This window comes from Trichoplusia ni, chromosome 15, assembly GCF_003590095.1.
Source record: "Trichoplusia ni isolate ovarian cell line Hi5 chromosome 15, tn1, whole genome shotgun sequence".
Taxonomy (NCBI): Eukaryota; Metazoa; Arthropoda; class Insecta; order Lepidoptera; family Noctuidae; genus Trichoplusia; species Trichoplusia ni.
This window is the reverse complement of record NC_039492.1, coordinates 7,247,203-7,391,381: the sequence shown is the minus strand read 5'-3', so window position 1 is coordinate 7,391,381 and position 144,179 is coordinate 7,247,203. Positions and strand designations below refer to the sequence as shown.

Sequence of the window (144,179 nt, the reverse complement as noted above, 5' to 3'; positions counted from 1 at the left end):
TCTTGGCATAATTTGTAACCCACGGCTCTCTTTGATTTCAGCTTACTTTAGATGCGCTTTGACTGTAAAGTATTCATTTAGTTTCATAGAACTATCGTGATAAATACGCGTGAGTACTCCATTGCATCATTTAATATTCATATATTTATTATAATCAATGTTTGGGTGTAATGAAGAAGGAACGGTTTTAAACGTTGAGTCGGTATCCAAGCCTTTGTCATGTTTCATCTAGGACTCCAAAGAAGTTATTTCTTAATAAGAGTCGTGTGTCAACATGATTTCCAGCCAGTAAAATATATTAACAAGTACTCAGAAACGGAATTTAATAAAGAGTTTAATAAAAGTACTTAACGATATTAAAGAGCGTAGGTTAATTATTAAATAAGTCTACGAATACTTATTATAAACTGCTTATTTTAATGAAAATTCTTAATTCATGGACCGCATTTCAGCAGGTAGTTGAAAAAATAAACTTAAACTTAGAAAATATTCGAGTAGTAATATTACGGTAAAAAATGAAATATTAACGTTTTAATGAGATAACAGGCAAAGTCGTTTTTTTACAACTAGTTTAAGCAATAGCCTTGAGGATAAAATTTGTTGCTATTTTATTAAAATTTAGCTTAACCCCGCGTAGTCTAGGGTTACCATCTGAGTATAAATTTGTTTATATTATCTTAATATTATTTCGGAGAAAGAAGAATTCAACAAATTGTAAAACATATCAAATATCATAAAACGCTCCATCCAAACCGGAGTTACAAATTATGTAACAGATACGACTTTGTTTTTATACACATCTGAATAAAGATTTGTTCATTTGTATGAAAGGAAAGATTGAATTTAATATAAGCATATGATATTTTGACGATGAAAGGGTTCACATGTTCCCATATTTTCTCAGCGCTTAGCCTTTGCTAGTTTTCCATTTAGACTTAAGGTCCAAGTTTCTGAAAGGACAAACAACTGTGACCTAGACGCTGATAAACGTCTGGTTAGGTAACTTTCAGTTTCGTGATTTCAGTTCAATAGTTACGTTAATTACTTTCAATCAATCATATGCCAATTGCTTGAGGAATTCTAGTTGAATGATTAGGTTGATTAGCAAACAGCCTCATGTGCTGTAGAATATTCATATAGTGAGGAGTTTTGGCTGGATCGTTTACTTGTAATAGAACAAAGGGCGGCTTGATGAAATGTTCAAGGGAATTGTTGGTCGAGTTTGCAGTTTTGTTACAACCTAATTGTTCGGACCGAAGAGCTTTTTGGTGTAACATTTCGGCAAGTATTTGCAAGAGCGGGGCGATGTTCTCCGAAAAGACATATTTTCTATATTTAGTATTAAAACAATAGTGAGCATGAAGTTATTCGTAATGCACGGGGCAGGAATTAGAGAAGGAGAGCTAAATATCGAGATCAGTGGCATGCCATGGGAGAACCCTATGTCCTGCTGGACTGGACTGAGACAAGCTGATGATCATGATAATGATGTGCCGAACACAGTGTCATAGATGTTACATTACAAGGAAATGTTCAAGTCTACCGCCACCTTAACCTGTAGAGTATAAAATTATGTACGTTTGAGGTACTTGGAATGTTTTCTCAGTATTTTATCTTTAACATTTCGCTTTACGGTTCGGCTACCGACGAAGATTAAAATGGGGTACACCGCTGTATACGATACGGGCTCCCACATTTTTCTAAAAGATTTATTCATTGATATCAATATACAAATATTTGTCGTTCATATTAACATGCTACCTTTACAGTAGATTTCAATATTTTGATATAAACATTCTGGGTTATTATGTCAACGTTAAAGAAATATGTAGGCATAAAATAATAGTTGAAATAATATTAGGTCTTTCCAGCTTTTGAAATTGATTGAAGACTTTAGTTCTTTGAAAGTTGTTACCATGAATTAATGTTAGCCAAAAGCCTATACAATTTCAATATTTGAATTCGTAAAGAATATATTATCGTCAGTTGCGAATAAATGAATAACTCCTGTTTTACTATGGCAATAAACCATTCAATTGGAAAACCTGGCGTTACGACTCTGACTAAGGCAGCGATGGGACCCTTGAGAGTTTTAAGGCTGAGTCAATCCATATCTTACGTTTCAGTAATTTTACGGATTTTTTAGGTATCATGGTTACGGGCATACCGTCTGCCCGTGACCATGATAGGTACCTGCAAAGGCGTCGGGAACTAAAATCTAAAATCAAACTGCGATAAAATCCGTAAAAGTACTTTAATTTCAATGTCTAACATTCGCGTAAACCTACGAAACCATTATTAAAAGTATTTTTTCTTTCGTATCCTCGTACTTTTAGAATGTCAAAATGAAACAGACCGATACACGATGGAATGAAAACTCACTAGCACCACGCTATCTAATGAAGAAAAAAAAGAGGATAGACTCTTCAATAGTGGACTTTTACTCTTGAAAGTACTTAGTTAATTGGACATCATATGGATAGTTGCCAAAGTGCTAATTGATGGTCATTTATTTTCACTTTTTCACTCCAACTCAAACATTGACACATAAACGACCTCAATTTATTTAATAACTCTGTTTAGGTAGAATTCCTTTAAGTGAGCACAACGTTGCAAAGGTTACGTACCGAGTTAACTGGCAGTTAGAGTTTGTCACGCTCAGTAAAATGTTCTGCTCCTACCTACCACTAAATCCTTTACCTGTACTAGTGAAGTGGTGCAAGCGAGACCGTACTATACGGCGTAGAGCGCTTTCTTGCTCCCACGTGGGCAATAGTCTTACTTACAGAACCGGTGGTAAGTCCCCCGTACCAAGTGTGAGTCTTAAAGCTCTCACTATTACTGCTCAACTTGTCTTGCTGAAATATTTTCACCGCAGTCTCTTATCGCCTATAACAAGCTGCTGAATGTTAGATTACCTGGTTTATGTAATGTTTGTTAGTTCTCGCAAGAAACTCTTCTATGTAGGATGTATGCAGGTATGTGTGCGTGTCTGCAACAGTTTTAAAATGTCATTAAAACATTGAGAGTTGTAATTCAAATTCAAAGTATTACAAATTATGCTAAGTACCAAGTAGCACTTTTTGAAACTTGAGATTTCCCTCAACAAAGTTTAAGGAATACTTTTTAGTTTAAGTACTTAATAATTTAAGTTCATTACTTAATTCCGCGGATAGCCGAATGTTGTCACAACGCCAAACCCACTGTGCGCGATGAGTCGTGGGATCGATCCACACGTGGTAGACAAGTATTTGTGTATTTCAGCTTGTCCTGATTTTGAGTGTCTTCGAGTATGTGAATTGAATGTTTGAGAAACCCCCCACGACACAAGGATTGAATTCCTTAGTACAAAAAACAATCCTTAGTTCATTTTTGAACTGTTTGAAATACCGCTTATTACATACCTATCTACGGGCTTTTGAACGCTGTTACTTTGAGTATAGCGTTACATAATGAAACTGTCTTCATTATCATTCCTATTACGTACTATGTTAATGGTTTCCCTCGTTTCATTCGGAGGTGAGAATAATTTCCATTTGGAAGGATATGTGACTATGATAGATGATTAGTAATTAGCAGATACTTTGGCTCTCACTCAAAAGTTTTGGCTTAGTAGTTGATTCTCCCGAATATTTTTAAGGGATAGATTCGCCCGAGACTAATTTTACAGCGGTCAATCCGGTACAGCAAAATTTTGGAAGGCACTATTCGTCCAAATACTGTTGCTGTACTAGTTATTTTTTCTGAGAATAACAATATTCGTCAATAAAAATTTGGGCGAATCTACTTCTAACCCAAAATTATGAGCAACTTGAGTTAAGCAGTTTTTAGGTCTCTGTAATCGGGTAAGAAGGAACCCTATGACAGGTCTATCTGCCATAATTTGATGCGTGTATTTTTTTGTATATTTGTGTTTCTCCAGCCTATTTTACTAATTCAGTACACTGAAGCTTCATTGTTGTTCGACCCGCACATGACCTGATCGATGATACTTTATAATTCATAATATGATTGGTTGAAAAGATACACGTGGCACTTTCGTTATTATTAAGCATAGACCCAAATGTTTGTAAAGTCGTACAACGAGCTAGTGATATGTAATTTGTGTCTAACTCTAATACTAATTGTCACATCAGAAATTATGTCGCCGATTCAAATTATTAGATAATTTGAGGCCTAGTTCTTATCACCTAATAGCATCGTTGGCCTTGTTATGAAGATATTAATTATGAATTAGACGATTTGAATTATCTTTAACCATTTATGCAGGACATCCAACTTTTCTTCGTTTTTCTTACATCTTATTTTACTGCTCTGCTCATCTTCCTCATGAAAACAAACTCTTCAGCTTAATAACATTGATATAGACTCCAGGAATCAATACATTTTCATTTAATTCACTTTTTACAGATACGTCACATTGTGTCTTAACCTTTTCAGACAAATAATTACGTAACATATCTTCACAATAGGGAAAAATAATTAGAAATTCAAATTATTTTTCGAAGATATAATATTGTTCCCACTGTCATAGTAGGAATGTTTTCAGAATCGGACAGTAATTTATCGATGATAAATCAACTGTCACTGTCGGAATATTATACTGTTTGACTTTCAACATAAGTTATCACAAATCGCAAAAAGTTTAACGAAATGATTTATTTTAGGAATAATTTGCACATGAATAGGGACGTTCTTTTCAGAAATGGAATTTCATTATACAGAGATATGACATAAGTAATCAGAACATAATTGGAATTTCTGAGCATTTTGGTTGCCGCATGCTTTGTATTTAGATCAATTCATGAATATTTAATCTTGGAAGACTTCAAAATCCCTACGACGTGGAATGACTCCGAGTTGGTTAGACGAAAATGTGTTACTGTCATTTAGGTGACGTAATTCAGTTGACTTGGTGCCTAACTCAATAGGTGTACATTCTGTTATGTATGGGTGTTCGATATATGGAGCAGGGAAGTAAAAGGAAGTGGTTTGCGAGCTATGCGCGTGTACGTTTATTACTATCCCGATATGACGATCAAACTTAGGTAATTTGCCATTAGACGGAATCCCATGTTGTTTGGATTTTACATTATTTTTTTTTGGTTTGTGCGCGCAATATCTCTTATCTTATACCTATGCAAAGACACAGTTGTATGGTTTGCTTTATTTTAGTAGAGGCACTTCCCTTCATATGTTTATCTTCCATGAACTGATAAAACCTATGACACGATGTCTGTGAAGTACTGATTAGGTACCATTTCAAAGCTGATGAACGCCATCGGCATTCAATCGACAGTTGGAACACTAGTTACACGTGTTCCTTCAAGTTTGGTGGGGACTGATGGAAAAAGAATAGCCTGTGCAATAAAAACTCTTTGTTAAGAATGGCAGGAAGCCAAGAGTTTCGCAAATGTGTATTTATGTATGTAAAGGGCGAGCATATGGTGTAGGCAGCTTGATTTACGTTAGTTATATAATTTCCCGGTAACATTAAAATTGAGAAAGTTTTGAAACTCCGTAGGTTACAAAATGCTTTAAAGAATAAAAAGTTTTTTTTACCTTGAAAATATAGTAACAATGGACATCGTAGACTCATAGGCATTATTTAAATCGTATACAAAACTCACTTACGCACTAGTCATAAAGAAATATGTAATACTGGACCCTTTATTTTAAAGTTAGGCGTAGACAAATATTTTCCAAAGTTTCCGTTTCATAGAGACTCAAAATTAATTTCAGGAAGTGAATGCGAGGAAAACAAACAGCAATATCTAATAGGACGTGAGTTATTACGGTAAGGTCTATTAATACTTCATTATGTAAATGAAACAAAAGACTGTTTACGATTTACAAATTTAACCTTCTTCTGTTTGTTGAGAATAATGTTTGTTATTTATCTGAAGGGCTATTGTTGTTAACAGGACTAACAAACCCTTTCAATCTATGAGAATTACCAGAACAAAATATTGCTAATTGTATGAAGTTCACGTAATCATCTTCACGAATGCACTAAATTTAGCCTAGACGATAAATTGCGATTAGCAGTGAAATAACAAAGTAGATTTAGTTTCAATGCAAGATAGATAAACAAATAAATATTGAAAAATAAAACAATTAACATTGACAAAGGTGATGATGATAATCAAAACAAAGATTAAATAACATGAATAATTTAATCGGTGGCACAGAGGCTATCGAAAACGAATTCCTGCCTAATAATTACAAGAACCCCCAGTATTTTTTACTTTACGGAAACACACAAATTAGAACAAGTCATTTGTTACATACAAATGACTTGTTCTAATTAAATACAAGTCATTTGTATTTAACAAATGACTTGTTCTAATTTGTGTGTTTATCTGTTCTGCGTAGGAACTTCTTATAATTATTCGGCAGGAATTCTCAATAGCTTCTGTGACACCGACTCTAGTTTATTCATCCTTTATGGCTAAAATTTGATATAAACCTTCGACCATAAAGAAATTCCATTATGAACTATCTCCAACCACCTAAATGTGCTTCCGATGGGGGAAATTGGTTCATATTTTGCCAATGGCAGTAACATCGGTCAACTTTATTTTCACAATTTAAGAAGTGTCATTCGTATAACCTTTCTAAAGCTACGATTATGTATTATTGTTTACAAGACAAATTTCTCTATGAATAATGATGGAATAATGTATTATTGTTGAAAAAATATTTGAATATGACATCATTCTGAGGTTATTTTTTGAATATAATATGATTTAACTAAATGACAAATGTCAGGCGAGAATTACTTTTCGAGTGTAATATAAAATCTATTAATTAGATAAACCCTAACAACCTAGCAAAATTTACACCGTAGTAACGGTATGTCTTTATAAAAGGATAAAAAAAAATATAATTTAATGTTTTTTTTAAGAAAACAGAAACAAATTATGTCATTTCCGCGAAGTTCGTTTTCCGGATTCCCTTTTGCAATTTCTCCGAGAGATTTTCTTTCATCGAAAATGATGTACTCACACATAGAAATGAAAAAGCCAACACGATGTTTAATTTGTATGTAGCAAAAAACGTGTCTACATTAAAAGAAGACTGTAATCAATTATATTTGCTTTGTGTAATTGAAATATACCTGGACCAATAATATTGGCATGTAAGCAGTACCTATTCATTCTGTACAGACAATAATAGGGCTATTAGAAAAAAGTATGGTCAGCAACAAAGTAAAAAATTGTGTCTATAGAACTGAAATGATGGTTTTACAAAGGTGATAATATAAGTGGTCTGATTTCATTTTTGCAGTTTGTTGCTTATAAGGCTGAAAAATAAAGTTTATGAAATCTTCGTGAGCTATCGTTGTATCTGGTTTTCTTTTTCATGCGCCAAAAATTTACAAATATTATATTCTAGTCTATATTACTGAATCAGCATATCGTCTAACAACACGATTTCATTCTAATACTAGATATTTTTTCCAGTATATCAGTAGTAACTTTGCAACTGATTTTATACGAACTGTCACTGATAACGAGCGTCAATAAAAAATGGCGTCAAAATCGTGGCGCCCACACGTCTGAGGATTGACGACTTCTAAGGGCTTACCGACCTCTTAAAGTAAAGAGATTATTCCAGTTGTGGAAGCGAGACAGAGAATCAAACTTAGTAGAGCGCCGTCTCGTTTCTAGCAGTCAACAGCCTTAGTTTAAGAAGTAAGATGGTAAAGCCCCTGAGCGCGTGACGATCTTATTTTTCTGAGAATAAATTCTTCTTTAGGATTAAGTACATCATATCTTAAACGTTTATGAACATAGACCTTGCTATGATATATCGATCCCTCATCTACCAAATTGTATTTTCTCTTGACGCAGCAGTTTTTGCTATTCGAATTTTACGGCCAGAAATAAATTGGCATTTACTAGCTTCCTTATTGCATTGAATTATGTAATGCATTTAGTTTCTCCGCTTGTCAGTCATATCACCATTTAGCCATCACCCACCATGCATTTAGTATTGGTTATAACAAAATAACGATTGATTTAACTGTTTTGCTGTTATGTAAACAGTTTCAATTGTGTTGCCAAGATTATAATTATTGTGTGTTGGGCGCCAATATCATTTCAATGTACTATGTATGAATTAATGATAATTTATTTTTATTTTTTAATAATATATTGCTGAGAAGGATACTTGAGAACAAATCATAAATCTATTGAATTCAAAACTATTGTTTTGAATAACTATAGACGACCTAGACGAAACTCTTGAAAATAATTTATGAAATACGGGGTTAACGGCTTGCTTTGAACTTTGTGGTAGGGCGTAAACATTAAAATAAATCTTGGTATTTATTTATTTCTCAACGCATAACGCATGTGTACTCTAAACTACATATTACCTGCCTATGTTAGCACATAAGGAAAATAATGTATGTAATAAATGGTGTACCGCAACGGTATTGATTCTTGGAAGAGTTTTGAATATTGATGCTCATGAAGCGAGATGTGACATAATAATTATTTGTTATTAACATACAAGGCATCTTGAAAGGAAGTTTGGTTTCGTCGTAGATGAGGACCAAACATTTTAAAGAAATCTGTTCATATGTCAATTTTGTGTATTCATAAAGTTCTTGTAATTTAATTTGGCGGTACTCTTCATTCGTTGATTCTCATGTGGTCCTTCTCTTTAACAATGATAAATTTCTATTATAATAAATTTGGTTGCAATGTCAGCAACGTAGATCGATGAACAAAGTCTGAGTTACAAACTGTTTTAAATGTTTATCGACCTCTACAATTGTGGTGTTTAGTTAGTTTTCAGCAGAAACCGGATGTAAAGGTTTTATCCTCCCGAAACCTGGCCTTAAAAGTCTTGTAAATTGAACAGTGCTCGTGCAAATTTATTGCTGACTGTACATAAACGTAGGTACTTTCTATATAAAGAAGTAGACACGTGCACTACGCGAACACAACATAAACAAGATAGGTCCACAAAGCTGGTTATAAATTTGTAGAGTTTATCGTAGTAAACAAAGCCGCTTCGGCCATTTGTGATAAACTGTAATATCCTTACATTCGACACATTTATGAAGACTCGCGTCGGGCCGTCATGGTTGTTGGACCGTAATTTAGGCCCGCCACATTTTTGGGACAAGAACGCTCTTTATCGTCATTATCATCAAACTAGTTTCATACAGCTAGCTCCGGACTGAGCCAAAAGGGTCTTATCATTATTCTTTTGTTTAATGATTTGTGTCGGTGGACATTATTTTGATACAAAATGGTGATAAGCATAGTTACTTATTTAAAAGTACAAAGAGGGCATACACGTTAGGGGGAGAGGGAGAAATAGACCAGATCAGTTATGATAATCTAGATAAAGAAGAAGTACAGAAAGGCAGGAAAGGAGACTGGGGAAAGATTTGGAAAAAGGAGCTTAGCCAAAATGGATGTGTATAGCAACGGAGAGAAAAACGTGAAAATCCTTAGAGGAAGCTTTTGTAGAAAGACGTGCTACTTAGTATTTATGTATTTAGTAAAGGTTCATTAATAGTTACTCCATTTTTTTTTGGTATGTTTGGTCTTAAAATTGTTAAAGGCATTTTCGTTTAGACATTACATCTATTTACGTAAACCCTTCATTTATCTTTACTGGATTAAATATAGATTTTCATTCTACAACTATATACACAAATTGTTCCAATGCTTAGAAATAGTTATGTAGGTATATTCATACATACTCGAATATTTGTTTACCATCATATATTTCTGTTGCATACGAAACGGGATTAGAATTCGCACCAAACCTTTCCTAGGGAGAGACTAAGGCCCTCATCTGTTCATCTCGCAAGCCTTTATGTGGACCCAAATGAAAAACACAGGGACATGTGACGGCAAAGGTTATGTACTTCAGAGGGTAGTTGTGTGTATAGCTGGGGCTGTTGTGTGTAACTACTGCGGACTACCGCCTCTAAACAGACATTTGTCAATTATAGAGAAAGTTATGTTATAGTTACAAAAGTGACCTTCTTCCAAAAGTTTTTTTTGTTTGTAATTGTTGTCATGTTCTAACATTGTGCCAGAAAGTTTAGATACGTTTTTTTGGTTTTTAGTGAGTGCTATTTTTTTGTTTTGACCACGATTCTCGTGTCCGATCCTTGTGTCACTTTTTTTCATAAACATTGAAGTCACCTGAAAATAAAACAGATTTTGGAGAAGCATTCTAAATATTTGTCCTAAGTCGGGATCAAACCAGCGAAACGTTGCGCACATTAGTTCGTATTACTAATCTTACACACACGATGTTTTGGGTATTTAAGTAATTACAAAACCTTGTATTAAACCTTTGTAAACCGTGTCTTTGTCTGACTACCCTGTTTTCCGTTGTATATATCGCGCTCCGAAATCATTCATGTTAATATGAATACCCTTATTATATAAACGGTAGCGGAAATCGTAATTATATCAGTCCTACGCATTATACTAAGACTTGAATAGTATCAATTGTGAGTATTTTGAAAGCATTCAAAATACATTATATACTAGTTCTATTAATACGTACCTACATAACACTGTCGTGAGACAACTCATGGGAAAATTATGTTATTGACAGTTTCATAATTATTCATAGAATTGGCACCTCGATCCAAACCAAGGCGTGAAATAAGTTCTTCGCACTTAATAATGTTTTGTTTTGTTCATAATTGGTAAAGTTTATTAACTCGTAACAGTTTGTCATGAACTCTCAGAATCTTATTGAATTTTGGGATTCAAATTAACAGAAAAGATTATCACTTCTCTAGGTGTTGTAATCTTAAAATAGAAATTAAAACTGAAGTAAAGTAAATTATAATTCTTCTTTCTTTCTTACTTTTCAACCCACTTTAAAGAAGATAAGGTTCTCAATTCGTCAGTGTTTTTTCAGGATTATTTTATATTCAATATTTATTTTTTAATTTAGTTTTATTTCCTCCGAACTTCACACGATATTTATCCAAACCGATTATGTTCATTATTTTCTCATCTTACCTAGATGCGATCATCTTACTCATCTTACCTTAGCCTATAGTTGCCACTTTCTCATAACAGTTTTATCGAGTTTAGCATAGTAGTTTTATTTGAGGTGGTTGTATGTTTTTGTTGTAAAAAATATATTATTTCTATTAAATTGTAATTTACATTTTAAATTGTAGATGTCGGCCGGTATAGTAGTATATAACATCAATAACGAGGTATAAGTCCTGCAATGTGCAGGTGTATGACAAGATCACGCAGTTTACATATAAATTTTTGATGGTCTATATTTGTCTTTATATTGATATAAATAATTGTACTGTATGTGTTGAAGTCACTGAACTAACTGATCGTTTTTCTTTGTAAACGTTTGGATGGCGCGTGGCGGACTAAATGGTTCGCCGTATCAGCGAGATAAATACAAAAACTCAAGGAAGCTACTTTAATATCCGAAATAATTATTTTGTTTTGATAAATATGTATAATAATACAAAGGAATGATACGTATGAATAAGGGGTAATTTGTTTCCGGTTAATTTTCTATACAGATCCAATAACCTTTTCTGACTTTTTGACATTTGTACCGATTTTACCGAAGATAGTTAATTTACTGTACGCCCAGTTTTCGTCCATTGATCAATATTGCACAGTTTGTATTTATGCATGTATAGGACTTTATGGAAGTATGGCTGTTTGTTTCGATTTCACGTAAAAGCCATTGAACGGATTTACAAGAAGCTTGGAAAGTAAATAGTTTGTAACCAGGATTAATACATAGGATTTTATCCACATTTTACGTTCTTGTAGGATGGTTTTTACTTTATTTCTAATTTGTACTTTATTTCTAAATTGTAATCATTTTAATTTTACTTTATTAAAGTTTAATTTAATTGTTTGTTTATAACATTGTAATTTTAGAAACAAGGGGAAGGGCGAGGCAACCCCATCACAAGTATTCTATAACTTAACGGGGATGTCTCAATTTTTGTGTTGAATGACAATGTGATTGGAAACAATAAATGATTATTATTATGTTTTGAATCTGTCGTGGGCGGGCAATCGGGCAACAGCTACTTTGTAATACATTATAAAATTGTGATAACATTTAGCTATTTTTTCTAGATTGTAACGATAGCTTAGCTTAAATTAAAATAAGTGAGTTGGGTGGTAGAAAAGATAAATGTAAATTATACCACGAATAACTGATTTATAAAAAGAAAACAATCAAATTGAATACTTTTTAAGTTATGAGAAATGTTTTTCATTTAATCTTGATATTATGTACGTGTTATTTTTATTTCAATTTCTGTAGCTGTTAGTTATTTGAGTTATGTTAAAATTTTAATGGTATGAAAAATGAGAGTGGTTTTAATAATATCGTGAGGTTTTCTTTACATTCCATAATTTATATTCTACAATTCTTATTGAAAATGGCTGTTGTTTTTTTCTGAAAACATTTGTCTATTCATGCGTACATTTTAATTTTATTACTTATAGGTTCTTCTTTTTGGAATAACAACGATATAATACATTAAGTTTTAGGTTCTAAATAAATCGAACTAAAACAGATTTAGTTCGTTTTATATTTTTGAAGTTTGAAACTTCTTTAGCGCGATTAGAAGGTAACTGGACGACAACAATCCGGTTTTTAAATATTTAAGATTTTGTTACTCGCAATATTATTATTATTTATAATATGTTTTAATACTTCAGTTCCATAATCTATATAGTTTAAGAGTTTTCTTATTCTTGGTGAGGTAAAATGTATTCTATTTTTCTAATAAGTTTTTAGTTTTACAGAATAAATTCCTTCTTATTCTTAAATTTCCATCCAGACGCTTTTATAATAATATTAAAAATACACGAAAGCTTTGCCTAGTTACTTTGTGACGTTGTATTAAAAAAAAATAGATTACCAATACCAAGCCGCATTATTTGTGGGCTTCATAAGTGGAAAAAGAATCAGCTAAAAACTGATAAATATCTAACTATAAAATATTCAACAGATTGATTTATTAATATCTGCTCGGCTTACAGGGTGTCATTGACCGTGTCATCTGGCACGTTAAACATTATATCGAAGCTGTAAATCAAACTGACGTAGTTTGTTACGTAGGTACAGTTACAAGGAAGCGAAAGTCAGTGCAAGGAAATAAAATATTTGTTTTGGACAACTGAAACAGACGAACCAACAAGTCTAAACAAATATTTAACGACTTCCAAAACTTTTTAATATAGACGTAAAAACAAATATTTAGACAGATAACTTTATACGTTTTGAACCAGTTTAGGTATATGAATGAATATGATTCTGTTTGATCGATCCAGAAACAAACGCTCGGCTATTCTCCAGACAAAAACAAAAACAGATCATTATGCTGCCAGCCAAAACAACGCGGTATCGAATAATGCTTAAATACCTAGTACCTATTTGGTACTTTGGTACATTTGAAGCCATTACATAGTAACGACTGGATACTAATATTAACCCAACTTAGTTCACAAAGCTTTTTATGACCCCTGAAATTGTAATAGTATAATAGGTTTTTGGGGTTACTTCATGAGGTCCCAGAAACAATTACGAACCAAATTATAATAGTTTTCATGTTAGTGTCATCTACGCACGTAATATTCCATACCCTTGTATAGGTATTTACCCCAATTTGCGGGTCTATTGTAGTGCTATTTGCTTGCTTTCTGCAAAACTAAACCATTTACATTACATAAAAAGCTTGAAAATGAACTTATTTCTCCTATATAATATTATGACGAACATTTCGTATGTCACACCAGAAGTAAGAATAAATAAAAAAATTAAAACCTCCGACCCTAATTAGGAACATGAAGAGAACTAGTCAAGACAAATTCAATGAGCCCAAACTCGATGTTCTTACTAAAAGGTAGACCACGGTTACGTCTCATACCTTCGAGCCTAACAGCAGACCAGCTCAGTGATTCCAGAAGACAAGACATTAATGTTTCAAATATCAGATCCTACATATTCTTGCAAGTAAACTGAGCGTGTTACATTCCTATCACACCTAACAAACGACCTGATGACCTGGAAGACCTGAACCTGGAACACCCCGTCGTTTTTGCGTCGAGGGTTAAATATAATCAACACTAAAAATATGATTTGAAACGAAATGAAATCAATCAGGTAAATAATTAAGTATCCTGGTTTTATAACTTTCAATCTATAAAATCAAAGCTATAAAAAATATCTATATTTCCTAACCATTCATTCCATTCCCAAATGTTAGCATTTAGATCCAAAATGTTCGTAAAACTGGCTTCCAAAGTTAAGTTTGATTGAAATCGGTGCCCGTAAAATCGAAATAATGTTAATTCCCATCAGCCCTTAACAGTTATTTTCAGCTTTCTAAACTAAAAGGTATTAAAACATTAGAAACATGGTTCGGAGGCCCACGGTATCGGATAAATACATAAATTCAATCCCTTCGTGACTGACGCTAAATAAATAGGGTTATCCGGTCAAACGTTACGAAATAGTGGATTTCGAGACCTTTATCTAAAATTATGTGTACCTAGAATAAACAAAAGGATAACGAAATAAATGTCTATAAGACCTGTTTAAATATATCGGTGTGTATTTCTAACGCCCCTTTTATGCCTAGAATGCTTTTTCAAGAAAACGTCTATTCAGAAAATATTTTTTTCATTCATAGAAATTTGGATTTTCTTGTAGGCCGACCAGCTTTTAGGTTTTTTATTTATTGATGCATAGTAGACATAAATTAATAGGAAACTTAAACGGTATGTAGGGCATAATGCGACTTACCTCCAAAGGTCCGTTTAGTTCAATTTCTTACATTCTTTTCACACCCTTACAAATTTCCATGAAAACAGTGCCTGTATTCACTGTTACATAATACACAAAATACGAATCCTTTGGAAAAAATGAGGTTTACTCAAAAGGCCCGTTTTTATTAATTTCGGCAATTGTTGCCTTATCAAACAACATAATTTTTTCTTTATGAATAATTACTATAATCGCAAATAAGTAATACTTTAAGGGAGTACATACGCGACCTGTGTAACATTTAAAACTGACCATTCAGACTGTCTTCTTATGGGTTATTTAGATAGAGTGGCAACAACTACAAAAGCTACAAACACAGTAAGCGGTTACAGAAACACTCCCGTGTATCTGAAAAAGCTTAAAATAAAACAAGATAAAGCAAACAGCGAACTTGAGTAATGTTTGTTTTTCTCTCAGACGAAGAAGTCGTCGCATCCGAGTTTGTATTACTTTGGTCCAAACTGTTGTCAGCTTTGAAATGAAATTACTTTTACACGCTACTACGCGTTTAAATTAACACTTTGTGCGTTAGTGGTAAAGGGAAAACTTGTTTACTCAACTTAGTTTTATAATAATGTTTTGTATCACGTCGACTTAATTTACCTTTTTTTATTTAAGTGGTTAATTTTCTTTGAGCATTTTTATTCTACGGTTATATAATAAAGACATTCCTTGGGTATAAATGAGGTTTAAGATTAAATTAGTTACGGTTAATTACTATGGATAATAATGTGAATGTTTGCTAGTATATGTTTCTTGGAATCATTCAGTGTTATTATCTACCATCTACCATTTATTTGTTTCGAATGATAAAGGCATGATGCCCACATGTTTTACGTAACTTACTATTTCTTTTAGCAGCCTAATTATCCAGGATTGCCTAATTTGCCAGAACAAGCGTTATTGGTTAATTTGGTAGTAATTATCTACATTTTTATGTACCACGGGCGGGCTTTACCCATATTAAATTACTGCGGCTAAAAAAGGCCTAATAAATTAGAAATTGGCTCTTTATTTCTTACACTCTTTCAATTATTTGCTACGGCCTAATTAATGCAAATTATAAAATTGTTCTAAATGTAAATATGATACTGTTAAACGTTTTACCGTATAAACAGCTCGTCGAAATAGTATAACCTTCTTACTACAAAATCTATTTACGCTGCTTTAAACAGATTGTCAATGCCATTGTAATACGATGCATGCTACGTCACTAATGTACAATAACATGCATAAAACATTACTAGTATGTGGCACACCAATTATCAAACGCTGGCGAAGCAATTTGCTCAAATTAAAAGCATTTTACGCTGAACTTAACAGATTAAAGAAGGTTGCAAACAGTTATAAATATTTTATGATAACGTATACATACGCTACAGCTTTTCAAATTTACGTCAAACAAGATGGATCCACTTTAAGATGAGGGTTGAGCGATTTTTTAGCAGCTTTAACGTTAGAACAGGAAAATATCGTGGTAACGTTGCCAACTTTCGAATAGACTTCTGCCTTTTGGCGGCAATTTCATAGAAACTGCCAACATGTTTGTAAAACAAGTAATTAACAGAATTGCAGTAGTGTTATTTTGAAAGTTTTAAGTGGACTCCTGACTACCATAACTTCTATAAAGCTTTTAAGTAGAGAGTCAAGTTAATGTATTTATGCAGTGCCAACATTATGCATTATTCATAATCGAAATTTATAGTGCGGCCACGTTAATTTTAACGCGTTGATTAATTTAATCCTATTTTGCGTAAGTGGTTTTGCCCTGTATATTCTGGACTAAGGTAAATGTTTGTGTTGACCAAAGTTATTTGTTACGTCTATGTGTGTATTTAGCTTGAGCCTAAACGAACCCGAAATGTTGCTAATTATAGAACAAGTAACAGACCCACATTTTTTTTACCCTCTTACTAAGCCCTCTTACAATTTTACATTTAGAAAATCACGGTAAGTTAGCAGCTTCCTGAAATATTAAATTAGCATTAATATAATTATAAGGATTCTATTAAGATCTCGAATTCCAGGAGATAAGACATTTAAATTGTATCGAATTTCAAGGTTTGAATTTCGAATTAAGTGGTTTCTAACAATTATTTTAAGAATTTGCTTTTCTGCTTTCTAGCTAGAGTTATGTATCGTTGACAAACAGAACCATGATTCAAGATTCTTAAGACGGTGACTAATTGTGTTTGTCGGACGTGTATGAGCGATAATTAACGTCACTGTGTTTACCTGTTGGCATGTTTCAAAGTAAAAATTCAACAAAATTCCTTCAAAAACTGAATAAGTGGCTGCCATGAGAATGTTTCCATTAATTTTAGTCCAGGAGAAATTAAACCTTACGTAAGTCCGTTGTTTGTGACTGATACTGGAGTTTTAACGACGTCCGCGATAATCCAGCTTGGTTGCTTCATTTATTAGATGTCATGACCATTTTCTGCTTTTTAGGGTTCTATAACTATAAGAGAACGGAACCATATTAATAAGCCTCTTCTGTCTGGCCGTCTGTCTCTTCGTCCATCAACAATTTGTATTTCATGAAGAGTGATAGGTAAATAGTGGTCATTTGTCACAAATTATGTATTTCAGTTGCCACAAAGATGACGGTTGTTACGGTCGTAAATTTGTTGATGGGTGACAAAAATAATAATATTTGTTTAGCCTACTTGTACGGTGTCGTGAGTGTGACTCTTACTTGACCGGTTTTTATTAGGATATATCTCAATCCTACAAATTCCTTCTCAACATGCCATTCAACACAAAAATACAAAGTAATTCATGAATAGTTTAAAATATTAGGATTCTTCATTACAAAAGGAAAAATCTTTGATGGGCGACCAACCAAATTTTTTAATTAAAATAATGTAACTAAAAGAAAATTCCTTGATAGACAAAAATTAATAAAGAATTGAGACAAGGAACGTTAATGAGTAAAATAATGAACATTCCATACAAAAATTAAGAATCATAATAACTAATTTCATTGAATAAGGTAGTTCTTATTAATTACACATTAATCTTATTAATTAAAAGATAAATCTGCGTTTAAAAAGGTTCGACATTATTAAAACCTTAAATTATTCGAATTTTTTCTAGAAAATTTTGGATTCATAAATACGACTTTACATTTTCCGTGCGAAGCTATGACAGGCAAACCTTCACATTCGTGGTTCCAAACATTATTATACGAGGATACATTTTAATATGTATAGTTATTGTTATACTGTTATTACTTTTTAAATACTCTTCAATACGAAATACACGATACTCTATTTCTATTGCATTCTATTTATTATGTTATGGATAGAGGAAGAATAAATAAATAATATATTGAAACTACATAACATAACCGGCACAACATAGAATCAATTTGAGAACCCCCTACGATTCAAGTAAATTAAACAAGCTAAAAAGGTTTTCTTTGTCAATGTAAAATTTGTCTCTTCTTCTCAAATAAATAAAAAGGTAATCCACCCATTTCAGATACAGTACTAAAGACAGATTTACGATACACACGTAAACCTTAAAGCACTCTCTTTTTGACTTTTGTTTGAATAAATTTCATTGGGTTCAAGGTGTCTCTATTACATGACACTCTTACTCCTAAGTAATCTCATGTATCAGAAAGGAATTGATACAGACTTTTGTTACGTTCGTGTAATATGTAATCAGACAACTCATAACAAATTCTCTGCCTATGTAAAGGAAAGTATTAATAAAGCAACTGATCACATTCAAATGGAGGTTGTTTTTTACCTTTTAAAGATGTTCAAAGAGACATTCGTATTTCACTTTACAGTCGAGAGACGAGTAGCTTCATGTCTATTGATAACTAAAAATCTTTTGACAAACAAAAAGAAATCAAGGCGGTTTTGATTGAAGCTACTATTGGTGTCATGTTTATTCCACACGAAAAGTCTACAAGCTTAGATTGGATGGAATAGTATTTTGGAAGATCAGTTTTCATAAAAATATATTCAATTGATATAATAACTCTAGTAAACGCAACTTCAACTTTTTAAATATTGAGAGACAAACACCAAAAAAATATTATTTGCCGACTTTAAATCTATCACTCATGACCAAAAATGTTGTAGTTTATGTTGTTTGTCTCTCAAAATTTTAAAAGTTGAAGTTGCGTTTACTAGAGTTATTATATCAATTAAATATATTTTTATGAACATTCCTCTTAATACCTAATAGCGTGGTTTTTCGAGTACCTGAGTTTAATGAACACGGCCTAAGAGCATAAGTATTAACGACTTGCTGGCCGACTGCCAAACAATATCGCTCGGTACTTATAGGAAATATTAATAAGTATGCATTTTCTGATCCGCGGCAAAAAATATGTTTTAATAACAGGGGATGAATAAAATATGTCTCTATAAGTATATTTAGTACGCATTGTGCTAGTTACGTTTTTGGACGTCTTCCAACAGATGTTCCTATTCTATCTTTGAGAGAATATGAAATAAAAGTTTAGCAAGTCTAGTAAACTCATTTTATTTCGAAAGACCGTTTTTATACTATACATGGAATTTAGAAATCAAGGTTAATCATTAATTAGTTAACAAATGCATAAATACAATAAATTGTATCTATTAACAGTTGTGTAATTCTAATTTATGAAAATTTTATATGATAGTAATAATGGCATCGATATTGACATAAATATAAATAATTTGCACCCTTCCCTTTAGGCAGAATAGTGACTTTTAGATTGAAACATCCGTCCTGGTAAACCATTTATTTCTTACGAGTTGATCAATATTTTAATTTTAATTTGATAATAAACCTCGCAGGTCAACAATTTCCTTAAAAAGACAGCCCTAAAATATAGTGGTTTATTCTATTATACGTAATAAATCTTTGTACGGCTCAGTCTCCGAAAAATTACATGTCCTCTTGTAAGGTCACATTATGAAAGCGTCCTTGAGTGGGATTTGTGAATTCTGATTCTAAACATACACGGTTAGCCTCTGTGAGAGTTTCTGGCCTAAGGATAAATGGAAATCCGCCATCGTATTAAGGTGTTTATGGGTTACGAAGTCAAAAATGTTTCTTTTTTTTTTAAAAAAAGAAAGAGTACCGCGTTAAGGTAATTTTTTAAATTTAAATCCGTTTAATTCCAAGAAAAAACATGTCTGAAGAAAACATCACACAAAAGTAGCAAAAGTCTATTACATTTAGATTGTAGACCCTTATGGAGTCACAGTCTTATGAAAATATTATTCTAATTCTTATGATAGAGGTCGAAATCAGATAAAACAATTAAGTTAGTAGAGGTTTCCTCGTAAACAGGCTAAATGGATTGATCTAGTTGCAAGAACAAGTAAACTCCCATTGTTCCAGACTGGATCTTAGATATACAGGACAGGTAATTAAGATGTGGATATATGGTTAGTGTGAGCTCTACAGACGAGAGCATTAAAGTTTATCGTGTTTTGCTTCCTCCTCATAGATAAGAGGAACATATTATAGAGATACTTGAGGCTGTATATCAAGAACCGCTTTGCTAGGCAGTTGAACTATTCACACTTGACGTATTCGATGATGAGATGATTTTAATGTTAGAACAAAAAAAAATGAAGTTCGGAAACGATTAGTAAGGCTTATAATAAAGGAAATCAGCTTTAATGTGTGACCAATTTCTTACGACTTTTTTTAGCCTTTGCCTAAAAAGCTCTTAGTGTCACAAATGCAACTCGCTTTAGATCTTTTTAATATTTTAATTATACTACAGCTTCTTTTAAAAATTAGCTAACTAGCTTACTAAAAATCTATTGCCTACTTTTATCTATTACGCAATGTTATAAGGTTGGACAACAATAAGACCCTAATACCACAATCACCCATAAACATTACAAATTAATATGCTAAGCCTATCTTGGTACTATGGCAAATGGAGCTTAAATACCATACCCGGGGCGCGAAGGCCGACTAACTAACGACGTAAGCGCTATTATGACCGTTAAATTAACTAAATATCGCAGTACGTGGTCTGGCCCCTTACCAACCGCCTGTTAGAACAGTAAACAGTTACCATTCTATATACGAAGCGCATGGAATAATAATCAGGAACGATACTGTTATAGCTTAATATGCTTTTATTTAATTTTGATTCTACTGCCTTGTTTTTAGCCTGCTCTGCCTTGCTGGGGTAAGCTTTCATTCTTGCCAGTTGCACGGCAATCACGCTCGCGACGAGTTACCAATGAGGTTTCATTATAGGCTTAAATTGGGGTAAAAATACTTAGGAATTGCCAGTATTAGCGATATTAACCGATTTCTATACAAATAGGTTTCAAAGACTTTTGGAAAGTTTTAATCGTTTAATTAGCTTCAGAGCTTAAGCGTGGTTTACTTCTTTTTTACGTTTACAATTTGTAGAATCATTATTCGATTTTATCATCGCCATCAATCATTAGATAGTCGGCATTTATTTTATGACCACTTAAACAATCATTGGTACTATTAACAGTTTTATTGTGTAAGACCGTAAATATTACGTTAAGATTGTGCTTGCGTACATCACTTGTAAAACAAATGGTGTAATAAATGATTTTGAAATGTGAAACCGTGTCGTTCTGGTTAAATAAGTCACCCAATCTCGCCCCGTGGGTGTTGTTAAAGCTAAGCGGGTTTATAATATCAAAGAGAAAAGGTTGACACACACAGTCCGGTAGAAGCTTTTTAATTAGATGGCTGTTTTGTTACGCGGATAAAAAGTTATATAATTTTGTGCAACTTTTGTATGATGCACGAAAAGAGGCTTTGTGTTCATTTCTGATGCTTAGTCTTAATGTTTATGCTATTTATGTTTTAAACCATACCTTGACAGACATTTCTCGGCAGAACGATTCGTTTCCTTATAACTTACCTATACTAAGCGGCGTTAGTACCGACAACTTTAGCTACAACATCCAGCAATCGAAATAACTTTTAAATTGACGTTTCCTACTTGCTTCAAGATTTGCAAAGGCGTTGCCATTACAGAGAAAGTTTGTCTAGGAATATACCACCATTGCGATGAGCAGTGACCTCAAAAATATGTATGCCTAAGTAAAGCAAGTAATATCAACTCTTTGCGGGGGTGTTATTTGAGAAACCAGTCTCGTCGCGTTAAATGACATGTCTTCCTTAGCCGATGAATACATTATTTGAGTATTTCGGATACCTCCATGATTGATAATCCTATAACAGTAATGAGAATATCCAACGCGTCGAATAAAGGTCACACGTATCACAATACGTAAAAGAAACCTGAATGCCGCCTTTCTCCGTATTATGTAATGCCAATTTGACGTATTCTTTACGCTAGGTTCAAAAGAGCAATTAAGATAACTCTTTTTCAAAGATCTGAATCAGATATACGTTACCTACTTCCCATTTATGCTTGCCTTGAAACCACGTACTTTATACACAACGGTAAGGAGAAAAAATACTTTTTTCTCGAGCTCAGTTCTGCTAAATGGACCAGACACCGGAATAATGTGCCTCCTAGGATTTCTTGGAGTTATTTTGAGATTAAATTCGTTCAACAGCTGTGGGTTTCGCTGGCTTCTTGGAAGATTTAAATACAGAAATAATTTCGAATCAATTACTTTCAGTGATAACTTGAATGCCTAGGGATACGGGCTTAATTCTTTTGGTATACATTTTCTAAATTTCTAAACGGTATAGTATGAAGTAAATGGGCTTGAAATGTTCAAGAATAATACCACACTATCGCAAGTCGGGAGCTCCGATACCTTAATACGTTATTCTTGGCTACCCGTACCGCGACGTTTGCCTAAGTAAATGTGTGTAAGTGGATCTACACAAGCACCTATAAAGTTGTTGATTTACGGTGTTATCATAGTTGTTCTGTTTCTCTATTCAAATTAGGGTGGAACTAGACGTGATAGCTCGCAGACTACTGTTTTTACATCCGCACGCCATGTGTTTAGATCTAAATAGTACGTAAATGATTGGGTATTTTGCTGCATTGTGCTGAAATACGTAGCTGTAATATGTTTTTTGGATAACATATTAGAGAAAAGACTTCTTTGAATAATTGTGTTAATAAGTTTTAGTATTCAAGTTTTATCGTTTCGTTCTCATTATTCCACGTATTTCTCTATGATTATGGGAGTGGTGTTTGTTTACACCTTTTAGTAATCCAAGCCACTTTTTTCGCGTTTAAAAGTTACGATTACAAAATGTTACAGCTTCAATTTAGAGTAACGGTATTGAAACCTTGGCATAACGACACAACAATTTCAAATTAAGGGTGAAACTTTTGATTGGATAGCTCAAATCACACATTCATTCGTGCTATTCAAAAGCCAAAATAGTACCTACTGAGTATTTAGGGCAAAAGGTCTTTGCATAATCATATGAATGAGTTACTTCAGCGCTAGGTCGTGACATTCTCTAACATATTATATTTCATTAGCCGACGAATATTTGTGCTATCGTACGATTCGTGGCTTATTACGTGAGTAACAATACACAGATATTTGTAGATCGTTAATATTCACGTCAGCGCTTTGAAATATGCTGTATATAATGATCACAAGTTAATAAAGGGAACGTCTGAAGTTTATTAACCAACTTATAAGCAAACAATTAGAGGGCTTCGTATCTATTGATTTATTCATGTTCTTGTGTAGGTATGTGAAGAATTTCTGTGACTTATTTTTGATTCAAGATGGCACACAAAAATAATAGAAATTAGTTAGCCATAAACTTATGACCAATTTACTGGCTTTTGTATTTATTTAAGACATGAATTCTCTGCTTAAAGGAACCTCAATTACTAATCAAAATGTATTGAAATGATTTGTAATTTATTCACGCTGTGCTTACATCTGGATTTAAAAGATTCGGATAATCGCCTAATTAAGGTTTCTTGTTCAAGACATTACACGTGCCGGACAGCACAGTCAGGATTCCTGAATTGTTTCTGATTTCTAAAATGTCTTTGGACAGTTTTTTTAGGCGCCTGTTTTTAATTCTGTTCCACGATTTTATTTGTGCTAAACTTTACTAGACTGGTTTGGAAAGAGAAAGAAACTTGTATTCTTAGTATGTGTAAAACAATAGAATAGATAAATGTAATAAAAGAGTGAAATTTTTGACCTGGGCATGTAGACAAGACATTTCTTCGAGCGCTAAAGCTAACGATTCACTCAAATTTATTGACTCGAAATTCATTAGAACTGTCATAGATCTGCAGATTTGAGCTGATGTAATTGCTCATTTTCATGCGACGTAACATTGCCGAGTTTCTCTTTACGTACTGTGTATCAAAGCAATGACAAACAGTCTGTTATTAACCTTGTGTTGTTCATCAAAAATCAATCATTTTAATGCAGGAAATAAGAAGAAAAAGCAAAAAAAAGTAATTTGTCTGATAACATTCAAGCTAAGATTGTCGGTGAAGGGTGAAGGGCCGAGTATTTCCGTTTGAATAAGTTTCCGGCCCATGTAACATTCATTCTAATATACTTAATGGTATTAGCTTCATTCGCTAAGCTAAGAAAAGTCGACATTTATTTAATAACATCAACAAGGTTTTATTCAAAACCAATAAGGCTTATTATGTGACTTCCTACATTATAACCTACATATAAACACACTGGCTTATGCCAGTGTGTTTATAAGAAATCAATTTGTAAAGGCTTATTTATGAATAAAGGCGTTTGTGCATTGTATTTCACACGTTTACCAGACAACCGTGTTTTTATATCCTTTAGAAGTAGAATGGCTGTTTTTTAATCATAATAAATATTGCGATGCCGTGTTTATTTATGTGAGTGGAATAATAAGCTATCTACTTTCAAGTACCATTGTCGTAACTATAAATGTGCTTCCGTCGTACATAAATAACTTATAATAAAATAGGTGCTTGAATGAGAAGTGATATGATGGGGAAGAATTTGTTGCAGACATTTACTAGTTTTAAAGTCATCTACATAGTGGCTAGGTTTAGAGAAAATCAAATTTAAAGTTGCGTCAAGACGTCTTCGTTGTTTAAAGTGGTTTTACGGCTTTACGGAAGTCCCGTTTGGATCGACCAGTGCTCTGACACGTTGCTGCCATTGCAAGGTGTGTACGGGTGACGCAGTACAGCCTCAACCCGAAGCAGGTCGCGCATGGACAAAGCCGCATCGCTGTGAAATGATATCCTAGAACCTAATGTGTATCTTCGTTAAGGGAGCCCGTCAGCTCGTATGGATTTTCAGAACACCAATGAAACCAGCCTAACGATTGGTTTCAATTTACAACATTTAAACATTGCATATATTTATCTGATAACCGTTTATCGCAGTTTTGAGCTCTACTGCAATGGAGTCTTAAATGATGAGTGGCGAGACGAACAAAAGTTGTAATAATATTCTCAAACGTTTACGTGCGATTGTAAGAGAATGCAGCTGAATTCTAAATGAGACCTCGTTGCATAGAAATTGAGTTCGGAAATAGAGTCAATAAATCTAAATTGCAGGCTCAATACCGGCCGGTACACAAATTCTAGTGGTTACATAATTTTAGGTCGGACACGGATTTCCGACTAGGATAGGTCATTTGTTAGACACAAAAATATTTGTTCATTTATTACAGTATCTATTCGTGTTGTTGACATATACATGTATATAACTCGAATGATTTTGGAATCCCGTGACACAGGTTTAAATTTCGAAGAATCAAGTCGTTTTTTTAATCATATTTCTTTTTGCGTGTTACCATTCGCTATTCCAAAAATATTTGAATTTACAACCAGAGCTTAACGTTACTTTTAGAATTACCTCTGTTGTGTTTCCTTTATAATTTGATTAGCACGATAACAACTAATAATATATGGTTATGACACAAGCTCCCGTAAGGTTAGTAAAAAATAATGTTGCCAGTTTCGTTGATACCCAATACCCTATTTGTTGGTGACTCTGAAAGAGCTTATCTTAAACTTACACTTGCCCTTAATAGTAATTGAATGTTTCTTTCTGCTTGGTCAGGTATAATGTAACTACCATTTACTTAAAAATCTAGTGGTGGTTCGATTTTATTACTAAGACTAGCATCCAAATATGGTGATATTATCAATGCTTCTAGTTCATTCAGAATTGTAGAGTGCCACCTCGTTTCCACGAAAGAAATAGTCTTGCTCTTAAGAGTTAAAATATACAAGCTGTAATGAATGAAAACCAACGTAATTGTTTCAAATTCAGGAATTTTTGATATCAAAACTTCGATTGCTTTTATGAAACTTTTCTTTTGTTTTCCGTTGAACGTTTCTCCTTATTAAAATGGTGCCGTTACCTTTAAACGATTCCGTTATTTGGAATTAATGCTGATACAGCAGAAAGAAAAGCTTACGTAAAAGATTTTTTTCAGCAACATAAACAGGATCCAAAATAGTTAACACAACACCTATGTATCTATCTACCTACTCCTGTCTGTACCTATAGTACCTACCTACTTTAGTGTAGAGTAAGAAGTACTTACTAGAGTAAGAAGTAGTTAAGATTAAGATTAACATCTAAATCGTGCAGCAGTTAGAACATGTTACTACGTAGGTAGTGTACATAAATCACTATAAGTTTTAGGTAGCTGGCCTGTTGCGTGCCAGCGTCCGGATTATGTGTGCGAGCTCCAATTTTGCAGACGCCCTTTCGACGACAGACGTTCCACGTTTAAAAACACTCATAAAATTATCTTTCACATGACTGCACGATTGTATACAATTCAAATTAATGGTTCGTTCATTATAAACGGCCAGTTATTTTTGTTTCGCATTAAAACTGTTTGTTGTTTCACCGTAGTATTTTTTTGTGCTGTGATATGAAAGCTAATGGATTTCAGGGATCAGTGGGAATTTAGATAAAAGAGAAGTGCCTGTATCGAGGTCGGTTGAATATGGTTTCGTACTTACTTTGTTCTTAATGTAAATTGAATCTTCGTGAATGAACGTGAAAAGAATTTGTATAAAGGAACCCTTGTAAGTACTTCCAAATTTGGACTTTATTCCTTAACCTGTTATTTGTGTGACCAGATGAATTAAATTCCTTCACCTCATTTATCAAAAGAGGACGTAAGGTTAGAATAAGATTCCGTACTTTTTGAACGTTAAATCGAATGGTTTCGCTTTTGTTCGGGTTGTCAAGAATTCACTGTGGGGATTTTCGGGAAACCATAAAGTAATTGGACTTAATATCAACAGATTCGAGTTAAAATGACAAAAGGAATGTTACTTTTGTTACATTTCTGAATGATAAAAAAATTCATTACGTTTTCATGTAATTTGCGAATATCTTTCTTAATGTCAATTTATTTGCCTTTTTGTTCATTGATAAAAAAAGCCTCGGATCTGATTTCTTTTCTTGACTAAAAGTATTAATTAGAAGTATCAAATTCTCGGTCTCCCCCCGATTTTATTTGAAATATGTCATAGAGTAACATTGTTTTCTACTAGTCAAGACGTTTCATTTGATACCCATATTATTATTATTATTTAGGGTTTGCTATATAATATTTAATCCTCCTTTTGCGGCGTTTTCTATTCTAAGATAGCAAAGAACTGTCAGTCCTTATTAAACTTTTAAACAAAGAAAATAATTGAATCAAAATGGGTTCATTCAAGAGAATCATTCGTAGCATTATCACCTCGAAACTTAGGTTTAACTCAGGCATGAATTAATAGGGCTTATGCAAATTCTAGTTGAAATTTCCACCTAGGATCAATGATTTGTGTAGTGTGCTGTATACAAACTCAATTGGAATTCGAACCAAACCCTGATATTCGGCAGATCAGGTCAAATACGCCATCTAAGGTCACCTTGTGTCAACTTGGGTCAACATGTGAAGTCAAACAACACCGACAAATGACGCTACCGAGAAAGCGAAAACCCGTCGTGATTGTAGGGTGAGGCGAGTTTACCCAAAACAGTTGGAATCAACGATTAAACATGCTACATTTTACTATTTTACTTATAAGTCCTTTAATAAAGTCGATATATTTCAGAATTTAATAATACATACCTGTGCCACAAATAATGAGATAATTTATATGAGAATGGGTTGTTTTACCTATCCTGTCCTGGATAAAACCACTGAGCTTGACACCTATAAAATATAAATGTTTTGCTTCTTGGCATTTTTATATGGTAACTTAACAATGCAAGCTATAATTTTCTGGGTATTAATAAGATAATTCAGGAATGGAAGGCAAATTCGTTGTGCAGAGAGCAGAGTAAAAGGGGATAATTTGGACGATAAAAATCGATTTTACACTCACTAACAAAGCCTGGTACAAATTTGGAAGAGATTTTCCATCGAAGTTATCTAAGGGAATCGACAAGCCCTTAGGGAAATGGGGCGTGTCCTTCTATTGAAAATATAATCTCTATAGAAAATACGAGGTATTAATGAATAATGAGAACGTCCGAGTTCTTTCTAGACCATACAAAATTCACTACGAAATTCTCACTTCAATTTATTCAAATAGATACGCAAAATTGTTTACAGTGCGGGACCATTTCTTCCATCTTCGATAACACGTGAATATTACAACCTCATGTGTTCTACATCAAGAATATATTGTTTATGTAGACGCCGTTAACGATCGGAGGAATGTTGAAAAATCATTTATTTCATTGTGTATACGTGCGTGCCACATTGTAGGAAAAACATGACGTAGGTACCCTGGTAATTTAGAAATTTTAAGAATAATAAATAAAACATTTATTAAGTACGATGTAAATATTTATGTTTTGTGAGTAAACGTTTTGAATGCAACCGGGCGATGCCCAGAGCTTAGGTAGGATGGTCTTAGTCTTAAGATGACGTCACATCAGCAATAGTCTCATTATGTTGTTCTCCTGGCTTCGATTGTGTTGAGGACAGTCGTTAGTAGACAATAGTTAGTCTGATTTCTATATACTGTACTTATGTATACCAAGTATAAATATAGAACATAGATGTCGTCACAAATGTGTCATAAATGTCTCTCATGATATTCAGGAGTAGATTAAATTGAATATGTCAAAAAAAAAACATTATGCTATTTAATTCTAACGTACAAATTTGTTGTATACGATATTTTAAACAGACCCGACTTCCGTTAAACTGAAACAATATACTTTCGCGTTACAATGTTTAGCACAATAACCTGCCTGTGAGCTTTTAAAATGGAACTGTTGCGATTGTGGAAGTAAGAGGACACGTTACACCGTGATAGTATCATCTCGCTTTCACAATGAAACAGTTCTCACAGTGCCCGAATTGTAGATGTGAAACATACGTCGCATTCACAAGTATACTGCCCTATTTCTGTCGACGTGCAATGGCGCTTAGGGAAAGATTACTCCGGTACAGTCAACCTCAACAGTGCACACTTATAAGTTTAAAACAAAGATTATAAAAAAGGTTTTTTTATTTCTAATCTTTACTTTATACTTTAGACGTTATTCAGAATTTGAAAAATTGAGTGTAGCTTTAGTCTAATTGAGATTTAAAACACGTTACGTGTCACATTATCTATAATCTAGATTTTCAATAGAGGTAAAACCTCCTTTTAGCCTCATTGTTTTTCTACACTTAGCCGTAATTTCTTTTTGGTAGTGTAATTGACATCCGTTATTAAAATTCCCGATTGTGTTACTCACAGTACAACATTTGCCTATTAGAGCAAGCGGTAAACCATGTAATAACACTATATCTTATTTATAAATTTATGATGGTTTATATTATCCGGATAATTGATAAGATAACATTTGTGTTTGGGCCCTTATGCATATTGCCTCTAATATTAACACTTCCAGGCAGCGAGGGCGACCACACGGTTTATGTAAGTTTTCTCATATACTATACAGTACTATTCAATTATGAGAGTTTAGTTCAATAATTTAAATGATAATACACATTTGTATTAAATTAACCAGATGTAATAATGTGAGAAGCCGTTGAATTTAATTCTTAGAAATATATTATCGTTGTTTCGGTAAATTTTGACAGCTTTTCAGAGCATTCGATATTTATTATTGTTAAAATGAATTAGGCAATAAAATTTAAAATCTTGAAGTCATCTGAGAAGTACAGAACATCTTTTTATGCAAAGAAAAACAATTGTTATTTACACGCGTAAAATATTCTTTCACTCTTTCAATAAAAAAGAAAAATGTTTACAATCTACAATCACAATTCCAAATGTAATTTGCTAAGAGAAATTCTCGGCGTATTAAAAAAAATGTAACGTATTATTCATTAGGTGTATACCTTTGCGCGGGAAAGTGAAATACCGTTCCTAATATAAAACCTAATAATGGCCTGTGTTTAGGTTAAACATAAATAAGCCTGGAGTTAGAGTGCATGTTCTGTTTTTAATTATTTTGCAAACATTGAAATAACGCAGCGATTCCAAATTCAAATTACTTCGTAACACCAATATTGCCAGTGTTTGGTGTTTACATAGACAAGAGATATGGGAAGTTTTACATAAGTAGGTGGAATAAATGAAATTAGTTCATGGTCCAGAGTTTAAGTTTTGCACATCTGCGCTAATTCTGGTACACAGTTTTAATGAGGTTTTAAAGTTTTGATAATCCTCCTCAGTGCCATGCATCTTGCTAGAAGCTTTAGGACGTTCGTGGAAGGCGCTGTAAAGTCCAATGACAGTTTTAGAATTACTTTAAAAAAATTTAAAAATATAAAATTTAGTTTTCTTTGCCATTTAATTGTTATGAATTCGTACACAGGCACTAAATATAGTTTGGCGTTTAAATGTAGGCGGCAGTTGAAGTAATGAATATAAATATTGATGTATTCAACCGGGTTAAAAGTGCCGAGGTATATTCTCTGCACTTTTGTTTAAATTGACGTTTTTCTTCCCACGTTTGCTTTTATAATAAATTGATCTGGTTATTCTCCCGTAGTTCAAGCTGAAAGCAACTGATTAACCACCAAATATCGATTCAAAATATGCAAAACATGGCTTCGTGACTGAAAATTCCGCATTTTGTCTGTGAAAGTGAACATTTTTAAGCGAGCTGTATCCGGTACGTTAATTATTGAAGAAGATGAAAAATATGCATAATTAATTCTTGTGTCCTACTCACGTGTTTGCTTCGTTTAAACTTTCGGAAAGTCATGTTCACTTTGGTTTGTAATCGATTTACGGGTGACGGTTTGTAAACAAATTTTATTTATCCTTTGGTATTGCTATTTATTGCAGATATATTATTTACGAGACGTCTTTAATTAAGGTCATAACACATTATTTCAAGCTCTAGCAAATATCTGAGTATAACAATATTCTGGGTCAAAAGAGGAATGAAAATCATGTAGACGTCCTCCGAACCCTAGGATTAAGGCAGGTAGCGATGACATTCCTCGTGGTTGTTGCGCACATTTTGCTATTTATCAAACCCTTAATCTGATCACATACGTAGCTACGTACGTAGCTTTTCCACATACTATCTTTTATAACATGACCAAATTTCAAAGTCAAAAGTAACCATAAGTATCAGCCAAAAGTAAAAAAAATGTTCGAACAAATCTATGCAATTAGTCTGAACACAGGTTTGACTTTTACGGAGCACATGATGAATTGCTATGCAATGCCATATACGACCGAATGCGGGAGACGTGGCATTAAAAGAAGCTTTGGCTGCCTCATTGCCTTACAATGCAATTGATTGTGAAAATTTATTTATTTAGTACAGCATGGAGGGTTTACAGCTATACAAATGTAGGATACTTATGATCTAGTTTACAGAAAGCAATAATTTCCGTACAAAATAATTGTTACCTTTAATAAAATAAAACACATCACTAGTGCTTTTCGACGGCAGGTCAGTTAGTGAAAATGCAGACAAAGCTTCCGTTCAATAATTCCTGGAGGAGCGATCATAAGTGTAAATTTTAACCGACAAAGATCGCATTTCAAGACAAGTAAGTTTGCACGGGGAATTCATGTCAAAGCGAATACAAGTAGAATGCAGTCTTGTAAGTTTTGCTAACAGAATAACAAAGGACGAACACATTTCAATTATGAACTCTTAGGTGCCTACATACGTAAGTCGAAACGTACACCGTAGTTGTTTAAGTTTAGACTTGTTTAAATGTCCATTAATGTAGACTATTTTGGGGTATTCGAAAACAGAAACAAGTACAGTTAATTTTTATGCATAAGTAGGTAGTATATCTTTAATTTAATAACGAATGCAGTATCAAGTCACATGACGTTTCTACCATTTTCAGCGCAATGTTAACTTTATTTACTCAAAGGCTCGTCGCGTAATTTCGTTTGACATTCGCGTGGTTTTCTTTATTTAAATATTTGATACACCGCAAACCAAAAACACTTCAAAGGTTGTGCTATAAAATATTATTACCGCCACTGAGTGTTATGGCCTACATTTTTTTTCTATCCCTACCTGGAGTTAAATCCTTAAGGACATACCTACATAATATCGTTCAACTTTATTGGTTTAACAGAAACAATAGTCGATTGTTTCCTACAAAAAAAGCCTATCGGGAAACTAGACCGATGTTGAGCCTATTCAATTGAACATTAGATCGATGGATGTCACTCTCTTCAGTCGCACATGCGGCCACTAGACTGATGAATCGACAGATGAAACAGTGTGATCGATTAAATAGTCATTTGCATATCGCCTGCTGTTACTCGTCTAGGAGTTATAATCGCTATGTTAACTAAATTTGGATCTAAGTGTATGTTATGTGCTGGATTGATACCTAGACTTAACGTATAATTTTCATATACTGGCACGGTTCTGTAAATTGTTTCATTAGTATTCAGGTGAAAAGCACGCAACACTTATTATATACAATCCTGAACCATAAATATTAAACCACGCTTCCAAAGAGGACGTTTTACAAAACGTAAATGGAAAGTAACGACACAACGTATATATAATTACAATGCATTCCGAATTTGGAACGGAAAAGTCATAAAATAATACGTATAATGGGTATACAGGCCCACATCAAATTATAGGGGACCCGGAAACGTATAATCATTGAAATATTAGTTTACATTCCACCTTGTCCGCGGTTACCCACATCCTAATTTTCAATAAATGCCTTGTTCAATATCCATAGAGTGTTTGAAAAGGGATTTCAGCTCTTTGCGTTAAATGGAGCGGTGGTATCATGGAGCCAAAATCCTTTGACCTTTCCGCAATCTAGATACATAGAACAGGTAGCCAACGTGTACCGATGGATATCAAATTACCTGTAAAACGAATATCCGAAGTGTTTTGGGTGAATATTTTTTATAGGCAATGAAAATCCTGGTAAATACGTATGAATGCATAAGTAATTGAATCATATGGACGAATACGGCAAAGGTTTTCTTATCACCTACACATCAACTGGACATGATTTCTTTTTCATTTGCTTTAAATGCAAATGCATGATTGCATACTTAATTCTTAAAAAGGTAAAGTTCTGTTTATGTCATCCCCAACCAAAATGCTGAAAATCAGTTTTAAGCACAATTTATAAAGCTTCTAAAACTTAAATTAAAATTAAAATACTCGAACCCTTTATAATTAATTCTAATTGAAGAAATAGCAATCAATTTCACACAGTTAAAAAGGGCATGTAAATTAATTAACTGATTTAACGTTTAATTGATTTTAGACTCATTATTGAGTTTATTCAGGCCAGGTGTTTGTGAAAGCTGTTTGTTTTAAAAATTAAATCGAAATATGTATATCGACTCGCGTTTATTTTAAAGGATAGGCTATATTTAAATGAGCCCGTTATGGGTGTAGGAGCGAGATGGCGCTCTACAAGAAATAGACCAGAGTCCCATTTCCACAGACGCAAATAATCTTCCTTTAAAAGCTATATTATCTATGAAAGTATGCTTGCGCTTAGTACATGATTACCCACATAAGACATTGAGTCTATTTCTTCAATGATAAAGATTCGTCTATAACCGTGACTCAGAAGCGAGCTGATATTTTGTTTACTTTACCAACGGGAAGGAAATGTCAAGAAACAGTTGTTACGTCAAAAATATTGATGTCGTGAATCTGATGTTGGGTAATTATGCTAGGAATACATCTTCTTCACTGAAATTGTTTACTACTACGGAACTTCTTCGAAAGTACCGTAAATTTTATCGATTTTTTTTTATATACAAACAGTATGGTTGCAGAGTTTAAGTTTTAGTTTTAAAATATTCAAAATTAAATTCCCCTTTTTACCACTATAAAAATAAGTTTTTTTTTTAAGAAAATTTATTATTTTTTAATCAATTAGCTTTTATTTTATATTCAATTTTGTTTTTGTTTTAAAGTTATTAAAAAAAAAATTGGTAACATCTAAGTAAATCAATACTAATTTATGTAAAAATGTCTTGAAAAACTTATAAATTAAAAGTTTTTTTGCAATTGCAGTTCCTAAGCTTGTACGTGAGGGATGAAAGGATTTTAATTTGTACTGGAATATCCAGGATGATCAAACTTTCACGAAGCAATCAGGTGACTTGACCGAATTCAGAATAAAACCACAGCCTGAAATGGCAGAATTTATTAAATGTTTAAAATGAGGTCTTTTTAATTTAAACACTTTTTTTAAGAAATTAAGCCTATCTTTGATTATTTGAAAGCATTTAGTAATAAAGCCTGTGTTTTGGTTATAAAGGTCCATATTATTTATACATGATAAGACTGTAAGGAGGAGTTGAAAACATAAAGGGAAATTGCCTACCTAAACAAAAATAAATTGTTTAGTACCATTTTTCTGCAGGTAGAAGTTAAAGTGACGAGTATTAGTTAAAAACTACAAACACTTTGATGAAATTAAAACATTATATATCTTTAAGTTTCATACTCAATGACACTTCTTTAATATCATTCCATTAAATACCGAATCAAAGGCAAAGAGTAATAAACATCTTTTTTCTAATTTATGGCCAACCCACTTAACTATTGTTATTTCAAATCGCCTCACAAATGGATACGTTTATTCAACACGATTTATTGAAGCGTTAAACGTAATAATTTATATACTTTTTCAATTATAGAATCGAAAGTTGCACGTAATATTTTACCCTCTTCAGATGTAATTTGCTTTAGACGGATTACAAGCGTAGATCTATAGCTCTACAGATTAATGGAAAGCAATGCTATTCATCTTAAAAGCTTGCTTTTTAGTTGAGTGTTCTGGTCTTAGGTATTCTAGTTTTTAAAAATGGAACTTTTAAATCTATTTTCAAGTGGTGATAGTAGTTTATTGTGGAGTAATAAAATATTTTTTTTTTTATCTATATGTTCAAAAATAATACTAGTATATGAAAAATAAGTAAATTGACGCAATGTATACTGAGTTTTTTTGTCAAATATTCTACGATTAACTGAGTTGAATGAAGTGATACAAAATTTACTGATCCCCCCCTCGTAGTATAACGAAATGATGCAAAAATAACATAAAATATTTCAAAATAATAACATGGCTTTTTAAAATTGATAAAAAAGGTTATTTTTAGTATTTCATAAATATAAGAAAATAAGGGCTCCGCAAAAAAAAACAAAAAGCGTTCCATTTTTAATTGAAGATCAAAAGAATGAACAACTCAATATATTTCCCGGTTTATATTTCGTTCAAACGTAGGTGTCATTGTCATTTTGACGTTTATTACGGAAACCTTTCTCGTTACTAAGGTTTCGTAAAATGTTACTGATACACGCAATGTCATAAACGTCATCGCGTAATTCTAATTTAAATTACTTCGGTCATTCACGTAGCAGTTTCAATGATCAATTTTATCTTAAATTATGATTTAATTATTTATTCAATGAATCTAGTTCAGACCGTTCCAATAAATTCAGACGCGCCTAGATTTTATTATGCGACGTTCCAGTAATCATTATTACCAGTTGAACAACTTCCTAGCTATTCGGTTAGCAAAGACTTTCATCTTTCGAAGTTTTATCGATATCTTTTATTATACCAGAGAGGAAAGTTTACTCGTACACCGCATTTGAATGTGATACTGGGTGGGTGCCTTTTAAGCCCTTATCAGGGGGTTGTGTTGTTCTTTTTATTGCAAAAATAACATAAAACACTTGATTTTGTACTAACTGGTTTTGTTTGAATTATTTTTCAACTAGCCTGCCCTCTCGATTTTAGTCATCTCGACTGAGTGTAGCATCTTTGAAATGACAAGAATGCTCACTAAATTAAAATAGAGTCGTGCCTTGAAATGTGCGACGTCATGTATGACGCGACGAAAAGTCAGAGCATACCTTGTGATACCATCGTATTTGAAGTAAAAGATATGAACAACGCAACAGACTTCATTCAGTGTTTTACAAAATTACCATAGATTTGAGATCTGTACTTAAACTCAAACCTCCAAATAACTTTACATTTAAAAATGGTGTCGAAAATTCCACGCGACGGGAGATAGCTCCGGTGTAGCCGGTGTCAATGAATAGATACCACTTAAGCCGAGTGTTTAGTGTAGTGGAGTGGAGAGAAAACCTGTAGGCTCGTGCGGCTTTACATGTGTGTGTGTGTCTGTGTGGAGTGGGGCTCTTGACTTGATAAAAGCTGAGAGTGACGTGATACCGGTATCGTATGGGTATCTGAATATGTTAGGAAGAAGTGAGAATACTATCAAAATATTGTGCTGTAGAGTCTGCAATGATCTTAATTTAAAAAAGCCTAATGTGGATTCGAATTAAAAAATTATGACTTTTTTTTTTAGCAACAGTTGGAGATTTTATGGTTAAACAGATAAACCTTTACATGTCCAATGGAGTTAAAAAAATGCAAACATATTTAGTAAAATATCAGAATTTATTGAATACATGATGATTTGTTTTCCCATTTGATTTGATTTCTTTTGTCCGAAAAATGATACAGTAACTTTTTACAAACAAAAAAATTTATAAAAAGCAATTACCATTCCGACCAGTTTTGGAATCTGAAATATCAATTTCATTGTCAAAAACCTATTATCAATTTAAATATTATTCCCAAAGTAAATTTATTACACAAAAAAACAAAAACCAGTTATTCCCATTCGGCAAGCTACATTTAACTCCGGGGTATTATTTATTACGCTTTAAAACACCAATATCCAAACTAGACAGCTGTACAGACTTACGTGAGTACTAAAAACTTTTGGTTTCTTTTATAATAAAAGAAGGAACACACCCAAAGAGGTTTTAAGGCAGCCCAAACATGTTCGAAACCGTAATAAAAACCGCAATCAATCTCTCGAGGGTCCTCTAAATATTCAGTGAACGGTTAACTTTTCAATTTCTCTGCAGTGCTTAATTATTTTTTCCGCAATATGACCCGATGATTGCAATTGTATTGTGAAGATGCAAAACAAATTGCTGATTGTGTCGAATATAAAGTGCGTGTTAACAGCTTCTGGGGTGTAGGAAGGTTCTTTATTTTCCCTAATTAAGTAATTAGAAAACAACCGATCATAAATCGTCAAAACTAGCCGCTGTAATGGCTACGTGGCTGGCTGATTCATTAAAAAGAAAACATTAATGACTATTTGAAAATAGAATTGGTTTCGATACTCGTACATTTTTAGAGACAGTGTTCTGCGTTGTTACCGAGTTTTATACGCCTTAATGATGTCGCACCTACTTGAATCGTCGCCTCTTTGCAGCAGTTGAAAAGAAATGCTACGGAATAAAACTATTTAAACTTTCTTACTCAATTGCTGTCCTTGTTAATTGTATGACCTGTTCTGATTTGCTAATGTAAAATTAATCTTACTGGAAACATAGATCTAAATAGGCGGGTGAGTTTGAACTTTTAATATTATTGCTTTGTCTGAATTATTAATAGCAAATGAAAGGCGGCTTACTCAATGGATCCCTAAGTTACTGTAAGAGATCGAAGTGATCTTCGATCCCGGAATTTACTAAAAGGACTTTTATCTGCTTTAAATTTACTTACATGTCTTAAAAGATGCATGGATGTGATTATACGTAGTGTGTGAGGTTTAAGTTCTGATGAAAGGAACGGTTCACATTTATTAGTAGGCATATATTTGTCTATGTATTATCACAACAGCTGTTATCTGCTTTTTTACCACACAAGCTTTATGTCCATGGATTTTTCGGTAAGCGGCTCTATCCCCTTTATATTAATTCAAGTGAAAGTTGATTATATTTTTAATCTGCTCCCACACTAGGTTATCTAATCCTTGTGTCGCGCGGGCTTTATAAAAGTTAACGTCTCAAGCAAAATGACACCCAAACTCAAGCATTCGAGGATCTGACGAATTTAAATAATTTGCCAGATTTTCAGTATTCGGGCTACTGAGAAAGCCTAAACTGTTACTCAATACTTTGTAAATATTTACAGTCCTTAATGTTAACTAGGAACGAATAGTGGTTACCACTGTATATCTAATTTAATTAATTCTAAGCAAGTACTAAAGGGTAATGGTAGATAGGTCCAGAATTAATGGAGGCCGTAATGAGTAAGCTGATTCAGCGAAATTTTAACAAAGTTGCGTTTTAAGTGCCTAAGCTAACAAGGAACTAAAACCTACGGTAGGGACCTTTGAGGTTTTAAAACCTCGTGTATTAGAACCTCATTTATAAGAAATGGTGTTAATGCAAATATAAATTAGACAGAATTATATTTCGAACGAAAAGATTAGTAGAAATAAAAAAAACAATTTAAAAATTTTCAATTTAATAAGTGATGTACTTAGAATGATTCGTTGGCCAACGAGCGAAAGAAAATATGAAATTTGAACATTTTACGAAATTTAAAATTTATGTAGTAAATGAAAAAATTAATCAATCTAAAGACGTACTCTAATTTTTTGAGGATTATTAGCTTGCTATTTTGTAATTCCTTAGCGGCCATTATTTTTGACATAATAATTATTGGTTCCTACGATATTGTATTCGTGCAATTTGACAATCAACGAACGAGGCTCTTGTAGACATAGAAATGCCGCTTGTTTAAGGGCCAATCTTACTTGTATTTAACGAATAGAATATTCAAAGATTCAAATCTGCTTAAATGCTTTATCTGATGTTGACATTGTTGAGGTAGGGCAAATTTCCGGTCCATTTGGTATTTACCTGTGCCTTTGCCTATTTCATTTCATTGAGAGACTGATTTTTAAATAGAATTACATAATCTTGAAAATAGCAGGTTGAATTTTCATTTGAAACGTCTTAAATTGTTTAACCTTATGTTTTCAAGAACAAATAAAACGTTGAGTTTATTTTCATCACGAAACAAAGTAAATTTTTGGGTATATTTTAGTAAGCGTTTGTTTTGTAGTCGGTATTTTTTTCTTTTCGTACATTTTGCTACTTATGAGCGATAGAAGATATTGTTAATAATGTCTAGAAGGTTCTGTTGTACTGAAGGACTCACGTACGCATTGTTGTAGGGATTCCCGTGGAGATCTGAAGAATATTGTTTACTTCTAAACGTGCCTGAATATTCCTATATTATATACGATAAACATATGTACCTATATGTATGATTATATCAATATTAGCTGATCTAGCAAATATAAACGAATCAAACCATACAGGTTGCGACACAAAAACATACGAAAAAAAGAGAAAATGGTCCAGATCAATGAAATAAAATGATATACTTATACTATGCTGGCATTAATGGTGTCATAAGGATAGTTTTACGTTTTTAAGCGACTTGAAAAAAACTAGGTTCCTAAATAAATAAATATATACATACATTTAAACTTGTACCTGTGCAAGTTATAGTATGTATATATTTATATTTTCTACCTTTTTATGCTAGGTGAAATAGAATAAAATATCTTACCCGTTTATATCATAAAATATTTTACGTCTTGGGTGTCGGAATTTGATTGGGTAAGCAATCAATTGACCGTGTTTAACGTAATATTGAACTTGATCCGACCTTTGGCAGCGGTGGTATCTGGGGGTGGTATTGTCTAACTCGACAGAAATATCAATGGTGGCTGAATAATATTGGTTATATTTTGATTTGAACCCAAATTAATTTTATAGATTTTGTGAGAGAACGTTGTTTTGGTAGCAAAGATTTTCCTGTTATTGCATTTGAACGAAATTTAAGTTGTCACGTCGCGGGCCAAAAGAAACAGAAAAGGTTACGCGGTTAAAGGCAAAGATGGGCCTCGGATTTCGTGCCAGGGTGTTGCCTGGTTTTGTATGAAAGGTCACAAAACTTACCAAAATAAATGGTTGGTGTTGAAGAGATATTGGAGTTGTATTGCTTCCTATCTTTTTTTAATGAGTTCTTACGTGCGTTATTTTCTAAAAGTGATTCTATATTTCTATAGTGCATATAGGGTGCTCGTAGAAATTTGTGTAGGCACAAATTCAGATCGAAAAAGGCTCCTGAAATCGATACGTACTCGATTAGCTGGGTCGAATATTTTATTAGTAACGAACCGCTTATTGGTTTCTGAAAACATTTTTGATTGATGACCAAAGGATAAAAAAATATGATTAATTTCCAAGAAACCATAACTCGTCTGTACGATTTTGAAAAAAGTTGTTTAATAAATTACTATAATAAATTGAGTTTTAAGTTGTTTTAAATTATAAAAGTAAGCAATTATGTGCTATTAATGGTCTAGCCACCTGGTTTCAAAACTTTTTGCGAAATTAATATAATTGAAATATCTCGATCTTGAGCTGTGATTTAGGATTTCGAGAATTTCAGGACCCTTAGATTATAATAATAAATTGTTGAATATCGACCAATCTTTGGAATTATTATCATCTTCTTAATGGATAATTCAATCAAGCAGCTAAAAATAGTTAATTATTGAATTTTTATGTTAGTTAAAGGACATTAGATATTAATTTCAAACTATGTATACCTGGGTTAACGAATTGCACCCACTACCATGATCTGTGATCGCAAAATAGATCATCAATTAACCGTTGTAATTAGTTGTTGTACACAATACACATTCAATTTGGATCGCAATTATTGATTGTAATCGCGCATCGATTTACGAGGACCGTAATTATGAAAGCTAATTTAATTTACCAAAATGGGAAGAATACAGAATATCTGTAACACTACTCTATTCTTCCACAATTAACAAGACGTAATGTTGTAGGCAGAAATTACGTAATTAGCCATTTATTTCCGAGATAACCTTTGGATGCTGTTAGGTCTAAAATTATCTAACATTGTCTGAAAATTTTAAGGTACTTCAAAGTAATAGTGTAAAAGAACAAAAAAGATTATTAAAATAAGTTGATTTATTTTATTAGAAAATTTTACAAGAAAAATCCCTCGCATCTAATAGTTTTATGAGTAGTAAATCATAAAATATTGTTTTATAACAGTCTGAATAGATTAATATAAACGCGCTTTAAATCTTATCCCTTTGTTAGGCTAATTTTATTCTTTATGAACTTTTATAGTGGTAACAGCTGTCTGGCTTATAAGTAGTTACGCTCCATTGTAAAACATTTTAACGTTGAGTTAACGCGCCCATTTTATTCTTCCTTGATAATTTAAGGTTACTTTCCTAGATCACGTCTTTTCAAAATTACAATTATTACTTAGGTACAATACATATATAATTAGTGTATACATAAGTATATATAAAGCTTACAAAAGTGAGATGAGATTTTTGTTATGAGTCTGTAATGACCATCAACTAAGGTAAGTTTGTCTTTCAGATGAGCATATTTTGTATAACTATACCTACCATAGAGTGTCGAAAGCACATCATGATAATAAAAACTAAAGTAGAGAAATAGAAATAGTATCGTAACTTCGACATTTCCTTTATAGGTTTGATTCTCGTGTTACATGAAGAGTTTTACTGTTATTCAGCTTTTTACACATAAAGTTTATAATAAACATCGTAGACGATAAAATAACGTACTCTGAAACTATAAACGTGGACACAGGCATTTATGTAACACATTTAGTTTCGCGGAAGAATAAATTTCGGTACGCCAGCTCATTTTGCTTGTTTCAACACATTTTTGGTTAGCAACATGTACCTACCACACAACACAATCTACACGTTAGCAGATTGTTTAGGTGAGACGATTTATGGAGAGAAAATTAAATAACAGTATAAATTTATGATATTAATAACAGTCAGCTTGTATTCCTGAAGGGCTAGGCGGAGATATAAATTAAAGTCAAAAGCCTATTTTCTAGGCGCCATATTGTGACTTAATCAAATAAACAAATTTGCCAAAAAATATATTTCAGGATGTTGATTTTTCAAGTAGCTTAATTCATTGTTTTCATAATACAACTGCCTCATTAGAGTAAACTTTTTATTTGTTGATAATAAAGAGGTTTTCTTTTTTACAATCTCTTTATTTTGGGGTTAATGCCATCAAGTTCAATTGCCAGGGTTTTTGCGATCCCGGGGGATTTGACAGCAGAGCGGATTATGATGACCGGCTTCCGTTTGACTTTTGACTTGGGTATTAGCTTTATTCTTCACAATTTCCCAGAGAATTGTACGGAAAATATTCCTGCGGATGCCTTTTCGAATAAAGCAGGAAATAACATGAATCATTTCAATTTAAAATTAATGTTTTTATTTCAAACCATTAATAAAGCAATCTTAATCGTGACTTAATACTATTTTACGAAGGATTTTGAATTCAGAAGTGATGAATATGAAAGACCATTTTTGACTATATGGTCAAACGGGTCATTTCTATAATTTTTTTGTGTCAGAAGTATCTTTAACTACCTACTTCACAAGCTAAGTCCTAGTCCAAGCTAAGAATAAAACTGTAACACAATTTGTTTCGTTCAAAGCGATTCATAAACTCTTGCCAAGCTTGAGGTCAGTCGTAAGCTGACGTTGCGCCAGTTTAACAGATATTATTTTCGTATTCAAATCTTCAGCAGAATTGGGATCAACTTCTTTTTCGAGATACTTACAGATACAGCTGAATTTTTAATAAATTTCCGACGCTGCGAATATCTTATTGCCGGATTGGCGAGGAAATTTCGCTGTATTTTAAAATTGCAGAGAAAAAACCAAATGGAAACAATAAATCTAGCTTCAAACGTAGGTGAGGAATTTTCAAATCATTGTTGAGTTGTTTGCTTTTCAAGTTAACTTATGTTTTCCTGAAACAATTGAAGCTTTTCAAACAGTAGGAGGCAATTTAAAAAAAAACAACCCCGGATCAATAGTCAGTATATAAAACTTCACGGCGTTAAGAAAGATCGGAAAACACTTAGCAGCCAGATTGTCTCAAAACATAAAACCTCCTTACGATCCCAAGGGACCAATAAAAGAGAACACAAGATAACAGCTGCTTGTATTTTCTCACAGTTCTTTTTCATTGATAATGGTAGGTATTCCAAAGAGCTGTAGGGCGATGGGATGGCAATTTGTCAGTTCAAACGATCTTAAACTTAATGTGTTTCTGTGAGACGAGGCTGCTCGCTCGCGTCGCTGGGCTCACTATATCCTGTTAGAGATACACGCAGGGGTGACGGCAAACGCTCGTAAATACTGCCTGTATCTTACATGAACGCGTGAGAAGAGTCTGTTCAACATGACAAGACATGCAGATTTCTATTTATGAACGCAATAGAATATTAAAATGGATTTCATATGTTTACAAGGTTTATAAAAGCTTTAGAAGCTTACTTTGATTGACGCTCATTTGATTTCTGATATATTTTCGCATAATGCATATTTAATATCATTTTTAGATAGCCAAGGGAATTCAATCTAAATTTGATATTTTAAGAAATAACTTTTCTTAAAGTATCTAAAAATAACATACTTCTGCACAAGCATACAAAAGAAATCAACGAACTTATTAAAACTGAAACTTAATCGGCCAAGCAAATGTCATCGCATTCTAAACGTTTTAATACCTAAATTACATTTTATTTTATTACACACATATTTAGTTTCAATCGATATGGTTAGAAATGTTTGATCCATTTTCATAACATGATTTACCTGTTTATATAACCCGTATATAATCCCTTCTTTATTGTATTAAAAATTCCCGTCCACTATACTACTCGTACAATTTTTCAATAAACTAAATTCTGAAAGCGCATCTGCTCGAACACTCGTAATCCGACCGCTCACAACCGCGATGTGGAACGAAACACAATAATATATTATTTTCATGTTACTCCAATTTATCGCATTTGTTGACATAGAAATTCCACCTGCTGTACAAAATGGGGTATTTTACTAAAAATCTAGGTTCAGGTTGGTTTGAAAGCATATTGTACTCGCTTATTCTTTAAATCACCTAAATAATAGGTACGAAGCTACAACGCTTCAAATGTCGTTAAACGTATGGATGAAACGGTGAAGTGGGGGCTAATAACGTTACTCGTCAGTAAAAAGCTGACTGATAAGTGACGTCACACGTGATTTCAACCATTTTATTCCACCATTATCATTTTCATTTTCATTTGCGATTTTTTTTAATCTATCTGACAGGATTTTTCGATTTTTTTGTCAAATACCAAAAAGTAATTCTAAAAAAGGTGCAAAATTACGAAGTAGTACTAAGTATATTAAAATGTTCACTTAACACAGGTAAATGAGTGTAATTTTTCTGAATTACACTTTATTTAGCGTAACTTTAATAACTTAGAATCATGACACGCATTTGTTATCTCAGAAAATGTTACCTGGGCAAGACATTAAAATCAAGAGTACGTTTTAAGAATATTATGTTGTAAAGTTATTGTAGCGCTGACTCAAAACACAAAGCAGCGATCTGCAATTAATATAGCAAATTTATCCTTAACAAAACCACGTAAAGCTCTTATTTGTGCATCGTAGTTATGTTTTCTGACAGGAAAAATCCCAATTAACGCTTTGATAGTCTTTCACTCTGCGCTGGACTAAATTGATCCTTAGTAACTGAAAATGAAAAAAGAGTTTTATTCACTTTAAGTGCATTTTTTGATATTGCGTTCGAAAGGCACGCCCACGTTTTGACATTTTAAAGGCTGTCTGCGTTTTAGAAACTCACCCGTTTTCCACATTTTAGAGGATTTGTTAGGAGAGCAAAGTTAAAGACAGCAAAAAAACAAAAACGCTATTATTTTCAGTAACAGTTCATGATTTTTGCTTTGAAAAGAATGTTAGCTATAGAGACTATCTCTATAAATCTATAAATTACTATAAGAAATAAGATGAAATGTACCTAAGTCAGTAATGGTTTCAAATTAAGCCGTTATTCAGTGACAGAAGAAATCTGTAAATATGCTATCAAGGAATCAAAGAGCCTTATTATTGCTTGTGAACACTTGACCAGCGTAAGACGATCTAAACAAGTCTATTGTCTGACTATTAATCGAAACCCGTTTCACATCATTTCTCCTACGTAGCTTAAAAGTCTGTAAAAGTTGGCATAAATTGTGTCAGTTGCTCTAACAGATATTTCTTTCAGCAGACTCAAGATAAATGTATTGGAAAATTGAAAAACGCAAATAACTTCCACGTGGCTTTTACAATGAATACAAGTACACACCTGTTTACGACAACGTTTCTTCCTCAATTATTTATAATTGTTATGATTATATACCAGATGTTAAAAAATGTATTTTCGTTCTTTACTCTTGATTACTCAGAGAAAATTGAATGCAGATAATATTGTTACAGAAAATGGGCGACAAAGCGCGCTGTATTACAAACAACGAGCCGTGATCGAGTATCTGAAAATATGCACGGCATCAAGTTGTTTGTCAGCAACGATTTGAAACAGAACAATGTATGGGGGGCTTACAATAAGACGGAGCCGCTGGAAGGAGCCGTCAACGTGTCGAAAGTGAACCAATCTGTGTACTCGTCCAGCGATGACGAGTACATATTTGATAGAACGGATGTTAGAGCCATATTCATCACTTTGTATACGATCGTGTTCTGTTGCTGTTTTTTCGGTGAGTACAACACTATTTATAAAATATTAGCAGAGTTTCGAGAATTACAGAGGTATCCCACCTCTTTGGTGGAATATAATAAATCAACATATTATTATTGTAGGTAAAATACCGACTTCCTACGGAAAGTTAAAATAATAAGCAGATTAATGATGTATGGTAGCGCCTTACCCTTAATATGAGACTAATTTGTTTGCTCAATGTGTTAAACAGAATGTAAACTTCAAAACTACTTTATTTGATTTATTATGGTTCAATAAGTTCGAAGTTTCATAAATTCTTGTTTCTTCTCTTGATATTTATTTGGAATGTACGATAAAAAAGCGAGGCCTGTTGAATTTGAATACCTCAACTTGAAAATTTTAACGATTTGAATTCTACGCCATGCCTGAGGCTTCTTTTATTATTTTCATTTCTACTTATTTCAAATAAACAAAAGAAAAAATATGAAAGTGAGTTTACAATGGAATGATATTTATTCTTCATATTTTAAATTGAATGTCAACATAATCTTGAACCTACGTTTGTTTGTGTGTGGTTCGAACTTAAAAAAGGTTCACAATCAAGTAAAAATGTTGATGTGGTTTTCTGTTTCCCGCGGGCCCTCTGGTTGGAAATGGAAAATGATTCCTCGCTAACACAAAATCTGGATAAGAACTATTCTGTGTTAATCTTGGTTATGAACTATCTGGGTACCAAGTTTCGTCTAAATCGGTTCAGTGGTTTTTGCGTGAAAGAGTAACAAAAATCCCCACTTGTCGCGACTTTGATCTAAACTAAATATTTGTGTTATCTATAAATATTTGTACCTAGTGTACATAAATAAGCAAAAAAGTATGACTAAAAAGTTTATGTATACACTAATTTAATGTCATGTTTTATGTATGTTTACTGGTCTATAGATAGCGAAAGTTTGACGGAAAGGATTTTCGTTTCGATTAATATTTTAACGAAAGTTTTCTTCCCTGATATTGTGGTATAATTTACCTTCCTTACAAATATTCGATTACATTTATCCATAAATGCGTACTATAAAAACCTTATCGTTTTGAAATAAAGTTGCTTGAAATGTCAAAGCTTCCCTACGAAAGCGCGGTACACCGAAATATCTTCAGTTTCTATAATATAAATTACAGAATCACGCTGTCTTCGTCCAATTTCTACGAGTATCTGAGAAACCTACTCTTTTTGTTACCATAATTGATTACTTTTTAAAACTTTCTTGATATTATTGCGTTCTTTCAGCGTTTGAAACTCGCTACGAAATATTCTCTTACTTAAATGTAAAATGCTGGCCTTTTTGTAACTTTGACTTGAGCTAAACAATTTTTGTTATTAATTTTTTTTTTCGGTTCGGTATTAAATTAACTTATATTATTAAGAAAATCGTAGTCATATTTTGGTCTGACCTAGTAAGAGTCCTTTACATGTTTACTTAACTTGATGGTAGAAAATTGAATTTGAATGTCAAGGATCGAAGCAGATGTGTGATCTCTTTGTGCTTAAAAGATCTCTAAGAAAAAATCTATTCATGCAAACACGCTCTCAGCTGATTTTTCTCATACGAAAATCGAATTAAGTTATTAAAACCTCATTTTACTTTTGGTAAATTATTTTTAAGGAGGTTTACTTACACATATTTTCGAGAGCGCTCGACTGATATCAGAATCAACAAGAACCCTTAATTATGACGAAGCGACTTATTAAAGTTAAATAAGTCAAATAAAACTAATGTAGCCACAATCAATTCACTATTCTATTCTCCATATTATTAAGAACTATATTCCTATTTTAACTTTTTGTACTACATTCTTCACAACGTTTTTATCAGTCGACAAATTGTCACGTGCTGGCGAGATCTATGAGAAGAAACATCTGTTCCGATAACTTCGTTCTAATGTAATACTGTTCAATCTATTCTAGGGCACATCACACGCATTGAAACTATTTTTAGAACAAATTGTTTATCAATGACTTTACATGAGATTTTTGTAAAGGATCTGTCAATATTATTATTTTTGAGACATACAATATACCGGAGATAGTGGGTCGGGTTCGATTCCAACCATTTCGAGACTTCAGATAACGCTTGTTATACCTCTAAACTATTCATTAATATAATTATGATGTACCTTATATTTGTAAGTGAATACGAAAAATTTTTTAGCATAATTTTTACTTAGAAAAACTAACAAGCAAGCTTCCGTTTTCGTAGAAAAGTTTTATAATCATTTTTCCACAAAAACTGCTGTTTTGAATGTTTACGAAGTCATAATTTATGAAGAAAACTTTCCAGGGAGAGACAATGTTTGGTTTTCTTTATAAAAAGGTATGACGTTACGTGGTAGCCAGTTACTCTGCTGTGGTTTACGTGGAAACTGTGCCAAACAAAATAAAGAAGTCGACTGCATAGCGGGTACGTGTGCGAATCTCTATGGATTTTCCTTCTAGATGTGAAAGACTTATTATAGGGCCTTAAAATATGTTTTTATAATATTGCCTTGTAACTGTCTTTAAACATTCTGTTACGTTATATTTATCCCTTGATGCAAAAAAACGGTTGTTACAAATTTGACCGCTATGGGAGACTGAGGTGACGTAGCACTTAAAAAGTTGAATTGATTGATATTTGTTTTATATTTTGGATAAATTGTTACGCAACTTTCTTTAAGATGATGTCTTTAGTACAAAACTGAAAAATATATTTCGGCTTATAACTTATATAACGATCATTTATTTTTTTATTTACCAAAGTTAGTATGAACCAAAGTGGCCCAAACAAACCGTTTTGCCTTTTTTTTAACAAACATGTGTAAATCGAGGAAATTGCTGTATGAAAGCTAATTAAGGGATGAACACTGGTATCGAGATTACATTTTTGTTTTTATTTTGTATTGTTAACATGAAAAACGTTTGAATTGTCTACGTTTATAAATTATAAATATTACAAAAATATTTGTAAATAGGCAGATATAAAAAGTAAAAATCTACAAAGGCCGATAAAAACGTATTAAAAAAGGAGAAACGGTTTTTCGTCGTTCGTTAAAATATCAATTTTAATAGAAGGATTTAATGCTAAGAAGTGTGAAAAGTATACGATCTCGATTTTTGGTACCGTTACCTTCAAAACCATCACTTTGAAAAGACAATTACCATTGTCTCTCTTTAAATCCACAAGAATTCAATGAAAGGAACCTGGTCCTTTTAGAAGCTCACATCTGATCACAGGTCCAAGTTACAGACGACTGTGTTATGTGTCAGCTGTCAATTATTCTTATTATTACCTTCGCGAAAAAGCCAATATCGTCTTACTTTTTATGATATGATAAGTATATGTAAATCGACGTTTCTCGAAAATAATACACGTGAAATGACTTTCACTGGCTTCAATAATCGTTATGAACAATTACGCAGTTGACATGTTTATTGGGCACGTAGATGATATGGCATAATCGACTAATATTATATTGGTGTGTCACGGTTCACCTGTAAAGGCAATTCATGTGTAGCATCTAATATCAGGACATATTAAGTATTTAGTTATATTATGCACTTATTGCCTATCAAGATAAGGTGCAGTTTTGTATGAGGTGACTCGTGTAGAGTACCGCTGGTTTACTATGAAATAATAGATAAAATGTTGGGTATATTTATTGGAATGAATGTAATCTGATAACTAGGTTGAAGTCAGTTCCAGGCACGGTTAGTTTTTGTATTGCTTCTTTTTTCATTTAAAGTTCGTCTCGTTAGATACAATAATTAATTAAAGTAGCACAGTTATGCAGTGATAGCCGAGTCGAATTTATAGGTTAAAACCTCTGTACCTAACAAAGTATTTTCGAATTCATGTGCGAAGTAAATGTAATTTTCATGTGCTGAAAAATAATAAGGAAAACGTTGTGAGGAAACCAGTATATCTGAGATTTTATCAAGGGTGTAATAAGCAGAGGTGTACCGGCGGTTTAAAACTTTGACACGGTTCTGTTTATCAACCATACGAAACCAAGGAAAAAGCAAAGAGAAATCTAGGTATTGGATTTAGTAGAACTCTGCGCACAGGTTTTCGTATCAGAGCCGACGGAAACAAAATAGGAAAGTTGAAACAAATGCTTTTCATTTTCATAAATTAAATTGTACTAGTAATAAAATTAACGGAATCACCAAAGTTCTCGTTACGACGAAGCTAGTTGCGCAGTTTTCCATTACAGTGCAAACTGCTCTCTGCTTTCCACTCAGAGAGACCGCAACTGATTTATATGCAGATGGTACCTTAGTGCCCACGGTTCTAATAGTACAAAAGCACTAGCAGTTATCTAAGACATCGCCGCCAACAGCTGTTAACTGGCTCTTGAAAATTCTCGTTGCATTAACTTCAAAACTTGTACCATAGTCTCTATTTGCACGGGCGCCGCACGATTGAGTGGTTTTTAATGTTGCCTTTCAAAAATAATACTTTAATCATTTGTGTTATACAAATGTATTCATTTTGAAATGATATAATTTAAGACAATATTAGGACATAACTATCTCCATGTTGTTTTGTTGAGCATTGTACTAAATTGATGATTTACCTTAAAAGTAACTAAAGTTATGAATGCGAAAGCATGTGAGTTTGTGTGTATGTGCATGCATTGGATTTTGTTAAAGCGGGCGAAGCCTTGAACAATCACTAGTATCTAATAATAACAACTGCTTTATAAGAGCCCTTGTGTTAGTGAACCAACCGCGTTAGAATAAAACATGGATTCAAAAGAGACTTGTTACCTAAATCTAATTTTAGCCAAGCCAAAAATAAATAGTTGTACACAATATTCAGAAAACTTTAGATCCATCTACTCGCGTGTTATTCTGGGTATTTAATAAGTATAAATAAGTACCATGTTTAGATCTTATATTGTCAAACTTCTTAGTAAACTTTTCTTTGTGTAGGTGCTTTACCTACTTAAATATAACTTATGACAGAAACACTCAAAATTATATTCTGATGAAAGTACTTTCTTTTAGCAAATGGGTAATATATATAAGGGTTCCGTACCTCAAAAGGAAAAAACGGAACCCTTATAGGATCACTTTGTTGTCCGTCTGTCCGTCCGTCTATCCGTCCGTCCGTCCGTCCGTCTGTCAAGACCCTTTTTCTCGGGAACGCGTGGAGGTATGAAGCTGAAATTTATATCAATTACTCAGGTCTACTGTCCCTTGAAGCTGTGAAAAAATCAAACTTCTAAGGCAACGCAATCAAAAGATACAGCCGTTTATGCCGCAAATTTTCGACACTTGCAAGGGAATCAAAACCTACAGGGTGCTTCCCGTGAACTCAGAATCTTGAAATTTGGTACGAAGCAACGTCTTATACCATAGATAAAGGAAAAATTACAAAAACCATAAATTTTTAGTTACATCACATAATATTTTTTTTTTTAATAATTTTAAACTTACTACCTATTTCCTCATAAACGCGTAGAGGTATTAAATTGAAATTCATACCAAATACTCAGGTCTATAATACCTTTAAGCTGTAACAAAATCAAACTTCTATGTCAACGCAATCAAAAGAAACAGCAATTTAAGCTGCATATTTTGAAACTCGCAAGTACTCGCAAGGGAATCAAAACCTAAAGGGTACTTCCAGTCGACCTAGAATCTTGAAATTTGGCACGAAGCAACGTTTTATAGCACACATAAAGGAAAAATTCCGAAAACCTTAAATTTTTAGTTACATCACATAATAATTTTTTTTTTAATAATTTTAAACTTACTACCTATTTTCTCATAAACGCGTAGAGGTATTAAATTGAAATTCATACCAAATACTCAGGTCTATAATACCTTTAAGCTGTAACAAAATCAAACTTCTATGTCAACGCAATCAAAAGAAACAGCAATTTAAGCTGCATATTTTGAAACGCGCGAGTACTCGCAAGGGAATCAAAACCTAAAGGGTACTTCCAGTCGACCTAGAATCTTGAAATTTGGCACGAAGCAACGTTTTATAGCACACATAAAGGAAAAATTCCGAAAACCTTAAATTTTTAGTTACATCACATAATAATTTTTTTTTTAATAATTTTAAACTTACTACCTATTTTCTCATAAACGCGTAGAGGTATTAAATTGAAATTCATACCAAATACTCAGGTCTATAATACCTTTAAGCTGTAACAAAATCAAACTTCTATGTCAACGCAATCAAAAGAAACAGCAATTTAAGCTGCATATTTTGAAACGCGCGAGTACTCGCAAGGGAATCAAAACCTAAAGGGTACTTCCAGTCGACCTAGAATCTTGAAATTTGGCATGAAGCAACGTTTTACAATCGAGTCATATATATTTATATGACTCGATTGTCGTAATGAACGAACTTTGTAAACCTTGCAGGTTTGTACGGAACCCTCGGTGCGCGAGTCCGACTCGCACTTGGCCGGTTTTTTTTTTCAATGCATCAAAATTCTTATTTTTTTGAAATACTTCTCACTATACATATTTTTCATTTTTCGTAACAATAGTCTAAATATCAGAGCAAACATTTATATTTTTATATACATTAAAATAATATGATATGTTAATGTACCAAATTAAAAAAAATATTGCACAATTTCAACGCTAACTAAAATGTTGATTTGGAGGATAGAAAACTCACTTGACTTGAGTGGAAAGCACATTACGAGTTTGTACTTTCCTTATATGCCCTTTTAGGCCTGTGTCCATGTGCAGGTAAGCCTTTCAAAATGACTGGGTTTCCTTCTTTGTATTCATACTAATATTCACTAATACTTCATGCAGTTATATGTGTTAATTTACATATTTAAAAAGCACATTTCTGGGTTTTTTACCGAAGGAGTTAATTATTGCTAAGGTATCCGCTGTCTGTCCGTCTACCCGATAGTCCGCAGTTTCACAAAATAATATTTTTTTGTGGCCTCTATAACAACAGAGCAATAAAAATAAAAAAAACTAGGTCCAACAAGAGTTCTTACGATCATAAATGTGATGGATGATAATTTTTTTATTTCTCTACTCTATTTATACTGAATCCTCGATTCCCGTTTTCTTACTCCCGTTATTTAAGACATAATAAGGTCTAATTTATAACTTCGTTATTATAGCTGCAACTATTGTTTGTACATACACTTTAACTTGCTAACTTAGCCTATTTCAAAAGGTTATCCTAACAAAACTATAACTTTAATTATAACTGACCCCTATGGCTGGTAATTCATCTTATAGTAACTTCCTTTTCAAACATTAAAATTAAATGTCCGAGAGTTGACATATCAGCATTTAGGGATCTTTTTATCAGGAGGAAAATACCTTTAAACCATTTCTCTGTACTAGAATTTTTATGTGAACCTTTATACTGTTTAACTATTGTGTCTGCGAAGCGTACATTATGTCCGCATATCTGGGTACCATAGCAAATTAAGAAGTAAGTCTTTATTTCCATTGGAATTCATTTATCACCTCAGTAACCGATTATTGAAATTATTACGTTCGCAAGAAATCAAGACGTATTGATATAATTTTTCATATTGGACCCATGGCTCTTTACGTCCGTTTAGCGGCAAACTCTTGTAATATTATTAAAGATAATAGGTAAATACTGTTACATTTTCGTATTTTGTTTTGAAATACGTTTTCTAAAAGTAAAATAAATTATTGTGTCGAAAATAGAAGTTTATCGGAAAAGCTTCAATAACAAAAATGATTTATCGCGGTTATTGTACGAATAAGTTAATTAGTAATTGATATTAGAAAAGTAATAACATATTCTAGTGGAATTATCCACCCTTGACCTTGTTACTCAAGTAAATAATAATTTAATCATCTGTCGGCATGCTACCTACCAATTATGGAAAGGTAATAATACTGATTTGTTTTTAACCTTCAATTTAATATATTTGTTATTTCAACAACTTTCGACTGGCTTTTTGGTATACTGGTTAATAACCCGGACTTCTGTACCGGAGGTTTTGGATTCGATTCCCGATGTATCTATATTAATAATTTCGTGCAGGGCTACGGTAGACTCGATCGAAACCTTATATGAATAACAAAACATAAAAAATATTGATTTTGAGTCGACGACATATATCCGCAAAATTCGGATTATGGAGAATTTCGTTAAATTCCTATGGCACTGACAGACAAACCGCTGCTGTCGCCATCTTTACCATTGGGGTTTCGCTAAAATATAGTTCGACATCTGAACTATATTTTAGCGATATAGTTTCGCATAGTGATTTATCTATACTTCTATACTTACTAATATATAAAGCTTTAGAGTTTGTTTGTTTGTTTGTTTGAACGCGCTAATCTCAGGAACTACTGGTCCAAATTAAAAAAATATTTTTGTGTTGAATAGACCATTCATCGAGGAAGGCTTTAGGCTATAAACCATCACGCTGCGACTAATAGGAGCGAAGATACAATGGAAAATGTAAAAAACACAGGGCAGGTATAAATCATAACTTATATCTTCTACCCACGGAGACGAAGTCGCGGGGAACAGCTAGTTTTTAATAATGCTGTTGATGTAGATATACGTACTCTTCTTGTAGTTGCAGCGTGTCGTCGCTTGGATAACTGTAGTAGTAGCACTTGAAGTTGAACTGACAGGTCTGCTGGAGGACATGAGAACATGTCTGTGGTTTTCGTTGATTATAACAAGGAGTAGGCACTAGGTATTCGTCAACTTCATTCATAAATAGAAATATTTCTTCTCACAAACGATTGATACCACAAATATTTATGAACTTTTCTTCTTGCTCGTTTGGATTTTAGTATTTTTTCGTTAAATAAATTGAAAGCGGTGTCGTGATTAGGCTAAATATGGTTATGTGCTATCCTCTACAGAGATACTTTCGCATTTATAATATTATAAGTGTCCGTCTGTTTTGCTTCCACGCCAATACTACTGAAACGTTTGCATTGAAATTTGGTATACAGATAGTCTGATTAAGGACATAGGCTACTTTTTAAATGGAAAAAAGGGCTGTTACGGGAGAAATATTATTTGCTAACAGTAATGAAATATGTGCACAAGGGTTTTTGGGTAGTTAGGGGTTCAAGGCTACATGTTATCTCGGCGTTCCCATGGAAACGGGGACCACCGAACGCTGCAAACTGAAGTCCCCGCGGGCGGAGTCGCGGGCAACAGCTAGATATTTTAATTAAGCACAATGTTTGTCATATTTCAAAATAAAAAATTTCAAAATGTAAGGCTGTCCAAATTAGGCTCGTGAAGGATTTGAACCTCCGACCTCCGATGCTCAGATGTTTTAACCTGAATATCGGCGCTCTCGCCCTCTGAGCTAACGAGACCTGTGAGCAACGTTTTCAATTTATCGACCATTACACTCAAATGTCGACACTACCATTTCAAAATCGACTTTACCGCTTAAAGAATAAAGCTGCTATTCATATCTAAGTAACGTCTGACTGTGTACCATGAGATTTCGTACATCCACGTGCTACGGGGTACAGGGTAGTAGCCGTAGTAGGTAGGTAATTAAAAACAAGTTCAATAATTCTTAAAATTAGGAAAAATAGTGTCATAGTGTGCTACGCTTTATGCCCGCTCCACACTTAGCCCGCGGGATACGCCGTAGAGTTTGTTGGTCGGAGGGCCAGCAATAAGAGGAGCGGACTATTTGTTTCTTTTTTTCTCATGACGCTACGCTTAAATTAGCCTTTTATATCGAATTTTCATTCGATTTTGATTGAGTGAATAGAAATTTTATATTCAATGAAACTTGTTTTTTGTATCTTCATAGTTTGAATATGTATACTTTTGCTATAAGTAGAGAATATGGCACCTCAATGATTTAATCGATTTGATTGATCAATGTATGGATGTTGTTCCACTTTCACGCAAAACCTACTGAAAATATTTAGACGAAACTTGGTACACACACACTTTATAACTCAATAACTCATATGTAAGTTTTTATTCCGAATTTATATACTCGTGGGATAATATTCTATTTGTATCGGGCGAAGCCGCGGGTAACAGCTAGTTTATAAATATAAAAGCATGTTTACCAGTTATCTAGTACTCATAACACAAGCTTTGCTTAGTTTGAAACTAGATGGCGTTTTGTGGAAGTTGTAGTAGAATTTTTTTTTGCAATCTGTTTAGACAAGGCTTGCTTTCCCTTCTTTATATCATGTACCTGAGAATTTCATTTCAATGTAATTTCTAGGGCTATCTTTTAAATTTATATTACTACTACCTCCTTACTTAAACCCTCCCTAACAAATTGGATCATCCATCTTTCTTTCGTTTCCAGTCTTCCTTTTCGATTCGGGTGCGTTAATTCAATTCGATGAACTCCTGAATTATTTATATGTGAACAAACGCAATACTCGTTTCAAATTAATTTTACATTTGACGTCAAAAGATTGTTTAAGGCAGTTTCCCTGACACAGCGCCTGCCGTCAAATTTAAAGTAGGACGGTTTCAATTGTGGAAGCAAGACGGAGTGCTACGCGCCATAGAGCGATGTCTCCCTTTGACAACTGTCTCAGTCTTCCCTCAAGAGCTCACGGAGATCTCAGTTAATTATAAAATTTTCAAAACGTCGGGAATGTAACTGATGGTTATTAAAATTTAAAACTCTAATTGCACGTCATTATTTAGAAAATGTCTGAGTAATTATCAATTGGTAGATTTCCTATTATCTTTTTAAAAACAGAACACATGAATTAACTTCGACTGTACAAGTTCTTTGTTCCGATGTTTCGCATTTCAAGTTGTTCAGTCAATGCTTCGTATTTTTCCACAGATGGACACACCCAAATAGTTTGTCAGACCAAACAGTCTAAATAAAGTTGAAGCGACATCGTTAGTACGCCAGAGACTACAGACAAAAATCTTAAATGAATCCTCTTTATATTGCAATCTGGTACAGCTGAATTAAATTCGAAGCGAACAATAGATGTGATTGAAACGCTTTTGGTTAAAGCTTTTCAAAAGTTCGACAACTATATTTAAATTATTAAACAAAAATTAATATCTAAACAAAGAAACTCGATTGTATTTGTCGTGAAAATTAAAATAACTTTTTAATAAGAATAATATTTTGTTGGCCTTAATTAAAAAGAAAATGACTTGACAGGTATTATTGTCAAAGTTACATTGTATATTTACATACATGAGAGATTCGATGTAAAATTACATAAATTGTTCTGAATATAAATGACGATCTGTCAGACGCAAGTAAAAGACTATTATGTTCACAGTTGGCACAGCTGTAGCGGCTAATGCATTGTTTCTAATGCACACAATCGCATTCATGTGGTACTGAATTGCACATTAACAGAACTACGTAATACAGTGTATTCGTACGTAAATTGATGATAATATGTTGTCGTAATGAAGGAGAAACAAAATATTATTATGACGTGAAGTATGTTTTAGTTGGATGTAAAGCAAAATAGAGAGCAAGATAACAATCTTGGTGTTTATAATCTACATCTACATATTGATTGCTTTCATTACAGTCACTATGTTCGATGCCCACTTTGTTTATTTGTTTTCATCTACGCTACAAATTGAAAATGATCCCACGGGAACATAAAATCGGGATAAAAACTATATTTTGTGTTAATTCTGACATGTTATAAACTAGGTATCTGTGTACCTAGCAAGTTCCGTCTAAATCCGTTTTACAGCAACAAGCATCTACACATACAAACTTATGCGTTTATAATATTAGTAGGATATCTATATTGAGTATTTAAAATCCATATCACTAAATGGTGCAACGGTTACCTACTAGTTAAGGAGCCAACCCAAAACCGATAAATACACCTGGGTAAACCGAATAACGAATCACCCTCACGAAAGTTAATATAAAAATAAAACCTATATACCTGTAAACTTTTTAAAAGTATAGTTGGTTTAAGATTAAACGACGACGAAGTTTTCTTACATTTTTTATTTTTGTTTCAGGCAACTTGCTCGTCATCCTCGTGGTAACTCTCTCGCGGCGGCTCCGCTCCATAACCAACTTCTTTCTGGCGAACCTCGCCGTGGCAGATTTATGCGTTGGTGTGTTTTGTGTCTTCCAAAATTTGACTATCTATCTTATACCGAGGTGAGTGAATCGAATCAGGTAAACAAGCTACGTAAACACGCCGTGTTTAACGGAGCACGTTGAATGAATTATTGCGTCTGTTCGAGGGCCCCAAACTGGCAAACCGGGAGTCGCACGTACTGCAAGCTTATTCCGTGTACTCGTAAGCGATGTCTTGTGTTCTAACACTACTCGATGTCTCTCGTACTGGATCAAGAGTGACAAATACTTGACCTATATAAATACTGTTTTGAAGTGTGCAGACCTTCATGGTCCCTCGTATCATATTCCACGAACCAAATCATAAGTAAACAGGGGCTAATGTCGAACGCATGTTTGTTTAATTAATCCCAAATGAACTTTTTGTTTACGTTACGTTTACAGGGTGGGCTTACAAAATATTCATGTATGCTGACACTGCCTTCGCTCGTGATGTACGCCCTGGTATATACCCTACCTATAACTTGTAATAAAGTCCTCATTAACGTTTTCATTACACTTAATTGAGCAGCCTTCAAAGCGATAATAATACTTGAAGTAAAGTTATTAATAGGAGAAGTACATATACTTCAAATAATTAATGTAACGAACCTAATATTCAGCGTCTAATTGTTGAAGTTGAATTTCTAGATCAAACATTTTGGACGAAACATAAAATTACGTAAATCTGTGCTTTTATTACACGATTTGCTGTGTATTTGGTTTTATCGTTTCATTACACGACATCGTAAAAGATCCGGTGAACATTTCTTTCTTGTGCGTCAACTACCGGCTGTTTAGAGCAATAAAATATTTCCTTTATTTCATTGAGATGATGTTAGATTGCTGAAATTCGTTGACGTGTAATTACCGAAAGTAAGATATACATATAGGTAATAGTATAAGTACGAAGACATACGCAAAAATACATTACGTTGACAGACCTTATTTGTGTTATTGACGAATACGTTTATTCGGGGAAGAAAGATGAATTCCATTTATTTTGATCACGAAATATTAAGAGCTGTGTTATGTATCGCTAGAAGGGAACGTGACGAGTAATCTTAACGAAGTGACCTGACTGGCGTATGATAGATCATGGTTCACTGAAGCCATGAATTCGCACATAACGAAGTAACACTTCAACTTCTGAGATTTATGTGATAGCAATTTATATTGATACTTGAACGCCTCTAGAATTGGATATTGAAAAAGTAGAATATTTTCCATAGCCACGCGTAGAGCCACGAAGTGCCTACATACTGATACCTACTGATTTAGGTATTAATATTTTGTAGGTATGTTCTAAAAGTTTTTTGGATTAATATTGCGCTGTTATGTACTGTAGACCGACATATTTGTTATAAGTAACCAATGAGATTTAAGGTCAACCTAAGCGAAAATGTCTTATTCGTATAAAATTTATGAGTTTTTCGAAACATGTACGTCGATGTCTAACGATAGACGCAACTCTCGTTAAGCGGCGAGACGACGTACGGAAGTGTAGTTAATACTTTCGAGAAGTCGTGTCTTACCTTGGTTTATCTCCGCTCAAAATTGTTTTCACTGGCGCAAGTTGAACAATATTGGGACACGTTGAAGTTATTACATTTAAGATGAAATTAAAAATTTAATTAATATGCGTTTTCTGGGCTAACTGGGCTTTAATTTTCCCTCATAATATATGTGAATCAGTTTTTCTAATACATTGTTATAGTTGTGAAATTATTTAACTAAAAGTTACCCTCTTGCAAACATTGATAAACCATCGAAGACTGCACTAATAGCCGAATAGTTGAGGTCACCACGACACACCGTGGGCGTTCGTGGCAGTTTCGATCACCGCGTAGGCCAAGCGTCTGTGTGATTCGCGAATCTTGAGTCTTAGTTTCTTGGTGCATGTGACTTAAAAGCTTGTGCTAAGTCCCACGATACAGTGATTAAATTCCTTAATGTGGGAGTCGTTTCTTTTTAAACAAAAACAGTATCATGAACTCTTACAAAAACGTGTTCGATGAGTACCTACATAAAAGTAGCACTTTTAGCACACGAAGCCCCAAGCCAGCGTCGCAATGTAATAATAGCGTTGAAATCTTGCGGCAAACCAACTAAATATGAGTAAACATTTCCGATTTGTAACCGTTATATTTCCATTTCAGCTGGGTGTTCGGCGACTTCCTCTGCAAAATGTACCAGTTCGTACATTCCCTTAGCTACACGGCGTCTATATTCATTCTGGTGGTGATATGCACGGAGAGATACTTCGCTATTATACACCCTATCACGTGCAAACAAATCCTCACTTCAACGAGACTTAGGGTAAGAATTCTGTTCTACAGACGACAGTATGCGAACGCGACACGAGGGAGCGATTTTATTTGAATTGACTTTCTCCATTTCAACAAATAGGCTTCCCTTCCAAGAAACGCGTACGAGGATATGTTGACGCTTCCTTACTAATATCACGAAGAATGTTGATTTCCCGTCGCCGTTCGTCGTAATTTGCGTGTGTCGCTCATGAAAATAAAACGTTTATTTTTCGAATCATGTTAAGGACTTACAAAATACCAGGAAGCGAGCTTTATGTGATTTTTGGTATCTCTTGGATTTTTGTGTTATGAATACATCCAAATTGTTAGCAATGTGTGTTACGCAAATTGAGAATTTAACAATAAGAAACCGGTTTTAAATTTACTATGCCTACCGACTCATTTGCCAATCATTTTCTGAAATAACTTTATGTTCCACATTTTAAAATCTTTCAAAAGTTTATTTTGTCTTGTTTACTTCTTAAGAATACATTCCAAATTTCAAATGACACTATTAGTCAAAGTCACAAGAACTTGACTGATATATTTGTTTCCCAAACGGTCTGCAAAGCTAGAGGTCACTTATTTATCTTGGTTACCGAGACAGCTTTAGAGTTCCGAGTGATTCAGTTGAAGCAAATAGTTTGATGCAACCAACTTTAATCCGGATTGCTGTGTGATGGCGCCACTGTCGCGTAAATAATATAATTTGCGAGTTGGCTAGATGGAACCTCTTTGCTACTACTCGAAAACTAGGAGCGGCGATGAAAATATGTTGATTTCTCTTCCTCTTGCTTTGTGGACTTTCTGTATTATCATAACAAAACAGTCGTAGTCAGGGAAAGCTTGACCTATTAATTTTAATTTTGGTTTATTTTGTTTCCCAGATAAAATTATTTTACTTTTTGCAGAGTTCATAAACAACTAACCTTATTTTGTAGCACAGATGAAATTAAAATGATCTAAACCTGGTTTGATTTGCGTCTAAAAAATATACGCAAACGATTTTTTGTTAAAGTGATACCTTTGAAATTGAAATCCTTTTAATGTAATATTGTGAACCCATTTAAATAAGTGTATATATAAATACAAAATTTTAATTTCAATTCAACGACCCGGAATATGAAGGCAAGAATATAAAAATATTTGAACTGAAAACATTTCTATTTAAAACACGTTCAAAAATAACAGGTGTCATAAATCTTGTAGATTTACATGAAGTTCTAATGTTTCCTAATCAAAACATGTCAGATTCATAGGCCTAATTTTATTATGTAGTTAATTTTATTCAACACCTACACAATTCGTATTAAAACATTAAATATACCCATATCTTTTGTATTGTTCCATTATCCATAATATTCAAAATTCCGAATTATAGTGGTATACATAGATACATGCTTGTCTTGTTTTCGGTCCTAAATGTCGATATTTTTATTAATAACAACCTACAAATTTATTGTTACTAAAAGGGAAAGATTAATATTGGTCAACAATAAAATAAATGAAAAGTAGATCATGATCGCCTTATAAGAAACAACCATTCAAAAATGCAGATTGAATAAAACTTCTCGCTGTGTTCTACATGTGACTATTATTTTCCAGTTGGTGATTCTCGGGGTGTGGATCACAAGCGCGGCGTACAGCGCACCTAAGTTCATTTGGGTGGAGACCATCACCAACGACCTTGGTGACGGACATATGGAAACCATATGTATACCTCATCGAAGGAAATACAACTCGGAACTCTTCGACATGGTGAACTTCGGACTACTGTACGTGACTCCATTGTGCGTCATGACGGTAAGTGGACGAAATTATGAAAAAAGGAAATTTTGCTATTCTTGCATCCGTTATGTGATTTTTTACCAGGTTCAAGCACGTCACTTTTGCAAATTCTGGGACAGAATAAAATGCAACTTACCCAAATTATTTTTCTTCTGTACATAAAGAGTGAGGAGTTCTTGTATTAGAAACTGACATGTATTTAGTTTTTTGTGCTAATATGCCTTTGTCAAAAAATAAGGCTAATGATAATTGATGATTGTGCCAGTGCTAAGCAAAGATCACCTTCGACTCACTTCATAAACACTTGAAATAAAGACGCTCGCTGAAATCGACATATTCGATATGCTAAAAACCAAACTCTTTTAAAGTCTTTTAAAAATCATTTTCAGAACTTGTAATCACAAAATACGTCGCGTAGGAGATTCACAAGGTTTTTTTTTTCATAAAATTGTCTGCCAATAATATATCATATCCGTTGGCCAGACGTGCGTTAACACGAGTACCGATGGCACTCATGGCACTTAAGACAAATGCGGCACTTGTTTGTACAGTTTTTGGATTTATTACACGTTTTATCATAAAAGTCGGTACGTTGTTTGAAATATAGAAATATCTTTGAATTTTAGTACTCTTCGCGTCTAATAGTTTTGTTGGTCTCTTAATGTAATGAAAATCGGGGTCTCAGTAAGCATGTAACATCAAAGATTTTTTCTCAAGACTTAGTTTTAGTTAGTTGGGTTTCAAAGTTTAATTTATTAAATTAACTAGGTGGGTAGGTCATTTATGTGATTGAATTAGACAACCTGACTTTGAATTCTTTATTTTTATGTAACACTAGCTGACTCAGCAAACGTTGTTGTGCCTAATTAATTATTTCTAGTTGTATGCATTTTTAATGCCACATAATAAAAACAAAAAAATGGTCCAAAAAAATATGAATGTGCCTAAACCCTTATCACTTAGGGGTATGAAAAATAGATGTTAGTCGATTCTCAGACCTACTGAATACGCATATAAATTTGGTAAAAATCGGTTTAGCCGTTTCGGAGGAGTACGGTAACTACTCGTAACATCGTGACACGGGAATTTTATATATTAGAAGAAGCAGATTTTGTTTGTAATTTTATATACCAACATACTTTTCACTTTGCGATATTATTTCGGTAGTAATGTCAACAGATTCATTTGAGATTAATTTGGTGTCATGTTTTAAAATATCAAATCACGCATTAGCAAAATACAAGAGAATTTCATCAAATACATTCCAATGCTACACATAATCACAGTACATTTTCACTTGCTGCTCATTTTAATTTCGTCTTAAATGCTACTCCGTACTTTTGTCCATTTTTTCATCCCATGATAGCGTCAGCTGACAATCTACGGATGTAATTTGCGACAGCTATTGGACACTAGAACGTAGAAGAGAGCTTATTGGCTCAAAATTTGAGCACTTACGTAAATCAGTATGTTTCAAGCAATTAAAAGATGTAGGACCGCGTGTATTTGATTCTGGTATTTTATTGATTTATTACTAGGATCATATGAAAAGGTTTTTTTATGTTATAAATACAATTAAGCTTTATACATATTTGATCAAAGAACTATCAAAACAATGAGCATGATCCAGCAGATTGGATACATTTAATGGTAATATTATTTTATCTTGCAATGTGCAAAATTTCAACTCAGTCGGAAACCGGGAAGACAGTCAAATTTCATTTGCAAAATTTTGTTTACAGTCAAAGGGTGGAAGAGACCGACAGCTTGTAAAATTATTAGCTCCTTGTTAGTTTGTTAAAGCTTCAAAACGTCTGCGCCTATTTAGATGATTTTAATTTTTTATTTATCTACGGAAGTCCATCATTAATTTACCTTAATCATTATTTACGTGAAGCTTTCTAGGAATAATCTTCTAAATTTTTGAATTAATATCGTTCTAAGCATTGTAAACAAAGAAAACTTGCTTTGTCCTATTAATTGTGCCTTTTACATCCTTGTGAATAGATTACAAAAGGACAATAGGTTTATTAAAGTTCCTACTGGTTGTACTCAAAAATTTAAGTTCATTTCAATGTTGAAGAGAAAAATACTGATTCATGATATTGGCATTGATATGTGATTATGTTCTGGTGTATCTTATAACTATAACAAAATTAAATTCTATTTTACTAAGGATATACTGTCGTAAATAATGAGGCTTTTGAATCGTAAGAATCGTCGTAGTTATCACACAAAAGTAAATTAATACTTTTAAAGAATTTCTCTCGCTGTGTTGTGCACGCAGTGAAAAATTCTTAACAACGCGAACGTAATTATTTCATTGAATATTGAGCATTCAGCACACTTTTCCGTAGCGACGTATTTTATTTTTGTTATTACCGTTTTGTTACTCAAAAAATATTTACGTATTTTCACTTTATTCCTCTTAAAACCTGGTAACGGGTTTTTTTCTTTTTATTTAAGAACTTTGACGATTAGCGACAACATCGTTCAAAAAATTACATGGAGCGTAAAACTACGATATAAAAATAAAATAAAAAAATAACTACGGCCTAACTACCTTTGCTAATGAGTTGCATAATGATATTTGTTAGTTTATGTCACTAATAAGGCATGTTTATACTAGCATATTTTTCTAACTACTGTTGGAAGCTGAATTAATGCCCATTTATTTTTAATATGTTTTCTTGATGATACACAACTAATTTAGATACCTACCATTGTTTTTATCCTCGGTGTTGCTATCCGTATTAGTACAATTTTATTTATACCCAGTAATACATTACTAAAGGTACCCGTACCATATGTTAACCGAAATTAGGAAATAAGCCTTATTTAGGTCTCGCTAAGCCGCGGTTCTATTACAGTTCGCCGCGCACAAAACCAAACGTTGTGCAAATAATTACGATATAGGAATATCCATTAGGATCGAATTTAGCTCAGTAATAAATCCCAAACAATTAATTCTAGTTAATTCGTTGGCGATACAAAGTAAGACCAAAGTTTTGAGCTAAGAGGTTTCTTAAAACATTTCTTTGTACCTAATTCTGATATTTTTCTTTTCCTAAGAGTATAATTGATTTAAAACTTAGTGACAGAATGCCTTTGACATGGCTTGACACAGTTGACAGATCTTAGGTCTATCGCTTTTCTCATGATGGTTTGCTTAGATACTGTCTAATACTTATATGAACTCGAAACTATAATCGTGCTGTGTACGGTAATTTCAACAGAATATTTTAACAACAATGGTTGACAAGGAATAAGAAAGCAGTTGACACCAACCAATACGGATAAACTCTGTACTCTGAAAACGACTTAAAAATTAATTCTTTCATCACTCGTAAATCAACAGTTGAAAATATTTATACAGAATCTGTAGAATCGGGTGAACAGTTTTAAAGAACGTGTTTGCTATTTCAGCTAAATAATAGGAACATAGATGGAATAGGTATTGCTTTTGCATCACTATTTAATCTAAGCGTTAGTCTGGTTTAGCTGCATCGCTGAGCTTTCAAATTATCTATGTGGGTACATTTACGAGGAAGTTTATCGATTAAAACGTAGTAACGATTCTAGATTAAAACCTAGCGGATAACTACGATAATAAAATCAAATAAAATTGAACTCTTTATACCTGGTAGTGATAGCCTAATCGTATGACCGATAGACTGGAATCCTGGAGTGCACCAACATCTTTTTAAATTCACAAGCTTATTACAAAGAATAATTTCTGAGGCCAGTGTAGGAAAACATCGTGAGGAAAACAGCACACTTAAGAGGTGTTAAGCCGCGTCAGAGGTCTACCCATCTTAAACTCTGACTCAAGGTTGTATATCAACCACGCAAAGGAACGAGAAAGTACGGGATAAATACGATCTCTCCGAACAAAATCACATTTTAAAAGGGATCGGAGAATACTCGGGATGTGAAGAAGTAAAAACGGACTCAGACTCAAAACAAATATTTAAGGAATGAACAAACAAAACTGAGACAAATAAAACTCAATATACCTACCTCGAGTTAGGCTGTAGCAATGTAAGTAACCGTAGCGATGAAGACAACGATGTTTGCTAAATTGTCTGTCTATATTGCGGCCAAATTAATTATATTAGCTCTATACGATGTTGAGTGTCTTTTAATGAATAAATGTTTATTTATCCAAAGACATAGTGACGTTGTTACGTTTGAGACACTTGCTTCGAGTTCCAAAATAGGCACAGCAATCAATCGCAAAATCAACTCGTAAATTTTTGATCACTGCTGCCACATACATAATCTAATTTTTTTAAACAACTCCCATATTAACTTATTAAATACCTACGTCGCAGGCACAGACACCTAGACACGCTTGCCGTACGTGGGAATCGAACCCGCGACTCGTTGCTGTGTGTTTGCGTGGCGACCTCAACCATTCCAGTAGAGTCTAAACGACATGAGTGCGTGCGACAAAGAACGCTTTAAAATCGTATTACATGCCTATTAAAAGTTCGTATTTGTGCTAACACTAAAACTTTTTGCTATGCAAATTAAGACTACATGCATTTCGTGGAACGAGATGCATAACTGCATTTGTACATGGAGGCGCAAAGCTTGTTAGCATTCTTAGTAAACGACTGAGAACTGGGAGCTAATGAGTTTATCCGGATTCTGTTGTGTCTTTGTGCGACGTAAAAAAATTTCACTATCATTTTTTAAAGAATTCGTAACATGAAAATGATAAACAAACTTTTAGGGATCTATAGCTTTTATATTTGTATCATTACGAAAACATGATTATTCGTCGGAAGATTACAAATTGATTTTGGTATTAAAAAAATATTGATAGCTGGGGCACTGACCACTCCTCTGTACCACGAAACGCAGAGCAACAGTTTTTTTACGACAGTAATGAAACAGTTGAAGTCTTGTCGCTTGGCAAAGTCATATAACTTAGTAGAGGTAAGTTGGTTTATAGACTCTTTGCGGTCTCTACGTAAAAAGAGTTCAATTAAGTCCATCAATATTTTACTGCAGCAATAAATAGTGCCGCCTTCGATCGTTAATATATATTTATGACTTCAGGATTGTTCATGAGAACCGGATTGTCGGGTGGTAATGATGATACATTAACTTCATTCTTTCCTGTATCTTTTCACAAATGATATATAACGTTTTATAAGTGAAATACTGACTACGGTTGTATCACATTAGGTATATAGGTAGATTAAAGTAACTTAATTTGGATTTACTATACTTTTCTACAACGGGAAATTAAATGATCACCTAATTAAATAGCCAATCCAGACTCCATAAAAACGCCAAAAAAATTAGCGAAAAGGTCAACATTTATATTTTTTTCATTTAAAGATTAATTGTGAAAGTAAAAATACGAGTGTTTTAGCCCAAAGCAAGTGGACGATCGTTACTGGTCTGGCCGTGTCGGGCACTCGCCGGCCATCCTTTGCTAACGATTCTATTTACGCAACAAATTGATTCAGACTCGACAGAGGGTACAGCCGTATATAACTATCGGTATGTTACAAATAGCCCCGATATTTAATCAAATGACTCCAGAATATCAAACATATTAATCACTATTCACCATTTCTCTTATTTGGCTTTGTAGTCTATACACGTAGTAGGTACATACCCGGCGGACATTTTTGCCTGAAGGTTGGCAAAGGTAACCATATCGATATTTTACAAGGATACCCTTAAATTGATAACAGATTAAGTTTGTAACTAAGCAGCTACTTACCAACTTAAAAGTAAAGAGAATTATAAATAGAGATGGAATTTGTTTAAAATAAGTAATATTATTGTAACACCAAAAATATACAGTGAGTGTTTGGGGTTTAAATAATTATAAAAAATAATCAACCATTTTTTTAATCCAGTCTATATGTATATAAAAAAAGATATATTTAGAACCTACTCCATTTTGAAGTCGGCTGAAAATACATTGATTACTTCTCTCACGGCGCCATTGTATCGAACCTATTTTCTAAATAGACAAGTTTGAGTTACCAAGCCATGGATAGAGTTCATTGACATTTAACCAAAACATTAATATTCATTCAGTTTAGTGCCTCTCTAGATCACGACGAGAACAGTACATTGTATGGTCGTTATATATTTCGGAGAAAAGGCCTAGCATTGCCTGGCAAGATTTATACCTGTAACGCTGAAACAGTGGATTAAAGTTCATTGTACCGACATGTAAAGGTTAGTAACCTTTATGTAACAGATTTCTCTCGAGTCTAATTAACAGATGCTACTGGTTTCGACGAAATTTTGACTAAAGATTTGAGGTCCGCTTTTGATCCAACCGTTTTAGTGAAAGAAAGAAAGAAAAGAAAACAAAATGCATGCATGTGCTTAATTTATTCAGGAAAACAGCATTTTTTGTAGTTCTACTGAAAATATCCGTCAAGTGTGTGTTGGATTCGCGCTGCTGAGGGTTTCGTACTAATAGAGTATAGACAACAAATAGGAAATGTCACTCATCATAACTTTCACTGCCATACCCAAAGGGTCAATACGTTATCTTATTAATAAGGCTCTGCTTTCTATCCGTCTGTCATAAACCATGATTAGGTACTATTACTAATTTGTTAAAGTGGCAACAGAAATAAACCATCAGTAAAAATTTCAACTGTTTGAAACAGTTTATGAGATACAGCTCGGAGACTGCAGGACGGAAAGACCGGGGAGTAATAGGGTTTCAATTTATCCTTTCGAGTACGGGCCCCTAAAATGAGACTGCAGTCCATAAACAACTGTTCCCAAACTCAACTTTCATAATTCGAATATTTATGAGTTGCCAGGAGTAAAAACTTTCAGCATGGCCTAGTTTTGCATCAATTGAAATTTTATACACTCGCTGAAGGCAAGATCAAGTTTTTTACACAATGCAACAGAGAATAAGATTTAAATGGTATAAAATGTGTTTTTCAAATATTTTTGAAATCTTTTCTATTTTTCAGCTACAAGATTGCCTTGCTCAAGGCTTGATAATCCTGTTTAGGAGCAAAACGTCAAAAGCGCAAAATGTCAAACGATTGCAAATCGTCAAACCGTTCCCATAACCCCATATATGGAAACTTGAAAAACCATTTTCACATTTTTATTGCAATTGTAGTTATTTTATAAACCATTATAAACATTTAATGTTGTACGCAGACAAAAGGTCGAATATTAATAAATGTCACGGCATCGGAAATTAACAAATAAATATCTGTCAGAATCATGTATTTACCTACCAATGTATCTGTGACGGCAAACTATGATCAAAATATGTAAAAAAAAGGACTTGTGGTACCCGAATTTGTTAGTAGTGTGTTGTTATCGCATAAGAGGGTTCTGCAAGCCGTTATCTCTACATAATCCCTTTTTACGACACCTTTGGGAAGACAGGAAATGGCTTACGTGCTATCGAAAACACAACATCCATTTTAATAAATAAATGTTCCAGTGAACTGTGTTTGTTTATTTTACTTAATTGGTTGACAGAAAGTGACAAGTCGAAAGGTATTCTAATTGCCAAAATAGTATTTTTTTATAATAATAATCATTGATTTCAGACATAGTCCATACTTATTACAATCAATTAGGTTGATAAAAGATAAAATTGTCACGAGATATCAAAAAAGAAGAACAAAACTTCAATCCAGGTGTCAATAAAATGAATAAATAAAATAATAATTGGCCTTTTCCCAACAATGTTGGGGTCGGCTACCAGTCTAACCGATTTCAGCTAAGTACCTGTGTTTTACAACGAGCGACTGCCTATCTGACCTCCTCAACCCAGTTACCTGGGCGACACGATACCCCTTGGTTAGACTGGTTGTCAGACTTTTCAAGCTTCTGACTACCTGTAACGACTGTCAAAGATGTAAGAATAACAGCCGGGACCCACAATTTAACGTGCCTTCCGAAACACTTAGGAACTCCTTATGACAAAGATGGTCATCCATCTACGGACCAACCGCGTCAAGCATAGCTTAATCTGTGATCGTTTCACTTCTGCGGTTATAGCTTAGCCACGAGCTCCTCATAATATAATAGAATAAATTAAATAATCTATACATATAATAAAATTGTAGAAAAGTGAAAACTGTACATTAAATATTTTTAAAAAAGAATAATTGGGGGGTGGTCTACGAACGATTCCGATGCCGAAAATATGATTTTTAGAATTTTTGTCTGTTTGTCTGTTTGTCTGTTTGTCTGTATGTATGTCCGGAAAGATCTCGGAAAGTACTGGATAGATTTGATTCAAATTTTCAGAGAATATCAACAAGAGGTCCGGTCAACATACTTTTTACTTATTATCTCGCATTTCGTTACAGGGGGTGAGCAGGAGCCTTTTATATCTGTACACAAATATCAAATTATCTCATAAACTACTGAATATATTTCGTTCAAATTTTGCATGAACTTTATCGTACACATGATACAACAAATATACAAAAACCATAACGCTACTATGTAGGGGGCATGAGCAGTAATGTTTTAAATTTTTGGACTCACCCGTAACATCGTGTAATACAATTATGAGGTGTATTTTCACCCCATTGAGTAGTAGGCAGCACGGTCATCAATTTACTCAAAAATCATCACGCTATTTATCTTAAGACTTTTGGCAGAGTAATAATATATTTTTTCAAAAGTAAATCATTTTCACAAAATCAGTCATTTTATTCTCTTTCAAGTCTAATGTAGACCTAGTGCGACAAAAATTAAAATAAAAGAAACATAAACTATTAATACTTTTATTATTATTCTTTTGATGCAAATGTTACTTCGTAATCGGTACATTCTTGAAACAAAGGAACTTAAATTATTTTTATTTTTATTGGTGTACTAAAATTACTCAAGTTCAAATGTGGAATGCCGTAATATGATTTTGTGTTTATTTACGATAGGTGTATCTACCTATGTTTTTAGCTCGGTAATGTTGGCGATGCTACTTCAAGATGAAAGAATTCGTAGTGACACTCAACCCAAAGTTGCATGTAGTTCACATTGATCTCATCTATAATTATGCATAACAATAAATTACTGAACGACACAGTTAATTATATTACCTTGGTTCATCTGTAACAACTAGCAACAAAAATATAAACTTTCAAACAAAAAAAAGCCTTTCAAACAATGAAATAATGTTTTCTTAAATTTGCGTTTTACATTACATAGGCCAAAAGTATTTCGGATAGAAAAGCCCAGAAAACTTGCATAAAAACTTCATAATAGGTATGCAATGTGAAAGATCTGTACGACCAAAGCTATCAATGAATAAGAGCGTACGCTAGAAGGTTTTTGACATTACGTATCTATTGATAGAATAATGTCTACTGATAACTGGGATTTTTCAATATTTTAACGATTTGATTGGTCTACATCCGCCATTACAGAGACCGCACATTCCTTTAACATTTTATTGTAATCTCTACTTATTTAAAATTTTCTTCTTTCGTAGCCTGGTAAAAACAGGGGAAGGTACGAGACTGAATGAGTTTCTGAGATCCCAAAGCTAAGCCGACGAGGACTAGAAACATATTTTTGGAAATTTCTCCAATAAGGCTGATAATAGCGTGTAGCTATCAGCACTTACATCCGTCACACAATGTCTGGAAAATTCATTTTGGCTTTCGGTATCGACAGCGTAACCTCATAACCAACCTCATGTAGTTTTTATTTAAGTTCCATTTATGCAGAAGGGATGACGGTATTTTACTTCAATGATCGTCAGGTAGGTTAACGAATAAAATACGTATTTTTTCTTTGTAAATTGGTACAGTTAATAGAACTCATGCGCATGAAGTCACTTTTATGTTCATATTTTGCTTTGTCGTAACGTCACAAATTAGACATATCCTATACTTTAGATTTTTGTCATTGTCAATTTAAAAAAAGGGGTGTCTGATATATTTTTTCACGCTATTTATTTATCAGCAATTTAAAGGCAAATCATGATCAAAACACCAGGGGGCCAAGATAACACGTTTACCAACTTTTTCATTTTGGAAATATTCCAAATGTTTGTGAGGAAGATCAGTTTTAATATTAAGAGGACAATCAAACATAACGTGTTTCAGGAAAGCGTTTATCTGGGCGCAATTTTGCAAAATCTTATATCTTATGACACTATGTAACATCCACAGTTACCGAGCCCGACTCTCACTTCACCAGCTCCGTCCACAAAAATAATTTGACATCTTATTTATATCGTCAGAAAACATCGTGTGTGAAAATAACAACTGTATGGCTATCACTGTTCCAGAGAAACAGCCAGGTGACAGACAGACGAACGGACACCGGGGCCTCAGTAATATGGTTCTGGTTTACCTCTCTGGTTACAGTACAATAATAATTTTATGATACCTCATAATCACTATCATAATCCGTCTAACAATTTCAGGTGTAGGCCGGCCAAAGACCAGACGTGCTCGAAAATCATAACCCACCCAATTAGAAAATGGAAATCCTCGAAAGTAAAACATTTTTAGCAGAAGTGCTAAGACTGAGTTATACCTTCTGTTATTTTATACTTGCATCCCTCCCCCCCCATTTTTAAAGGGCTCGATTTGTCCAACATGTCTTAACGAACACTCGCACATAATTCACGTTTAAATTAAAATAGTCCAATTCGTTCGGAAGCTATGATGTCACAGACAGACAGGCAGGTAGGCAGATATGTCAAAGTTATAAGCCCCTCTTTTTGGGATTAAATAAGAAAAAGTTACTAAAACAGCTGTGAAATATTTGACACCAGGATAGTATCGTAAACCATGAAATGTCTTTGATTCAAACATTTGATAGTCTTTGGGCCGCTCAAGATTTATTATAATATATATAGAAAAAAAAGCAAGCTTAAAATGTAAAAAAAAGTGTTTCATTTTCAATATTGCATTACATTTTTGCGATGATCGTTATTATTAAACTTCATAGTTTTTCACATCTTGAAAATCACGCAGACGAAGTCGCGGGCAACAGCTAGTATTAATATAAAATTTATGAAAGCTTAAATGTTTTTAGTAGGATGTCTCTCATAAAATATATAAGAGTTTGTCACTCTTTTGCTAACCCTAGCTTGTAACCGTTTTAGCTCCAAACTTTTTGCATGCAAAACCAAACCAGTGACAAGGATGAAACTTTTCACAACTTTTTCAATTTTCGCTTTGGCTTGAAAATATTGCCCCTGAATATTTTACTATCTTTCTAAGACTGACCTTTTCTAGGCTTACAATACTTTAGTCAACCTCTTACAAGTGTCGTTAAAGTCGATTAGGTAAAATATAGCGGCTATGTACAACAAAGGGCTTTGGATAAGTAGCGCAATGAAGGCGCGAAAAGAATGGGTGCTAAGGTCAAGAGTATATCCTTGCCTTAGGCTTTCAAAACTTATTTTACTGAATGACTGGGAGTTTTTATTTGCAAGTGGGAATAAGAGTTCTTCTTATCTACAAGAGTTACTTGACCTGTATTTTAGTCATCTAAGTGGTGACTGGATTTAATTCATAATTTGATACAAGAATTTTCAGCTGCTAACTTTTTATCCTTTTTAAAAGTGCTAATACTACGCAAAAGTTGAAAAATCCGCTCAAAGCAAAAGTTACTGGACTTAAAAATAAAACAATTTTACAAGACGAACATTGAATGTTAACTCCCGAACATAAAAGTCGGTCGCATGGGACTTTTTATCGCCCGTCGCGGATGTACTCTGACCGCAAGTTTTGAAATGTCAGCGAATTTTGTTCAACGTGTTAATTAAATATTTATATGGTTGCTATATTCTCCGTTCTATTTTTTATATTATTTTTGATTTGAAAGTTTGGTTTTTAATTGTTAAGATTATCTTGTTAAACATTCTTAACCTAACTCTATGGCTTAATATTCTATAAATGGATGAAGACCATACATAATTTAATTATATCTTGGAGCAGGATTAGAAACATATATAAATCAATAATTATTTTTCGATTCATGTAGTAACTATTGTTAACGAAATTTTGTGATTGGGTGTAAGCAGAATAATACCCACGACCTTTTTTTTTAATATTTAGCACTAGTCAGTCAGTTATTGGAGAGACATGCCACTCTAAGCTGTGTGATAAATCTCGCTTCCACAGACAGAGCTTAATTTAAGTATTCGTCGGCCTAATGACAATTCTTGTTAAAATTTTCATCGTTTCTAAAGGGTAAGAATACAACCTCAATTTGACATCGGATTTGAGAACTGACACAGACAAGTGACTGCGTCAACTGTGGAGTATTACCAGAAATTATAGGTCTTGACTCTGTGTCCTTGACTAGGCTGTTGGTCTAGCGGTTAGTAGCCCTGACTGCTGTACCGGAGGTCATGGGTTCGATTCCCAGGAGAAATGTTTTTATGTGAACACGGTCAATTCTTCTGTGTCTGGGTGTAATTTATCCATGTTATGTATGTATTTAGAAATTTATATGTAAGTATGGTCATCATTTATCTAGTACTCATAACACAAGCTTCGCACAGTTTAAAACTAGATGGCGTTGTATGAGACTTGTATAATATTATTATTATTATAATTAGCCCTTTGTTTGTGAATACACACTACATGTATTCCATTTCAGCATTTCCGAATACGAAGCGTATTTTCCAATATTTCTACATCATAACATTTGCACGTCGGAGACTACTAACGTTATAATAGTCTCATAATAGTCGTTTACGGCGCTCGTGCGGTGGCGGTATAGCATATTCTGAAACGGAAGCTATCTATATGTTTTTTATTTCCAATATTACCATAGCATGAATGTTTTTATTTTATTTCTCGCTAACATCTTTTCCTGTTTACATTTTTGGTTGAATTCGGGTTTGAGTGTAGAGACAGAGAAAAATAATGCTTAAACTAGGCTCATATTTTTGCGGCATTGGATTGGATTATTAATCTTCTAATAACGACTGTTTGGCTTACCACCAATTACTACGTGTAGTATAAGATTCGAAATTCGAGTTGAGGGTCGATGTTTTTTTCATAAATTGTAGCTTAGAATTGACTAAAATAAAAAATGTAATAAGCCTTTATTACATCTAACTCAAATGACGTGCAGCCGTCCATTCCTTTGATCCACTTGAACTCCCTGAACCATAGTTTGCCTTAATATCCTGAACTGTGAAAAAACAAGCTAGAAGTTGATGCTGTTCATTCCAGAAACAAAGCCTTGTTTACGACAGTCTGTGGATTACGTGTCGGTTAATTGATGCAGCCTTCGACAGACAAAGGGCCGTCTGGTGATCGTGAGGTCATACAATTTGAACTCTTCTTGAACTCCCTTTGAAGTGGATCCTGACATCAGTCAAGCATAATGTTGAAGATACACTTAAACTTGCAAGAATTGTAATGAAAATTTCTAGGATATTTTTCAGGAGATCGGTCTATTGAGTGCAAATGTTAATGAAAATGCAAATCTTTAAGATGCAGGTAAAGCGTTTTTGCAAAACAATTGAATTTGTACGTGCTTGATATTAAAGGCCTATTTTTACCGCGTCACGTATTTCATTTTATTCCACAAATTATCTTCTTGTTGTTTCTGAAATCGCTTAATTATATTGATGTCTTTTCACATAGGCGTTTATCTTTAGCACTAATGGTGTTAAGTGTCCCGGTAATACAGGTTATTTCTAGGGATTTTTTCTTTATGCTTAGTGCTTTATACATAAACAAGTAGTTTGTTCATTCGAACCTCATAAACAAAGCGCAGGTACCTATTGTTTAGAATAAGTTGAAAGTTTCGACTTTGTTAATGATATTTCAAAGATGGTTGTAACAAATTTAAACAATTATAAACTCTAGATTATTACATTTTGGTTGTACTTAATATTAATTATTATAAACTTTAATTAAAATGATAAAGTTTTCTAAATTAATATAGAGTTTACTTAATTAATTTAAATCAAATCGTTATAATTATATTTTCCACAAAGGTGTTTAAAAGAACTATTTTTTTATAGTTAAACCTATTCGAAGGACCTTCTTATAGCAGTACTTTATTTAAAGTGGCGAATCTAACTACATTAAGTTTTTCTTACTGAATTTGCAGCGGTGTAGATGTCGTATGTTTTAAGAGCAGACCTCAGTTAGCCTCGGGGGACTTACAGTTGCCTGAAGCTTCACCGGACTATTTGCCAAGGCAAAGAGGCAGCTTGAGGGTATAAAAAAATTAACTACGTTACACAACGTTCACTAGAGACACCGCTGTTAAGCTGTGTCTAACATTCAAGACAACCATAAAGAAAAGGTTGAAAGAAAGGTACTTGTTTTTCACGCGAAATTTTATTATGAGTTTGGCCCTTGTAAAATTCCTACCTGCGGTATACCTACGTTTCGTCTACGTTAGCTGCCAGAACAGAAACTTATAGCTAAACTGTTCAAAACACTATTTAATTTTATCTCATACCAAAACGAATCGCAATCTATCCTTGTAATTGAATTAAAATGAGACATGTTTTTTTTATATGAGGATCTTCAAAACACTTCACTACCTACACAAAAAAATACGTGTCTATTTATAGTCTTCATTTCAAAGGAAGATGGATACCATTATCGGATAAAGTTATAGAGATACAGAGGCCAATTATATTAAACTCTGTTGCCGAGATACCAAACAAAATGCTTAGAGATGAACGCAAAACTCTCCCGGAGGAAAAGTTTGTGTTTATTCAGGATGACATTTAATTCTATGCTAATTTCGGGTGTATATTTATGTTTTGCTTACATTTTTCACCCTTCGTCGTTTTACGTACTTGTAATTAACTGTGCATTCGAGTTTGCTTTTGATAAACTCTATTTACTTTGCAAATAACGTTTGTTCTATTGGATACCTTTAAAATTTACAGGTATTTTTTGTGATCGAATTAACACAGTTTTAAGATAAAGCTTGGTAACAAAGAGACAGACACCGGGGTCTTATTAATAAAGGCCCGTTTTAACCTTAGTGTGGGAATGCCTGAAAGATTATTACACTAAAATAATTTGTACTAGCTGTGTATATGTATTGATGAGTGAAAATAAATTAAAAGACTTTAAATATTCAGATGAAAATAAATAGTCGTAAATCACATTGATTAATATCTTTTTTATTGAAGTCACATTTGACCTTTTAATACGCAGTAAATCTTTTTCGATGTGTGACAAATGAACCCCTGAACGTTTTTGCTAGATAAGGGTTATAGTTACGTGACAACCTAAAAATTGCTTTCAAATCGTCTAAAGAAAGGTCTGAAAAAGCTTGATTTAGATAGTCTAAGTGTGGCTTTGAACCTTTGTCAGAACATTCAATAACAGATGAGCTTTATTTCTAATCTGTAATAAATTGGATAAGATGGTCTAATTTTGCCGATTCACATTTAAAATGTGAGTAAAAAAAAATTCCTGCGGCTTCTCTGTCTGTTCTTTTATCGATCTGTTACCAGGCTGTATCTCATAAAAACGCTGTATAACTTAGTTGGAGAGATGCAATTTTTTAATTACGATGAATTTCTGTTGCTGCTGTAACAACAAATACTAATAATTAACATCGCGGTAAAGCAACAGATGCTAGGGTCACAGATATGATGGGTACCGTCTTTATTAACTTTGTTTTTCTTTAGCCTATACCCTCAGTATCGCACATGAACTGGTTTTGTTTTGCCATAGCAGTTGCTTTACAAAGAAGGTAATTTCGGTATTTAATAAAAAATAAAAATATCGCTATGTATCGTGCCATCATCCCACCCATCACCCGTGTACCCACGCTTGTTTGTGCATTGTTTTTACTAAACAAATTTGAATAGGGATACGCGGCAAAAAGTAAATTACAAAGGAAAAAAGCATCAAAATCAATTTACTAAAGTAAACAAGTATCAAACTAATACTTTCAAGTCGAGCTAACCAGGTAACGAAGGCACACGGAAAATCAATTCCATTCCATTGTACACGCTTTACATTTGCGTATCCCGCTATATAGGTACAATACATGAAAATCCCACAAAAACAATTGTGGTCGTTTTATCACACCACAATTGTTTTTAGAATTGAATCTGCAGTACATTTAAATATCTATCCTAAGCTTCCGTGTTTTGTTACATTCAATCCGGATAAATGTTTGTTTTTTTAATCAACTTACGCAGTATCAGTTGTTCCCGAAGTATTTTGATTTGACGATGTTGTTGCGTTTGCGGTTTGTACGGTTATTCGAACAGAGATAAGTCGTACTTGCATGGATAGACACGGTCGCGTTATTGATCTCTGAGATTGAACATTCGAATGAAGATTCTAGACGACCTTTAGTATTTAACTTGACTGCGAAAACAGGAGACAGGGATGTTGTTTTGTCCTCCGAAAATATTTTTTTTCCGATTCCCAAATTTTGGAATTTTATCCTCGTGTCGCGGGGTGTTTCACAAACAGTTAATTCGTTGATCACACAAATGCTTGGCGTACGCGGGGATCAAAACCGCGAGGCGTCGCGCTCAGTGGGTTTGGCGTGGTGACCTCAACCACTCGGCTATCCGAGCAGTCTGTGACACTAAATGACTTGGAAATGAAAAGCTTCAAGATATTTGAAACAGTAGGGGTTCCGGGATTATGAGATCAGTCTAGAAGATTTTGTTCAAGATATTATATTTATCTATTGTGATTGTGGATTTAGTTAATTTTAGTTACGATCTTTTCCTATTTTGCTCAGTCGTGACTTTATATTCTTTCATAATAATATACCAATATTAATTTTCCAATTTGGGCTAAGGAAAAATTAAAAAAAAACCTTTTATCGTCTGTTTTATCAATCACGTATGTAAGCATGGTTCTTGATAAGTAACAATTAAATAATCGTTCATGGTAGTAACAACCCTGAAATCTCTTTTTCTTCTTACTAGTCATTTATAAATATATAGTAACCAACTTTAACTAGATTAGGTACAGTCAAAGATATTATGAAAAGCAATAAATAAATTAGTTTCAATAGGAGTACTATAAAAGCATTCGTACATTTCGTACCCCTTTAATAGTATTATTTAAGGCCAACCTAATTTGTTCTAGGCTAATAACACTAAAATGACGAATAGTTAAATGTTCTGTGTAAAGCTGATGAAAGAGTAATTGCATTATTTTTCAGTCAAAAAGACTCAAAAACTCATAGGTTATGTGTGTCACTTTTATAAAATATCACTCGGCCACATCTATCTATTCATTACGACTGGCCTGTTGGTGTAGTGGTTAGTAGCCCTGACTGTTATAAGGAGGTCGTGAGTTCAATTCTCAGGAAAAATATCTGTGTGAGCGCGATCGTTTATTCTGTAACTGTGTAATTTATCTATGTTATGTATGTATTAAGGAATATATAAGCATATTTATCATTTATGCAGTACCTACTCCTAATACAACCCCTGTTTAGTTTGAGACTAGGTGGCGTTACGTGAAAGTTGTGGAATATTATTATTGTTACATAGCAATAGATATTCCTTTTGATGTAAAAAGTTTCAAAGAACTAAGTAATTTATATTTTTTTCTAGATTTGGAAAAGTATCCTATCATAACAGACTTTATAAACGGGAAATTGAATAAACGTGAAATCCTTCGAATACTTATTTGAGTTATACTATCTAAAGAAGGTTTTCCTAAAGTATTTTAACTACGGAACAAAAATATTTTTTTATTTTATCAAGAGAGCCAATAAATATCTGGCTTCTGTCTTAAAAAGAACAAGTTACATGATAAGATATTAAATAAACGAAATCAAGTTTTTAAGCTCATACTTGTTACGAAAGGTCCAGGGTGTTTTTTGGGATAAAACTAAATTTTCCTCTTTGCTTTATATAATGTTGTGTATTCCGAGAATTTCTATCAAAATTTTATCGTCAGTTGATTACCGAATAACATTGAATAAACACTTTATTTAAGAAAAAAATTGTTTTTAGATAACGGCAAAAATATTTTTCTATACACAATTTATATTAACTGACGGATTAAATAAAAATTGAAGTTGAGGTAATATTTTGACTTGTCAACCTCCCAATTAAAAAAATATAATCAAAATTCCTAAAGTTGAAATTAGTGAATCTATATTTGCACGTTGAATTCTCAGGAGCCTAATGGTTTTAATCAGTGGCTTCGAGTATACATGTGTGGGTTCGACCGCACTGTCAGAAACTGGGTTTAATTGACCAACTTCATCTCCGTTTGCATTTTTAGTTAGCATTTTTGTTGAGTTTACTTTTACTTCATTATAAAGGTCAGGTGACTTTGCCCTTTCGAAGACTACTCCCTACTAATATTTTCAATGTGCATGTGAGTTTGTTTGTTACGAATTCATGCGAAAAATACTAAACCGATCGTAATCAAACTTTGCACACATATTCTTGGAGGGATTAGAAGTAACATAGGGTTTGTTTTAATAAATTAAAAAATCACTATTATGCTTTTCAGCGATATTGCATGTGGGTAACGCCACAGGCGAGCGCTAGTAATTAAATACTTTTGTTTGCTCAACGTTTTAAATAGGTAGAATGCTCATTTCATTGTTCGGTATTTACAGATAGCTACAATAGTTAAAATACGAGTGATTGATTGCGGCTGACTGTTCAGTGGTCAAACAAATGAAACACCTATTGTCTACCGCACTTAACATGGCACACTGTTAAATTACTCATTTCAAAGTAAATTTTTGATAAATCTTTTTAAAGTAGTCGAACAGGTTGCATTTTATAATATTTGACACAATTTGCCGACATCTTAGATCATAATTGAGTTTTTGTCACCAAAATCGTTGCTTTTCGATAATTTTGTGTTTAAATAATTCTTCTAAATGTTTAAATAATAAACCTTCACTTCATAAACCTTTGGATCGTTCTCTGAATACTTAATTTTCTATTGTCGCTGAGTTCAAATTGTTAATTATATTCAGACTATGCTGATTGGAACCGCAGCTGTGAACAAATATGAACATTTCTACTAAAATCTTGTTTACCGTTCATTTATACTTGAACAACAGCGAAAACATGTTAATCCCGATAATACATTAAGAACAATACATACATTTGTATAAGAGTACACATTTTCGTGCGCCACGGGAAATTCCAAGCAATATTATCTATGTGTACATCTTAAATCGACAATGAATATTTTAACTTAAATAACAGCTCTTACGTCATTTCTAAAAACAAAATCCTAACAATAATTTCAAAATGTTTTTAAGTCCATAAGCCATTTGAAACATAATAATCTAACCAAGTAGTAAAGAACTGAAGAGGAAAAATAATCTGTACCGCCTCCTGAACACGGTTACAGAATATTCAGCTAACAACACGCAAATTGTATGAAAAAACAGTATTAAAAGTTAGGTAAATAAATTGACATAAGCCAGTCCATTTTTTCCGAGCTCTTTTCCCAGTATAAATGATCCTATCACGCGTTGAATAAATTAGCTTAGTTTCGACGAAACTAATTTCAGTATTTACCTTTCTCGGTCGCCTCACAGTAACGTAATTCAATAATAACTTTTGGCATTAAATGGCGGATCTAGGAGCGCGTCTCGTGATCACATCAAAGCGTATGAGACTGTCATGTCTGATGTTAACGCCTATCGTCCTCATTAGTTAATAAGGGTTGCTATGTAATACATTTATTAATCAAATATTATATAAGATTGTTATTAGTTTCGTTATCTTAATGAATGAATTGCTGAAAATAACCAGCGTAAAGACCATTTTTTTTTAAATTCAGGTATTAAAAAAGTCATTACTTTATCTATAAGTAATTAGATAATTAATGAAATTTTAAAATTATCATTGCACGTCCTTAGGTAATTTTAGATAAGTAATTCAATTGAAAGGGAAATCCAGTGAAAACCGGCTATTAATAGGATTAAATAACTGAATTTTCAGTTACGTGTAGTACATTATTGTATAATTTCTGCGGACTGCTCTGATAACATAATTATGCATAACAAATAGATCAATACGTCGACCGACAAACACTAATTACAAACACGTGCCTCAAGTGTCAAACAACGTTTTATTTACCTTTCAAAAAGAAATGGAAAACTGAATTTACATTAAACAAATTTTGACATAAAAACGTGAACGATAAAAGCTCTTACTAGTTAAAGTTGACTGATTATATCAAAATTATAATTGACACTGACTCTGACAATACCAATAAAGTTATATTTTATGCTCTAGAGTCTAGATATAATTTTTCGCGACGGTTTCACAATAATATTCAAGTCACAGGCACAAGACATCCAACATTAGAACAAGCGTTTGCGGAACACACAAATGATTGTCATATGCGGGGATCAAACTTGCAACATATTACGGCCAGTGGGTTTGGTCGTGTTAACTAAAACCACTCGGCCTTCCGCAGGTCATACATCCAGCTAAAAACTTTCTTTTTAATACTTCACAATCATTTATAAGTGCTAACAGAATAGTGCCTACATATCTAATCTACCTAGATTGCGGTTTTTCAATACAGTTCGAAACTCTTCGTCCCAGCTTCAGTTTAGACAAAGGTTTGAATAGAATAGAAATACTTTTAGTACCTACACCACTAGAATGTTAAAATAGGAAAATCAAAGGGTATAAAACGTGATCTATATTACAAAGACAGTCAAAGACTGATATCGAATACTAGTCACTTTCAATTGACATTAGTCCAAAAAAATCAATCGGCGCAGATTTCGTGTTTTGGATTTTCTATATTCGAAGATTTTTTTACTAGAAATTTATTATCGTAGAGAAGCTTTATTATTCTTCATCTTAGCTGAAATCATAGGTTTAAACCGTGAGCTAGTGGTTGGTGGTTGCTTTTAGGATGTTTTAAATCTAATGATCATTTATTACCGCTATAACAAAAATACAAAAGCAGGGATCGTGGTTACGCAATGTTTTTGACGATCATACTTTGTTGATTGAGTAATGAACTTGAACCCACAATTTTATTTGTCACTCAACCGATTTATTTTTGTTAAGTATATTTCACGGAACCCCCAGTGTCTGTGACTGTGTGATTGTGACTCGTACTTAACCAGTTTTAAATTCTCTTTTATAGTCTTCGAGAAAAAAAACATTCACATTATACGTACCTAAGCATTGTATAATTTGTTTTTAAAATATGTAGATGAATATAATTTAAAGTCCTTGTTACAAATAACACAGTCTGCATGTTAAACAGCCACCGCGTATTTACGTGCAGCCCTTATCCTTTTGTAACCCGACAATTGTACTTTCCACTTATTTGTTTGGCAAGTACTATTGTGTTAGACTGTTAGTGAAGTATCCTTAAAGCCTTTGTTATCATGTTTCTAAACATTATATGCGTTATGTATGTTTTACTGTGCTAGTGGCAAGTAGTATGTATTGCTAGTTACTGGTTTATAAATAAGAAGAAAGATTATGTAAGGAAATGAAAAGAATTGTAGGTGTGTATTTTATTATTTTACTTACGCCAGAACATTCTTTAATACATTGTTGCGCAAGTTATCATAAAGCTTTTTGTCTAGGTGATTTTTCTCGTTCTTTTGTAGACTTGTAACGAAAGTCGATGGTTATTATTCCCATATCTTAATCCGAATCTTTATTTCTTCTAAAAAAATTACTCTCACGCTAAGAAAATCAATCGTTGTGTTGCAGGGGCTTATGAAATATAAAATGTACATGCAAAAAGATACCTAGACTTAGAACAAGCATTTCGGGTTCGCGTGGCATTTTTTCTACTATTTTTCAGTTCAATTATTTTCCAAGGGTGTGTCACTGTTTGTTCACAACACGACTTGTGCCCAGTTCACAGTAGGCAGATTACTAAGGTAATTACAGCGAGACGCAAATGTTGTTCAACAATGGTTTAATCATGTTAATGCACCGCGGCGGGGTCTAATCAAGATCACACGTGATACCCGGCCAAGCGAATATGTTCTTTGTGTTCTTATGGCCGCCTTTCTAGACAGGCTAATTTTCATTACACGACATAAAAGTAACCGAATATAAAGTATACTACTATAATACGAAACTTTTAACCTGGTACTTGAAAAGCACGGCTGTGCTCTACTAAAGAGAGATGGTGCTATACACAGCGAGGAGCACCTTCTCGTTTCCACAAATGCCAATGTCATACTTCTAAAAGTGTGACGTGGAACGATTTTCATTTCGTTCTCAAATAAACAGAAAACAGAAAGGATATCTGGACTTCATAATAGCTTGCTTATCGTTAATTAAAACAAATGAAAATTAAACGCAGCTTCGGCACAGATTTAATTAGAAATTTAAATTGAACTTTTTAATTTATACAAATGGTGGTAATTAATGTAAAAAAGCTAGTTATCTATCGATAGGTAACCTATTGATAAAAATATATAGTTATATTTTCATGATAATATTGATTGTCTTAGGCAATATTTTAACAAAGTGATCATGTGTTAGTTACGGAAATGAACATTCATGACTCGTACATATTATTAAAAATCGTCATAACCTAAAATATTCCTTTCATGAATACTTGTTTGAAATAGCTGCTTTGCACAAAGTGGTGACATATGGCACGTTTGAAGCAAAAATGGAATTTCGCAATGTTAAATATCACTTAAATGTAAGGCAATAAATTAAACTCGTCTAGCGAAACCTTGGTCTGTCACAATGTTGTAGCAAGGTAAAGTGAACCTCACTCAGCGATCCTCATTACGTTTTCGTTTCAGAATATTTAGTTCATTATTGATTGCCTAGATTTATACTGTCTAGTTTTGTGTGCAACATAGGGATGTATTGTTTGGCTTTCGTTTTTGTATATGTTATCAGATGTATGGCTAGTTGTTGAAGTCATTACTAAGACTCAAAAGAGAAAGATAATTGAAATGAATCTAAGCCCGATGGCATTTTTAGCGGAGTTCCTATGGCTACCATCCAGCTGCAGCATCAGATCAGCTAAGCTATGTTGTCATAGCATTGCATTGTCCTGGCCTAGTCAATCGAAAACCGCAAAGTTGATCAAATTCGACTAGCAAGATTTGATTACCATCCAACAGACAGACATACAAGGGGAAAGATGAAACTAAATAAAACCTTCTTATTGTTATAATGCGTAATATAGCTTAAAATAGTAACGCAAGTCACGAGTGGATTTGCAACGTAATACATTGAGAATATCAAGCAAAGTTTGAAGTGTAATCCTGTATAAGGCCAGTTGAGACCCTTCTGCAGTTTGCATGAGATTTGTAATATAACTCTATGAACGGGTAAAACCAATAACTCACTGCCTTATGGGACCTGTGTGATTAATTATTATTGAAAACATCTGCGCGTAAACTTACCCTTCATTTGTTATCTTATATCTTATGTTTACTTGTATGGTCAACTGTTGTTCCCATTATTTTGTCAAAAATAGGTAAATTATGTACAACATGTTACCTGTCTCTAAATGGGAATTATCAAATGATGATAAAACTTTTTTGACGCTCTGTAAATTATGTATTTGGTTTATTTTGTATTCATATTAGGTTTAAAATAGTTTAAAAAATATAATTAGTAAATCATTGATTTAAATGTCACTTTAAACATCGCTCCTTACGTAGCCGTTTATAAAATTTAATAGCAATTGAGGACAAAATTTTAATACGTTCTGTCGGAAAACATAATAAATAAGAATATTTCAAATGAAAAAGAAAGTAAAAGCCTCTGCGGAATTTACTTAAAATTCATAAAACAGCTTAATACCCAATAAAAACTGAAACAGAAAGTTGCGAATTACTTCAGAGTTACTTTTTGCTTCATTATTGCTGTCTGCTTGTCCACACTTTATCGAGATACTTTTGACGATGTTTAGAAGACCAACATTAAAAATATGTTTTCTTCTTTCATTTATTCAGTTCCGTACCGAAAGGGTCAAAATGGAACCCTATAGCAGGCATCCTACTTTCTACCAGTCTATCACCAGGCTGTATTTCATGAAGCATGTTGGTTTTTTTTTAGTTGCTTCAATATGAAAAAAAACTAAAAAGTCAATTAAAATTGCCGGGGCCAAAAAATGTATGCCTATTTTTTTTTCAAATTTGATTTTCGCTAGCTCAGTTGTAGAGATCCTTCAATGGCGCGAGTCCCCCTTGCATATTATGTCAAGTTTAAAGTTGTATTTCTTTTAATCATACACTTTTAAACAAGAAATCCCTTATTAGGTATCTACGTAGCTAAACTGTCGTCGAAATGAAGCAAATTCGTTATTTAATATTGACGCCATTCCGTGAAATATTGATCGTAAAATACGTTTTTTTTTTGTCTTTGCTTATTTATTAAGAAAAGAATTTACGAAAATACTATATTACAATATGACAATCATTATTATCCGAGAAGGTTCTGTTGTCCTTCAATAATTGTTCTTGATTTTATATTTCATCGTTCATCTTAAAAACTTTGAAAACGAAATCCTGGCACATTCCTGACCTTTGCCATAAAGTTAGATTAAGATGTCTTTCATCAGAAAGTTTTAAGTGCTGAGATACTTTTTGAGTAAAAGCCAGGATGCTAGAGCAAATAAATTCTAAGCCTCAATTTACACCGAGTGGGTAAACGCGACACCTTGACCTCCAGAAGCCAAAAAGTACAAAGTTCATGAGCATTTAAGAGAATTCTTCGGAGAACGCCACGATTATTGGGTCATATTTAGTTTATACTAAATGTTGCCCGCGGGCTCACCCGCACAAATCAAAAATGGTCCCACGAGATCAAAAAATCTATTATTTGTGTTAATCCTAGTTATGAACTACCTGTGTCTAGCGTCTTTTTTTAGGATTTTAAACTTAAAAAAAAGGAAAAACCAATTACCACTATGCTGTCAATTTCATTTTCAGAAGTAGTTACTATTCCATTCCTGTTCAATTTTAATCATGACCGATGCCTCAATGTATTCTAAATTCAAAAAGACACGTTGGTTCCTATATAATTAGAGCGTGCACATCAAACAAATGGAACCGAACGGGTATCACAGTAATTTCCATCTCGTCTTTGTTCTCAATTTAATTTCTGCTCCCTTTGACTACGTCCCAAATTCTTTCCATTTGACAAAGTCCCACTAATTCGTAGTAACGATAAACACCTTTGTTGTACAGCCATAAAGTCAAAACGACATTCGCAGAGCAGTGAAAAAGTTAATAAAACTCGACAAACTAGGATCCCGGTTTGCACTGTCACATCTCGCTTCTAAATCAACAGGATAGAATTCCTTGCGGTTTTCCGCATTGTCACGCAAGCGGGCGGGGTCTTATGAAGTGTGCTTTCGAGTAATTAACTTTTATTTGCAAAAGATAGAGCGATAATAACTAAGTTGGATTCTTACTTCAGGTTTTTGCTATAAAAGAACGCAATTACGCCTCTTAGTAGAATTTAGTTTTCTTGATTTGTTTGGTAATTTAAGTGACTTTTTAATGCGTTTGCAAATAAGGTATCTTTCTTTAAAAACATTTTAACTGGCTTGGCTGTGTTTGTGTATCATTTGTTCTAAATGTAATCCAAGAGCCTGAACTATTATCCGAAAAATGGGAAGAGCATTACCTCTCACAACGTTAATTTATAAAAGTTTTAACATCATCCATCATCAAGCTCTAAGCTATAGGGAATGGAGGGATTCGTTCATTCATCAGTCGGACTTACCAGAAGATAATTTAAATAAGAAACATATACATTATCGCGTTCCCCCAAGGAACAAGGCTTTACGCTTTCATTTTCCCAATGCCAGTAATTATAGGTCCCAAAAGTACTGCCTACGAAGCCATTTTGCTAAATTGTAATTTAGACCAAGAAGTCTCTCAGAATTCACTGAAAAGTTAGTCTTAAATTATAGGCGTTCTGAGCTAGGGATATTTGATATCTCTTTAACATTTAGAAGTCATTTTAATAAACTGTGGTGAAATAAAACCTCTTTAATGGCAGCAAAACTTTTGAGGACGAATCAGGTACATTTTACAACTAATATGTCAACAATGTCATGTCATGCAATTTAAAAATATAACAAAAATACTTGTTCAGTAATATGGCACTACCTTCTACTGGAAACTTGACAAATTTGAATCATGAAATATTCACGGTGTTAATAAATTATTAACATTAAATGCGCTACCTGCATTACATTCCGCAAACAATGAAAATATTTTGGAGTGGAGTTTTCATGATGCATTTCATACTAGCTTTTCCTCATGGTTTCGCCTGCATTGTTGTTTACCTGCGAAAGTATAACTCCCATTTAACGTACTGCCAGCATGAACGATATAATCTAATTCGGTGCCTTACATTAAAATTGGCCGTTTGATCGTGAAAAGATAACAAACATACAACACGACACTATACATCGTCTGTATGTATAGTGTCGTGTGATGTCATTTCTGAATATTTTACAATATTGTCTGAATATAGTGGTGACGAATATTTATAGGGGTATGGCTTATGTGGAATGTAGGTCTCGCACGCAACCACCCTTTTGTATTGCTTTTATTAAGGTGAGCTTACTGACATAAATTGTAATGGATTTTATTTATTTATAGCCTTAATTTCCTGAGCTAGAATCATTGTCTGTCTAGTAACCATTTCCCAGGAAATTTTGAAATTCTATTCCATGTACAGAAGTAATGTAGCGTTGGTAGACACTGTAATATTGTTTTGTGAAGGCAAATTTAAATCAGTGCAAAAATACTATAGACGTTTTTCAATACACTTATCATAGTGTATCTATACTAATATCTAAAGCTGAAGAGTTTGTTTGTTTGAACGCGCCAATTTTAGGAACTAGGTACTGGTTCAAATTGAAAAAATTTTTTTATGTTGAATAGACCATTCATCGAGGAAGATTTTAGGCTATATACCAACACAGTCGCGGGCAACAGCTAGTTATATTATAAAATTCAATATAAGATTTACTCCAATAAGTACATTTTTAATAAATAATAACTTGTTAGCGGTAATTGTTAATTAGTTAAGTTTTGTAAATGCGTATTAAACTTTGAACTGCATTCGCGTGTTTGAACAAAGTGAAAACTTAAGTTTCACGCTCACACGGTAGTACTTCCTTGACTAGTTAATGCTAATATGCAATATAAGTTTCACATGTTTGTAGTTAATTGTACTTAAATTTCATAGAACAATATATAACGTCACGAACTAAACTACAACTGCGAAAGATGATAGATCACAGGTTAAGTTACACTCGATACGGCTGGTCCACGAATGTTCGTGAATGGTCCTCTGCATTTGCGTTTTAACATTCAGAAATAATATTTTAATAGACTTTCAAATATTCTTAAAATATCTCAACAAAAATATATATTCAGATGAAGACGTAACCGTGACAATATAAAAGATCTTCGAAACAAAGCCACTTTCAAAAGATTCAATTTCAGGGATGGCGCAAACAAAGAATCAAACAATACTCAGGCAATTTGTACTATTACACCTGAAAAACATGCTTGAAAGTACAAAGTGCGGATACATTTCCCTCTTGTTAAATTGCAAGAACGAAATATGTTGTTTGTCAAACCCTAGCCGTAATTGAAAGGATAAGCGTGAAAGAGGTTTTTATTGTTATTTACACAACAAGGGCTTATCAGGCCGGTGTGGAAATATTTCATGTCGCGGCTCCCGAGGCAGCGGTTTACAAAGGAAGTGTACTGTAAGCTATCTATTCAAAGTAACCCCGTTACTTTGTTTCCAAAAAAACTTTTTTGTTGAAAAATACTTCACTAGAAACCTTTTGGCTTTATTTAAACTTGATGTCTATAAATACATTTATTTTCGTTCTTAAAAGTACGATTTAATCTTGTCTTGTTATTTTTTTTCTGACCTTTGATAGGTCCATATCATAGTGGGCGCTTTATGTTTTGTTTTTACCCTTAATAAATTATTAATTTGATGAAAGATGCGATAGAATACTAGTTAGTTGTAACAATTAAAGACGAATCTGCCAATGCGGCCATTTCGCTACATTCACATCGGCGTAAGGTGAAAAATTAATTCACTGTTCATTACTTTTGTGTTATACAATAGTTCTTGTAGTAAAGAACGGCCAAGCCACATATTTTGACTAAGGTGTAGAGTTTGTGAAGTTAGGCCTTGTAGAGTTAGGGCGTGTAGTGTTAGAAGGTTGGCTCTACATGAGATCTGATAACTTTTTGACAGTGCGAGTCATATGGGCTCGTCTTGGCAACATTTTACATGAAAAAGTTTTTGGTGGGATCATAATGTTTAAAAGTAACTCTTTCTCTAAGTGAAAGAGTCTAACGTGGTGAGTAGGTGCGTTTATTGTGCCCTGAATTATTTCAATGTTTGCTGACAATTGATCACACACCTGACATTGGTCTGGCCCAGACAGAGTAGCACACAGAAACCTAAACAATCCAAAAATAATAGGTATTTTTAGGTTTCAACTGAGATAGTGTGATACAAGTTTAGAGTCGTGAGAATAGTATTCATACTTTCTTTTTCAAAGTTTTATTTCCAGCACAAGGAAATATAAGTGCTCCCGTCTAATTCTCCCTAGAATAGCGTGGGGTAAAAGTAATCTCAACCAATGAATGTTGCACAGCCTAGTTAGGCTCGCCAAATAGGTTTTACTCTGCTAAGTAACGTGTATTATCAAATAATGATTCGTGGAGAGAAACATTGTTTGGAATGTCAAAAAAATTACTCGAAAAAACAAAATACACACTACAATTACTACAAGTTGTGTGCGCAATACAAGTGTCCGCCGTACACGGGCGGACACTTGTATCAAACTAATTCATTCTAGTCTTATCCACATATTGACATTATTTTTAATGCACCTGTGCTCTGGTCTTTAAAGCAGAACTACAGCAAATTTTAAAGCGAAACCGTCCAATATACTCCACATAGCACCATCTCACCTCCACGAAATCTTCTTTCAACCTACCACAGATAATTTAGAGTTATATTTATGATCTCAAGTTCTTAAGCCTGATTTTACGACCAATTAAACTTAATTACACTTGTATAACTTGCGCCTAATGCAATGCAAACATGAATAAAGATAACCATCATTTGAAACTAATTTAATAGCGATATTAACTTAGTACCAGCGTCAAGTCACTCGTACGTCATAAACCCTAAAATTTCGTATACAAAATCTTATCTTTGAAAACTTAAAAGCTTGGTCTAACTTAATTATATAAGTGTCTAGTCACATTTTTAAAATTAGACTAGACACAATTTTAAAAGACTATGAATTTAAATGAGACTGAGTTTTAGAATAACCTAATTTTTTAAATTCAAGAATGTTGCTTGATATTAAGTGCTAAATGTTAGCACTTAATATCAAGTAGGTTAGAAAGTTTGAGAACAATTAGTCATTCGAATTTTGGATAACTATATTTTCAAACCAGTTTTCGGAGTGGTTGAGGTTAGCTGTAAATAAAAATAAATAACTTTGTGCACCATGCAACATCATAATATATGCATGTGACATGTAAGTAGTAGATATAAATCTATCTATACACTATACTAATATATATACATATAAAACTGAAGAGTTTGTTTGTTTATTTGAACGCTCTAATCTCAGGAACTACTGGTCCAAATTGAAAAAATATTTTTGTGTTGAAAGACCATTCATCGAAGAAGGCTTTAGGCTATAAACCATCACGCTGCGACTAATAGGAGCGAAGATACAATGGAAAATGTGAAAAAACAGGGCGGGTATAAATCATAACTTATATCTACTACCCACGGGGACGAAGTCGCGGGGAACAGCTAGAAGAAGATATAAGAATGAAAAAAAAAATAACAATAGCACTTAAGATCTATTATATAGACTATTTATTTAGTCTTATTTATTTCTAAAACTGAGGCAAAGTACCTTTCTACTAAATTAATAATTAATTTCGATAGTTTAAATATGAGTAAACTTTAGTTTATTTATTTTAAATCTGCTTAAATATTGACTTGTAATATCGTATTTTACAGAGCTTTATTACTTTGTTCATACGTGGGAGTATTAAATATATCTCCTTCATTTACAACATCAATATAACGTTCAATCAAAACATTAAAAAACAAACCTTTGCTTAGTAAAATTGTTTATTTTGTATCTTTTACTTTTGTTCTTCTTTTGCTTGTTTTTCTAAGGTCACTAACATCAACAACGAGTTAATTAACATTGTTTGTATCAGGTACAATAAACAAAGATCCATTCAGGCTGCTCTCATAACACTAACAGATACTTTTTTTTTCTTTATCAAATTGATCAGGCGGATTATCCTTGACTATGTGAAAATTAAAAAAATTATTATATTTTTGGTTTAACAAGAATACAAATTGATTCTAAAGTATCATACTATTGAAAAACCTATCAAAACAGAAACAGCAACAACAAAAGAACATCAGCCAGATAAAATAGGTTAACAGATACAGAATGTTCGACGTTCGCGAAAATAGCGCCCGTTTCGTTGAATCCATCGATTTCATGCCGACTTGGGCCACAACTCGTGGCGGCTCAACTCTGATTGCAATCGTACCAACCTATAATACCTCTGATACTCCAGGAAAATACATGTACAACAGCCGAAAGAAAAACCTCGAAATTTTAAATGAAAACAAGGAGAATTATGAAGAACAAGTAGCAAGTTTAAAAACTAAAACTCTTGCAATTAGCATTGTTCGCACTTAGAATCTTAATATTCTTGTTTTTCGCTAAGATGCCTGCTGAATTCCTAATTATGACAAGCCCGTATTAAAACAAATGAGAGAGACTTACGAGGTTATTGACCTTGATTTACCTAGGAACCGTTTCTTCCTGAATTATTGGGAACCGTAAAGGTACATTTTTTAAGAATCGCTAAGTTTTGGAGGGACAGTGACATTCGTTTTCAACATATGACGTGAATTTGACTGTCAATTCAGTACATTCGGGCTATGTGGTCAGCGTTAGGCTGCATTACTAACAGAAATCTGCGATGGGAATGTGTTATAGGAGGATATCCGCTGAGCCGTTTCTTCAAGAGCCGTGCTGACCGAGGCGTGGTAAATGAAGCGATTCAATTGTTTATTTACAATCACATCCCTTGCTATACATCCTCGAATATCTCTGTTGGAAACGCAGCCTAAACGTTGTATGTATGAAGCTAAATCAGTGTGCCTGACTACAGCTGCTTTTCATTTGTTAATATTATCGATTATTTCTGATATAAGAGGTATTATTAAAGGAAGTTATCCCGTTTCAATGCCTTTGTAACATTCTGAAAGTTTGTAAGTGGTTGAGCTTGAAGGTAAACACACTAATAAATCTCGTTAACTTGGACAGATTGAGTTATTTCTACCCATATTGATTGAGGATACCATCCTCTTGGGAAACTATTATGTATTATTAAGTTATTCAAGAAACAAATACAATGTATTTAAGTTCAATCATTTTTTAAATTAGGTAAAGGCAGAAAAAATCTCTATTTATAAAAAATACAAAAACACAGACACTAAAACTTACTTACCCTTTAAAAAGTATAATAATAATTTGAAACCTCACTCGAGTATATTTGCAGACATTCGGTCTCCCCACTTTAAATCTCTACAACTTTTAAATGGCTGAACCGCTGCACGTTAAACACACGCACATAAGTCATCTGTTTAATGCAAATAAGAAACTAAATTAAAGTCGCTTCATCAGTTTTGCAGATATGATGCCATAGACTGACACGACAGAGAGTCACGCCAAACAAAGATATCCTCACTTAAATAAACATGTTTAGATTAGGTATAATTTTTCATGCATGACATACATTTTTATTGTGAAAGAACATATTCGTGTGTCGGTATAGACAACAATTTCTACTTTGCCCTAAAATATTTATACAAGACAAAAAAAGAATCATGAAAATCGGTTCAACCGGTTCGCAAGTTATGAGGTCACAAACATGAAAAAAATACAGTCGAATTGATAACCTCCTCCTTTTTTGAAGTCGGTTACAAATAAATGTGCCACATTTCTATCTCCACATTAAACTAGCAAATTTCTTTGTTTATTTATTTATTTATTACTTAGGGAAAACAAACAATTACACACTAAAAATATACACCACAGTAGAAAAATATTTATACATATTACAAGTGTGTAACTCACAACGTTATCCACAGTTTATATATAAAATATAATATTTTGGTACGTTCACGAATTCACGTTTCATAACTATCGATAACACAAGCATAAAATTTTGTGATTTTACATGTTTACAATTTTCATGCCTAAAATAATTTGTTATTTATTGTACTAAAGAGATATTCTCTCCAGCTTCTGTATTGATATTTATGGTTGCTATGTGAATGTCTGTGTTCAGCCGGTATCAGCGCTTTAGCCTGAAGTTACTGCGACATATTGTGCACCCCATAAAGTGTAACAAGAATCGGGACTCAGGAATATACGATATTCACATTACGGCTTACTGTAAAGTGGTATCTTCCGTGTATTTTTATCCAGGAAAAATATATTTGCGGCCTTAAAGCTACATCGATTACGTCTGATTTGGGTAACCCTTCATAACATGTATTTATAGTAATTGCTTTGAACCGTAAAGGAATAAATTGATGGCATCTGTTTTTGAAAATAGAGCCGATATCGGACTGTTTTCCGACTTCTTATGTTTTATTTATGAGCTTTCTTTGCGGGGTAGGAAAGGAGAAGGCAATTAACTTTCCTATTAACTTCAATTATGAATGTTTTTGTTTGTTGCTGGAGTATATTTTAACAAACCTTTCTTTTTGAGTTCCTTACAAAAGGGTTTAATCTAAACCCTCTTTTTGTCCGTCTGTTACTAGGCTGAATTTTTTACTGATAGTGTATGTCTGTTGACGCTTTGAAAACAAAGATATAAAAATGCGAGATTAAGCACCCGCTGGTACACGAACGGTAACGAATATGGCGGGATATCAATTTTTGCAAAGCATACTTTTAAAGAAAAACATATTTCTCTTTACCTATTTACGCGGAATCCTTCGTGTCTTCCCATTATACTACTAGCACTGTTAGAAAGTCTTAGAGGAAACCATGCAGCAAAATCGAACTAGGTTTCTATTGGATTAAAAGTTTTGTACACATGTGACAATACAAACTAACACAGAAGTAAAACCACTCTCCGTAGCAAAACAAAGCAAGCAAAATAAAGGGCTTACCATATATAAAAAGGAAAGAAAAAATATCAACATAACGATAGGGACAAGTAAGCTTCTTTTTTAACTTTTGCGGTCAAGGTCAACCCTTTTGCGGTCAAGTTTTGATGACGGAATGTATAATTGACAAAAAGACGACGAAATGTTTAACCCCAACATGACAAGGGTCATATTCGCAAATATATACAAATTTTAAAATGTTGAATGTGGTCCTGTACAATTAACATAGACATGACATGGGAACACAGATGTATTTTTGACGCTTTACGAATCATGAATAATTTTTGATTTCTATAAAAAAAATGTTGAATGTAGTTTGAAAATGACGTGATAAGTTTTCAACTTTTCATAACGTTTGATAGGCGCATTTTGCCCGGCACAATGTTTTCTGGAAATCAGTTTTTTTGCACGTCGACCCTTAAAATAAACATTAAATTTATAAGACATAATTTTAAAAACGTTTTTAAAAATCTCGATTTTCTGTCAGCTTTTCATCCAACAAAAAATACCATGAGTGTTTGTGGTTCCTCAGGACCGTAGATTAACGGTTTAAGGGATAAACTTAGAAAGACTTTAATATTCTTTTGTGTAGCGAGGGAATCCTCATAGACACTTGCTCCCGCGTAGTATCAGGCTCACTGACTCAACCTAAATCATCTGCGTTTTGACGTCGCTACTGATAAGGTATCTGCTAAATATTATATAGCTTTTTCTGTTTTGTCAGGTACTATACACTAGGATCGCAGTGGGTCTGTGGCAGAGTTCCCATGCGCTCCAGCATCTGGAGCGTGTGCAGTGCTGTGCGACGCAGTACCAGCGTGGAGAGAAGCCAGGCCCTGCTGCCTACGAGCCGCAACAAACCTTCGTTGGCACTACCGATGACAAGGTATATACATATACTAGTATGAAACACGTAGAGCACACTTACTCAAGTCTAAAAATATATTTATGCAAAAAGGCGAGTCTACCAAGCGTTCTTTTTTTTCAAACAATTTTCTAACGTGGGGTCGCGAGTGTTTCCAACCCTTCCAGGCTTGGAAACAGTCGTGACCTTCTTTAGTCACGTTGCATTTCCGTCTTTTTTCACGCTTGTGTGAAGTTCCATTATGCGGGCTACATATTCAAAACGGTTTCCGTTTCAACGTCAGTTGTGGTGTCACAAACTAGCAGTTTAAACCCACAACGAATTTTAATAAAGCAGGCTAATAAATAGCGCTGTTCTTACATTATCATATTAAGCATTGAATTATTCATGCCCGTGGAGTGTGAGCACTTAGAGTTTATATTCCCACGTTACAAAGGATTTAATTTAGCAACATGTTTCTGGCTTTGTAAGCATTGTTTTAGCGATCTCGTTAAAACACCCGCAAACCTGTACATAGTATCTGCCAAATATTTCAGTGGCTGGATGCTAAACAGGCTTTGGAACGACACTGGTTCCACTATCAGCCTCGTTTGCATACAGTGATACGATCAATTCGCTATTTATGCGGCTCGCTGCAATAGCAACATCATTAAAATGTTTACTCAAGCGTTTGTCTCATTGATTGAAACACATGAACATGAGTTCATTTTCAGATTCTAAAATCAATTGCTACAATAACGTTGTTTACATAATATGGTAATATGACGTTCCAATTTTAAATATTGTTCGTACCGAAACCAATCATTAGCTTCGCGTAACAAATAAGAATCGCACGTTGGATATCAATTTGCCACACCCCCTTATCGAGAAGGCACAACTTAACAACAAAAGGAAGCTTTATATTAGTACCTTTTCTTAACTTAAGGAAGTTCTTTGATCTTAAATTCTTTGTCAGTGGATAGAACGGATCAAGTTCAGATTGATTTGGCAGGTAGGTATAAAGTTTGTTTTCGAGGCTACAAACAGCTGGAACGGTTATGTAACTGTCTGGCGGATATAAGCTGGTCGGATTGTGACGCCGGCGGCGCTCGGCTTCATATAACACGTTAATGTTCTTTTGGGAAGCGGTAACACTCGAGGTACCGCGCTATTCTACAAGTCTACTTGCTTTTTATTCGACAATTCACTATTGTAGTAGTACTTTCTCCAAAAGCCTGCGATAGTGCCCATTTTACTCTCTTTATTGAAAGAAAAGCCTGCATTGTTCGAATATGTGTTAGTCTCGTTGTATCTCGTTCCTAAAGTACTGTCGGCTAAGGCGAACTTCCCGTGGCGAGACTGTAAACTTCTAACTCCGCAAACATTTTCCTCTCAGTCAATGAAAAGATGCTACTTTAAGCTCGGCGTCGCACAAACAGAACAAACTGTGATATATGTGGAAAGCGGTTTGACGATTCATAAATATTAAACTGAATTCTAGAGGCAGGTATTGCACCATTTCTACTCGTTGAATATTTAGTATGAGCCGGAAAATCGAAAGATCAGTTGACTTGATTCGATTTTTATGGTAAAATATTGATGTTTAATCAATTTTTAGCACACACGTTGATATTTTGTGACATGAGTTAACAAATGAGAAATGAAAAAAGTTAAAAAAATATCAGCCCAGTAAAATACAGTAATAATGTACTTTAATACCAGTAAATATTATTATTTTACTCTTTTTAATTTTGCTTTAAATAATGATCTAACTTAACCATTTTTTTCTCACGCAGAAAGTGGTGACGATGAGCAGCGTGGGCAAGTCCAGCACGCCGAAGGCTCGCAGCCACGAGACACGCAACTGCCACCACCTGAGCCACCTCTCCCGCAACGTGCTGCGCGCGCGCCGCGGCGTCGTGCGCATGCTCATCGTCGTAGTCCTCACCTTCGCCATATGCAACTTGCCATTCCACGCACGCAAAATGTGGCAGTACTGGTCCAGCGGCTACGAAGGCTCCAGTGATTTCAGCACGCTCCTCACACCGCTCACTTTCCTCATCACTTACTTCAACTCAGGCATAAATCCACTTCTGTACGCTTTCTTATCTAAGAATTTCAGGAAAGGCATGAAAGAGTTACTTTTCTGTAACTGCCATGGGAAAAGGAAAAGTGAGAACCTAATTTTATTGAACCCAGTGGGTGGTGTGGGGCTGCGCAGGAGCTCGACTCGCTCGACCCGCGCCAACTGCAGCACTGTCACCATAGCCCCCAACGGAGAGTCATGAGACATGCGTCGGCGGCGCTTCCTGTATAAGGTGGAAAATATCGATATTTCCTGATTAACGGAGAGCACCGACGAAGTGACGGATAGCAGCGGCTTCTACACTGTCTCTACCATATCTAGGCGTGATTTGTACGACTAAGAGACAGAGAGAGAGCATCCGAACACTAACTAGTGATAGAAATAAGACTCGTTAAGAACTTCTTAGTGAATTTCGCCGACTGGCAACACAAACAAATTGGAGTGCGAGTGTGTGTGATGTAAACATGGTGATCTCACGAGCTTAAAGCGTGTTTGTTGTTAGATTAACTAGTGCTTGTAAGTGAGTCGAGAACCAACGTTCGTATGATATTCTTTTAATTGAATACTTGATGACTTGCTGTTGTATTTTCTTAACGTCGTTGCAATAATGTATTAGATAATTGTGGAGTACTTACTTCAACACTACTTGCGACCAGTTTAAAAATGATTAGATTTTAAGAATTATATACGCATGTTTCTATCCCATTTTTGTTACTCCCAAAACCATTTTTTTTTATTCAGTCATGTCTTTTTTTTTCATGTCATAAGTATATTTTTGAACCCGGTTAAAGTAGCAAAGTGTAGCATAAGATGTAAAGAAATTATCAGATAAATGCAATGTTTCTCTTGTATTAAAATGGATGTGAATACTGAATTTACACCTATAACAGCAGCCCGTCACTTCAGGAGAAATGATCATACTTAAACGATTCTTAAGTCAAGGTATATGTCATCATATTAATATCTTGAGCTCGGGTTTTGGAATCCAATATTTATGTTCAATAATACTTAGGCTTACCCCGCTATCGCCAGCAGCAGAGGTAGGCTGCACACTTGTCATCATAGAGGTAATACTAGGGGCGTGATAGCTGACAATATTAAAATAACAACTACAAATATTACACGATACGAGTATCTTATAAGCTACGTAAAATAACATTCTAGTCGCATAAAGATTTGAATATCAAAAATGTATAAATTAAAGTATTAATAAAACTTAAAAAATAAGAGAATGTAAATAAAGTTTTGTTATAAAACTCGATGTAAATATTTAACATATCTAAACATTTTTATACGTAACAAATTTAATAAAGTTGAGATAAATTGTTAAAAGTTCCGCCTTATAGCAGGACTAGTTGGAATAGAGCGACCCATGGCCAAATACACATTATCATAAAACTCGTTGATTTACCAATATTTGCTGATCACATGCGACGGCGAATGAATGTATCCATCTACGTAATTATATATTTTTACAAGATTGTATCAAATAATAGTTATTTACACCTTAATGTGGACTACATGTTACGTAATGGACTTTGACTTTGGGCCCACCTAATGTTTGTTCTGTAAATAATAGTACCTAATTGAAAAAGTCGTTGTTTCTTTGCTCTTTCACTGATCAATCAATTATTTATATCCTTGTACATAAAAGGGGTGAAGATGGGTCCAAAATCAAATCGTTTTAATTGAACTACGCTAAATAGACTATGAAATTAGATTTAAATTTTATCGACTGTTCAAAGTACATCAAAATATCGTTCCCACGTTGTTCTCGTAAATCTTAATAAGAAAAGTCGTGTAAATAATACATCCATTGTTATTCTAGAAGTGTTTCGATAGAGTAGACCGGTTTAATGAAAATAGTTCTATTTGAAATTCGAAATTGCCGTTTCAAAGTCATTGTAAATCAAAACTATAATCGTTGAAATGAATTTGTTTGTGTTGAATTGGTTAAACTTGAAACCAAAGTAGGTTTAAACGTCAGAGGGGTTTCGAAGCTGATTGGGGCCGGCTAGACAGACCCTAATTAATATTTGATTTGTGAAAACTGACCTTATCGGTTGTCCTTTTAAGGTTGGAAGTCAACGACGGTAGTAACGCTTTGACAGCTCATTTAATATCTTGGTAGGAAGGGATTTTCTGAATAAATTCATGCCACACACAGACTTGCCGATGGCTCTATGCCTATATGCTTTACCTTCCTTATTCTTAAGTAAGAACCAACCAGAAATATAAAAGACTAACTGTTGCCCGCGACTTCGTCCCCGTGGTTAGAAGATATAAGTTATGATTTATACCTGCCCTGTTTCTTTCACATTTTCCATTATATCTTCGCTCCTATTAGTCGCAGCGTGATGGTTTATAGCCTAAAGCCTTCCTCGATGAATGATCTATTTAACACAAAAAGAATTTTTCAATTTGGACCAGTAGTTTCTGAGATTAGCGCGTTCAAACAAACAAACAAACTCTTCAGCTTTATATATTATAGTATAGATAGATAGTAAAGATTACTCAACTATTTAATTTGCATTATTCAGTAAAAGATTCTTATAAAGTTTGGACACATTATTTTAGTGTCCCTCTCTATCTTCTGCACATTTTTCTTGACATCGCCAAATATTTACATTATTTCGTGAAAAGAAAATCCCTCGGAGTAAAATAACACAAACGTTACTTAGCTGTCCTAAACATATTTAAATAAGCAACCGTGGCAGGTCGGCCCGCATAAAAGTTTTTAATTTTCCGGGACGAAGGCATCCTATATCCAATACTAGGCTGGCAACACTGTTCCTACCTTCATTACTTAGTTCAACGAAATTTGGACTTTTTGCTGCAGACAGTATTTAAAGAAACAAATAAATAAGAAAGAAATTCAGTTAACGAGGCTTTTGAAAAAAAATAGTTAACACTGGGAAAACATATTTATTCTTATTGAAAAAAGAACTTCAGATAGTAATACGAAAACCGCAGCTTTTATTTTTGACTGCCCCTCACTAAATCATGTCAATGATTGTATACTGTGTTAATTCTAAAAAATATTTATTAGTCCTGAAATTGAAGAAGACGAAATGAAGAATTAAATTGACTATCCTTATTCGTCAGCTGTACCTGTAACGGCAGTTCATACGAACTACTTACTACTTAGCAAGTCTAACATATTAAGACCTTCCATCAGCACATTTTTTTTTACAACATTCACACAACGCCATCTAGTCTCAAATTAAGCAGAGCTTGTGTCATGAGTACTAGACAACTGATAAATATACTTATATATTTCTAAATACATACGTATGAACACAGAACAAATGATCATGCTGATCACACAAACATTTGTTCTGGGTGGGAATCGAACCCACGACCTCCGGTATAGCAGTCAGGGCCACTGACTACTAGACCAACAGGCCAGTCGTCGGTCGTTTATACACGAGATCCTCGTTTTATTGCCTCTATACTTCGCGGGAGACGGCCAGTGAGATATAGAGTCATACGAACATTAAACTAATCCGGTCTACTCTATTCATTGTAATTATTTTGGCCAAATTTACGAAAGAAAATTCAATATTAGGTATTCTTATTCTTGTATGTATATTTAGATATCAGAGTCTATTTCTCTATGTATATGGAAAGCCAGTAATTTCGACCAGAAAGTTAAGTAGTTTTCAGACCAAAAAGTAGGTTTAAAACGCCCATATGTTATGTTTTGTTCATCAATATATGTCTTTATCCCAAAGTACGTTAAGGTGGTCTAAGTCTTACCAAAATTAGCAGATTTTTCTCCGGGCTGGTTTATCGGATCTCCAGAAGCCATTTTAATTGGTAACACGTATCCCATGACTTAACGACCGACAGAGGTCAAAGTTCATCGGTCGGGACCAACAGCCATCGTTTGAAAACATTGCTAATTATTGTTTAGTAATTCAACTGTTACTTATATTTTGACACACACTTATCCCCTCATGTAGATCACAAAAGAAACTTTTAAGTAGTGAAGTACACATGTCTTACGAAACATGTTCTCTCAGAGTTGTTCACAAACTTTTAGGCTCACAACAATGTGACAAGTGCTGTAACAAATATTATACTTAGATGTTTATACTTTGTAACTACGAAATATTATGTTCGACATACTAGGTAGATAGAATACTAAATGTTATAAGGATTTCCTTCAATATATGGTGTTCAAACGATATCAAGTATTACTATTCATTTGTATTTACCTCTATTTACTTCATTTTTAATAAATTTAATTCTAAAAGGTCCAGTTCAAATAATAAACATTACATTATCCTAACATAATGTTTTACATATCATTTTTAAATAGGGTTCTGACCTAAAGTCTGGGACTTAAATATTATAATGTACCATTTACACTGTGAAAGGAATTGATATCACGTTCATAGGAAATTGCACCCAGGCGTTTAGGATTTAAATTCGAAAATGCTTTGAAATACGTTTAGCTGGGTAGCTTGCGGTGATATTAGTGTTTGTGGCTACTTGAAAATGAAATAGGTAGGAATAGAATAGAAGCAGGAATGTATTCACGAGTATTTTCATTTTACCTCTGCTTCGCGCTCAACCTAGTTTACGAATGTGTTTCGAAGTTGGTACCTAATTGCTTTTCTCTGGTATAACTTAGATATAATCAAGGTTTACAAGATGTAACAACTTTATCACGACGTTTGATACAAGTTTAGTTATTACTTTTAAAGTTTAGAGTTTAAAAGTAATACGTTGTTTATAGTACTTTATAGCTAATTACAGAAATGCAAACTGGATAACAAATAAAAGTTACAAAAAAAATAACAAGGCTATTATTGTGCAGGTATATTTAAATACACTTGTCATGTACAGGTAGAATCTAAATGCTTTAAAATCCTACTCAATGACAGTTGCAGATAACGGAATCGTTCAATTGCTAAGGTCATCAATCAGAGAATTTTCCAAGATTTTATAAAAGTTTTTACAATCGAATTAGAGAAATAGGTTACTCCATCCATCATTTTTTACTCAATTTCAAAATTCATAAACAGTATAAAACTAATAAATCGAGATCATTAAACATTTAATTCCCATGTTTCCCCACTAATTTATTTTATGAGTAAATTCCTTATCAAGAGACACTGCTTTTTATTCCTTAAAATTTCTACAATTCGGAGGCATTTTAAACATTTCGAGACTACAAATGTAATAAATGAATAGCATCTACGTGCTGTTCATAGCAGCTAAGTAAAACGAGAGCAGTTCTTAAGAAGTTTGTCTAAGTGTAGTTTATTTTACGGTTATAGCCGGACTATAACAGTTTTGTTATGCCACAAACGGTTTTGCAAATAAACATTCAGATAGTTGAGTGTACAAAATGGTTTTTGTGTGCGCTATTATAGCTTAGAGGTATGTCTGTTGGACTGCAGTCAAAGTTCGTAATTTCCAATCCTGGAACACACCATTTCTTTTCAAATTCATGTGCGTAATTGCGTATCACAAAAGAATGGAACTTGCTTAAAATTCTAACGTTAATAAAAGTGCTACAACTTAGAATTTTAAGTATATACATGTACTTATAGTTTTAACTGACAACGTCAACAAACAACAAATACAAGCAAAATTGTTTATTTCAAATGGATCTCAAAAAATAACTTTTAAATGAATAACATTATTTACCCTTTAAATGGGTTTTAAAATTAACGCACCTCACAAATTCATCGAATAATTTTTTGTCCATCAAATAAATGGCAAAAACAATTGAAAATTTTCAATTTCGTCTTAACAATTCCATAAATTATACATTTCATGTTTTTAATCGAAATAATTTGCGTAGGCACAAACAATTACATTCAGCTCGGGTCAACATTTAGTTTTAATCACTTAAGTCTGTATTTGATTCAATGCTTTAAATTACAGTGCTAATGTTTTTGTTACAAATTATTTGAACTGGACCTTTGTAAGAATAATTATCATATTAAAAAATATTTCTTTGTATTTTTGTCACATTCCTTTACTTATTCAGTGCGTACTTTGAAAAAAGAATTACTTAAAAATGCAGTCAGTACACGCTTTACCCGCATTCTGGTAATACCTAAAATTGAGAAGGTGGGGTTGCAAACCGTAAAAATTCCAACTACACAGCGCAGGGATAAACGTTCTCAACCGCATCGGTAGGTGTAACATTTCCTCTAGTGAAAATGCGAATAAATGAGCACCAGATAAAAAAAAGAATACCTACAACAAAGAAAAAACTCTTTCAGTCCGTATATGGTATTTGGAGAGATTCTCAGCTCTCTAAAAAAATAAATCATCTTCTCTTTCCAAAGATCAAGCAGACAATGCTTTCAAAATCAAAATCAAAAGTTTCTATTTCAAGTAGGAACTTTTCCAGGCACTTCAAAACGTTACAATAATGATTATAGTTGCTTTTAAATCTTATATACAAAATTATCGGATCTGGTACTTTCTGCATTAGTTCATATACTGACTCTCGCATTTTAAAATTGTTTGAACTTTTAAAGAGACAGCGACTCCAGAGTCGCTTTCGACATTTCATTTCAGGGTTGTTAGATGGGAAATGTGGACTTCGCGGTCTCTGAAAAGACGATGCAAAGTGATGATATATCCTACTTAAGATATAAATGATTTTATTTCATTTCATCTGGTTACATAAATACCTTCAAGTATACCTAAGTGGGTGTAGTTGAACGCCCACGACTCACCTCTTTCCACTAGAATTCATACATACTTAATAAGTATTCATTTGAAGAAACTACTGAGTACCGTTCGCAGTTTGATTAAATTACTTACACACCAAGTTAGTTTCACATGCTCATATTGGTTTAGCTAACTAACATAGAGCCTGACTCGGCACTAAAATTATTTAAACGATTAATTACAACGTGTTTACAAACATTAGGTTTCAAACGTATTTTAACAGAACTTTACCCTAGCGAGTGATAGAAAAGGCTCGGAAAATGGATGGAAACTGACTTTTCTATTTCGGTTCGATTATTCAAGTATCATTGAGAACTTTCTGTCAATGCTGAAGGTTGCCGAAATGCCACTTGGCTTGCAGGTCTGTTATTTTTAAGATTCCTAAATAAAAATGTTTTTTTTTTGTTTTCTTAAATCAAACGATCATTTCTAATTAAAAGGTGAAGTTTTTTGAAAAAAATATTGATTATTCATCATTATCATCTCAGCCCACGGGACCCAGAAATATTGATTACCCGATGAAAATTAAGAATGGTAAGACCATTTCTTATTATCTTAGTTTTTAGAAAGGGAGTTGATTCTGATAGAGTTTGGTTCTGGATTCGATCTTGAATGGATCTATCGAACCAAACCAAGTTCAAATAGCGATCAGTCTTATCAGCGTCGTTACCTGTCGATAGAGCGCAGTTAGAACTCGTGGCATTGCACAAATTGGATCTGGTTACCGGATCCAAAGTAACTACCAACTTGATCTCAATTCCAGTGTATAGAACACACTTTATAAGAGCTGAACTGACTGCAAAATTCTCTAAAAAACTTTTGGAAACTTTTGACGTTAAAAACAGTTAGATTCATTTGAATTGAGAAATAAACTAAAGAATGCATAGAAATAACAAGTTGAACATTATACGTGTAAACCATGTTGTCGTCATTTAAATAATAAATTCAGTATGTAAACAATTATGTATAATCCAATTGTAATTATTCTGTTTATCTTTATGTATTGTTGTTCTAACTATTATATGTTCAATTGTTCATGTCAGATTGTAATATAAAATTAATAATTATATTTAATTACATACAACAGTTGTTTAAATTACTTTAGACCTTTAATCTTTAATTCTTGAGTTGTTCGAAGGTGAGAGTTTAATCGTTTACCTTTATGATTTTTAATGGCATGAGTTTTGCGTTTGTCTGTATGTAAACAACTTTAATGTATGTTATATGTAGCAGCAAGACCTTGAAAGCTGTCAAGCTTGTAGCTGTAATGACTTTTAATATTTTAAAACGCAAAAAAAACATGTCAATATTTTTCCAACCGTAGAATTGAATTTAAAAAAGTTCCCAAAAAATGATAAATATCGAAACGTTTTGTTGAATAAACATTAGATTTAATACTTTTAGATTCCGAAAACACGACAAAGCAAGATAAAATATCAATAAACGATATTGCAGATTAATAACACAGACAAGCTTTCGGTCTCACTTCACATAATCTAACCCAAGAACAATTCCCACAGGTCAACATCACTATTTGAAAAGCGACAAGTTTCCTTCAAAGTGAATAAGTAATGGTTCTAAATCGGCGTAATTGGCACAGGCAGTACCTATTAATGATGCCAAGTTTGTTAAACGTCGCCGTGTGTAGGAAACAAGATGGAAACAAGAGTAAGTTGAGAGTAGGTCGACAGTCTTGATAATTAGAACTTATAGGTTTTCAGACTTTGCCCCGCTTCTCCTAAAACGGGTTGGGCGAAACGATAACTTTTTGGCTGTGTTACAGTACCATTATATGTAGGAGTATTTAAAGCAATACTAACAAAACATAAACCTTGTTCATTCATTTTTAACAAACTTCAAAAAGGAGGTTCTCGTATCTCGGAGGAGAATTATTCGCATTTTTTTACCTTAGTACTTCACATGGCAGTCACCGATTTTATTGGTTTATTTTCATTTAACGTGTAATAGCTGTAATTTGGCTCCATAAAAATATTGACAAGTTTAGCTTTGTATTTCTTTTTTGTCGGTTGTATGTGTTTGTTCTTGAAAATATTATTGAAAATATTTTATCAAGTAAAGATAAAATCTGAGTTTTCAAATCAGAAGGTATTTAGCTAATTATATAAAACAATCCCAGACACCCCAAAACGAATTTATTCAACAACTTAAACCTGCTCCCTTTCTTGCAATTAGTAGTAGACAAATAAAAGCTTTGCAAAACTAGATAATTCTTTTCCTAGACTTGAGATTATCCCACCTCTCGGTAACGAGCAATACTAACTTCGTATTTTCACGTTGGAACTTTCCAGGGATTTCTAAGTGCCTCTCTAATCCAGCAACTTGGCCTATAACACTGCCGAAATATAAAATTTATATCAGAGTCTCTCATTACAGCGCCAAAGAGGTATTAGATTATATAGGTTGGAATAAATTAGATTGCATGAAGTACACAAGCGCAGGGATTTGACTTCTGCTGATTTCATAGATTATTATTCACACGTATAGCTGATGAATAAAGAGAAAGATGCATACGAAACATGGACGCATAGCTTATGAAATAATAACGACCAAAGGCTGTGGATAAATTAAATCTCTCATGCAGTTTTTACTGATGGAATCACTACGACACTCGTTAATATTGAACTTGTTGAAATACAACTGAGGTTTACACATTTTTATGCGAATATTGTGATATTATGCCTAGGCCTTCTCATCGCATTTCATAAACTCAAATAAAAGTTCCTAAGTACCTGTAGTTTATGATAATTTTATTTCAGTAAACACTAAAAAAGGTACAATATTTTCTCCCAAACTTATTTATAGTACTGCTCGCATAAACTGTGCCCAGGCTAGCTATATTTCAGACAAGTTTTCGCTTGGGTGTTAGACTAGATTTAGATTCCGATATAAATTGTAATATAGTTGTGAATGTGACGTTGTGTCGCTATATTTTTTTCCCGCTTATAGCAAAGAAAAGGGTTGACATTTACATGAGTTATGCTATATTTACCTGCTTGGTAGTCGTACCTCGTATGTTTACGGAACAGAAAGCTACCCCGAGCAAATTACCTCAGACTTTTCGCCTCTATTGCACTTTATACACACGATATGAGCTCCTATAGCTAAGTGCATTTTTTACAATTAGTCAGGTCATTAGGTGACTTCGATTGCTCTAAATGTTCGAGTGATTTCTATTTGAAACTGTCTGATGTAATCTTCATGTCACATGGACCACGGACACCATTAGGTATTGCCCTTGGCTATGATCGCTATATTTTGAAAGTATTATTATTAAAGAAAATAGTTCACTCTAGCAGTATATGGGTATAATAATTATGTATCATGTATTTATTAAAGTTTTCTGTCTGTACGAAATGTATGTATTTAATTTTTGAGTTTTATTTTGCTAGACTATTTTATTTCAACTTCTAAAATATTGCTGGTAAACACAGCCTAACTACCTACCAATCAAGATGACAGGATCAAATAGGCATTGCAGTCGATTTTAAACCTGATATTCAAACGTTTTGGCTCGTGTTCCGAAATTAGTGATTATAAACAAAGAGCGCTATAAAAACACAATATTATGACAGAAACAAGCAATAATCGTTTGTATGTACGTATTAAAAGTTACATTGTATGTACACATACTTTAAACTATCCTACCTGAACACTTTCGTAAAATTGCGCGCGACTCGTATTAAGTCTGAAATATTCTCAAAGACGTGCTTACACTGGTATTCTTGCGAGGAGGTATTCTTTTAACATAGAGGCATCTAAAACTGTAAACCTTATACTTTAACATAAAGGTTTGTTTTAGAACCGAGATATACTATTTTTAAGATTATTTTAAAAATATACTTACTATTAACTTAGAGAACTTTCTAGTTTTGAGGTCGGTTTAAAATGCATTGTCTATTCAAGGAGGCTTAATTACTACGTTGGAAAGTGGATCCAATAGTACCCATCATTGGATTCTAAGTGTTAATTGCTATTAGTGGTCGGAAGTAATTAACGCTTTTAGCTCAATTATTTCTCTATTGTACTACCAGTAATTAGGTGAGTGGTTTCAGAAAATAATAGTGGTAAATACCTTCAGTTTTTCAGTAATATTATTATGTGAAAAAATATAAAAATAGAAGGGAGAGAAAGAAAGATTTTATCCAAAACTAGCTGTGGGTAGAATATATAAGTTATCATTTATAGATGCCCTGTTTTTTTCACATTTTCCATTGTATCTTCGCTCCTATTAGTCGCAGCGTGATGGTTTATAGCCTAAAGCCTTCCTCGGTGAATAGTCTATTCAACACAAAAATATTTTTTCAATTTGGACCAGTAGTTCCTGAGATTAGCGCGTTCAAACAAACAAACAAACTCTTCAGCTTTATATATTAGTATAGATTAAGGTTACACAGTCCTAGCTAGATTATAGCTTACTTGTTGTGGTGGCTTTGCGGTTTTATGTATGAATTTAAATAGAGGAGGTGCAGGTTCGATCAAATTTTATGTTCTTTTAAAATGATTCTACACGCCACTAACACCCTCAAGCATCTTAAGAAAGCTGGATTTAATAAAAATAAAAAGTTTTGGCTCTTAATGAGCTAGCGTGGCCTGGTGATCGATGGTCAAACTTTCCCTCTATGGTTAGATAACTTAGATGTGAGGCAGATAGTTTAAATAATAGAATGTTACTATATGTATATTACTATATGGAAACTACTTATAGGACATACAAAGAAGGCCGACGGGAGTAAAGCAACAATGATAAGTCAAAATACTCGCAGAAATTAATAATAATTCTTTTACTTTTTCATCTCATTTATTTAATAACATCATCCGCGATAAATCTTGTTTGCTAAGTATGGTGATTATGTTCCGGGAGTGTATTACTCGTATTAGAGGCCCCTAACGTTAGGAGAATTAGAATAATTAATACAATTTTACGTTTACTGTTCTACGGTGAGCAATTTACACGAATGTGGAGTTCATAAGGTAATCATAATCATACTTCTATATTACAAACATGTTTAAATCTACCTTTCGTTTAAAATGTGTTGTTGTCAGATCATTTCAGACCAAAATATTTAGTGGCATGCCGACTGTCAGTCTGACGGTCAGTTTGTCACGAAGCTGAACGAATGAACCGTAATCGATACACAGTAGAAATACAAATTCAATTCAAATAGCCATGTAAAAAAATAAAATAGGCTTTAAGCAACGTTCTGGTACCCTCATTATCACAAGTGTACTGTAAATTGATTATTAAATAATCAATTCACGGTAAATTACCCTTTAAAGTGTCATTTAACATTTACATTAAGATTAAACGGAGTGTTGAAAGTAAGAACAAAACTTTGCTTCAAATTCGCCTTCATTAGAAGACCTAGGCAATACAAACTGTCGTAAATTAGTTCTCAACACTATTATAATGTCGTAAACAACCTAAATAACTCTAATTACGTCATTATTCAGACACTACACAGATATTGCCTTGTTTACTACACCCTAATGTTCAATTTACCCTTATATAATGTGAAAATTAATATGACATAATAATAGGATCAAAATTGAAGTAAATACGTCCCTTTCGGCCCATTCTAGTGTTGTAGAATTCTAGACTTGTAAAAAACTGGACAACCAACGCAACTACCTACATCGGCTTAGCTCCTTTTTACCCTTCTCTAAACCCATTTCCAACTGCCATTTATATTTTGAAAAAATTATCACTACATGTAACATTGCAATTCAAATTTTTACGCTCATAAATCAACGAGCTTACAAAAGCACTTTAAACAAACTCCCATAAACATCCCTGTTATACGAAAAATATTTAATGTACTAAATTAAATGGAGTAACTTTTTAAGCCTATAAAACCAAAAACGGTTGAGCTTCAAGCTGAAATTCCTGTAATGATTATGTTTGGGCTAATTTAACAGGAAGTTAGGTGTCAAATTGTACAACTTCAAGTAACGATCAAGTACTTTAAGGTACTCCCAAAAGAATGGTTTTCAAATCACGTTTTACGCAAATTACATTTGATTAAAAGTTTCCCGGAATAATTCTTAGCGACTTTAAACTATGTAAAAGATGTTTTTAATCTTAATAATTACGCTTGAAAAGTTAACAAACTTTTAATGGAAGCTTCTACATTTCGTTAGAATAAAAATGAAAGGATTTAAAATTACGGATATAAGTTTCTATTCGACAGCCATCCGTAACCGAAAAGAAACAAAAAATATTAGCCTCATATTGAACTCTTCAGACAACGTGCCATATTTCTCACAATAAAATTAAACGAGATAGTAAGTCTTTCGAAAGTAAAAAAGCCACAAACAAAGATATTGATGATGCACTTGTATTAAAGGAAATCTTTTAGTTATTGTATTGTTCAAAACCTCAACGAAACTTTTGGGTTTTCCCTTTAGAGTTCAACCCTTGCGTGCTTGAAACTTAAGGAACTTAAGCTGACCATTAGGGCAAGAAATTTCCCCATCTCATACCACGATAAAATAGATATAATAAAGATTTCCAGGAGGCTTTGGATATCTTAATATCAGCGATAAAAAAGGGTCTAGCATCTAAATCATTTTCGCCATAAATATACTTGACTTAACTATGCACGGATACGAATGGCATTTAAAAGTTTTGCCATTTAAATTTGACTGTAGTTATCTATGAACTACTGTTTCTATACGATTTTGCGTAAACCTTCCTTTGTGTTTAGTATATTTAAAAATATCTGCAACATACACACACATTTAAGTCAGGGGAGTAAGTTAAAAATATAGATACTTGAAGCTGTGTGTAACACGGATAAACAATAGACAATCTTGACTGATTTCCGAAAACGAAATTCATCAGAATATTTCGGGATAGGTTAAAAGACTCTAAACTCGCACTTCAAAGTGGAAAATCATTTTTTAACCATTATTTAAGATATTTTGATGTTGACACTGTATTTCAAATATTGACCCACGTTTGGTGGTCACGTACTCCAAAGGTCGTGACTTCCGAAGCAGGGCTCATTACTTCAAGACGTCTTTTATAAAGTTCTTAGAACTTTACTTATTTTATAGAAATCTTTGTTTGAAGTAAAAGAAAAAAATAATGTAGTTTTTGAATGAAAAAATAACTTTCTATCTGAAATGTACATTGAGATGTAATTTTCTGATTCACAGCAGGGTTAATAAATGATTGCTGGCTAATTCAATAGTGTATTGGCCTTAGTATTCCCAGGGGTGGAGAAAGGGACCATCCATTTACTTTTAACCTATTCTAGTCAGGATTTACAACAATTAATGTTTCAACGTCAAAAACCGAACAGAACCGATTTCTTTTGGTATTAAGTATTTTATAATGTAAAAATATTTTATTGAGGAAAATTGGCAATAATTACACTAAGAACTGAAATTCCAATTCAATAAATTTTACAATATCACTGATTTTCGGCATTTTTTTGACAGCCTAGTCATATAATTGGCCGGCTTCGATCCCAGCGTGACACAAGGCATGAATGCTTCTTCTGAATCTGGATGGCTTGGACATGTAGTGAAAGTTTGTGTAATCTCACACGGCACAGGAATTAAATTCGTTTGTGAGGGACTCGCTCTTTTTTAAATAGTATTAGTTATCAGAACAAACTACAATACAATTTAATTTGTATCGTTGTCCACAATCTTAAGAATCTTAATTGGTTCTATAACTGTATTACTATTTCAAAACTTTTCGAGTAGTTTTGTAAGTAGAGTAGTTTGGCTTAACATCACTCGATATAAACTCAACGCGGTGCAAACAAACTTATCTTGGTCTTAACGATAACTTGTTTTGATCGAAAACTTTAAGCAGCATAAGAAGTTAAAATCTGTTGCTATGCCAGTAGACTATACTAAGTTTGTGTTAAGTTTGGTTAACATAAAAGTAAACCGGAGTCATTAAATAATTGTATAGTTTTAGACCATGAAAGGAATATAGTTAGGGGAGTTTAGACTTTTAACTCTAACTCTCTCTTTAACTGAAGCTTAGGTAACTTCATAGAAAATAATTAATGTGTGTTATCCACGAACGCTTGTTCCGAGTGTGAATATTTGCAAAACGCCTCGCAAAGAAGGATGAAATTTAGTGCAATAATCGTATGAATGAAAATTCTACTGAAGAAAAGTTTAGTACCATTAACAAAGCGATGTACTCAATATTAACTATATACAAATACAAGCTATTCGTATGTACCAAAATCTGTGTATTCTAATAATCTTGACTTACATTTGCGGAATCTAAAATATAATCTTGTGTTATATGTTAATAAATTAATTAACAACGTGTTATATAATTAATATGAAATCCACAATATGATGAACAAATGAAGCGATGCCTTCAGCGTATCAACGCTGATATCTACAGGTTATTGCCATATTAGATTAAATATACAGACATGACAGACATGACTGGTTAATTATCAATATTAATCAAGTTTCTACGATACATGTTGAGACTACCTACTAGTTTACCCTCGCTGTAAATTTAAAATAAAATAATGGCTTACAGAAATTTGAAAATAGGCTGTGTTGCAATTGAATGCAGCTATAACAACAAATACGGAAAATATGTAAAGTGCGAAATTGCGAAATTATAGCGGTCATAAATTTGTTGAGTGACAAGTAAAGTACCCTCAAATTTATTTGTCACTCAACCCATTGTCTTTAAGCCTATTTGTCACGAAAACAAGTGTCGCGATTTCAATTTCTAGCAAAAATCAAACTTGATGCACTGAATTTTTTTTCATTCCATTTCGGAGGTTGATCATGATAACGTTAGCCGCATGCATATCATACGTAGGTTCATTGATTTCAAAACTATAATTACTTACCGAAAAGGCGAGGATCAGGCTTAAAAAGACTTGGAGGCAGTTAGGATACTTATAGACTAGTTTTAACTCCAGCACACTTAACTTATTATCGCGATACGCGATGCTGTTCAAATGTTATGGAACAAAGGAAACACAGGAACACATGGAATAAAGTAACCACAGACTACCAATCAAAATTGTTCTTGTTCCAGGTGCGTTCTACAATATCGTGTTTTATTGGATTTTCAAAAAAGGTAAATGAACCAAGAGGAAAAATATCTTTTTTTTGGCAGTCATGAAAAAATACAATAAGGGGTTAGCTCGCCAAAAAAATTGTGAAGCAAAACGAAAAGTGTATTTATATGTACATTATATGATAACATGACTCTACCATATGTGTTTACATTCCTGTTTACATCTCTGTTTTCTTTTTAAAGCCTCCTGCAGCTGTTTTCCGTGGACATTAAATTGTATTTTCTGAATAAAATTATAAGAATGTGACTATTCTACAAACATAAAACCTGAAACAATTTAGACAGCTACTCGCAGTTTATCATATTACCTTTTAATATCAGCATCGGTTTTGCAAAATTTCATTTCTAACCACATCTTATAAATGTATTCTTAATGTCAAGATACCAGCATAAGCGATTCCTTCAAACAAATTTATCAATGATTGAAACAAATTGCTTTTGAGCAAGACGATATACTCGAGTGCTAATAAATTACTTATGACTGAACAAAAGTTAAACCAAAGGTATTACGCATCTTCAAAATACCAAGCATCAGCAATTATTAAATAAATTGTGCAATTATCGCTGACAAAATTCTAATGTGTACGACGATATTTATAATATCTTTTATCATTGTTATTTGAACAGTAAGTACTGCAAATATTTTGCTAAGATCATTGCTATTGCTAGATACGTAATACGGACAAGAAATATCGTTTGTTTTGATGTTTACCCTATGGTAATATTAATATTTACTTTGATGATATTTATATCACTAAGGAGCAAACTTAATTTACAAACGTTTTCGTTTGTACTGAACACAATACATATTAAATTTGTCTTTTATTTACATATAGAAGTATTTTTTAAATTACAGTAAACAATAGAATAAGTATGAATCATAAATTTAAACAATTCTCCTACATACTTGAATCTGAAATTTGTATAGTATGTTATGTTATTAGTCAAGCCCTTTCACTTGGCAGACAGATTCAGAGAGTTCTGAAAAAATATGAAGGAAAATATGAAATTATTTGAGAGATATTTTGCAAACAGAAACATCTTGAATCGAGTTTCTCAAATATACATATATTGGGTTTTTTATTTTTTTTTAACAAAATTAACATTATTCACGAAGCTTCACGCACACAGACAAGTCAAAATTACAGTCTTTCGTTTCTTGTTGAAATTCGGTGTTAGAAACAAAAAAAGAAGGTAAGATATGTATATTACCTATTACCGGCTGTAGAACACTTTCTGATTGAATAGCATCGCTGAATAATCAAATTGTTAAGGTGCAGGATTAAGTTATCATTTTAACGAAATGTGGTAAATAAAGTGATAATTATCCATTAGATATATATAATATATATCTATTAAATATATAATATATATATTTAATAGATATATATAATATATCTATTAAAATAATTATATATATATCTATTAAAATAAGCCAGGAACTCCGTCAACAATAAAAAGACCAAGTGAGAGTCGGACTCACGACGCTGAGAGTTCTAACAGACAAAACCAAATCGACTGTAACAACAGTTGCTTTTAAGCTCGATCAGAAATACATTATCTGTCAAAATTTCAAATGTCTAGCTATCACGGTTCATGATATGCAGCCTGATGATCGACGGTCGGACAGACAAACGGACGTGCCGATAGCGATGGTTTCTCAGTAATAAAGCGTTTTTACCCTCCGAGTACGAAACCCTAAAAGTTAAAACCGTCCGATTATGACGTAAAATTTTATAAAACTACCTCGTTAGACGCGTTCGACTGACAAAAGAGTAAATCTCTATTTTAATTAAGTGTAACTATGAAAAAGCGCTTTGTCCCAAACATTGTTAAAATCGGTTTATCGGACAAGCTTTTCAAAGCGAATAAACAGTATTTTTGCCGTTAGCGACTCGTTAACTTTTTCTCGCTGATACTTTTAGCGTTTTCGTAAACAAAGGTTTTATTTAATTTACTGCGAACAGGAAAACTGAAGGCCTATTAAAGTATATGAGACATTTACACGAATTTACAGGAATTTATATATTATTTTAATTGTTATAACATCATTTTAACGAATTCCAAAACAAACTGAATAATTTAATATGAACAGTTAATTTTTAACGAAACTTTAAAGTTCAACTTTTCCACTGTTGTTCTAATAGAACTATGTTATGGTATAACCATGTTATTAATACATACCTATATAACTACTAGCTGTTGCCCACTACTGCGTTCGCGTGGTTAGAAGATATAAGTTATGAATTATACTAGCCCTGTTTTTTCCTCATTTTCCATTGTATCTTCGCTCCTATTAGTGGCAGCGTGGTATATACAAACAAACAAACTCTTCGGCTTTATATATTAAAATAGATATGTACCGGTACCTACATTAAAAATAACTAGGAAATTAGAAAAAAGGTTTTAAACGAACGACTCTGGCACTGTTGTGCCAGAGTCGAAGGTTTCACTTGTCTTGAACTTGAAAGTAATATTGTTATAAAAACAAAGAGGAATGATAAAACACTTTTGACCCAATTGCTGGTCGCACGTAAAACCGAACACTGTTAGTTCTTGATAAATGACCCTTTTGTAATTTACTTATATATAATTTTCAGTAATTTACTGAATGCAAATTCATTTTTCCGACCCGACACTTGAGTAACCTCATTGCACTTTACCGAAGACAGATCTCGTAGGCGTGCAATTGGGGAGGCCTATGTCCAGCACTGGGCGAATATGGGCTGATGATGATGATCATAGCGCTTTATATTTGCTGGTCTATTCATAATCTTAAATTACTCTGTTGTGATTATTTCTAGAACTAAAATGAAATATGTAATTACACGCACCTACTCGTACCAAGGATCGTTGCATATAAATAAATGGTTGCATATCAACCACGAGTATACTAAAATACCATTTAACTCTTTATGTAACGAAATTTGCTGCAGTGAGTTTTTTTTAATTTGTTCAGAAAACCGCAACAATTTGGTCATGCTCTTAAGCTTTTGTATTTAAAACGCGGCCAATGTTTGGTCCCACGGGCGCCATTATGTGACAATCACGTTGACCGCGGATTACTCTACCGCTCGAGTTACTCATGCGATCATATGCCGACCTCAACAAACAAAACCTATTTACAATCACTTAGATTAGAATAGAAACAATAATCATCACTGTGATATATTTGGCGTTGATAGATTGGCGCATGGAACGGCTCGTTTTCGTGAATTAATTTCTCAGCTGTCGTCCGAAGCATTAATCCCTGTATTGTGCAATTCATTTGCAGAAATGAAGAATGTCGATTAATAAATCGATTTATTCTATAAGTTGAAAGCTAATTTACCCGTCAATGACGAAAATCAAGCTTGCCGACCTTTGAATGGCTAATGCACATCTTTCATGTTAATCCCAGGCCCCAGCGTCCATCCTACTACTTTAAATTAAATAGCTAAATAAGGTCAACGAGGTTACGCCAAAGTAATTTTGTCTTGAATTAAATTATAAATCTGTATTACGAAAGAAAATGGTATTCAAAAATAATTTAATAAACTGTGCTATTAGCTACGAAAATCGTAATCCGCATTTTCTTTCTTCGAAATCAAATATTGTAATTTGAAGAACACTCCATCTTTAACTTTTTCAATAATAAATAGTACTCGAGTTATATTCAAAACAGATGTTCGGAGTTTAGGATAAATGAGCGCCAATTACTATGCAGTTGTGCCAAACATGCGGTTGCACCGGAAACGATCGAGGACTTTATTGAAAATTGATTTACAGCATCAATATAAAGAGTTTTCGTTTATTTTTCCAAGAAAAAATCATGTCATACTGATGGATGAAAAAGTAATTTGTCACTTTTTCACTAAAGCCTGTGCCAATAAAAGACTTACATAAAAAACGTAGATAAAAAGTTTTTCCTCAAGTTTTCTTGCAACAAATCCATCATTTTCACACAAAAGACTTGGCGATTGCCCAATTTGGTACGTGTTACAAGCTACACCTGAAGACACCAGACGCTATCATTCAACGTCAGAGTTAATCAAGGCTATTAATAAAAAGGTAGCCAGTGGGGACTACAAGCCGGAACGGAGGAACTTGCGCCATTCTGCAGCTTATAGCTTTGAACTCAAATTCCCATTCGGCTTACCCCGTCTTAACTGAGATTAGAAATCCCTTATTCCGCTTCATTTATATTCGATCTTCAGTGCCCCACGCATTGGCTTGCATTAATACGACTTTGTAAGATAATTGAGGAATTTACATTATCAAACCTGTACAAGGTTCAAAAGACCACTTTGAATCTGGAATAGCTGTATTAACCCCTTTTTGCAAACTTTAATTACCGAAGTGTTTACTTAAGTTTAGCTTTAGCATTTTAAACATTGTTTGAAGTTTGAATTGCAAATAACCTTTTTTTAATTTTCCTAAGTGGTTTTATACTAAAGCACTAACACAAGAGTATCAACAGCATGTGATCATATCTTTTTCGACTTTTTCGAATTAGACTCATATTTTGCCGGCCAACTCTGTGATCACCGCAAATAATAATTTCAATGTGCAATCTAGGTCGCCAAAAAAATTACATCAAAATATGAACTTAAGATGGGCGCTTGAGTTGAATGTAATACATCCGTTCCTTTTATTATAACCTTCTTGACAATGTTGCTAAAAGCCAGTCGATACTTTGATCTTTCCTTGGCTGCGCTTAATGGTCTGCCTTTATGTGTTTATGATTTAATGTCCGTCGTAAATCCTTAGATTCAGACCTTTTGTTAAGTCTCCTCAAAATTTCGACTTGATAGTCGTAATTCTTCTGAACGAATGGGTAACTCAGATTTTTTTCTGGTAAAATGAGTAATATTTGAAATGAATTATATAGTGTGTTGTTATTGATTTATATTTCCTAAAATGTTTATTTTTGAAAATTGCTATCTTTAAAAAGAGATTTTTTGTCTTCATTTTGTGTTAGGTACAATATGTCCCATTTTTATATCCCTAGCCAGAACACCGAGAATATTGTAGTGTATTACTCCGAAAGAACAGCAATATGTTAAGTTTAAGGTGACAGCATGATCCTTACGTGACATATAGGCTGTGTACCAGACTATTAATTTTGAAGGGATCCTTCTTAGACCAATACTATGTAGTTCTGGTACCGACGAGTAATTACCGAAAAACTTTTGATTTATATGGAGCTGGCTCTACCTACATACGAGCTTCTTACAGAAATTCCTTCCTCGCCAATTGGGGTGATATATCTTGTAGTTTAAAGCATAATAATGGATACGTATGTATTGGGCACAGAGACATAAATTGATCAAGTTACAGTGAATGGAACTGATGCGTAGCATCACGATTGTGTTTAAATTTTACAAAATCGTTACGACAGATGCACCGTCTCTTAAACTTTAAAGCAGTTTTAACTTTGTAAATTTTCCTTGATCAGAAAAAGGTAAAAATATATGTCTAATAATTTTTAAATATCTCACTGAAAGATTTTTACTTTTTGTGCCTAGTCAGATGTACGTGACAGTGGCTGTACTGTGAGTTCTCAAAGCAGTTTGTTTATTATTGTAAAAGCTCTTCACTGCTATCACTGTGATATGCTATCAGTTCTTTCATTTGATCAGTTTTTAGGCGTCACGGCCATCTCAAAAAGTATATTCGCACGATAGCATGATGCGATCAAGTCGTGCGATGACTTCAAACGTTCAGATTGCTCCAGAGGCTTCTTAATATCTTTGCCAGTTAAACGACGCGACGTTTCAAAAGACATAGTAATCGCAAAGATCTTTTCTTAAAAAAAACAATTTACTCTGCAAATAGGTGTACTTAATTATGTACACTGTAGATCTGTACTGTAGATTTTTAATTTTTTGAACTATCGGAGTCGAAATTTCTTTGTTGGCAACCCTAAATAGAAACGTCGATACAAACTCAGGGATCATAACCTCTTTCAAAGTTCAGACAAGTTTTCAAATGAGTAAAGAAAGCAAACTTGCCTGAACTTTCATTAAAAGTAAAATAATCGATAATACATAATATAAGGAATATTCATGCACAGTTTTGAACGATATTAGTATGATTAGGTGAACACACGTCGTGTATGAACTTTTCTACTCAACCCTGAACATTATCTGCAACGCCACATATACGGTAACTTTGGACTTGTTACTTTTATTTACTCAGGTGAAAGTTTCTCCCCTCGAGCCAATTTTGCCTATATTGCTATAGTACTTTTTCCTTAATATTGTATTAATACGCAGTAAAAATACATCGAGGAAACTTGGAAGGTAGACACTGATATGTACTGTGAAGTGAAAAAGTGATGGCTAAATACAAAATTGGGTGCGCAAGTCACAAATTAATAGACCTCCTTTCATCATCATCGTCATCAGCCCATATTCGTCCACTGCTGGACATAAGCCTCCCCAATCGCACGACAATGAATTGGATAAAATTAATTAATAAGATTTCCTTTAGTTAAAAAAAAATGAGGTTAGTTATTGTTTTAAACTAAAATTAACTTTACTTTTTGAACCCGTTTACTTCCTTATAAATCACTGTAACTGATTGTTACGGTTAAAAGCGTCGTGTTGTACTAATTGATACAATTTATCGAAGCAGTCATGGTGAAAGTCGCTAAGAAAAGTATTTTTTATAAATAAACTAGCTGTTGCCCGCGACTTCGTCCCCGTGGGTAGAAGATATAAGTTATGATTTATACCTGCCCTGTTTTTTTCACATTCGCTCCTATTAGTCGCAGCGTGATGGTTTATAGCCTAAAGCCTTCCTCGATGAATGGTCTATTCAACACAAAAAAAAAATCAATTTGGGCCAGTAGTTCCTGAGATTAGCGCGTTCAAACAAACTGTTCAGCTTTATATATTAGTATAGATATGTTTTTGTTCTTAACTAACGACAAACTAACTTAAAAAAAAATGGATCTTCGGCAAGTTTTTTGTTTATAAAAAAGGTTAGCTAAATTAATCCATATGAAAGATTTATTAAAAAGCATTAATTAAAATGTAGCAAAACTTTTGTAAAAGCTTTTTATTTACTGATTAAGAAAATTACAGAAACTAACTTAAGTTATCTCAAAGATAAAATAACCCAAGGGGCCTACCACAAACGTTTAAGTACACTGTTTCAGTTAACGAAAGAGATGCCGCGCTACGCCGTGCACGCTTTCTCTTTCCTACAAACTCTTTTCTTTCCTTGCGAGTCGTAGTAGACCCCCGGAGGTTTTTTTCAGTGGTCTAAGGGGCTTGGCAGTTCAATTTGACTTTTAATTGGGCCAATGGCTTATTACCTTGTGGGCAGATACCACTCTTGGGACTTAACTAAATAAGAAACAAGTGTTTCCAACTTTCATTTTTCTCCTTTAAACAGCCTGTATCCTATTCTTAATATATTATAATAACAGAAGAGATGAATTTAAAGAAATAATTAAAGTGCACACAATAAACTCTTACGCTCATCGAAATCGGAGCAAACATTTAAATATATATTTCATTTTACAAACATTCGTATTGTGTTACCCAATTATAAAATAATTGGCATCTGTATCTCTGCATTTATGCCAACATTTTAAATTCCCGTCTATTATTTATAATCAATAGCCTAGTGTAAGCCAGAACAATCTTCAAAGTATGCATGCAAACGAGGTTTTAAATCGATAAGATCAAATCTAGTTTCCTTAGATAACTAAACCTAGCCTATTTTAAGCATGTTTAGTACCCAATATCTGAAAAAGTCTCATCACAGTTTGAGCCATGAGGATACAAAGCTGCGTGCCAAGCTAGGCTAAGTCTAAAGGGATTATACCCTCGAGTCCTTATGGTAATGACTTCGTTCAATCTAAATTACGCACCTGAATACTTTTTAGGCATCCACAAAGGAAGGATGGTACGGTCAGCGACAAAATCCTATATCCGCTATCAGACAATCAGGTACAGGGATCCTGATTATCAATAAAATACAATTACTTTGTGCTTAAACTAGGAAATACATAAGTTTAAACTTTAAAGACAAGAAGTCTTCTGAAAACTGTAGATATTTTGAAAATTCGGCATTTTGTTAACCTGCCTTTGTTCATCAAAGGACTTGGCCGGATTCTGCCCCAGAGTGTACAAGAACCAAAATAAAACCAATAATTATAAAAAAACGAATAAGGAATTTTGAAAATAGCTCAATGTACTGTAGCAGCGGGAGAAAAAAACATACAATAAAAAGATTTTCTTCGTTTGTACTCCACTCAAAAGTACTCTTAATGTTGCCATATAATATTCACAAAGAACAAAGTAGGGAAAGTCCGTCACTATAGACATCGAGCTTAAAATGTAACATGTTCATAATTAATTATAACTTACATAACACATATATTTTTTTTAAGCTTACTGATTTATTTAAATAAATGAAACCATAAATATTATTAATTAAATAAAACTAAGTTCGCGTACAAAGGAAGATAGTCACTTTTGTGCTGACAACATTGAAGTGATGAATATCGAGCGTCTAATGTCAATGTCAAGTCACATTCTCACTTTGTAAACAATAAACTGTCATTGCGCCGGTTTGTTTTTTCGTTTAGAATATGTTTTATAATATGCTGTCGACTGTACCATGTAACATTTGTAATTTCGTACTTCCTGTGAAATTGAGAGAATAAATTACGAGAGTTTTACGTACGTGCCCTAAAAAAATAAAACTAAAATGGCAGCCTATTACTTTAGCGCCAAGTGTCGTAAGAGTAATGAGCTTGTTGAATATATTGTCGCTCCACGAGTACTGTATACTGTACGTTCTCGAAACAACAGTTGTAAGAAGCAAATATACGAAATATAAATTCAGTTTCAAAATAATAACTTTGGAAGGTGACAAATTGTTGCATGAGTTGTGGGTTTTTATTTGCTTCAGTATTTATCTTTATACGGTGTCAATGAAATTCTAACAGCATTTTTCGTAATAAATTAGCTATATTAGAATGTGTGGGATTTTTTATTAACATAATAAGCCTCGTATAAAAATATTCAAAACTTTTTTGTTATTTCATGCTTGTTATATTGCTTCCTAAACAACTAAAACTATTCTAGGTAAGTTGTTATTTTCTACATATTTGAGGTAGTCCGAAAATCGTGGATATCGAATAGCACTCTAATATTCAACCGTATTATTACGTTTGAATTGTGAAGGAAGCTATCGATATTTTCGGTTAGTCCGTACCTATTGTGTGCACGTAGCAAAGACCGACCGGTTCCATGATCAGGCATTCCGTTCTGGAATTCTAAATGAATTCCGGATTTTTGGAAGTGAGAATATCGTTGATTTATGGGACCGCAACGAGAGCGTCCGGTTGTATAATTCTGTTCCCGTCTGTTTGTCTGATTGACATCATGTTCCTTATGAGTGATAGCTTTCTGATGAGGAGTATTTTGTACCGCATTGTAGCGCTAGAAAGCACAAATTTCTCCGCACTTCCACCTTCATGAAGGGCGCATAAGCAAAGTAAGTACGTATCGGATTTTTCGAAGGTGTTACTCAACCGATTCTGAATAAATCACTTTTATCTCCCTCAGCTTGTGCGTAACCCCCGAGTTCAGGCCGATTTAGTTCACACGGTTACTTTATATTAGAGAAAATAGCGTGTAGATATGTATAAAAGTGTATGAACAATAAGTAAAGCTTGATCAATTTTTCAGCACACTCCCAGTTGGCTATGCAAGTCCCGAAACTTTACCAACCGCAGTACTTTTCCGAACGTGTGCTGGCTACTCACTCGAAATCTGGGGTCATAAATATTGTGAGGCTAATTCCGAATGTATGCCACAAGCCGTAATGCGCAGAATGAACCTATTCCTAAAAACATTTTTGTTTTGGGATAAACCTCCCGTACCCGCGCTGTCTGAAATAACAAATGAATAGCGATAAAAACCATTTTGTTTACTTCAGTTCTAATTTTAAAGAAGCTTCATTTCAACAAGATCACAAAATACAAGTTAAGAAGTTTCATATATTTCGTGCCCGACAAAAAGTAAGAAAACTCTTGAAAAAGAGATTAATTACTAAAGTCAAGCCATCGTTATTAATGAACTAAGAAACACGTTGACGCTTTGATCTTTAAAATTTGTTAAAACGCTAAGTAATGTTCAGCTGTGCTTGTCAGTTACTTGCCTTGTTACAGGCAAAAAGGCCATCAGATTCTTTAAGTAGGGAATTCCGTGTGCTGGGAAACTATTTACGAGACGTATGTGACCTCTGCAATACCGGGAAGTTACTCCTTACCTAGATGCCTCACTATGCGGACAGAAGTGGTACATAGAGTCTGTTAGACGAGGATTTAGCTAGAATTGCTCTGACGAGAATTGTTCCTGGTTATATTTCAAGAGAACAGATTGTTTCCATTTGGTTTTGCATTTCGTTTTTAGAAAACCACAGCGTATAGCGAATGTATTCAGAAGTGCAGTTTATATCCGAGCGTGATGTATGAGGCCGATCTTTCAGTATTATTATTTAAATCGTCTTTATAACATTTTTCTTTACAATTTTTACCCAACGCCAACTAAGTTAAGCTTGTATAGACAAGACAATGATAAATGAACGGGTTTCTAAAAACATAAATATTTTTGATAAATTACACCGAGACACAACACAGATATTTTTGTCCTCGTTAGGAATCGAACCCACGACCTCTGACACAGCACTCAGGGCCAATAACCACCAGACCAACAGGCTAGCCAAATAAAACAATACGACAATAGATAATACAAATATATTTAATTAAATGACCCCACATACTGCCCTTTAATTTACCCATATGGCAAATTCCCTTTTCCAAATCAGGGTTAATTATTATAATGATAAGCGGAAGATCCATTGTGATCGAATAAACACTATTAAGTATATAGTTAACGATACGATGATTAAGGAATACTTAGCCTGAATTTGACCCTAGGGTATCATCAATTACGAATTAGTATCGAAAGTATGTATTGTTGTGTGTTTCCAAAGCTTCGACACAATCCACAAAAACTCGGGCAAGCACTATATGTATTTATATGAGATTTTAGAGCATGATGTAATTGGAGGATAAGCACTTAAGGAGTTAAAACTATACGGCCACAAATTGAAAATGATCCCATGAGGTCCTGGTTATAAACTATCTTTGTTATGTTTATGGAGTTTCTTGCCGGTTCTTCTCCATAAGAGTGACACTTTGAACCGCGCAACTAGAGCCATCACTTTAACGTTTTGAAAGAGCCTGGAAAACGGCCTACTTGAAATAAAAAAACTTTTGATTTTGATTTTACCAAGTTTCGTCAAAATCCGTTCAGTGGTTTTTACGTCATCAACAATCATCTTTACATACAAGCTTTCCCGTTTATTATCTTAATAGGACAGTGCGATTTATATATTTCACTACTGCACTGTACCTACTACTATTTATAACTTTACATTAACTTTTTATATTTTTATACCATTTTTTGTAAGTCCCTAATATTTTATATCTACAGTTTATTTGATTTTATAATTGGTGTTAATTAAAATTATTAATTCAGAATATTTGCCGAGAGTACGATAATTTTGAATGAATAGCCATGAATATTTACTTCCGTTATAATGTTACATGAAAACATAACTCTAAGCTTACTGGGCACGGTAAACACGAAGCCGTAGTAAAAACATTATGTGTTTATCCTACAGGTTTTTTCATTATACATATGTAGGTTAATGGAAGCTTTAAAATTAACACGTTTTTTCCACCTTACTCGTACAAAGTTACTTTGTATATGTCTATTCTAGCACTGAAAGTAAAAAAAAAATATTGACTATTTATAAACAATTTACTAACTTAGAATAATTTAGGTACTCTACTGATTTCTTATTTAAAATTCTATTTATAACAAATGAAAGTCGTATCACCGCAAAGATTAGTTCCCTCATAATTATTGATTCCGAAAAGACTGTTAAACCTCATTCATAACTTGATAATAAATACCTGATAATAGTGACCATATATTTTTTTTAAACTTGACCAAAGCTTTTTAAACAACTGCTGTTTATTTTGATACGCAAATTACATACAGGCTCTGTTCATACATACAACATATTCCATAGTCAACATAAACGTTTCTTGCGCACACATGACAGGAACTTATGCATTGCCTAGGAAAGCCATAATTTAGGCATCACGTCATGTACTTAGATAAGATATAATAATGTCGTTAACCGATGAAGGAGACAAGACTATTAAAGTTTAATACGACGCAAACCAACTTCGACGTCTAGAGGCAAATCGTTTGATATGAGATGAGTCTGCGATTCTCGAACTATTATTATAACAATATATAATTACTGTGGAGTAATTAAGTCTGCATAATTTAATTGAAAACAAATTTGTTGAACAGCGATTTTTGAGGTGTAGATATTAAAGCTTTTGCTGCTTTCTTAGTATCTGATCAAATAGATTCTGCTACTTAAGTGACTAGTATATCATGCTTCAAGGGTTTTCATTTTAATAAACCATTTTTTTCGCAGTGTATGGATAAGTTAGTAAATTGCTTGTAGTGCTCATCATAATATTAAAAGAAATAATTTCTTACAATCAATGTATGTCTTTTAAGCACACTATTTTTTTTATTAGAACTAGGCAAAAATAAAATGAAGGAATGGCACACGATTCATACACACAACTGTAACATTAAGAACAAATAAACCTACGAAATCACATATATGGCAAAAAGTAAGTGACCTAGGACTATAACGTCTGACACCTAATTTGAGTTTTAGGTCAGAGTGCGCGGCTGGTGACGTCAGACTGTCAGACGTTTGATATGGAGCGGCATCTGGTGCCGGTCGAAGCCTCGCCGACATATTACCGAACAAGATTGGACTATTCATCTTTACATTTTACATGACGTCACAATTTGCTTTTTAACCGACTTCAAAAAAAGGAGGAGGTTCTCAATTCGACTGTATTTTTTTTTTTTTTTTTATGTTTGTTACCTCGTAACTTGCGATTGGGTGAACCGATTTTCATGATTCTTTTTTTATTTGAAAGCTTGTGCTTCCCGTGTGGTCCCATTATCACCATTTCAATATCTGATGATGGGATCTTGTAGAAATCGGGGGAACTCTTCAATAAATAACAGCAGATTAACCGCAATTGTTGCTATAGCATATCTAAGCATTGTTTACGCCATCACACAACATATTATCACGCCTGTACTCACTACAAAGGTTATAAAAACTATTTCGAAAAAAAATAATGTTCAAGGTCACTTACAAAGTTTTACAAAAAACGCAATACTAAAACTAAAATAAACATAATTAGATGTTTGTTCTGATGAGATATTCGGTTATTCAAAATGGCCTCCATAATTAACATCACTCTCAAATGGTAACAGACTGGGTGGAGGCTTTCGAACAAATATCACTGGGAATTCTGGGCAGTTTCACGGGGGTAAAGAACTCATTTGGGCAGCGCGTTTAGTAGGCGTACCTATACTAAAAATCACTAACTTTCCACTAAAAAGTGAAAAATAAAATTAATTTTGGAAAAAAATAAAAACCGACTTCAAGACTACACTAACAATATATACAATTGAACTAAAAAGTATAAAATAATATTTTAATTACAAGCCAAAGAACACTAAAGGAAAATCAACGAAATTATTGATACTTATGCATACTATTTACATTTTAAAATCAGTTATTTTTGGAGTCGGTGCCAGGCAAAACAAAAACAATATATTAATGACACAAAAAGAAATTACATAAATAATTGAAAAACAACCGATAATTGAAAAGAAGACAATAAAATAATTTATCTATTAATAACACAAAAAAGAAACATAAACTAATACATACAAACATAAAACACAACCATCAGCGTCTTCTGCCCTCACGCGTCTGCCCGCATTTGGCACCGATCTCAAAAATAACTGATTTTCAAATGTAAATAGTATGCATAAGTATCAATAATTTCGTTGATTTTCCTTTAGTGTTCTTTGGCTTGTAATTAAAATATTATTTTATACTTTTTAGTTCAATTGTATATATTGTTAGTGTAGTCTTGAAGTCGGTTTTTATTTTTTTCCAAAATTAATTTTATTCTATTGTAGTGTAGCTACTTACTAAACGGCTATGAGTGTCTTTAAGAACTAAAAACTACAAATACTAAATATTATTCTAGTTCTTGTTACTTATTAGTTGCTCGCGGCTTTGCCTAAGTGGATGTCGGATATAGATGCATTTTGTTACCCTCAAAATCGGATAATAGTAGCCTGAGAGTAAATCAAGGTGACAGCTACCTTAATAGTAAATTTCATCGAAATCAGCCCAGCCCTGATTTCTGCTTTCAATTTCATTAAATTCTGGGCACGTTTTGCGACTTTGACAGGGATGAAGATGTATTTTTTGACGCTCTGTAAATTAATTATGTTTATTTTGTATTCATATTAAGTGTTACTTTTAAAAATATAAATATTATGTTCTTTATTTCAATTATAATAATGAAATTGTGACTCAATTTCTTTTTAATATTTTTTTGTTTAATTTTATTTTATTTTTTTCAAATAGGACTTATCTGCTATGTAGCTAATAGGACTTAACAACAAGTACTAAAAAAGATCGATATAAAATCAAGCAACGCTGCGAATAATAATGATGATCGTTATACATTATTGAATTCGTAATACGAAAAATTTATTTATTAAATATTGATTGACTAAGAACCTTCTTACACGGCAAAGAAAATCTCTGAAAGCTTTGGTCTTTGGGATGGACAATAGGTGGTTGAAAGCTGGCCTCGCACACAATGGGCATAAAACATTGTTTTTATATATTCGCAATAATTTCTTAAGGACTTTGATTTTTTGTCATAAACACAAAAATAAATGCCATTATAGTATGTAAAAACTATCCATTTTGATCGAGAATATTTTAATCACTTACACTTAACAGCGTCTATAATCAATTTCAATTACACGGGTTAAAAACTGAATGAGTTTGCGCTATTCAAGTTGTAAAAAGTTTTTCAAGACTCCTTCAACAGGGTTAGAGAAAAACTGGGAAACCAGCTCCGGAAAGTTTACGGGCGATTAAGGACACTTTAGGAAGGACTTCCAATAAATTAAAAATCTTAACTTTAAAGGCGTTCGGATCTAAGCTGTTAAGACTTGGAAACTCAATATAAACATTGGTTTGAGAGCTAATAGGTATCACGTTTTTACTCTTTAAATATTATAGGGAGTATTAAATGACGCAACGGTTAACTCACACATATTTATCGGGATTGCTCGAGAAGACTATAAGAAGCAAGCCCTTCCGAGCTTTATTTTAGGTAAAGCGATATAGAAATGTTTTAAAATTTAAAGAAACAACAAACATGCATGAAACTTCAATAACATATTTCTATTAATTAAGTATCACATCAAATTAATCATCAAAACAGTCTAAAAAGTTATACGCACAGCGAGCTTATCGTTCGATAATTTGACAAAACAAAATACTACCTACGACTTTTATTTTCTATAATGTAACTACTACCTAATTAGATTCTTACTTCTAATACCTTATCAACGTTTTTAACAGCATTTCTTTGTGAACCATGATACTTCTTAAAATCACTTGGGAATTTCCAACAGGTGGTTAAGTGGGTAGTTAACAATATTAAGAGCTCTATCAAAATAATTTCCTACAACGTCGGTCAATGTCATAAATAAGACAAAAGGAAGCACTAAAACTATATAATTATGAAAGAAACTCTGTTCTGAAGCTGACATCGGATATATAATACGGTAGAATGCTGAAAGACAGAGGAGAAAGGCACAAGCAAACGGAAGCATCGCTAGCATTGTCAGCAGTGGGTTATTCAAGGCTAATGTCGATAATACTGAATGTATGCACAACCTATTACAAAATACTACCAAGACAGTTTTCCCATGTTACCTGTAGTATATTAGTAATGTTAGCTTAAACTAATTGTAATATTATTGATCATTCAATGGTAAATAACTAAGTACTTGTCAAATAAGGTTTTTCATATTTTAAATTTCGGTTCTCTGCACGGATTGCTTGAATACTTTTTTCATTTCGACTCTCCTTCACAAGCTAACAAAGTAGACGATATTAATAAACCATTTTTATTTCGACATCGGTCGAGCAGTTTCCAGGTAATGGTAGGGACGTTATCTCCTTAAAATTCGTATATCCTTTATCCAAGTTCGCGGTAACCGTTCGGAGCAAACACACATTACAGTTCCGTCATTCAAACAAATTGAATTCCAATATTGTTAGACCGTTTTATTGGTCTAGTCCTAGCTGTTTATTTGTGTTATTGGGTTTCCATAGTAAGTGTTGTAACGACTTCCAAATGTTATTGTGAATTGTTACAAAGAGAAGACGTCTGTAGCCATATAGATGACTATTATTCTTCTTCATTAAAAAAAAAAGATAATTGGTATGTTGATGACAACAGTCCCTAATGAAACCTTAATTCTATACTCCGAAGGAAATGCTGAATTAAACTATTTGTAACTTGAATGTTTTCAAGTTTGATAGATAGTGACGTAACTAATTAAAAGTTCTTCATGAGCATGAGTATGACGAACCACAGTTACGCTTAACTTATATTAAAATCTCATTCATTTTTAAACGCTGACCTTTTTATATTTATTCTAGAGTTATGCAACATTTCTGTCGCTCTGAATATAAATTCTTATTTTTTTCTCTTAAATTCGACATGAAGGTTCTATTCAGGTCTAAAGGATCACGAGGATTCCTTGAAACCAAATTAGTTTTCCGAACAGATTGCGATGCTCAATAGTATGCCCTAATTTTCTATATCAGGCCCAACAAAGAAGGTCTTAGCTCGAGTATAGCGGACTCAACTACATTTAAAATGAAATGAAAAAAGTTAGCGGGAACTGCATAGTGGGCTCGAGTGTTAGCTTATAACCGCTCCAACGAGTCGAGAGTGTGTGCACTTTGACTTCATGGACCAACTTAGGCCCCTTGAGAACTCACTCTCAATACCTTGTACTGCGGAGAACAAATAGAAGCCAATAGAACGCTCTCTTCTATCAGGGACAGATTTAATACTTTACCTACTATAAGAGCTAGAGAGGTTTTCAGAAGATACAGTTCATCTGGGTATTGACCCGGTTACTTTTTTGGGTAACCGAGTATACTCATTTATTTTCACTCCGCTTATAATAATACCACGGATTACTAAATAGTTACTACGATAATACTAGCTAACCCAGCAAACGTTGTTTTGCCGAATATATTTTTTTCTAGTTGTATGTATTTTTAATGTCCCATTATAAAAAAAACAAACAATTTCGTCCAAAAATAAAATATTTTTTTTAGTGTGATCAACCCTTATCACTTAGGGGTATGAAAAATAGATGTTAGTCGATTCTCAGACCTACTGAATATAAAGTTTGGTAAAAATCGGTTAAGTCGGAGGTTTCGGAGGAGTACGGTAACTAACATCGTGACACGGGAATTTTATATATTAGAAGAAAGAAGATGAGTAAGTTACAATTGTATCAGTATGTGTCAATTGCAATGAAAGACATTACATGAATCTTCTTGCTAAGTGAAGGTTAGATTATACCTACAACTGACTGGTTACAACCAAACATTATTAAAAATAAAATTGTATTTGACTACAAACCGTATGCATGTATGATATAAACGCTAGCAAAATTTATTAAAAAAAAAACCTTTCTGGATATTTAAAGAGAATTATATGATTGCGTTATTTATTTCCCTCTGGCTTTTTTTGCCCGGTGAAGCAGAATAATTAAGTTGCCTCTTGAACAAGCTGCGGTGAACCATTTAAAACGGCCTGTAAATAGTATTACTGCAGGTACTAATGTGAAAGCTCTTAAAACTTCACCTCTAATATGTAAAATATAGATAATTTTATCTAGAAATATATGTCAAGAATATCCTCAAATTGTTTAGTGCTTTTCGCCAAATTGAAAAAGATTTTATATGAATTTTAGAAGCTTTCCTTAATATTGGTTTCTATTATTTATGAAATTGTATTCATTTCACCTAAATGAATTACTCGAGTTTTGGAAATTATTTTGAGTGTGCTTACGCGAAATTCAATTATTTGTTGAAAGAGTGTCCTTGGTACAGCCAAAGGACCAACGTTTTAATAAAACCGGATTGCTTAAACTCGAAGAATTATTAAATATATTCATTTCCCGTTTCGGATCATTTCTAATTCAACGACACTTAGGCATGATCCAATATGATTGTGACAAGATGACCGTTATTCAAGTTAACGCAAATTAGTGATTAATGAGCATTCAATTACTTTTGTAAAATTTTGTATTGAGGTGAGAAACGTATCAGATGGATATCGTGTGTTTCATAAGTGTTAAGGTCCAAAACAAACACAAATCTCAGAAGAAAAAATGTCCAAGTGCGAGTCGGATTCTCGACACTGAGGGTCCCGTAAAATGGCCTACCAATACCTACATCAGCTGCGAATATTTCAATTGTCTAGGTATCAAAGCTCATAAGATACTGTTTAAAGGCAGACAAATTACTAAGTACTTTTTAACGAGAATGCCTGATTTTTGTTCCGCCGCCGCCGCTAGGATTATTATTGACAATTTAAACAACAATAACAGTTTAATTTCTGCGAAGTGCCTATGATCTTACTCGGGGGATGAACAAACACCTCATTTATTAAAATTATTGTAATCGCCGAAGATATCCGTCACTCGATATTGTGTAGTACGCTATCCCGCTTCAGATCCCATCTCACAAATTTAGAATGATTTTATGAGTAAGCCTCAACAAGCCTCTTTTTTTTAAATTAAGTCTTTTTCATGTTGATGTATTAGTACGATCGTTTAAGTACCTTTTTTCAATAGCATTTTCAGTACCAAGAACTTATTTTCACTTCCAATAATTGACCTCCTTTATAATTTCAAACTTCTTTTTTTATGAAACCTTTTCTATGTTAATATTGTGCACAAATACCATTTTGTCGAAGAATTAATCTGTTCCCTTTGATATTTTTATAGGTCGTTATTTTTAGGCTGAAACGTGACTTTCGTACCACTTATCAGATAATACCATAGAGGCTTAAAGGTTTACAGATCGGAGTTTAAGTAAAGATTACGTATATCGCTTTTGTGACGTCACAAGCCAAAGCGCCTCGTACATCCGGCGAATTTGTTAAAACAAAAAAGAAAAATCCTCCTTTACAATACTCGTTTTATTTTGCGCTCAAAGTTAAATAAGTGTTTTAACCATTTGATTTCAATTCAAAATATTATATAAAACAAAATCAAAATCATTTTGGGGCTAAAACTTATGAATAAATCCTTCACGTATGTATGAAAGCTTTCAGGGAACACAGCTCAACGTGACACGGCGGACGTGACGAGACCACAGCGTTTGACGGAAAATTAAAAAACAACTTTCGACACACGAGATCGTGACCTATTACGTAACTATCCAAAATTTGTATGAAAAAGGATTTATACAATTTGATTGGCTTTCGACTTCCATATGAATATAAAAATGATAAAGGGATGTTAAAATTTAACAGATGATAAAACTTAAGTTTCGCCCGCCTCATTGGATCGCATCTCTACAAACACTGCACGTACAAGCACAGTAATTCTCTTTAAATAGGAAAGCTCAGTTCAATCGTTAAGTCATACACTTGAATCTCAATCTATTTCACAGAGGGTACCTTATACCTACAAAACTTGCGATTTTTTATCATATTTCACAAAAAAACAATCACCGCGGCAGAAATGCTGTAATGATACAGACGCGAAACACATTTTAAATCCATTCCCAATATAGTTAACATAATTTGTTACGGGTCTATAGCGCGAGCCGATGATTAAAAAAACGAGTGCAACTGTTCATGAGGTTACATTTTTACACGACACAAACCACATCAATTTAATGCCGAATGTAAGGAAGGAATTAAATAAATGAATAATTCAGAGTTATTATATCAACGAAAATTGGTAAATGAATTGTATCAGTACACGGGTATTAATCACAAATGTTACTTATACGCTGCTGTCTGACACGAATTGAAAATTGAATAAGTATTTCGAATATTTGAACTACGTTATTACCGTATTATTAATTTTACAAACTATTGCTTGTGGCTTCGCCTTCGTTAGCAATCTTGTAAAATTTCATTGAAACTAGTCCAATCGTTTGATAGTGAAGAGTTAAACACACTCTCGATGATATGAAAAAATGTTACCCTGTTAAAGACTCCATGAATTTATTATTTAAATAAATATCCTACCAAAATCTACGTTATTCAACACAACCTTGCGTACAAAGATTTGCTTCCCAAAATTACTCTAAAAGTACTAATCCGAGTTAAACTTTGGAAACTAAGTTGAAAGCTGAGCCATTTAATTTAGCTTAGGCATCATTAAATCTTAAAGTTGGGAAAATTGATGTATTTTTTTTTCAAGGAATACAGCAGACATGTTCTGTATAGTTCTGTATACCTACTGCAAATGTCTTTCGATGGAGCCTTCTTCTTTAACATAATAAATAATATAAATAGGTTCGTCTATACTTTTCGTCTGACTATTTTCTGACAACAAATTGTCATCTTTGGATCAATGGTAGAAATATTGTTTTTTGAACCAGGTCGGAGGCGTTGTGATTAACCTGTTGGTATATTTATGAAGCGTCTGAGAGTGTACGTTCTTCTGCGTTCATGTAATGGATTATGAAAGGGTGATTAATATATCAGAATTTGTGATTCCATGATTAACAGACATCACACCAAGTATAATGGGAGACTAACTAATTATTATTTGGATCAAACTTTCTCAATCGAAGGATAAGAGTCTTAAGTCCCTAATTGTCTTTTAAATTCGATAATAATACAAATTATCCTGATAAATAATTATTGCCTATTAATAAATCGATAATGTGAAGTATGTCTATTAATTAAGTTGTTGTCAAGTTCAAATCTCTGTGTAGGTAGAGTTGCTCTTGAGTATAACGATCGTTCGGGAGTGATTACTTAAAATATATAATGGAGCGAATGCCTAATGTTTATACATTTTGCTTAATAGTACTTACTTCATTATTAGTTCTTGTTGTTTATTGAATCGATATTTATTTGTAGTCTTAAGGGTTTTGCATCCAACGGATTCTATAACTATCTTAGTCTCCGTTGTCTGTCAGCCTTCTGTCCTTCTGTTACCAGGCTGTATAGCATGAAAGTTGATAAAGAAAAGTTAAAACTCGCTTTATATTAGCTAGATATAAAGCTAGACTATAAAAAATTACTTCCGTCAGATAAGTTTCCAAAAAATATTGGATACGTTACAAAAAGAGAGAATAATAATGAAAAGATATTTTATTAACCGTGGTCAACTTTGCTATAGTAACTCTTTGAATCCTGCTTGAATACGATAGCCTTTAAGTATTTCAAATACTGGTTCACTCAAGTATCCAATGCCACTTCAAGTTGCACATTGTAAGAGCCAAATGCGTGACCTTAGATCTGAGGGTTTCGGATACCGGTCTCGGGCACGTATTCACCGAAACTTTGATTAAAGGTACATCTGGTTGCGTGACTCCAACATTTAGGATAACTTGCTTACAAAGATACATTACCACAAGTAAGATACAGTTTTCCCTGAAAACCGTGCCGAAGGTTTAACATTACTTAGGTATAAATACATCGCTCAGAATTAGGGATGCGCAAAATACTCATGCGATACACAAAATGTTGTATATACCTTTCGTGTATCGGATGAGTATTTTATCGTGTGTATCGCATATCCATATATACCTAACATGAGTGTTCCTCTTGTACGAATAGACCAGTGAACGGATACGAAACTCCATGTACAGATAACTCCATAGACAGGAGATTTTTTGTTCACAAGGGATCGTTAGCGATTTGTAGCGGTTGGGCCCGCAGGCAAAAGCTAGTGCCCCTGTAAAGAAGAAAATCACTAACTTTATGCTGCAAGTAAATATCATTAGTAATATGAGCATCTACTTAAGTGCATTAAGTAGTGCTTCAGTCAAATGAACCAAGTTCTGAAAAGATTTAATTGTGATCCTCATTCTTTCACAATAATTCTACCTCCGAAGCAATTTAAAGGTCCATTAAACAAGCCAGCGAGAACAAATGAGAGTATTTAACAGTTCTCACTGCATTTATACAAATAAGGCTGTATCCGTATCTTCCGTATATAGTTTAGTTTTCGTTTTAAGCCACCAAGCAAGAGAGAAGGGTGTTTTGGTGTGTATGTGTTTGTTTATACCCACGTATCGCTCGAACCAATTTTATTTTATCATTCGGAAGGTAAAGTAGTCGTGCGCGTTCTAAGCTAAGTCTGATGAAAACCGCACCCAGATGGCTGCCGTCACAAATGTATTTTTTTTTGTGCGTCTAAGTTATATGGATGTTTAACTTATCAAAGGCTCATTCACGTGATAACGGACTCTATAGCTCAGAATAAAGAATACCCTATACCCGGGGTAGTAGGTTATTCGGCTTTAAGCTTTTCATCGGCTACAAATACAGTACAGTATGGAAATTGATTTTAGGAATATTTGTCCCGAATTTCATGTGACCATTATTAACAAGAACGATTTCCTGGGAACCCTTTATCTCTGTTTTCACTTTGAATTGTTACAAAATTATTTTCACTTTTAAGCCTCAATTCCTAGCACAACAGAAGTTCCAGTTAGTCCTTATAAAATCAATTAGAACCCATTTTGTTAACATGCTAATTAAATCTTTTAGCATTTTAAGTAAATAATAATTTAATATTTCTCTATTTTAATATTCTACGTACCTACTTTTGAATAAGTTGATTATAAATGTAGAGATTGAATTGATTAAACTATAATTAATTTTCTTAATTCTGTCACTGGGAAAGAGGATAGGAATTTTAGTTTCGACGATAAAGGTATGTCACAGCTTCGTCCAGAAATTAAATAAAAAAATAATAACCCTTATTATAACTAAGTATTATAAATCGCTTATAGTAAGGTACCCAGTAACTATGTAAGTTAGCTAAAAGTTCTAAATCTCGAAGTAAAAATCCATTTACCAACACTTGAGATTCTCGCCGCGTTCTATGTCGAACTAATGTCGTTAGAAAGGGTAACTGCTACAGTAGGGGAAAACTTACAAAATATATGCCTACCTCTTTATCGATAACTTCTAAATGTAAGCCAAGTTTGCAAATATCCGGTTTGTCAGCCGACTAAACATGATACCCGTTCGAAAGGCACAATTTTTCTGGAAATGATTATGTTTACATGAAGAAAAAAATATCGGCCAAATAAAAAAAAAATTGTTTATTCTTCAACAATCACCTTTTACATTCAGTCTTACCTAGACCTCCTTTTAAGTAAGCATATACCTGTGTTAGGAGGCCCCGCTCTTCAAACAATAAGGGATCTTGGTAAAAGTTGTGTACAAAGAATAATATTTGTAAAACAATCAAAAATTAAAAGTAAGCTTAGATGTAGGATAAAACTTCTAGAGATAGTAAAACACAATAAAACTTCTAAAATATACGAAACACAGTAATTCTTTTTTTTGTAGTTTTAGTATAGTGTGTTCGTATGTGTACTGTGTATGCGTATTTTAGGTGTGTGTAAATGCAAATCTGACTTGTAAAACTAAGGAACTGTACACGAATATAGAGCACCTCATATCTTTGTAAAAAAATGTGTCCTATCAAAGTTATCGTCTTATTCACGTTACCTAAACTTCATTTTATTTTTATTGTTTTGACCTAGCTGCAGGTATAACAGAAATACATCATCTTTGAACAATTCATATATCTGGAAAGGCCATGAGATACTGCCTGGTGGCAGACAGACTGACAAAAACGTAGATGGCCAGAAGGACTGACAGCGAAGCCTTAGAAATAAGGTTCCGTTTTAACGTTCTATATACAAACGGCAAACCAGCCGAATTCTTTTTGAAATCATTAAAAAAAATTGTTGGTTATGGCTGGACACTTAAAAGTCAATCGCATTTTAATGGCGGTAAAATCTCATGACGTCTCTAAGGCTTAAAATAGTGATGACACATAGTTAGTAACGTAATATTAACGACTAAATCGAGTTTCCCAAGAATTGGCAAGAACATATAATAAGGGATTGATTTCTTTAACCGTGGAGTCTGACTTGCACTAGGACGTTTATTTTCTACAAACCTTTAATTGTTAAGTATTGGTTAATAGTTGTAACTATAGTACGGACTATAATGGGTGACAATTTGTCCACATAATTCGAATTGTTGCTGAATTCATGATAGGAAGCCACAATAGATTGTCATAGCAGATTACGTAATCAACATCATGTTGGCAGTCGGATTGTATAATCTCAGCGTGGTATTAATACAGTTGTGTCACATTATACTGTTACTATGTAACTTAAATTACATTATCATTTTTCTGTCAGTACCTAAATCTTATAGTTTAAACGATTGTTTAATTTTGTATGCCGCTATGCGCTCTTCTAATTTGTCTAAATTAAGAACGTCGCTATTAATTTCCAACTTCTGTTTTTAAAGCTTTGTTGACAAGAGGAGTTTATGCGAGGTTTAAATTAGTTACCAATAACGTGTCCCTCAAATCATAAAAGATTGGATGACTTAAAGAACTTCTATCATATTCGATTTTTACAAGGCAAAGTGGTATTAGGTTGCATTAACTAAACTTATTTGCGGGTACCAGTACTTAATTCTATTTAGTAACGTAATTTGGATTGGCCTAGAAAGTTATCCATCGAAAAGTTAGTACCTCAAAGCTTCTAAGATACCAGGAATATTAAAAATTGTTTAACGATGTCGTGCATAGATCGTTGAACAAGCTCGTCTATAGTTAAAGAATTATTTTTAAGATAAGTGTCATTAAAGTTTACTGAGTTACTTACTTATTGCCAATGTTACCATAGGTCGGTTTATAGAAAAGTAAACGGAATAGCTTTCCATATTTTCAACAGTTCCTGCAGGAAATATCTGCGTATGTAAGTAAAGAGGACGAACGCAATTCGTGGCTCTGACATTTCGAGCAGGCGCCACTAGAATGAAAGTCCTTCAATACGCCAGTATGTGACGTTTTCAGCAGTACTCTCTAAGAAAATAGTTACAACACTTCAAAAATATTTTTTTAACTTTATACGGTAGGTATGTATTAATTAAAATACCTTTTCGATCAATTGTGTTCATTTATTGGAAAATACAAAAGGATTTTTTTTCTGGTCAATTTAATTAACTTTGAATAATTCTCGTACGGGTTACCTAAAACTGTTTTTGCTAGTTTAGAAGAATAAGCTAGAATTCAGGGTAATTTAGCCGTTAACGATGGACTAAAGATATATATTTTGACGTTACATATAGACTTATTTTTTTCTTCAATATTTTTAGCACTTTTGGCAAGTCACTCATTTGTCACAGATGTCCTTCGAGGATCAGTACACAGTATACCAGTAGATATATACAAAGGTATATTGGTAGCCTATTCCGTTTTTTGCCACCTGTTCCGTTTCACAAAAATATAGATACCCTCTGCTAGCTTAAAGATAAGGCCCACCACTTGGGTAGTCGATCTGCAGGATCAAAGAAGCAATAACCGATATCACATATTCCCTGTTTGGGCAACTTTACCCTATAAGCCTGAAGCTATAGCGACCTTGACTTTCAGACAGTCTGACTTGAATAATCTACTCAAAAACTCTTTGAAAATTCGTTTCAAAGCATCGTAATATAGAACTACATGCAACTGTTCAAAACGTTTATTATAATTTGATATCATCTTTTTTAAAAAATAAATTGATTATTTGGCAACATCTTATTGCTTTATAAACCGGTCAAGTACCAGTCAGACTCTGACACAGATTGTTCGTACACTTCGTACAAATGGTCTAAGGAAAAATAAATCGGTTGTGTGACAAGAGAGTATCCACAAATTGATTTGTCACCGAACAAATATATAACCGTGATAGCTGCTACTTCAGCTCAATTTATTCTTTAGTAGGTATTTTTTGTCATAGAGGTTGCACATCATCTGTGAAAACGTTAACTATGTATATCTTCTAACATATAAAATTCCCGTGTCACGATGTTAGTTACCGTACTCCTCCGAAACGGCGTAACCGATTTTTACCAAATTTTATATGCGTATTCAGACCTGATTTTTCATACCCCTAAGTGTTAAGGGTTGCTCAAACAAAAAAAAATATATTTTAGAACGAAATTTTTTGTCATAGTTATGCTGGTTCATGAAAAACAGCCTGGCAGACACACAGCCGTGCTTTAGTAATATTGTGCCGTTTTACCCTTGAGGTACGGAACGATAAAAATATGAAAGAAAATAAATAAATTTACCAATACAGAATTCAGAAAATAATAGCCTGTTTTCAAATATAACAACAAATCTTGTAACGGATGAAACCTTTTACTGCCAAGCATTAAGCCCTACTACCTAAAGCCCTTTGTAAACATTATGTTTTATGTGGGTTAAATTTCGACTAAGGAAAGCCCGACAATACCAAAAAAAAACATAAATCTATAAGAAATACTCATTTATAGAATCTACGATCGATTGGCAATTTAAGCGACCCATGTCACTAAAAGACGCGCCGTGGATAAAGTTGACTATTCAATTGTATTTTATCTGTCCTTAAAAGAATTATTTTTATTTATTAAAACTCTAAAAGAAATATTGTAAACTAAGTACTTTTGGCTCATTTAATTGGTTTATTTATTATGTGGAAGCAATTTCTGTATAAAAGTCGGTGGTGACAGACGATGTTTCCTACAAATACATTGGGTTCATACCCCAATTAATAGCTACCAGGAATACCTACTGAAATTCAACCCTTAATTTCTTCGTCATGGTTTAGACAAAATCTCATAAATAAATCATAATCTGTCAATAGCAATAAGAAATATCCAGGCTTTGATCTAGTTAATTCAGTAACGGTTAGCGCCAAGGGAACGAAATATTTTAATGGAACTATCAACAAGCATGTTAACAAAAGAACTTCACCAAAACATAACTAGCTCATAATGAAATATTCGAAAGTTTTATGAAATTTCCTTGAATTAACTTTATGTTTTATCCGAACTACGTAAGTTAAGCAATAATTTAAGGAAAACAATTTCTTGACTTTTAACAGAATATTACTTACTATAACTTATTATCATACGGCCTACAAATTATTTTTATAAAACAACATTTAATTTTTGTTAGCGGCCTGGAAATCTGGATAAAGTTAAAAAGTTACTGAAAGATGCAGAGAATATTTATGCCTGATATAAAAGACAAGTTTCAATTTACAATTTGAACAATGTACAATGACAATGTTGTAAAATGTAATGTCAACAGCGGATCAATATTGATATGGGACCTTTTTTCGGAATAAAAGGAAGGTATCTTATCATCTTAAAAAGTCGGTATCAGGGACAGCATTTAGTATGTATAAATACAGTTTAATAAATATATTTTTGGAACTTTTGAAGGTTTTCCTAATCATTATCAGTTGAGGCCGTATGTTAATTTTAAGATAAAATAACTTTTAGGGTGCTTTATCTCTGGAAACAGATTAGCCACGAGAGGCTTTTAAAATACATCGACCTAACTAAACGATCGCTCTGATACCAACTTCATAAACACAGGGTTAGCAAATAATTTAAATACATGCTGTATTGAACATAACCTGTCTTTAACAATATTAGGTATGTATTGTTACCAAACTTGGCAAAATGTACCAGTGTGAAGGTTAAAAGTACACGCATTTACAACACCAAAAATATTAAATAAGTTTTGTTTCCTGTCTTTAGGAAATAAAAAAGAAACATTTTAATATTCAAACTCACCGATCAACTTGGTGGGTTGCGATAAAAAATAATACGCAATTATTTTCTCTCTCAACTTTGTTGTTAACATTATTCCCATAATTTTATGGTGTAACATTATAGAATGTTAGTATGGAAATTCAGACAAAACTTCGTAATATAGATCAATGAAAAATATTATTGTAGTTTGATTTTTGTTATTATTGAAAGGCAAAGCATTCTTAAGCTTTCCGTACCACGAAAAGAAAGAAACGGGAGCCAGGATCACTTTGATCTCTTACTCTTAGCAAACACAATCAGAAGATACAGCCGTTTATTCCACGAAATTTCGACCCTCACAAGGGGATCAATAAAATATTACTTCCTGTGAATTCAAGATCTTCAAATTTGCTACGAAGCACATCTTATCTAGCGTAAACAAAGAAAAGCGTTGCGTTTTTTCTTTATTTTTTCCTTATTTATTTCACTTACCTTCGGCGTGCGAGCGGTGCGAGTCCTACTTTTTTTTTGTAGGTGAATAACTTCAAGAAGATTTAACGTTATTGGAAATGTCTATTTTTAGAATTGCAATATATTTTTTTGATCGTTAGCAAATTCCCCGAAATCAAAAATCTGTTTCCATATACGGTGACAGCAGTTACCATCGTCAACACTCAACAATACGTTCTACTGACAATAGGGTTAGCTTTCACTATGACAGCGTGACGTTTCGAATTTTAGACAAAGCGACTCTTATCTGGCTTCTAAAATCCAATTAAATGGACTCCAGCGGGTCAACCACCAACTCTTAAAATAATATTGATGCAGTTGTGTAAGCAGGACGTCGCTATACGCTTTGTAGTGCGCTGTCTTGCTTCCACAGCCGTTTTTCTTTATGCCGTTGCTATAGGCCGTCAGATCTAGCTGAACCCGCAACCTGAGGATTTATACGAATCAGTAAAATCTTAGTGGTCAATTTTTTTATTCTTTTTTATATTTTACTTAAGTAGTACCAATGACGCAATGACAGAAATACGTGTAAAAAGCTTGTAATATCTTTAAAACATATTTAAAAATATTATATGTACGTAGTACTAGGTCCTAATGCAAGCTGCCCTAACCAGCCTAAGCCCACCAAAGTGAACCTTAAAAAACTGACAATCTCTTCAACCTACAATTTTTGTCAATCTGATAAATATCTTGATGGAATGAAATATAATCTTCCTAAAAACTCACTTTAGAAAAAAAAATGCACGCCATTTTGCATTTCAGTTTATGTTGTGCACTACAAAGCTTCTAAAATGAATCACAAACGTGACCTCACACATCGTACGTCTACAAAATCCAATGAAATGCAATAATGTTTGCTTCAAACGAGCAGTGTGATTTGTTCCGAACACGGTCACAATGGTCGTCTAAATACACTACAGTTTTAGCAGTCTTAGCATGTTTACTGAACTATACTGTTGAACCATCGCTATAACTATGGACATATTTGTGACCTATTGTATTTTTTTAAGTGCTGGGTTAGAATTGCAGTTCTACCTACGAGGTGCCGCGGCCAAGTAGTAATGGGATATTCAAAGATACATGTATTTTCTTAATATTTCAAAAACACCACTGAAAAACGGTGTAGGTAAGCTATAGTCAAAAAAATTGAATCTGACATTGCCAACGCGGAGTGAGCCTTCGTGGATGAGAACTGACCTGTGGCTGGTATTATTTACAGTGCAAATTAAAATTTGACCCTTATACGTGGCAGCCTCACTTTAATTTAAATACTCAAAATACATAAAACGAGATCTTTTGTCGTTGTAAATACCACAATATTTTACTGGATGGTTTTTAGCAACAATGCCCAAATTCGACACGCTAAAAGGAAGACGATCGCAAATTGTCATCCTAGAACGGCCCTTAGGTACTAAAAGCACTATCAGTAGAAGTATGCCACTAGACAAGCATCTAGTACAAAGTGCTTACATTTTATTACTAATTTTACGAGCTAACTATGCAATGTAGTTCACTATCTCGCTGTCATAACGATAATAGCCTTGCTATGCACTTTGAAAGCTTAATTTCGGTTAAGTCAACTTACGGCAACATCAAATAAAACTAATTAGTTCTATTTACCTCAAGCATGCCCCAGATCAAACAAGTGCATTCCTAGTAGTTAGAACGTATTCCGGTGTTAACGCAATTCCGATTAAATTAAGGAAAATGTTTGCTATTTCCTCAATTCAATTGGACTTAGTAATTTAGTAGCACAGTCCGGTAGAAACTCATAACATGCTTGTTAAGCATTTGGGCAATAACTTTTACATTGTCTAGCACCGAAGGAGAGTATTGCAGACTCGAGCGGAGATAATAAATAAATAATGTATTTTTCATGGAAAGGAAAAATATTTATATTATTTTTAGGCGTAAAATCATTTCACAATTTTGCCGAAACAGTCATCGGAAAACAAAATTTATGTGCGTAAGTAAGTATACCCACTTACTTCTAATTTTATGAAACTTTCTGGCTCAGTGAGCAATGAATTCTAGATGCCCTAGGTAATCTATAGCTTCAACGAGTAGAATAGGCTGAAACC

At 33.4% G+C, this 144,179-nt stretch overlaps 1 protein-coding gene across 1 annotated transcript; it reads left to right on the top strand.

Annotated features, from left to right (window-relative positions):
- The first annotated feature begins 29,282 nt into the window (after positions 1–29,282).
- LOC113501209 (trissin receptor-like) lies at positions 29,283–99,172 on the top strand. The gene is made up of 7 exons (XM_026882278.1): positions 29,283–29,653; positions 45,446–45,723; positions 57,674–57,818; positions 59,936–60,095; positions 61,691–61,888; positions 95,746–95,907; positions 97,662–99,172. The coding sequence occupies exons 2-7, from the start codon at positions 45,507–45,509 to the stop codon at positions 98,151–98,153; spliced, it is 1,374 nt and encodes a 457-aa protein (XP_026738079.1). The 5' UTR covers positions 29,283–29,653; positions 45,446–45,506; the 3' UTR covers positions 98,154–99,172.
- The last annotated feature ends 45,007 nt before the right edge of the window (positions 99,173–144,179 follow it).

What these genes read in the sequence shown, in the direction of transcription:
- LOC113501209 (XM_026882278.1), top strand. Translation starts at nt 45,507, where the DNA reads ATGCACGGCATCAAGTTGTTTGTCAGCAACGATTTGAAACAGAACAAT. An exon ending in GTTCTGTTGCTGTTTTTTCG is followed by an intron (nt 45,724 to 57,673) that starts GTGAGTACAACA and finishes TTTTTGTTTCAG; the next exon opens with GCAACTTGCTCGTCATCCTC. An exon ending in CTCCATTGTGCGTCATGACG is followed by an intron (nt 61,889 to 95,745) that starts GTAAGTGGACGA and finishes CTGTTTTGTCAG; the next exon opens with GTACTATACACTAGGATCGC.